This window comes from Ranitomeya variabilis, chromosome 4, assembly GCF_051348905.1.
Source record: "Ranitomeya variabilis isolate aRanVar5 chromosome 4, aRanVar5.hap1, whole genome shotgun sequence".
NCBI lineage: Eukaryota > Metazoa > Chordata > Amphibia > Anura > Dendrobatidae > Ranitomeya > Ranitomeya variabilis.
This window is the reverse complement of record NC_135235.1, coordinates 422,908,262-423,052,440: the sequence shown is the minus strand read 5'-3', so window position 1 is coordinate 423,052,440 and position 144,179 is coordinate 422,908,262.

Here is a 144,179-nt window from a genome sequence, read left to right as displayed (position 1 = left end):
AATTTTTATTTTCCCAAGGGTAACAAGAGAGATTGAACCCCAGAAGTTGTTGTCCAATTTGTCCGGAGTATGCTGATACCCCATATGTTGGAGTAAACCCCTGTTTGGGAGCACAGCCGAGCTCGGAAGGGAAGGAGCACTGTTTTACTTTTTCATCGCAGAATTGGCTGGAAATGAGATTGGATGCTATGTCACGTTTGGAGAGCTCTGATGTGCCTAAACAGTGGAAACCCCCAATTCTAACTGAAACCTTAACCCAAACACATCCCTAATTCCAACCACACCCCTAACCCCAACCCTAACCAAACCCCTAACTCCAACACACCCCTAACCCTAATCCCAACCATAACCCTAACCACACCCCTAACCCTGACACACCCTAACTCTAATCCCAACCACAAATGTAATCCAAACCCTAACAAAAGCCCTAACCCTAACCCTAACCCCAACCCTAGCCCCAACCCTAACCCTAGCCCCAACTCTAACCCTAGCCCTATTCCTAGCTCTAACCCTAGCCCTAACCCCAGCCCTAACCCTAGCCCTAACCCTAATGGGAAAATGAAAATAAATATTTTTTTACATTTTTTTTATTTTTCCCTAACTAAGGGGGTGATGAAGGGGGGTTTGATTTACTTTTATAGCGGGGTTTTTAGCAGATTTTTATGATTGGCCACTGTCACACACTAAAAGACGCTTTTTATTGCAAAAAATATTTTTTTGCGTTACTACATTTTGAGAGCTATAATTTTTCCATATTTTGGTCCGCAGAGTCATGTGAGGTCTTGTTTTTTTGCGGTACGAGTTGACACTTTTATTGGTAACATTTTCGGGCACGTGACATTTTTTGATCGCTTTTTATTTAGATTTTTGAGAGGCAGTATGACCAAAAACCAGCTATTCATGAATTTCTTTGGTGGGGGGGGGCATTTATACCGTTCTGCCTTTGGTAACATGGATAAAGCAGTTTTATTCTTCGGGTCAGTACGATTACAGTGATACCTCATTTATATCTTTTTTTATGTTTTGGCGCTTTTATACGATAAAAACTATTTTATAGAAAAAATAATTATTTTTGCATCGCTTTACTCTGAGGACTATAACTTTTTTATTTTTTCACTGATGATGCTGTATGGCAGCTCGTTTTTTTGTGGGACAAGATGACATTTTCAGTGATATCATGGTTATTTATATCTGTCTTTTTGATCGCATGCTATTCCACTTGTTGTTCAGCGGTACGATGATAAAGCGTTGTTTTTTGCCTCGTTTTTTTTTTCACGGTGTTCACTGAACGGGTTAACTAGTGGGATAGTTTTATAGGTCGGGTTGTTACGGACGCGGCGATCTGACATGCAGTGCTGCAGGCTTACCAGCGCTTGCTCTGAGCAGGCGCTGGTAAGCCACCTCCCTGCAGGAACCGGATACAGCCCCGTGGCCTTTTTGGATCCGGAGCCTGCAGGGAGGAGATGCTCAGCACAAGGTGAGCACATCGCCTTGTACCAAAGGTCTCAGGGAAGCCTGCATGGAGCCCACTCCCTGCGCGATGCTTCCCTATGCCCCCGGAACACTGCGATCATATTTCATCGCTGTGTGCCGGGGGTTAATGTGCCAGGGGCGGTCCTTGACCGCTCCTGGCACATAGTGCCGGATGTCAGCTGTGATAGTCAGCTGACACCCGACCGCGATCACGATCGCTATAACGTACTATCCCTTCCCTGGGGATTAAGTCCCCGGTCACCTTGACGGGATAGTACGTCCAATGGGATTAAGGGGCTAAAACATTGTATCCACCCCAAAATGCTATCATTAAAAATGTAAGCTCTGCACACAAAGAGTAAGCCCTCACTCAGCTCCAGATCACTAAAAATGGAGAAGCTATAGTACTCGTAAAATGGTGCCATTTCTATTTATTTTTAATTTATTTTTATAAAAATTTTAGGTTTTTTTCACCATTTAAATAAAAAGTAACTTATACATGTTTGGTATCTGAGAACATGAACTGACTTGAAGAATCATAATGGCATGTCAATTTTAGCATTTAGTGAGCATGGTAGAAAAAAAAACAATTGTGTAATTGCCCTTTTTTTGCAATTTCACCACACCTGGATTTTTTTCCCCCATTTTCTAGTACATTATATGGTAAAATCAATGGTGTCACTCAAAATTTCAAGTCGTCCAGCAAAAAAACAAGCCCTCACATGACCATATTTATGGAAAATTTAAAAAGTTATGGCCCTGAGAAGAAGGGGGAAAAAAACAACAGAAAAAGGGAAAATCCCAAGGTCATGAAGAGGTTAAAGTTAACTTGAAATAAATAAGTAAGTAAAAAAAACAAATCAGCATGAGGTACCCTTCCTTTTTAAAACCAGAAGAGGGAAAACAGCTATGAGCTGGTATTTTTAGACAGGAAACAGGCCAAAATCCATGGAGCCACGCAGCTGTCTGATTTTCCTTAGCTGGTTATTAAAGAAAAGGGGGACCCTAGAAAAATTGATACTGGGTCTCCGCTATTTGCGATAAGAAGCTAAGGCAAAGCAGACAGCTGCATGCTGATATTAATAGGCTGGTTAAGGGCCATGTATATTTGCCCCCTCCCAGCCTAATAATACCAGCCGTCAGCCACTCCAAAAATGGTACATCCATTAAATGTGCCAATTCTAGTGCTTAGCCTCATTTTTTTCCCCTTGCCCAGGTGTGTTGGCAAGTGGGTTAATAGTTTATTAGGATGATGTCAGCTGTGTAATGTCAGGTTACTTCAAGCCCAGAGGTTAGTAATGGAGAGGCGTCTATCAGACACCCCTATCACTAACCTTGTAGTTAAAAGTAAAAAACATACACACAGAGGAAAGTCCTTTAATTGTACAATGTGAAATGATCTGGAGGGAGATGTCACTCTTGCGCAGCTGATGATGAATTCACAATGGTTACCAGTGGATAAAAATTAATATATAAAACAGGTTTTCAGGATCAATGCATTTGAGGGCGCACAGGTCCTCTTCCTCAGGACAGAAACCTGGTCAAGCCTGGTCAGACCAGGTTTCTGTCCTGATGAAGAGGTCCTGCATGACTTTGAAATGAGTTGACCCTGTAAACCTGTTTTAAGACTACATTTTTATCCATTTGTAACCATTGTGGATTCATCAGCAGCAGCGCAGGAGTGACATCTCCCTCTCGATCGTTTGGCACTGTTTGGTCCTTCTAGTAACCGATGTCCTTGTAGCAGCTGTTATCTATTTCATGCCAGTTACATGTTGCTCTGTAGCAATTATATAAGGTGAGTGGATCCCATTCCTTGCCACCTTTTTGTTACCAATTAAGACCCTATTGCGCTTTCTTTCTTTCCCAGTTTCATTGTTTCCTTTAATTGTACAAATCACTCTCCGACAATTACCCTCTGTTACTCATTTATTGACATAAAAAATCAAAGTAATCATCACCTGTCCACTGTTAATTTATAATGATGAGGTCCCACAACGATCCCCAACTCTATTACATCTTGATGGAGTTCTGAGCGGTGACATCATTAATGTGACTGAACAGCACAACAGCTGGAACACCCTAAGAGTATTGTGAGAACCTGGCTGCATTGATGAGTCATGACATAATTAAGGTTATCGCAGGTCAAAGGCGGCGGTTCTAATGGTAAGCTCTGTGTGAACTGCAGTAAACTTACTGTAAGGTAACCAGAATTCTAAACAGCTTGTTCTCATGCACAGCACCAGACTGATGAAAAAACGCTAGTCCTGTACTCAGGCACTCAACAGTCCAGCACTCTAGCTACCATGAGAACTTGGTGGCTGTGAACTGCACGGGGGAATCTCGAACCATGTCCTCTGCGGTCTCCCATTCTTACCCAGCCACAGAGGAGCCTGCTCAGCAGAGACGTCAGTTCCAGCATCTTGCTCAAGCTGATGCTGAGCATGTGGTTGTTGCTGCCGTCTCAGGTTCAGCTACTATAACCAGCATTAATCAGCGGTGAGGAGATGCTCCAGGAACTAAGCCCTGCTTTTTGTCAACTGAGCATGCTCGTGGGGCGACCGCTCATTGGAGGTCAGAGGTCACATGCTTAGGTCCTGAAGCAGCCCTGATTGGACCACTGGAAAGGTCCCGGAAGATTGTTGCTATAAAAGGTTTACATGGCCGCTCGGTCATGCACTAGTATAAATCTGTATTCATGTATGTGTGGATGCGTGCATGCAATCTGATGAAAGCTCCTAATTTATCTCCTTCCCTAGTGTTGACTGAGTGTGGGTGATTGGAGCTAACTAGCGCCAGGTTGTGCCATCCAGCACAAGGCACAACAGTACAGTGTCCATATCAGCATCCGTCAGAGTGGCGCCATGTGCAGATAGTGCGCTTTCCTGGCCCAAACCTAAGATGGTTAGTGGCATCCACCATAGCGGCACTGTACTCACATAGTGCGGTAGATCTTTAAGTTTAGTTTCAATCTGGACGGTGCCAAGATGCGACATTCCAGGCTAAGAACCACTAGAGAATGAATTTCTGTGAGCACAGCCTCTCATTGTGCTATCGAGGATGTCACCAAGATCACTGCACTTCAGCCCGGCTAGGAATGGAGCCTCAGTGACCGTAGGTAACCTCGATGACGTCACCTCCAGTCACTGATGCTGTGCATGCAGCAATTCATTCCCCAGTGGTTCTCAGCCTGGATGGTCACATCTTGGCACTTTCCAGGTTGAAAACTGTTTTTCCCCCAGACACGGATTATGGCGTGGGACAGAATGATGGACAGGTATGGTATATTGTTGTTTTATTATTTTTGGTTAATTACAGGAGATCAAAGGCTTCAGTGGAATTAGGTGAAGTCATAAGTATGGTTTAATTGAGATTATTAAAGGAGTCTGTCATTTTTTCAATTAAAGGGATTTATTCTGGCTTTGTCTTTATATATAATACTACTGTAGGATTAGTAATGGATAGGTGTCTTATAGACCTTTCTCCATTACTAAGCCATGGACTTGATGTCACCTGACAATACAAAGGCGACATCAACCCCACAAACCCCACTTGCCACCACTAGAAGGCAAGTGGGAAGAGCCGGGCAAAGTGCCAGAATTGGTGCATCTAATAGATGTGCCTTTTCTGGGCAGCTGCGGGATGCCATTTTCAGGCTGGGGGCCAATATCCATGGCCCCTTACCAGCCTGAGAATAACAGCCCCCCAGCTGTCTGCTTTAGCAAGGCTGGTTGTCAAAAATGGGGGAACCCACGCCGTTTTTTTAAATTATTTAAAAAATATGGCATAGGGACCCCTCTATTCTTGATAATTAGCCTTGCTAAAGCTGACAGCTGAGGGTTACAGCCCCCAGCTGTGTGTTTTGCCTGGTTGGTTAATAAAAATACAGGGGAACCAATGCCGCTTTTTAAAAATTATTTATTTACAGAGCAGGAGCAGCAGATGAATACTCCCATCCGCAGCTCCAGCTCTTGCTGCTATTACCGACAGCAGGTGTAAGATGATGGGAGGAGTTGTCCCATCAGCTGACACCAGTGATCGGAGGTAAACTGTATACCTCCGATCACAGCTGAGCACTCACAGTGTCTTCTGACTGCGTGGGAATCGCAGTTCTCTGACCAATGGGATGATTTCACCGCCGATCAGAAGCGGTGTTTGCCGCGATGTCATACACATTACAGCGCAGCAAACACTGGATGTTCGGGCCCCCATTCCACTAAAAGGGGTCCGGGCTCGAGTTTGGGTGTGAGTACTGTGTTGGTACCCTAACCCATACTCTTTGTAACTGTTTAGCCGAACCGGCCATTCCCGCACATCCATGTGTCAGCTCATCTCTACTTCCGAATATGCTGCCAAATTTCCTGTTTGTTTCGTAATTGAGAATTCTATTCCTGGACTAGGTGCCGACACGGCACGCAACTGACTTGAAATTTTTTTGTTTCAGAAGAGAGTTTCTGAGAAACATTATAGTTCAGGATAATTGTTCAACTTTGATAGACTTCATCTATAGCTAAATAGCATGGAAAGTTGGTTAACTGTATAGTTGAGGACATACTTTTCCTCTATGTTGTTTGAAATCTGAAAGCACCATGCCAGAGTCCTGATCTAACAGGCTGGGTCTCTGGCATGTCTCTTCACTCACCCATACTGCGGATAGTTCTTCCCTTCCCCATGCTCTGTATGCTTTGAGCCTGTCATCTAGCCATATCCTTAGGGCACGTGCACGTGCACTCCTGCCCTCTTAAAGGGTCAGTGTGTGCACTTGCTATTTCCTCCCAAGCCAATAGCAGTGAGACATTAGGTATATATTGCTTCCTCCCCACTGTGGAGGTGCCTGAGCAACCTTCCTGTTTCAGTCTACATTGTGTAAGGTCGCATACCAGTACAGGTCCTGTTGGCTATACTCTAGTGCAAATCCTGCCTGCTGCACGCTAAGTGTAATTTCTGCCTGATGCACTCTGATGCAAATTCTGCCTGCTGCTCTCTAGTGCAAATCCTGTCTGCTGCACTCTAATGCTAACTCTGTCTGTTGCACTCGGATACGAACTTTGTCAGCTGCACTCTGATGCAAGCTCTGTCTGCTGCTCCATCCAGCCTATCATTCTGGGTCCAGCTGCTGCGCGACCATTGGTCTGTCCTGGAGTGGCACCTGGCGTTCATTGGGAGCCAAGTCTAACCTCATCATCAGAGGCTCTAGTGAATAGTCAGGTGACCACTTAATCACGCCCCTCCAGGCCCTCCACTGTCCGTGGCAGAGTGGTTCCACAAACCATGATTGTGACAAAGTCACATTGGGATGAGAGGGGGAAATTTGGTTGGTGGATAGAGGTAATCGATTGAAGGATTGTAACCTGTTGTGCTGTACCTCAGGCAAGCTCATATATAACATTCATGTAATTGTCCGAGTACTCAGGAGGTTAACTGGTAACAGGCAGCCGGTTTACACAGGCTCACCAGTAGGTAGATTTATAGAAAGTATAGTAGGTACTCAGCCTCCCTGTTAAATGTCTGTATAATGTTTTGAATGTTCTCTATTTTCAGGTTGAGTCATCCACATACTGTAAACTAAGTAAAATAATTACAGTGAGTGAACTGTGTAGGAGTCATTTTTCTTGCCCTTGAATTCCATGTAACCTGAGGAACACACTCTGATACACAACTTACATTGTTGTGTATCATGCTAGATTCTTTTGTTCAAAGCAATGGACAGGTAGAAACCTACTCTGGATTAGAAATATGTCACAAGATGACTATTCAAAGATCGTCTTCCATCTTCTGTTAATTTTTCCATCCATTTTCTCTTTTATATAGCTCAGAAAATTAGGTATTTCTGTTCCTTGTTTACTTGCCTGATTGTGCATAGCATAACATTCGGTGCATATTTGGTGCATGTTTATCATACAGTGCTTCTTCTATACAGTGACATTGTCAACATGTCCATTTAGTCTGAAAATGTGTTGCATTCATGGTGTACTGTAGAGCTTTTTGAAAATGTTTTTATCTTGATCCACTGTCTGTTAATAGAGCTTTGGTGTCTTAATATAAGATATATGTCATAATTAGTGATGAATGAGTATACTCGTTGCTCGGGTTTTCCCGAGCACGCTCGGGTGGTCTCCGAGAATTTTTGTGAGAGCTCGGAGAATTAGTTTTTGTCGACATAGCTGCATGATCTATAGCTGCTAGCCAGCCTGAGTACATGTGGGAGTTGCCTGGTTGCTATGGAATCCCCATATATATTCAAGCTGTCTAGCAGCCATAAATCATGCAGCTGCGTTAACAAAAACTAAATCTCTGAGCAGTCACAAATACTCGGAGACCACCCGAGCGTGCTTGGGAAAACCCGAGCAACGAGTATACTCGCTCATCTTTTGTCATAATAGCTCTAATATACGGTAATAATAGCTCTATAATATGAATGGATCTCTGCAGTGTACTGACCTTTCAAGGAATTAAACAAGACTTGCAAAAAAGGTATGTTTGATACAAATTGTAAAGTCATGTCTTCTCCATGGGCTATGTCTGCTATTGCAGATTCAATTGATTCAGTGCTCATTCAGACATTAGTGATTATTATTTTAACCCCTTCACCACCAAGGGTGGTTTGCACGTTAATGACCGGGCCAATTTTTACAATTCTGACCACTGTCCCTTTATGAGGTTATAACTCTGGAACGCTTCAACGGATCTTGGCGATTCTGACATTGTTTTCTCATGACATATTGTACTTCATGATAGTGGTAAAATTTCTTTGATATCACTTGCGTTTATTTGTGAAAAAAAGGAAAATTGGCGAAAATTTTGAAAATTTCGCAATTTTCCAACTTTGAATTTGTATTCTGTTAAACCAGAGAGTTATGTGACACAAAATAGTTAATAAATAACATTTCCCACATATCTACTTTACATCAGCGCAATTTTGGAAACAACATTTTTTTTTTTTAGGAAGTTATAAGGGTTAAAATTTGAACAGCAATTTCTCATTTTTACAACAAAATTTACAAAACCATTTTTTTTAGGGACCACCTCACATTTGAAGTCATTTTGAGGGGTCTATATGGCAGAAAATACCAAAAAGTGACACCATTCTGAAAATTGCACCCCTCAAGGTGCTCAAAACCACATTCAAGAAGTTTATTAACCCTTCAGATGTTTCACAGCAGCAGAAGCAACATGGAAGGAAAAAATTAACATTTTACTTTTTAGTCACAAAAATGATCTTTCAGCAATAATTTTTTTAATTTCCCAAGGGTAAAAAGAGAAAATGGACCTTAAAAGTTGTTGCCCAATTTGTCCTGAGTACGGTGATACCCCACATGTGAGGGAGAACCACTTTTTGGGCGCACGGCAGAGCTCAGAAGGAAAGGAGCGTCGTTTGACATTTTCAAGCTAAAATTGGCTGCAATTGAAATCGGACGCCATGTTGTATTTGGCCAGCCCCTGATGTGCCTAAACAGTGGAAACCCCCCATAAGTGACCCCATTTTGGAAACTAGACCCCCTAAGGAACTTATCTAGATGTGTCGTGAGCACTTTTATCCCCCAAGTGCTTCACGAAAGTTTATAACGCCCGGGTGTGAAAATAAAAAATCCTATTTTTTCTACAAACATGATCGTTTAGTCCCCAATTGTTTATTTTCTCAAGGGTAGCAGGAGAAATTGGACCCCAAAAGTTGTTGTCCAATTTGTCCTGAGTATGCTGATACCCCATATGTGGGGGGTAACCACTGTTTGGGCGCATGGCAGGGCTCAGAAGGAAAGGAGCGCCCTTTGACATTTTCAAGCTAAAATTGGCTGGAATTGAGATCGGATGCCATGTCGTGTTTGGCGAGCCCCTGATGTGCCTAAACAGTGGAAACCCCCCATAAGTGACCCTATTTTGGAAACTAGACCCCCTAAGGAACTTATCTAGATGTGTCGTGAGCACTTTTATCCCCCAAGTGCTTCACGAAAGTTTATAACGCCCGGGTGTGAAAATAAAAAATCCTATTTTTTCTACAAACATGATCGTTTAGTCCCCAATTGTTTATTTTCTCAAGGGTAGCAGGAGAAATTGGACCCCAAAAGTTGTTGTCCAATTTGTCCTGAGTATGCTGATACCCCATATGTGGGGGGTAACCACTGTTTGGGCGCATGGCAGGGCTCAGAAGGAAAGGAGCGCCCTTTGACATTTTCAAGCTAAAATTGGCTGGAATTGAGATCGGATGCCATGTCGTGTTTGGCGAGCCCCTGATGTGCCTAAACAGTGGAAACCCCCCATAAGTGACCGCATTTTGGAAACTAGACCCCCTAAGGAACTTATCTAGATGTGTTGTGAGCACTTTTATCCCCCAAGTGCTTCACGAAAGTTTATAACGCCCGGGTGTGAAAATAAAAAATCCTATTTTTTCTACAAACATGATCGTTTAGTCCCCAATTGTTTATTTTCTCAAGGGTAGCAGGAGAAATTGGACCCCAAAAGTTGTTGTCCAATTTGTCCTGAGTACGCTGATACCCCATATGTGGGGGGTAACCACTGTTTGGGCGCATGGCAGGGCTCAGAAGGAAAGGAGCGCCCTTTGACATTTTCAAGCTAAAATTGGCTGGAATTGAGATCGGATGCCATGTCGTGTTTGGCGAGCCCCTGATGTGCCTAAACAGTGGAAACCCCCCATAAGTGACCCCATTTTGGAAACTAGACCCCCTAAGGAACTTATCTAGATGTGTCGTGAGCACTTTTATCCCCCAAGTGCTTCACAAAAGTTTATAACGCCCGGGTGTGAAAATAAAAAATCCTATTTTTTCTACAAACATGATCGTTTAGTCCCCAATTGTTTATTTTCTCAAGGGTAGCAGGAGAAATTGGACCCCAAAAGTTGTTGTCCAATTTGTCCTGAGTACGCTGATACCCCATATGTGGGGGGTAACCACTGTTTGGGCGCATGGCAGGGCTCAGAAGGAAAGGAGCGCCCTTTGACATTTTCAAGCTAAAATTGGCTGGAATTGAGATCGGATGCCATGTTGTGTTTGGCGAGCCCCTGATGTGCCTAAACAGTGGAAACCCCCCATAAGTGACCCCATTTTGGAAACTAGACCCCCTAAGGAACTTATCTAGATGTGTCGTGAGCACTTTTATCCCCCAAGTGCTTCACGAAAGTTTATAACGCCCGGGTGTGAAAATAAAAAATCCTATTTTTTCTACAAACATGATCGTTTAGTCCCCAATTGTTTATTTTCTCAAGGGTAGCAGTAGAAATTGGACCCCAAAAGTTGTTGTCCAATTTGTCCTGAGTACGCTGATACCCCATATGTGGGGGGTAACCACTGTTTGGGCGCATGGCAGGGCTCAGAAGGAAAGGAGCGCCCTTTGACATTTTCAAGCTAAAATTGGCTGGAATTGAGATCGGATGCCATGTCGTGTTTGTCGAGCCCCTGATGTGCCTAAACAGTGGAAACCCCCCATAAGTGACCCCATTTTGGAAACTAGACCCCCTAAGGAACTTATCTAGATGTGTCGTGAGCACTTTTATCCCCCAAGTGCTTCACAAAAGTTTATAACGCCCGGGCGTGAAAATAAAAAATCCTATTTTTTCCCCACAAAAATGATCTTTCAGTCCCCAATTTTTTATTTTCCCAAGGGTAACAGGAGAAATTGGACCCCAAAAGTTGTTGTCCAATTTGTCCTGGGTACGCTGGTACCACATATGTGGGAGAAAACTACTGTTTGGGCACACTTCGGGGCTCGGAAGGGAAGTAGTGACGTTTTGGAATGCAGACTTTGATGGAATTGTCTGCGGGCATCATGTTCCATTTGGTGAGCCCCTGATGTGCCTAAACAGTGGAAACCCCCCATAAGTGACCCCATTTTGGAAACTAGACCCCCTAAGGAACTTATCTAGATGTGTCATGAGCACTTTTATCCCCCAAGTGCTTCACGAAAGTTTATAACGCCCGGGCGTGAAAATAAAAAATCCTATTTTTTCCCCACAAAAATGATCTTTCAGTCCCCAATTTTTTATTTTCCCAAGGGTAACAAGTAGTGTTGAGCGATACCGTCCGATACTTGAAAGTATCGGTATCGGAAAGTATCGGCCGATACCGGCAAAATATCGGATCCAATCCGATACCGATACCCGATACCAATACAAGTCAATGGGACTCAGGTATCGGACGGTATTCCTGATGGTTCCCAGGGTCTGAAGGAGAGGAAACTCTCCTTCAGGCCCTGGGAACCATATAAATGTGTAAAATAAAGAATTAAAATAAAAAATATCGCTATACTCACCTGTCCGACGCAGCCGGGACCTCGGCGATTGTAAGCGGCAGCGTTGTTTCTTTAAAATTCGCGCTTTTACTTGCTTACGTGAATTCCCGGCTTCTGATTGGTCAGGGCGGCCATGTTGCCGGGACTCGGACCAATCACAGCAAGCCGTGACGAAATTACGTCACGGCTTGCTGTGATTGGTCCGCGTCCCGGCAATATGGCGCCGTGACCAATCACAAGCCGTGACGTCACGGGAGGCTGGACACGCGCGCTTTTCAAAATAAGCGCGTGTCCAGCCTCCCGTGACGTCACGGCTTGTGATTGGTTAATGGCGGCCATGTTCCTGGGACGCGGACCAATCACAGCAAGCCGTGACGTAATTTCGTCACGGCTTGCTGTGATTGGTCCGCATCCCGGCAATATGGCGCCGTGACCAATCACAAGCCGTGACGTCACGGGAGGCTGGACACGCGCGCTTTTCAAAATAAGCGCGTGTCCAGCCTCCCGTGACGTCACGGCTTGTGATTGGTTAATGGCGGCCATGTTCCTGGGACGCGGACCAATCACAGCAAGCCGTGACGTAATTTCGTCACGGCTTGCTGTGATTGGTCCGCATCCCGGCAATATGGCGCCGTGACCAATCACAAGCCGTGACGTCACGGGAGGCTGGACACGCGCGCTTTTCAAAATAAGCGCGTGTCCAGCCTCCCGTGACGTCACGGCTTGTGATTGGTTAATGGCGGCCATGTTGCCGGGACGCGGACCAATCACAGCAAGCCGTGACGTAATTTCGTCACGGCTTGCTGTGATTGGTCCGCGTCCCGGCAACATGGCCGCCCTGACCAATCAGAAGCCGGGAATTCACGTAAGCAAGTAAAAGCGCGAATTTTAAACAAACAACGCTGCCGGTTCCTTCGCTGAGGTCCCGGCTGCGTCGGAGAGGTGAGGATAGCGATTTTTTTTATTTTAATTCTTTCTTTTACACCTTTTTACATTAATGTTGTTTCGATACCGATATCCGATATTACAAAAATATCGGATCTCGGTATCGGAAATTCCGATACAGCAAGTATCGGCCGATACCCGATACTTGCAGCATCGGAATGCTCAACACTAGTAACAAGAGAAGTTGGACCCCAAAAGTTGCTGTCCATTTTGTTCTGAGTACGCTGGTACCCCATATGTTGGAAAAAACTGTTTGGGCACTTCGGGACTCAGAAGGGAAGCAGTGACGATTTGGAATGCAGACTTTGATGGACTGGTTCTGAGGGCGTCATGTTCCGTTTGCAGAGCCCCTGATGTGCCTAAACAGTAAAAAAAACCCACAAGTGACATCATTTTGGAACCTAGACCCCCATGGAACTTACTTAGATGTGCCCCCTCTTTGGAACTAATCTACTGGTTCCTAATTAGTAGTGCATGGAGGTGTGGTACAATTTGAAGCAGTCCTTCATACACAGGCCAGGTTTGTCGGGGCAGGTGTCGCATTGATAGATGGTGTCCTTGCGTACTCCTCGTTTGTAGCACACTTGGCACCTTTTTTGTGGCTTACCTTTTCTACCAGTTGGCGGGACCACCCCCGGAAAATGCTGACCTGGTACAATACGAGCACCCTCAGTTCCGGAAGTACTGGGGCCCGCTCCTTCCCTCGTGCCAAACATCAGGGCCTTAATCACTACCTCCTGGAACTGAAGGTACGTCGTATCGGTGTGGCGTGCACATCGTGACAGCAGGAAAGCGTTAAGCATTGCCATTTGTACGATGTACACCGACAGCTTTTTGTACCACACCTTGGCCTTCCTCAAAGCACTGTACGGTTGGAGGAGTTGATCGGAGAGATCAACGCCCCCCATGTTTTTGTTGTACCCCAGTACACAGTCCGGTTTGCAGACCTGTGTAGAGGTACCCCGTACAGTGCTGAGGGCGCTGCCATCACCGTGTATGGTGGTCAACAGAAGGACATCCCTCTTGTCCTTGTACTTGACCACCAGCAGGTGGTCGCTACATTGGGCTTTGCTCTCACCTTTTCTGAGCATCTGCCCAAGTAGCGTCTTCGGGAGGCCTCTCTGATTTTTGCGGACAGTACTGCAGGCTGCGGTACCTCGCGCAGAGAGGGATTTGTAGAGTGGGATGCTGGAATAAAAGTTATCGGTATAGAGGTGATAACCTTTATCCAGCAGTGGGTGCACCAAATCCCACACTATTTTCCCACTCACTCCCAAGACAGGGGGACACTCAGGCGGTTCAATCCTGCTGTCCTTCCCTTCGTAAACTCTAAAGCTGTGGGTGTACCCTGAGGTACTCTCACACAGCTTGTAGAGTTTGATTCCGTACCTGGCCCTTTTGCTGGGCAGGTATTGACGGAATCTGAGCCGCCCCTTAAAATGAACCAAGGACTCATCCACACAGATGTCCCTTTTGGGCACGTACACTTCAGCAAACTTTTTCCTGAAGTGTTCGATGACCGGCCGAACTTTGAACAGACGGTCAAAATTGGGGTCATCTCGTGCGGGACACTGTGCATTATCGGAATAATGCAGGAATTTGTGGATGGCCTCAAAACGCATCCGAGCCATGACCATTCGGAACACTGGAGTGTTATATAAAATATCCACACTCCAATATTGCCGAAGGTCTGGCTTCTTCACGATCCCCATGTGGAGGACCAGGCCCCAAAACTGCATCATTTCTACTGCGTCTACAGGAGACCAGTTAGAAAATGATGAACTGGGGTTTTGCTCCAAAAATTGCCGAGCGTACAAATTAGTTTGCTCCACCATGAGGTTAATAAAATCCTCAGAGAAAAAGACTTTGAAAAAGTCTATTTCTGTGAGGCCGGTGGTGTCAAACCTGATTCCTGATTCTGCCACAAAATCAGGAATCAGTGGCTCGTAATTTTCGGGGGGCGAGGTCCATATGGGGTCCGAAGAAGGGCGCGCTGGTTCATCTTCAGGAGTGGGTGCTGCGTCATCTTCTCTCCTGGGGCGTCTGCGAGGCGGTTCCGCAGGACCCAAGGAGGAAGATGAGGAGGAGGAGGAGGAGGAAGAGGATGAAGAATCTGAAGAGTAAAGGAATGTGGGATCCTCTCCCTCGCTATCAGTGTCGGAGGCAAGAAAAGAATATGCCTCCTCTGCTGAATAGCGCTGCTGGGACGAACGGGACGAACGGGACATTTTTTGTGTGAGTATGGTGCTTGGGTGCAATTTATTGGAACTATGTGTACGTGTGGGGGGGGATAGTGTTTGGTGCAAACTTCTGAAAAGTAAAAGAAAAAAAGCAAATAGGGAAAAAAATACCTGTGAAAGGAAAAGTCTAAAACAGCAGGCCCTAGCTCTGATAAGTGAACTGCGTCACTTATCAAAGTTCGGCGCCTGCTGGGTGTGTGAATGGGGATGTGGAAAAAACACCAGGCACGAGAGCTCTGATAAGTGAACCGAGTCACTTATCAAAGTTCGGCGGCGGAGGCTGGGTGCGCGGACGGGGATGTGGAAAAAAAAAAAAGAAACGAAAGGCACGGGTTCAGACGCAGTGGCGGGGTGCGCGGACGGGGATGTGGAAAAAAAAAAAAAGAAACGAAAGGCACGGGTTCAGACGCAGTGGCGGGGTGCACGGACGGGGATGTGGAAAAAAAAAAAAAGAAACGAAAGGCACGGGTTCAGACGCAGTGGCGGGGTGCGCGGACGGGGATGTGGAAAAAAAAAAAGAAACGAAAGGCACGGGTTCAGACACAGTGGCGGGGTGCGCGGACGGGGATGTGGAAAAAAAAAAAAGAAACGAAAGGCACGGGTTCAGACGCAGCGGCGGGGTGCGTGGACGGGGATGTGGAGGAGAAAAGTGAGCACGAGTGTTGATCGGTGAACTGCGTCACCAATCAACGCTCGGCGGCACTAAGGGGGGTGAAAAAGAAAAGCGAGCACGAGTGTTGATCGGTGAACTGCGTCACCAATCAACGCTCGGCGGTTGCTAAATTTGGGCACGGACGGACGCGGCGCAAAGTGATGGTGGAGGGGGAAGGGGGGATGGGGGGGTAAGGGGGGGATGGGGGGAGGGTAAGGGGGGGATGGGGGGGTAAGAAAGATCGGGCCGGGATCGGGGTATCAACACTTACGGTTGTAGTCTCTCTTCTTTCTTCTGTCTTCTTTCTTCTGTCTTCTTTCTTTCTGTTTTTTTAGCGAGAATTATGGTGTCACAGGCTACTGTGGCACCACAAGTCTCAGCACAGGAGGGGGATCTGACAGCGTGACCGCTCTGCAGGAACCCTCACCAAGTGTGAGGATTCCTGAAGAGCGGTCAGACAGGTCAGGGACAGGTGACACAGGTCACAGAGCGGTCACACCGCTGCTGTGACCTGTGATTGGTGGGATCGATGATCACATCGATCCCACCAATCAGGGGAGGCCCTGGTGACGCCGGTGTTGCTAGGCACCAGCCTATGATCGGAGCTCACAGCTCCGGTCATAGGCAGGTTACCGGCAGGTCACCAGCAAGTGACCGGCAGGTGACCAGCAGGTCACCGGCAGGTCACTATCAGGGCACAGCGCGGTCATACCGCTGCTGTGCCCTGTGATTGGCGCGATCGACGATCACATCGATCGCGCCAATCACACCTGCAGGATCCGGAGCACAAGGAGGCAGGGCACAGGAGAGCAGAGGGGGCTGCGGAGCGCGTTACAGGCAGGGCACAGCGCGGTAACACCGCCGCTGTGCCCTGCGATTGGCGCAATCGATATGATCGTCAATCGCGCCAATCCGGGGGGTTCTGGCCAGTGCCTGGCATTGCCAGGCACCGGCCCCAGGATCGAGTACATCGGTACTCGATCCTAGCCTGGGACCTCACTGTTTCAGCCAATCTGATTGGCTGAAACAGTGAGAAAGGCTGTGATTCGCTGTTCAGAATTGAACAGCCAATCACAGCGATCGGGAGGCCGGGGGGGCGGTGCCATACCCCGAAATGCCGAGGCCATCTTCCGTACGGTAAGATGGCATCGGAATTTTAATGTGATCACCGCGACTTAAGTCGCGGTGTCGCATTAAAGGGCATGACGTACTATCCCGTCGGCGGTCATACGGGCCCACCCCACTTCGACGGGATAGTACGTCAAATGTCGGGAAGGGGTTAAGAGATAAATAAACAGAATTTCATCACTGTTTCTGATCAGTTTCATCATAGCTTAGGCCCCTTCACAAGTCCCTTTTATTACATCCATATGTGGTCCACTATTTAAGGATTGCAAATACAGATGCACACACACCCATTACATTCAATGGTGGTGTGCACATGTCAGGTTTTTCATACAAACTATGTGTTAAAGTAAAAAGCCACTTTTTCAAGCACCACTTACAAAATGCGTGTCGCACACGTTTACATTGATGACACATGGATGACAGGTTCCGGAATAAAAAGCTCTGCAGGCGAGGCATGCTACGGCATCTAGGAAAAGCAGTACAGTTATCACTTTCCAGGCACTGGGTGATTAATTTATTTCATGCAACACCCTTCGATCAGAGAGACCAGATGACACTGATGAGGCTTTTAGTGAGCACCCGCCACCTGGGAACAGAGCTAACTACAAGTCTCAACATTGTCGCCTGCACTCCCTGCGATCAGCGAGACCAGGCGACTATTATGAGTCTTGTAGTCAGCACCCGCTGTGTAGAGCAAAAATGAATAAATAAAAAATGGCTTGGGGTCCCCCTTCATTTTCCTAACCAGCTGAGAGAAAGCTGACAGCTGGGGGCTGATGCTACCTCCCCAAGGCTGTTTGCATGTTAATGACTAGCCCAATTTTTCACAATTCTGACCACTGTCACTTTATGAGGTAATAATTAGAGATGAGCCACCTCCCTAGTGTTCAGGTTTCGTTCGGTTCGTCGAACAGGGACGTGTTCGACGAACACCGTCGAACCCCATTGAAACCAATGGCAGGCAAACACAAACACATACAAACACATGGAAAACACATAGAAAACACCTTAAAAGGTGTACAAAAGCTGACAAACTGCTCAGAAGACCCAACAAACACATGGAAAAGTCACAACTATATATAGTCATGCGAAAAGAAAAGAGGTGGAGGAGTAAAAGGAGGAGGAGACACAGATATAGGCATGTCATGCCCTTCTAAAATCAAGAAAGGCTGGAGTAAAAATCTAAACTCACTCTACCAACACCCAGACGTCTTGACAAAAAAAAAAAAGAAATATCTTTAGGTAGAATGGTGGCGGGTCCATTCAGAACACTTTCCTTAGAAGATGTAGTGGTACCCCCGTTAGGAGTTGTGCCAAAAAATGAACCCAATACATTCAGACTAATCCACCATTTGTCATATCCAAGGGGCAGGTCAGTAAATGACAACATCAACGCGGAACCAAGTACAGTACTATGTACTGTACCTCCTTTGACGAGGCAATCAGGCGGGTCAAGAAGTTGGTAAGGGGCACCCTAATGGCCAAAACAGACATTGAGGGGGTGTTCCGGTTACTACCTGTGCCTCCGAATAGTGTCCTCCCATTGGGCTGCTTCTGTGAAGGATCATACTACATAGATCGCTGTTTGCCCATGGGGTGCTCCATATCCTGCTCACTATTTGAGGCGTTTAGTTGCTTCCTTGAATGTGTCGTCATGGACGTTTGTAAGGCGGCACATATTATCCATTACCTCGATGACTTCTTATGCCTGGGCCCAAAAGATTCGCCACAGTGTGAAAACACGTGGTAGTCCACCTGTGAGAAGGAGAGAGCTGGAGGGAGAGTGGACACCCCAGAGCCGAGGGGTTAGATTGAGAAAGAAAGAAGGCGGTGTAGCTTGCTTCATGGGTGGGGTACTCTGCTGAGTAGCAGAAATTGCTAATAGGCCCAAAAGGATTTCCTGGGCTAGATGCCGTTAAAAAATAGTACTTAGGTGAACAGGAGGTGTAGCTTGCTTAATGGGTGGGGTACGCTGCTGAGTAGCACTAAAATCTTCTAGGCCCAAAAGGATTTCCTGGGCCAGATGCCGTTACAAAATAGTAGTTAGGTAAGCAGGCGGAGTAGCTTGCTTCATGGGTGAGGTACTGTGCTGAGTAGCACAAAATTCTATTAGGTACAAAATGATTTCCTGGGCTAGATGCCGTTAAAAAATAGTAGTTAGGTAAACAGGCGGTGTAGCTTGCTTCATGGGTGGGGTACGCTGCTGAGTAGCACAAAATTCTACTAGGCCCAAAAGGATTTCCTGGGCCACATGCCATTAAAAATAGTACTTAAGTAAATACGCGGTGTAGCTTGCTTCATGGGTGAGGTACGCTGCTGAGTAGCACTAAATTCTACTAGGCCCAAAAGGATTTCCTGGGCTAGATACCGTTACAAAATAGTAATTAGGTAAACAGGCAGTGTAGCTTGCTTCATGGGTGAAGTACGCTGCCGAGTAGCACCAAATTCTACTAGGCCCAAAAGGATTTCCTGGGCCAGATGCCATTAAAAATTGTACTTAGGTAAACAGGCGGTGGGTGGCTGGGCTACTCTGCTGACTAGCAAACATTGAAGCTTTGGAGCAGACCTCTGAATCCCAGGCCATAGTATGAGTAAACAACTCTACAGACGACCCCACCCACCTGGAATTGACGATGGCAACATCATGTAAAACTCAGCAAGGGGACTAAATAAGAGTCTCCATTTTTTCAAAAAATTCAGCCACAGACACCACTTAAGCGGCATCAGTTTCGCCAGAGTTTTTTAAAACAGTTGGTGAGGTGATTTTTAAAAATCATCAAGCTTTTAGTCTCCCCAAGATGACACAGGGGTAGAAAAGTCCTTGACAAGGCGTGAGTGGTGAGCTCAGGCCATTTTTCAAGATTGGAAGCCCAAAATGAGCAAGGGTCCAGTTCCACAGTCATGGCATCGATGTTAACTTGGGGATACTCGTGTACCATCCTCTCTAGGCGTTGGCTGTGCATCAGACTTCTTGTCTCCTGTGGCCTTGCAAAGGATGGTCTAAGAAAATCTTGAAACTTTTAGAAAAAATTACTGTTAACACCAGATATGATGTTACTGTTACGGTTAGAGTGATGACTCGCTAGTCCCACGGTTGGCAAGTTAGAACTCAGAGATTGACTATGTGTACCACTGGTGTTTTGTGGAAAAGCAGATGTTAGATTCTGTAACAGTCTCTGCTGATACTCCTGCATGTGTGAATCCCTTTCTATGGCAGGAATTATTTTGCCAAATTTGCTTTTGTACCGGGGATCTAAGAGTGTGGCAACCCAGTAGTCGGCATTACTTCGGATTCTGACAATCCGAGGGTCATGTTGCAGGTAGTGCAGCAAGAAGGCACTCATGTGTCTTGCGCATCCAGGAGTACCAAGTCCTTGTTGTCTTGGTGGTGGCGAGGTGAGAATCCTGCTTCCTTTGTCTGCCCTCTCCCACCAACCTCGCACAACAGAAATTTGATCAAGGTCTCCCTCATCTGATGAGTCTTCCATGCCCAGCGCCAGTTCGTCCTTCACTTCTTCCTCGCCTCCTGCACCTTCCTCAACAGTTTGGCTGCTACCATGCGCCCTCGGTAATCCCTCTCTCCCAGCCTCCAATACCAGCCGCCTTGGTGCTGCCAACCTTCTTGACCTTGGAGATATGATCCCTTCCGCATACGACTCCTCCTGTTCCTCCTCCTGCTCTTGTTCCACCACCTGACTCCGAACACTGTGTAAGGTGTGCTCCAGCATGTAAATCACCGGAATGGTCATGCTGATAATGGCATTGTCAGCATTAAACATCTTCGTTGCTATTTCAAAACTGTTCAGAAGGGTGCATAGATCCCTGATCTGAGACCACTCCTGCAGCGTGATTTGCCCCACCTCTTGAGCTCGTTGGCCCAGGCTATACGTCATAATGTATGCACCAGGGCTCGACGGACAGTGCAGACACTGCTCCCAGGCCCAAAACTATTAACTGGATTAGATGCAGTAAAAATTGAGATACACAGGCGGTGTAGTTAGTTTCACAGGTGGGCTACTCTGCTGATGTTCAGACACTGCTTTTAGGCCCAAAACTATTAACTGGATTAGATGCAGTGAAAATAGAGATACACAGGCGGTGTAGTTAGTTTCACAGGTGGGCTACTCTGCTGATGTTCAGACACTGCTTTTAGGCCCAAAACTATTAACTGGATTAGATGCAGTGAAAATAGAGATACACAGGCGGTGTAGTTAGTTTCACAGGCGGGCTACTCTGCTGATGTTCAGACACTGCTTTTAGGCCCAAAACTATTAACTGGATTAGATGCAGTGAAAATAGAGATACACAGGCGGTGTAGTTAGTTTCACAGGTGGGCTACTCTGCTGACGTGCAGACACTGCTTTTAGGCCCAAAACTATTAACTGGATTAGATGCAGTGAAAATAGAGATACACAGGCGGTGTAGTTAGTTTCACAGGCGGGCTACTCTGCTGACATGCAGACACTGCTCCTAGGCCCAAAACTATTAACTGGATTAGATGCAGTAAAAATTGAGATACACAGGCGGTGTAGCTAGCTTCACAGGCGGGCTACTCAGATGGCTATCAGACAATGCTACTAGCCCAAAAGGATTGGCTGAACTAGATTACACCAAATGCTATGACTAACAATTGCACAGCACTGGCTCAGACCTGCCTGGCAAACAGTGCTATGAACTGCTGTAACCTACCCTGAAAAGGGCTAATATTACAACTTGTCCCGACTCCTCCCAACTCCCTAAACCTATCTCTCTGACAATTCGCTCCAAAAAAGCACTCTTAGTCTGTATAGCGCCCACAGCAGCAGCGGTGTCGTCTAACACTAAGCTGCAGCAGTGAGGAAATGGTGGCGACGGGGCAAATGGCTGGTTCTTTTAGGGCAAGGACATGTGACATACACAACCAATGACACATGCCCTTGCTTGTCTGCATCACATGCACATTGCTGTGTCTGTGTGCACTGCTGATAGGCTGAGAGACTGCACCGCCCCTCTGTAAATGCGGGAAAGAAAAAAAAAATGGAGATCAGCGTTATTTCAGCACAGCTCTATCCCCCGCCCACTATACACTGAAACAGTCTATTAACAATGATAAACAGTTTTAATGTGCAAATCAAGCTAGGCTTTTGGTGAAAGAACAGTTATCGAACAGAAACTCAAACAGCCGAATTTTAAGCAAATTGTTCGGGTTCGTCGAACGACTCGAACACCGCCCAAAACAGCTCGAATTTGAAATTGGCGAACAGTTCAACTCAAACACCGCTCATCTCTAGTAATAATTCTAGAATGCTTCAACGGATCCCACAGATTCTGAGACAGTTTTTTGTCACATATTGTACTGCATGATAGTGTCGAAATTTCTCCTACATAACTAGCGTTTATTTGTTAAAATACTGGATGATTGGCAACAATTTTTTAAATTTGGCAAAAAACTTATTTGATACAACTTGTGTTTATTTGTGAAAATGAGGGAAGTTATAAGGGTTAAAAGTGGACAGTAATTTCTCAGTTTTCCAACAAAATTTACAAAACCATTTTTTAAATGGACCACATCACATATGAAGTGACCTTCAAGGGCCTTTATGACATAAAATACCCAAAAGTGACACCATTCTAAAAACTGCATCCCTGAAGATGCTAAAATCCACACTTAAGAAGTTTATTAACCCTTCAGATGCTTCACAGGAAGGAAAAAATTAACATTTAACTTTTTGTAACAGAAATTTAAATTTAGACCCAAATGTTTTTAACTTTCGCAAGGGTAACAAGAAACAATTGACCCCCAAATTTGCTATATAATTTCTCCTGAGCATAGTGATATCACATGTGTGTGGGAAAACCACTGTTTGGGCGCATAGCAAGGCTCGGAAGGGAGGGAGCACTATTTGAGTTTTTTAATGCAAATTTTGCTGGAATAATTAACTGACGGATGTTGCATTTGGAGAGCCACTCATGTGCCTGAACAGTAAAAACCACCCACATTTGACACCATTTTTGAAACTAAACCCCTGAAGGAACTTATCCAGATGTGTGGTGAGCGCTTTGATCCCCCAGGGGCTTCACAGAAGTTTATAACATTGAGATGTCAAATTAAAAAAAAAATCACATTTTCCTCACAAAACTATATTTTAGCTCCAAATTTTGCATTTTCACAAGGTTATCAGGAGAAATTGCACATTATAATTTGTTGTGCAATTTATCTTGAGTATAACAATACCTGAGATAAGGTAGTAAGCTGCTGTTTGGCCTCCTGGCTGGGCTCAGAATAGAAGGAGTGACTTTTGGAACGCAAAATGTGATGGAATTGTCTGACGGTGTCATGTCTCCTTTGGAAAGCACCTGATGGGCCTAAACAGTGAAAGAAAACAACAAGTGACAACATTCCTTTAAGTACATATTTCTGATGTTGTCCCTGGAGGTAAGATGTAATAAGAGGTATCTACTCTCCCTTTACAGAACTCATGCATGCTCTTTTGAGCCAAGTATGCATGTCTATGAACGGCTTTGCCAAAACAGTGTTCCAACAGGTAAGTCTATTTTAATGCATTGCTTACCAAAGCTTATTAGTTTTATTGTCTTGTACAGTAATGCTAACTTCATCACAAAATTAAAACAAACTAAAATTCATTCTTTTATGTATATTTCCTAAAGCAAACTGTCATTAAACATTATGGAAATCCAGTTAATTTAAATTGGCAGATGTTTCAACGCTTCATAAATTTCCGCTCTAAAATATTTAGAGATTTATAAAAACAAACACATAACACTGAATTAGAAAAACAATTTTACACATACACATACTGCTCAGATGTATGGGTCATAAAGCAAACAGCACAGCCAGCGGTGTGTTTAGGTTTTTGTGTATACGATGCTGTAAGTTTTTCCAAGTGCAATAAAAATGAAAAGGTACAAACACAAATGATGAAATGTATACAAACTACTGACATAAATGATTATAGAAGTGAAGCTCATAGCAACTAAACCAAAAAGGAACAGAGAGAATGATAAAAGAAATTATCATGGTGTGAATATAAAAATGTAAAAAATACCACAAAAAACACTTGTATAATTAAATACAAAAATATTAAAGCAACAACTAATGTCATTTTTCATATTTTTCTTTGTGGTTTTAAATAAAGGTGATCATTCATGAAATTTCATATTGCCTGTACCTACAATTCTCTTTGAATGTACTGCAAAGCCTTTTATTGCCTGGAAAACATATATACAGTCTAAGGTCTCCTTTCGAGCTCTTTTCGAGTTCTTTAACAGAAACAACGCAAACATAGTCTTAGAATTGTCAAACTGATCTCATAATATATGGCTACAGATAAGTGGATGGTGATTTTTGGTAATGGTAACCAACTGCCTGTTTAACAGCACGTTTGTGACAGCGATGAAAGGAGTGTGTACTCGGATGCAATTTTTATTTCACTTTGAGTGTCCTAATATTTACTGTCAGTTGTCAGTCAGTGTGCTTGTGTCCTTGTATGCCATTTATGTACATGCTGTTTCCTTGTTGGTGAAGCATGTGATTTGATTGGATGGAGTGTTCCAACTGTTAACAGAGGTCAATAGATGCCAGTAGACAAAGAGGAGAATATGCTGACAAGGTTTGTGCCAAAAATTAGCATCCAGATTTAGCTGGACCCCTCCATTGTCATCAGATAGATACAAAAAGTGAAAGTTATAAATATTAGGCTATGGTCATACTATCAGTATTTGGCCAGTATTTCTCCTCAGTATTTGTAAGCAAAATACAATCAGAGGAAAAGTTATAATAGAAATAAGTGCACCAATTCTGGATTTTTGACCCACTCCTGTTTTTGGATTACAAATACTGATGTGAAATACTAGCCAAATACTGAACATATGACTATAGACTTAAGGCCGGGTTCACATTAGTGTTTCTGCATGCAGCGTATGATCATGCATGCGTCATGCGTACATATCTTTAACATGGTGTATGCAGGGACAAGCTTTTGCATGTGTTCGCATGCGGATGCGTACACATGCATCATTTTGCGGTGTGTGGCGGTGTCCAGCGAACGCAACATGTTGCATTTTTGAGGCGTCAAATATTGCACAATCATCCGCATGCAGATGATTGCGGATGAGTGTATCAAAAAAATGCATTACTGTCTATGGGAACGCATTGGTACGCAGGGACATGCAAACGCATGCATTCAATACGCATGTGTACTTCACACTAATCATGTCCAGGAAATGATGTCACCACCTGCAAAATCCCTGATGTATAAAAGGGGGTCTGGAGACAGGTAGTCCATTACTCTCAAGATTCTCGATGGAAGCACAAGACTCTAGACAAGACTCTGGATGAAAGTATAGAAGCTTTGAAAATGTTTGTTTGTTTTTGCAGTCTGTACTCTGTACTAAGTTTTTTCTGTTCCTTGTAGACTGTTTGCTGCTCCTGTCCTGTTGCTGCCGTCCTGGTGCTGCTGCTGCTGCCTTCCTGGTGCTGCTGCCATCCTGGTGCTGCTGCCTTCCTGGTGTTGCTGGATGTAAGTATAGAAGCTTTGAAAATGTTTGTTTGTCTTTGCAGTCTGTACTCTGTACTACATTGTTTCTGTTCCTTGTAGACTGTTTGCTGCTCCGCTCCTGTTGCTGCCATCCTGTTGCTGCCTTCCTGATACTGCCTGACTGCTGTGCTGTTGGACTACTGCCTGTAATGTAGTTATTGGTGTACAATGTTCTTTATTGAGAGGGTTACATTGTCTTTAGCTCTTAACAACTTACATTTTTCTTATATGTTCTTTTCTCTAGTGTTTCACTTGACTGCTGCCTGCTCTTCCAACATGTCCTCCACCGAATCTTCCGAAAGTGGACGTGACACAGATTATGTAATCACATTTGATTTACTGATTGGTATGTATTGACTGGCAATACTATACATGTGTTAAATCATGCATTTTCTTTACAGGTACCTGACAGTGCAGAAGATAAAAGGAAAGAGACATTACCAACCCTCTCCACCCTCACACCTCCAAATGTGTTTTTTTTTTCTTTCCACACCTTCCCTTGGTTCTTTCCCATCCAATGTGTCAATCCCTTCCAACTTTTTTTCCACTCCTAATGTGTCCTCTTCCCCAAATATGTCCTCTGCCAATGTTTCTGACCCAATCCTCCAATTGACTGCCACTTCCACTTCCCCAACCACTCCCAGCCTACCATCTCAGCCCAAAACTCCCCAGGTCCACCATGTAACTCCCTCCCTCAGACCCTGGAAGTAAATCACATTATTTTCCCCTTTTTATGTAAAATGTAAAATCGTTTATATTTTTGTCAGTAAAAATTATTTTGTTTCTGAATTACTGTCTCACTGTGTTTTATTTATCTCTTTATTTAAACGTGTGTATTGTTAAGTGAAGTATTTATCTATTGAAACATGTGTGTATTATTGAGTGTATTGTTGAGTGAAGTATTAATGGGTGTTACAGTTAAGGTGTTTATTCTTAAACTTAAGGTACCTTCACACGAAGCGACGCTGCAGCGATAGCGACAACGATGCCGATCGCTGCAGCGTCGCTGTTTGGTCGCTGGAGAGCTGTCACACAGACCGCTCTCCAGCGACCAACGATGCCGAGGTCCCCGGGTAACCAGGGTAAACATCGGGTTGCTAAGCGCAGGGCCGCGCTTAGTAACCCGATGTTTACCCTGGTTACCAGCGTAAAAGTAAAAATAACAAACAGTACATGCTCACCTGCGCGTCCCCCGGCGTCCGCTTCCTGTACTATGTGAGCGCCGGCCCTAACAGCAGAGCGGTGACGTCACCGCTGTGCTTTTACTTTCACTTTAGGGCCGGCGCTCAGTCAGAGCAGGAAGCGGACGCCGGGGGACGCGCAGGTGAGTATGTACTGTTTGTTATTTTTACTTTTACGCTGGTAACCAGGGTAAACATCGGGTTACTAAGCGCGGCCCTGTACTTAGTAACCCGATATTTACCCTGGTTACCAGCGTAAAAGATCGCTGGTATCGTTGCTTTTGGTGTCAAACCTGACGATAAACGCCGGTCTGACGACCAAATAAAGTTCTGAACTTTATTCAACGACCAGCGATATCACAGCAGGATCCAGATCGCTGCTGCGTGTCAAACACAACGATATCGCTATCCAGGACGCTGCAACGTCACGGATCGTTGTCGTTCTTGTTGTAAAGTCGTTTCGTGTGAAGGTACCTTTACATTCAACGTGTTAATACTACAGTCAGAAAACAGTACAGATGCATAACATTACTGGTACATTTGACTTATTTACAACTTAAACCATTTCATCTTGCCATGACACACATCCAATATCATAGACAAAGTAGGCAGACAATTTATCCCTCATTTGGGCAACTTCCACTGTAGTTCTCAGAGGATGAGTATCATAATCCGGAAATGTGGTATTAACAGGTTCCTCAAGTTCAAAGTGGTGTTGCTCTTTTGCCAGGATGTAATTATGCACAACAATTCACGCTTTCACAACCTCATCAATTGTCTCTATTTTAAGATTGATTTTTGTTCCCAAAATATGCCATTTAGCTGCCAGCAAACGAAAGGCACACTCCACAGTTCTTTGTGCCCTTGTCAGTTTGTAGTTGAAAATCCTTTTGGTGTGATTCAAGTCCCAACTCGAGTATGGTTTTATGAGGTTGGCACACGTTTGAAATGCCTCATCCCCAACAAAAACAAACGGCATTGGCGGTCCTTCAGTGTTCGGAAGAGGTTGTGGCGGTGGAAAATTAAAATTATTACCATACAAACGTTGTCTCATGTCAAAGTTTTTGAAAGTCTGTGAGTCATTTCCTCATCAAAATGAGCCATTGTCAATGGAGACAAACCGACATTCAGCATCTGCAATCGCCATGAGAACAATGGAAAATAATTTTTTATAATTGAAGTACTAGGAACCACTTCCAGCAGGTTTCAGAATCCAAATGTGTTTGCCTTCCACAGCCCCCACACGGTTTGGAAAATTGCAAATTTCCTTGAATTTTTCTGCATTTTTCAGTCACAGTCCAGTTGTGATTCGGGGGAGGAATTATGCACGCAGAACGTCACATAATGCACGGCAGATGTATCCAACAATCCCAGAAAGGGTGGACAGTCCAATCCGAAATTGAGAATGTAGAGATCTTAAGGTCTCTCCGGTAGCCAGGAATCTGTGGAAAAGAAAATGGGAAAAAAATCAGCAGATGGCATTTAGAACAAGAATATTAATGACAGGTGTTTCTTTTTCAAAATTACGTATCTTAGGGTCACCAACAGATGTTCCTCAGCAGGAATTGCTCTATGTAGCTGTGTGTCCTGCCTGGTGATGTATCCACTGACATGTTGCAGCAATTCTTGGAAGGTCTGTTCAGACATTCTTGTGTACTCAAAAAACTTTTGCGGGGTTTCACGAAGTTCGGTGAACAATGAGTGGTAGGCTCGACGGCTCTCTTAGACTTCAACAATGGGGTGTTGCCAATAGCGACTACGACATATTCTCCATCTTTCTCTTCTCCTGTCTTCCTCACAAACCACAGCAAAAGCCAATTTCAGATTGAAGCTCTCCACACTAAGATCCATCTTGCAGCAGGACATAGCATCAAAACAAGAATATTTCATTTGTGCAGTGTCTTTATATATAGAAATCCCATAAGCCACACCTATTGGGAAATACCATATGCATGCGCATAAACAACGCAAACGCATGCAACAACGCATACAAACGCGTGCACACGCAGCGTTTTTTGGCGTCATGCGCAAGATCATGCGGATAAAATCGCTGCGTAAATATGCGTTTGCATGCATTTTGGCATGCGTTTGCGCATGCAGATGATACGCTGCTCACAGAAACACTAATGTAAACCTAGCCTAAAAAAGAGTCATTTCTGAAGTGTTCCTTATATTTTGAAACTATGCACACTTTATGCTTCTGTTGTGGGTAATGAAAGAAAATTATACTTTTATAATACTTTATGGATTTCATTCTAAGAGTATTTCACTTCACTGAATACTGTGTATATGGTGCATATGTTTAGTATTAATTATAATTATTAATATATGCTCTCTAGCCTAATTGTTGAGCTCACTTGTTTCCCCACGCTCACTGCAAACAACTGCGTAAAATGAAGTACATAGCCATGCAATCTCCTTAGGCCTTATTCAGACGACTGTATTAGGCTATGTTTACATGTAGCATAAAGCTAGGACTTTACCACATCATGTGTCATGCAATATTGAAACTGCAGCGACACATTGCAACATGGAAATACTGTCTGTGACACAGAATTGCAAATATTTCCAAATGTCAACCGTGAGACAAAATTTAAAAGAAAAACCATAAAATTACATTGTATGATTTTTAAATAATTAAATTGCATTTTATTGCAAGAAAGTGATCACCAACCAACCATTAAGAATTCTGGCTGTCACAGACCTGTTAGTTTTCTTTACGAAGCCCTCCTACTCTGCACTCACTATTTGTATTAATTACACCTGTTTTAGCTCTTCACCTGTAAAAAAGAAACCTGTGCACACACTCAATCAATTAATCACACTCCAAAACTCTCCACCGTGGCCAAGATCAAAGAGCTGTCTAAGTACACCAGGGACAAAATTGTAGACCTGCACAAGGCTGGGATGGGCTACAGGACAATAAGCAAGCAGCTTGGTGAGTGGACAAAAACTGTTGGCACAATTATTAGAAAATGGAACTATCATAGAACGTTAGCGTTGGATGGGACCTCCAGGGTCATTGTGTTCAACTCCTTACTCAATGCAGGGTTCACTAAACCATCTCAGACAGCTTCTGTTTGAAGACTTCTATTAAAGGAGAACTCACCACTAGTGATGAGCGAGTGTACTCATTGCTCGGGTTTTCCTGAGCCCGCTCGGGTAGTCTCCGAGTATTTGTAACTGCTCGTAGATTTAGTTTTTGTTGATGCAGCTGTATGATTTACGGCTGCTAGCCAGCCTGAGGACAAGTGGGGGTTACCTGGTTGCTAGGGAATCCCCACATGTATTCAAGCTGTCCATCAACAGTAAATCTTGGAGCTGAGGTGACGAAAACTAAATCTCCGAGCACTAACAAATACTTGGAGACCACCCGAGCAACGAGTATACTCGCTCATCACTACTCACCACTAGTGATGAGCGTATACATTCTACACTATTCGTCACTCACAAATAGTACGCTATTCGGGCAATTCATTATTCTGCGAGTAATTAGCTATTAGCCTCGGTATATTCGAGTGACCCAGCATGTTTGGCATTTTATTTGCAGTCAATGAACATGTTGGGCTTGCTTGCCAATCACAGTAATGCCATCGCCAGATTTGTTGTTACATTACTGTGAATGGTTGGCCTTACCGCATCATAGGGGGATATTTAAGCCCTGCTGTCACCCTCTTGTGCACATTACATGTGGAAACAGCATAGTGTGAGTGTAGGGAGAGAGAAAGCAGCGTATAGTCTGAGTCCAAAAAGCTTTTTAAGAGCTACTTAGAGTGAAGATTAGTTTTCAATTAGATTGAGATAGCATACGGAGAGATTTAATACGAGGGAGAGGGAAAGTGCCAGTGAGCTTAAAGCCCATTCTGATTGTGTGTGATAACGGACAAAATCTTATAGCAACCCTGGATCTAGCCAGTTTGATGTACATCTCTGGCCTGGAGCATGTGCTGAACTTGGTGATGCAGAGATTTCTGAATAACTACCCACATATGCTAGAGCTGCTGCTGAAAGTGCTGTGTGCGCATTTTCAGCCTTCTGCTGCCCTACCTCCACTACAGCATCCCTTCTGCCTTTCCACTCACCACCTCAAATGTAACATACCAACAAGGTGGAACTCCACCTTGCATATGCTGGAGAAACTGTATGAGCAGCAGCAGGCAGTAGTGGAGTTTCAGCTGCAGCACACACGGGTGAGTCGCTATGTATAACACCACCACTTCACCACCAATGATTGAGCCTCCATGTGGGAAATGTGTGCAGTGTTGTGCTGCTTAGAATGCTCCACCCAAATGGCCAGTGCTGATGACACCATCATCAACATTACTATATCACTTATATGCCTACTGAAAAAAGCAATTTAGGCAATGATGTATTAGGTGGTGGCATGTCATCCATACATAGCTCAGAGGGTCATTTACTGTCCTAATAGCCGCCACGTACCCAACTTTACAGTTAAGGAGCAGTTTGGGAGGAGAACGAGGAGGAGGAACAACTATGTTCAAAGCAAAGTGGCACTCAGATGATACAAAGATGCCTGTATTGTTACCAATGCAGATTACTGGATGGCCACCCTGCAGCTTCTAGTAGCCTCTCCTCCTATTCCTTCTCAACATCACACCCAGTACAGTCCACAGGGGTGGCACCTAAATTCCCCTTGTTTCCCCCACGTCCCAACTTTTCAACTGTACAACTGACTGTATGGAGCCACAGATGGATGAGTCTAAAGAGCTGTTCACGCATTGTATGCCATGGTCGTCAGAGGTTTACTCAAAAGCTTCACAGAGTTAAGAGGAGGAAATTTGCACCGATGCCAAATTTTCTTTTAGCTTGGATCCGAGGTAGGACAAAATAATGTACGAGTAGAATCCTGACCCTCAACATCAGACATTAACCCCTAAGGGGGAGGTGATCCTGATGAGAATCAGATATCTGAGGCTCACCCGTTTTGTACTGTGCTGTCAGGGCAGGAGGAGGAGGAAGGCAATTCCAAGGGTGAGGCATGTGATAACACAGAAGATGATGAGATGTTAGATCCCAGTTGGCGTGAACATAGATGCACACAGCTGAGTAAGTCAACTGAGGAGGAAGACAAGGAGATTACATTTCTCCATACATTGCAGACACATAGTGATGCAGCCATGATGAGCAATACATCCTCAGCCACAACTGTAGCTGTGACCAGCAGTGTCCAAAGGTCTGTAGTTTGCAGGGGTGGCAAGGGTTGCCTAGCCTGGGCCTTTTTTGACAATGCAAAGGATGAGACAACTCACATAATCTGTCAACTTTGCAAAAAAAAATGTTCAGAGCTAAAAAATGCAATATTTTTAATGCTACATGTATAAACCTTCACAAACGCAATCAACATGCGTAACTCTGGAAATCTCACTGCGCTAAAACGTGGACCAGGGGACCTCAACAACCATAAGCCTCCCCATCAATTGCATCTGCTGCTTCTTCCTCCTCCTCTGTAACTGTGCCAACTATAGAGATGCAGGTCTTCGACCGCAGAACCTGGTCAAGCTGACTGAGAGCCCGCCCTCAGCTGTAACAGATACAGCCATGCCTGCTGTTTTAGACCCATCTCAGAGAACGAGCACACCACAACTTTTGCCATTCATCTCCTCCTGCACCTCTCTCAGCACTGCAGCCAGTTCATGGTACCGCAGTTGTGGTCACGTGAAAGATTGTTTCCTCCTACTCATGACAAAGCTAAGAGGATGAATTCCACCATCTGTTGGCCATGGAAATGCTGCCTTTCCACCCTATAGACACAGACGGTTTCCAAAAGCTGAAGGCTGTCACAGACGCCAGTACCAATTGCACAGTTGCCATTACTTTTCTAAGAAAGCTGTGCCTGCGATACACCAGCATGTCGCAGACAACATCACCCGTTCCTTGACTAAATCTTCGTCTGCCAAGGTGCATTTCACCACAGACACTTGTACAAGTAAGCATGGCCAAGGGCATTACATCTCGATGACTGGGCACTGGGTGACTCTGGTAGCTGTGGGGTCAGGCGCTGCTCCACAAGTCTTGGAATCCCCAAGGCTTACAGGGCAAACATCTACATTTAACACTTCCTCCACTGCTTCTGCCTCCTCCTCTATCTCCCCTAGGCCCTACATTTACACCCTCAACCTCTGCCTTAATGAGACATGCGTTCCAACAGTGCAGAGCGAATCCCCACCACCTCACCTCAATCAGGCAGGTTTAAAATTGATATCCCTTAAAGATCGCAGTCATACAGCTGAAGAGTTGTGGACAGCTCTCCAGGTTGAGTTTGATCAATGGCTGTCTCTGCTGAACCCGCATCAAGGGAAGGCCATGTGTGATAAGGGTACGAACCTGATGGCGGCCCTACATCAAGGCAAACTCACACATGTGCCTTGCATGGCTCATGTTCTCAACCTGATGGTACAGCGTTTTCTCCACCACTATCCTGGCTTGGGTGAGCTGCTCCAGAAAGCATGTAAGTTGTGTGCTCATTTTTGCCAATTGCACCCCTCAGGTCATCGACTTGCATCAATACAGAGGTCTTTGTCCATTCCAGTTAACGGGTTGATATGCGATGTGCCAACATGGTGAAATTCCACTCTGCACATGTTGCAGCGACTGTGGCAGCAGCAACAAGCCCTGACGTAGTATGTAATCTTGTATAGCCTGGGCCAATGCAGTACAGATGTGGCACATATCACGTTTATGGAGTGGGCACAGATTAAGGACCTCTGCATCCTTCTTCAGTTTCAAAATGGCTACTAGATGGTTAACGCTGATGATGCCATCAGCACCATCACTATTTCTGTCATCTATATGCTGAAGCTGATTTTGAATAGCCTGTGGGAGGAGATGGTGGTCCCAGAAAAAGAGGAGGAGGCAGTGAAGGATGCAGAAGGCATAAAATTGCCTCTAAGTTCTAGACTGTTGTCACACAGGCGGGTGTCAAGGGAGGGTGGACTAGTGTGCTTGAGGCTGGCTAGTTGTAACAGACAAATTTATTGAAGGTGCAGCATCCGAGGAAGAAATGGAGGACGAAGAGGTGATGGGCGAGCAACTGTCAGATGAAAAGTATAATCTTCTCCTCTCTGTTGTTCATGGTTGGCGGGAAGGGACGGAGGAAACAAGCTTCATTGTTTCCCAGCCACCAACACAGCATGGGCTTGGACCTCATGATAAAGCCAGAAATATGAGTGCCTTCTTGATGCATTATCTGCAACATGATCCCCATATAGTTATGATTAGGAATACTGCTTACTACTGGGTTGCCACTCTGTTAGATCCACACTATATATGCAAATTTTGCCAGATGTTGCCTCCCTAGAAAGGGACCCGCGAATGCTTTAGTATCGAAACATGCTTTTACACAACTTTGAGAGCTTTTCCCCATGACAGCAGAGAAGCACACAATTTGCATCATAGCTCTAGACTTCCAACCTCCAGCACGTCAATTCGTCAATGCCAAAACATTAGCAGCTGATCTTACACGTCTTACACTTGGTGAACGATTGGAGAGGATGGTGCAGGAGTATCAAGAACTGAATATTGTTTGGACCCTTTCACATTATGGTATTACAAAATAGATGATTGGCCTGAGCTTGCCTCACAGGCCTTTGAGGTTTTATCGTGCCCAGCAGACAGCGTTCTTTCAGAATGTGTCTTCAACGCTGCTAGTGGTGTCTTGAAGGAAAAGTTCAGTCAGCTGTCTCTTGAAAGTGTAGACCACCTAACTTTCATCAATATAAGGAAGTCATGGATCTCCAAGGTCTTTTGTACCCCAATTGCAGACTGTACAGACTAGGTGATATTGCATTTTTTAGCTTGATACATTAATGCAGGGGTGGGGAACCTCTGGTTAAAGGGCCATTTTCGGCACTCGATGACCTTTTATCAGGCCCCCGAGCAGATTCTCAGGGACTGCATTCTTGGGCAGGGAGGTATATTTTGATTACAACCAGCTCATTAATTTCTTTTTGCTCTGTTAGTACACACATGCAGTGTTCACTACTGAACACTGAAGGGCATGTAATGAAAGATTACATCTTGAAACCAGTGCCTGAGTCAGGATGTACTTTGTGGGTGGAGTTTGCATGGCCCCTGAAGGATGATATAAATATCCAAATGTCCTTTGGCAGAAAAAAGATTCCCATCCCCTGCATTAATGTCACATAACTACACTCTGTGATATCTCTAATGTGTCTGCTGTCACTGTTGCTGCTGAAGATAACGCAAATTTGTGGAAATTTGAACAGTAATAGTTGATCTACATCTGCTGTAGTGGAAGATTTGTTGGTCAAACAATTATGCTATTTATATTCTTGTGACATGTATTCCACTTTGGTGGTATCAGGCACTCATTTTTTAAAATGTAAAAAACTCCAGGTTGGGTGTCCATCTGTTTGATGTGTGTAGTGGAAGACATGTTAGTCTCTATTGTACTATTTCTACTGTGGTGAAATTGATGCCACTTTGGTATTGTCTGCCAATAATTTTTGGAAATGTGAACACTAGGGTTGAGCGAAACGGGTCGATCATTTTCAAAAGTCGCCGACTTTTGGCTAAGTCGGCGTCTCATGAAACCCTATCCGACCCCTGTGCTTGTCGGCCATGCGGTACGCGACTTTCGCGCCAAAGTCGTGTTTCAATGACGCGGAGAACATCCACCAGAGGGCGCCTCACCGCGACTGAAGGAAATGTAGGTCAATGACCTACATTTCATTCATTCGCCGGGGATTACAGGCACCGAGCACAGCTGCATTTAGCAGAGCTCCTGCCTGTAATATTAGTTAACCCCTTCAGATGGATTACTTCGTGGGACGAGACGGTTCACCAGAAGGTATGTATCTTGTGCGTTTATTATTTTTCCAAGCGAGGGTGTTCCTGATGGATTGAGAGAACAATAAATTATTACAACAACCGCTGTGTTTATTTCATTAAAATACTTTTAAATCATGTGTGTGTGTGTTTTTTAACCCTTTCGTACTATTGGATTAATAATGGATAGGTGACATAATTGACGCCTCTCCATTATTAATCTGGCTTAATGTCACCTTCCAATAGCAAGGTGGCATTAACCCTTCATTACCCCATATCCCACCGCTACAGGGAGTGGGAAGAGAGTGGCCAAGTGCCAGAATAGGCGCATCTTCCAGATGTGCCTTTTCTGGGGTGGCTGGGGGCAGATGTTTTCAGCCACGGGGGGGACAATAACCATGGACCCTCTCCTGGCTATTAATATCTGCCCTCGGTCACTGGCTTTACCATTCTGGCGGAGAAAATTGCGCGGGAGCCCACGCCAATTTTTTCCGCCATTTAACCCTTTATTTCAGCAGCTACAGCGCTGCAATTTTGCACATACACACTACTAACATTAGTAGTGTGGAATATGCAAAAAAAAAAGGGATATGAGATGGTTTACTGTATGTAAACCATGTCTCATATCCTGTCGGGTTTGGGAAGGAGAAATGAAAAGCCGGCAATTGAATTACCGACTTTTCACTAACACCGCTGCGTATTTCTCGCAAGTCACACTGCTGGTCAGTGTGGAATCCGTATTTTTCTCGCCCCCATAGACTTTCATTGGCGATTTTTTTGCGCAATACGGTGACAAACGCAGCATGCTGCGATTTTGTACGGCCGTAGAAAGCCGTATAATACTGAACCGTAATATACGGCTAATAGGAGCAGCCCCATTGAGAATAATTGTGCCGTTTATTTTGCGAGTTTTACGGACGTAGTTTATGCGCTCATACGTCCGTAAAACTCGCTAGTGTGAGGCCGGCCTTATTCAGTGGGCTATAGAAAGCCTATTTATTTATTTATTTTTTTTCTTATTATTTGGTTTCTAAAGTCTCCCTGAAAAAAAAATAAATAAATAAAAAAACAGTGGGAGAGTAATATTGCCCTTTCAGCTTGTGTGCCAGTCTTGACTCCTGGGTGTGCCACCTCTCTCTCTCATTCAGTGGGCCATAGAAAGGCTATTTATTTTTTTGGTTTTTTTAATATTATTTGGTTTCTAAAGTCTCCCTGAAAATAAAAAAAAAACTTAAAAAAACAGTGGGAGAGTAATATTGCCCTTTCAGCTTGTGCGCCAGTCTTGACTCCTGGGTGTGCCACCTCTCTCTCTCTAATTGTGGGCCATAGAAAGCCTTTTTTTTTTTTTTAAATATTATTGGGTTTCTAAAGTCTCCCTTAAAAAACAAAAAATACATAAAAAAACAGTGGGAGAGTAATATTGCCCTTTCAGCTTGTGTGCCAGTCTTGACTCCTGGGTGTGCCACCACTCTCTCTCTCATTCAGTGGGCCATAGAAAGGCTATTTATTTTTTTGGTTTTTTTAATATTATTTGGTTTCTAAAGTCTCCCTGAAAATAAAAAAAAAACTTAAAAAAACAGTGGGAGAGTAATATTGCCCTTTCAGCTTGTGCGCCAGTCTTGACTCCTGGGTGTGCCACCTCTCTCTCTCTAATTGTGGGCCATAGAAAGCCTTTTTTTTTTTGTTTTTTTTTAAATATTATTTGGTTTCTAAAGTCTCCCTTAAAAAACAAAAAATACATAAAAAAACAGTGGGAGAGTAATATTGCCCTTTCAGCTTGTGTGCCAGTCTTGACTCCTGGGTGTGCCACCTCTCTCTCTCATTCAGTGGGCCATAGAAAGGCTATTTATTTTTTTGGTTTTTTTAATATTATTTGGTTTCTAAAGTCTCCCTGAAAATAAAAAAAAAAAAACTTAAAAAAACAGTGGGAGAGTAATATTGCCCTTTCAGCTTGTGCGCCAGTCTTGACTCCTGGGTGTGCCACCTCTCTCTCTCTAATTGTGGGCCATAGAAAGGCTATTTATTTTTTTGGTTTTTTTAATATTATTTGGTTTCTAAAGTCTCCCTGAAAAAAAAAAAAAACTTAAAAAAACAGTGGGAGAGTAATATTGCCCTTTCAGCTTGTGCGCCAGTCTTGACTCCTGGGTGTGCCACCTCTCTCTCTCTAATTGTGGGCCATAGAAAGCCTTTTTTTTGTTGTTTTTTTTTAAATATTATTTGGTTTCTAAAGTCTCCCTTAAAAAACAAAAAATACATAAAAAAACAGTGGGAGAGTAATATTGCCCTTTCAGCTTGTGTGCCAGTCTTGACTCCTGGGTGTGCCACCTCTCTCTCTCATTCAGTGGGCCATAGAAAGGCTATTTATTTTTTTGGTTTTTTTAATATTATTTGGTTTCTAAAGTCTCCCTGAAAATAATAAAAAAAAAACTTAAAAAAACAGTGGGAGAGTAATATTGCCCTTTCAGCTTGTGCGCCAGTCTTGACTCCTGGGTGTGCCACCTCTCTCTCTCTAATTGTGGGCCATAGAAAGCCTTTTTTTTTTTGTTTTTTTAAATATTATTGGGTTTCTAAAGTCTCCCTTAAAAAACAAAAAATACATAAAAAAACAGTGGGAGAGTAATATTGCCCTTTCAGCTTGTGTGCCAGTCTTGACTCCTGGGTGTGCCACCTCTCTCTCTCATTCAGTGGGCCATAGAAAGGCTATTTATTTTTTTGGTTTTTTTTAATATTATTTGGTTTCTAAAGTCTCCCTGAAAATAATAAAAAAAAAAACTTAAAAAAACAGTGGGAGAGTAATATTGCCCTTTCAGCTTGTGCGCCAGTCTTGACTCCTGGGTGTGCCACCTCTCTCTCTCTAATTGTGGGCCATAGAAAGCCTTTTTTTTTTTGTTTTTTTAAATATTATTGGGTTTCTAAAGTCTCCCTTAAAAAACAAAAAATACATAAAAAAACAGTGGGAGAGTAATATTGCCCTTTCAGCTTGTGTGCCAGTCTTGACTCCTGGGTGTGCCACCTCTCTCTCTCTCATTCAGTGGGCCATAGAAAGGCTATTTATTTTTTTGGTTTTTTTAATATTATTTGGTTTCTAAAGTCTCCCTGAAAATAAAAAAAAAACTTAAAAAAACAGTGGGAGAGTAATATTGCCCTTTCAGCTTGTGCGCCAGTCTTGACTCCTGGGTGTGCCACCTCTCTCTCTCTAATTGTGGGCCATAGAAAGCCTTTTTTTTTTTTTTTTTTTTTTAATATTATTTGGTTTCTAAAGTCTCCCTTAAAAAACAAAAAATACATAAAAAAACAGTGAGAGAGTAATATTGCCCTTTCAGCTTGTGTGCCAGTCTTGACTCCTGGGTGTGCCACCTCTCTTTCTCTAATTGTGGGCCATAGAAAGGCTATTTATTTTTTTGGTTTTTTTAATATTATTTGGTTTCTAAAGTCTCCCTGAAAAAAAAAAAACTTAAAAAAACAGTGGGAGAGTAATATTGCCCTTTCAGCTTGTGCGCCAGTCTTGACTCCTGGGTGTGCCACCTCTCTCTCTCTAATTGTGGGCCATAGAAAGCCTTTTTTTGTTTGTTTTTTTTTAAATATTATTTGGTTTCTAAAGTCTCCCTTAAAAAACAAAAAATACATAAAAAAACAGTGGGAGAGTAATATTGCCCTTTCAGCTTGTGTGCCAGTCTTGACTCCTGGGTGTGCCACCTCTCTCTCTCATTCAGTGGGCCATAGAAAGGCTATTTATTTTTTTGGTTTTTTTAATATTATTTGGTTTCTAAAGTCTCCCTGAAAATAAAAAAAAAACTTAAAAAAACAGTGGGAGAGTAATATTGCCCTTTCAGCTTGTGCGCCAGTCTTGACTCCTGGGTGTGCCACCTCTCTCTCTCATTCAGTGGGCCATAGAAAGGCTATTTCTTTTTTTGGTTTTTTTAATATTATTTGGTTTCTAAAGTCTCCCTGAGAAAAAAAAAAAAAAAAATAGGTGGGAGATTAACCCCTTAAGCCCCGAGGGTGGTTTGCACGTTAATGACCGGGCCAATTTTTACAATTCTGACCACTGTCCCTTTATGAGGTTATAACTCTGGAACGCTTCAACGGATCTTGGCGATTCTGACATTGTTTTCTCGTGACATATTGTACTTCATGTTAGTGGTAAAATTTATTCGATATAACTTGCGTTTATTTGTGAAAAAAACGAATATTTGGCGAAAATTTTGAAAATTTCGCAATTTTCCAACTTTGAATTTTTATGCCCTTAAATCACAGACATATGTCACACAAAATACTTAATAAATAACATTTCCCACATGTCTACTTTACATCAGCACAATTTTGGAACCAAAATTTTTTTTTGTGACGGAGTTATAAGGGTTAAAAGTTGACCAGCAATTTCTCATTTTTACAACACCATTTTTTTTTAGGGACCACATCTCATTTGAAGTCATTTTGACGGGTCTATATGATAGAAAATACCCAAGTGTGACACCATTCTAAAAACTGCACCCCTCAAGGTACTCAAAACCACTTTCAAGAAGTTTATTAACCCTTCAGGTGTTTCACAGGAATTTTTGGAATGTTTAAAAAAAAATGAACATTTAACTTTTTTTCACACAAAATTTATTTCAGCTCCAATTTGTTTTATTTTACCAAGGGTAACAGGAGAAAATAGACCCCAAAAGTTGTTGTACAATTTGTCCTGAGTACGCTGATACCCCATATGTGGGGGTAAACCACAGTTTGGGCGCATGGCAGAGCTTGGAAGCAAAGGAGCGCCATTTGACTTTTCAATGCAAAATTGACTGGAATTGAGATGGGACGCCATGTTGCATTTGGAGAGCCCCTGATGTGCCTAAACATTGAAACCCCCCACAAGTGACACCATTTTGGAAAGTAGACCCCCTAAGGAACTTATCTAGATGTGTGGTGAGCACTTTGACCCAACAAGTGCTTTACAGAAGTTTATAATGCAGAGCCGTAAAAATAAAAAATCATATTTTTTCACAAAAATTATCTTTTCACCCCCAATTTTTTATTTTCCCAAGGGTGAGAGAAGAAATTGGACCCCAAAAATTGTTGTGCAATTTGTCCTGAGTACGCTGATACCCCATATGTGGGTGTAAACCATTGTTTGGGCGCAGGGCAGAGCTCGGAAGGGAAGGAGCGCCATTTGACTTTTCAATGCAAAATTGACTGGAATTGAGATGGGACGCCATGTTGCATTTAGAGAGCCCTTGATGTGCCTAAACATTGAAACCCCTAACAAGTGACACCATTTTGGAAAGTAGACCCCCTAAGGAACTTATCTAGATGTGTGGTGAGCACTTTGACCCAACAAGTGCTTTACAGAAGTTTATAATGCAGAGCCGTAAAAATAAAAAATCATATTTTTTCACAAAAATGATCTTTTCACCCCCAATTTTTTATTTTCCCAAGGGTAAGAGAAGAAATTGGACCCCAAAAATTGTTGTGCAATTTGTCCTGAGTACACTGATACCCCATATGTGGGTGTAAACCATTGTTTCGGCGCAGGGCAGAGCTCAGAAGGGAAGGAGCGCCATTTGACTTTTCAATGCAAAATTGACTGGAATTGAGATGGGACGCCATGTTGCATTTAGAGAGCCCTTGATGTGCCTAAACATTGAAACCCCCCACGAGTGACACCATTTTGGAAAGTAGACCCCTTAAGGAACTTATCTAGATGTGTGTTGAGCACTTTGACCCAACAAGTGCTTCACAGAAGTTTATAATGCAGAGCCGTAAAAATAAAAAATCATATTTTTTCACAAAAATTATATTTTCACCCCCAATTTTTTATTTTCCCAAGGGTAAGAGAAGAAATTAGACCACAAAAGTTGTTGTGCAATTTGTCCTGAGTACGACGATACCCCATATGTGGGTGTAAACCATTGTTTGGGCGCATAGCAGAGCTCAGAAGGGAAGAAGCGCTATTTTACTTTTCAATGCAAAATTGACTGGAATTAAGATGGGATGCCATGTTGCGTTTGGAGAGCCCCTGATGTGCCTAAACATTGAACCCCCCCACAAGTGACACCATTTTGGAAAGTAGACCCCCTAAGGAACTTATCTAGATGTGTTTTGAGAGCTTTGAACCCCCAAGTGTTTCACTACAGTTTATAACGCAGAGCCGTGAAAATAAAAATTATTTTTTTTTTTCACAAAAATGATTTTTTAGCCCCCAGTTTTGTATTTTCACAAGGGTATCAGGATAAATTGGACCCCAAAAGTTGTTGTCCAATTTGTCTGGAGTACGCTGATACCCCATTTGTGGGGAGGGACCACTGTTTGGGCGCATGACAGAGCTCGGAAGGGAAGGAGCGCCATTTGGAATGCAGACTTAAATGGATTGGTCTGCAGGCGTCACGTTGCATTTGCAGAGCCCCTGATGTACCCAAACAGTACAAACCCCTCACAAGTGACCCCATATTGGAAACTAGACCCCCCAAGGAACTTATCTAGATGTGTTGTGAGAACTTTGAACCCCCAAGTGTTTCACTACAGTTTATAACGCAGAGCCGTGAAAATAATTTTTTTTTTTTTTTCACAAAAATGAAATTTAGCCCCCAGTTTTGTATTTTCACAAGGGTATCAGGATAAATTGGACCCTAAAAGTTGTTGTCCAATTTGTCCTGAGTACGCTGATACCCCCTATGTGGGGGGGAACCACTGTTTGGGCGCATGACAGAGCTCGGAAGGGAAGGAGCGCCATTTGGAATTCAGACTTAAATGGATTGGTCTGCAGGCGTCACGTTGCATTTGCAGAGCCCCTGATGTACCCAAACAGTACAAACCCCCCACAAGTGACCCCATATTGGAAACTAGACCCCCAAAGGAACTTATCTAGATGTGTTGTGAGAACTTTGAACCCCCAAGTGTTTCACTACAGTTTATAACGCAGAGCCGTGAAAATAAAAATTATTTTTCTTTTTCACAAAAATGATTTTTTAGCCCCCAGTTTTGTATTTTCACAAGGGTATCAGGATAAATTGGACCCTAAAAGTTGTTGTCCAATTTGTCCTGAGTACGCTGATACCCCCTATGTGGGGGGGAACCACTGTTTGGGCGCATGACAGAGCTCGGAAGGGAAGGAGCGCCATTTGGAATGCAGACTTAAATGGATTGGTCTGCAGGCGTCACGTTGCATTTGCAGAGCCCCTGATGTACCCAAATAGTACAAACCCCCCACAAGTGACCCCATATTGGAAACTAGACCTCCCAAGGAACTTATCTAGATGTGTTGTGAGAACTTTGAACCCCCAAGTGTTTCACTACAGTTTACAACGCAGAGCCGTGAAAATAAAACATATTTTTTTTCCCACAAAAATGATTTTTAGCCCCCCAAATTTTTATTTTCCCAAGGATAACAAGAGAACTTGGACCCCAGAAGTTGTTGTTCAATTTGTCCCTAGTACGCTGATACCCCATATGTTGGGGTAAACCCCTTTTTGGACGCACGGGAGAGCTCGGAAGGGAAGGAGCACTGTTTTACTTTTTCAACGCAGAATTGGCTGGAATTGAGATTGGACGCCATGTCGCGTTTGGAGAGCCCCTGATGTGCCTGAACAGTGGAAACTCCCCAATTCTACCTGAAACCCTACCCCTAACCGTTTACTGAACATTTTCTGACAGTCATAAGTGCCACGTATATAAGTGCCACGTATATAAGTGCCACGTATATAAGTGCCACGTATTTAAGTGCCACGTATTTAAGTGCCACGTATTTAAGTGCCACGTATTTAAGTGCCACGTATTTAAGTGCCACGTATTTAAGTGCCACGTATTTAAGTGCCACGTATTTAAGTGCCACGTATTTAAGTGCCACGTATTTAAGTGCCACGTATTTAAGTGCCACGTATTTAAGTGCCACGATATTTCAGTGCCACAATATTTCAGTGCCACAATATTTCAGTGCCACGTATTTCAGTGCCACGTATTTCAGTGCCACGTATTTCAGTGCCACGTATTTCAGGCACTGAAAAATACGTGGCACGTAAATACTTCAGTGCCACGATATTTCAGTGCCACGATATTTCAGTGCCACGTATTTCAGTGCCACGTATTTCAGGCACTGAAAAATACGTGGCACGTAAATACGTGGCACTTAAATACGTGGCACTTAAATACGTGGCACTTAAATACGTGGCACTTAAATACGTGGCACTTATATACGTGGCCACTGAAATATCGTGGCACTTATATACGTATATACGTATATAAACGTATATTTCAGTGCCACGTATTTCAGTGCCACGTATTTCAGGTTAGGGGTAGGGTTAGGGGTAGGGTTAGGGTTTTTTGTTTTTTTCTTGTTTTCTTGTGTTTTTCTATAAAAACGCATGCGTTTTACCGCGTTTACATGCATTTTTTCACACATGCGGTTTTTTTAAAAAACGCATGCAGATAAAAACGCAAGTGTGAAACCAGACTAAAAGACGCTTTTTATAGCAAAAAAGTTTTTGCGTCTCCACATTTTGAGACCTATAATTTTTCCACATTTTGGTCCACAGAGTCATGTGAGGTCTTGTTTTTTGCGGGACGAGTTGACGTTTTTATTGGTAACATTTTCGGACACGTGACCATTTTTTATCACTTTTTATTCCGATTTTTGTGAGGCAGAATAACCAAAAACCAGCTATTCATGAATTTCTTTTGGGAGAGGCGTTTATACCGTTCTGCGCTTGGTAAAATTGATAAAGCAGTTTTATTCGTCGGGTCAGTACGATTACAGCGATACCTCATTTATATCATTTTTTTATGTTTTGACGCTTTTATACGATAAAAACTATTTTATAGAAAAAATAATTATTTTGGCATCGCTTTATTCTGAGGACTATAACTTTTTTATTTTTTTGCTGATGATGCTGTATGGCGGCTCGTTTTTTGCGGGACAATATGACGTTTTCTGCGGTAACATGGTTATTTATATCCGTCTTTTTGATCGCGTGTTATTCCACTTTTTGTTCGGCGGTATGGTAATAAAGCGTTGTTTTTTGCCTCGTTTTTTTTTTTTTTTTCTTACGGTGTTTACTGAAGGGGTTAACTAGTGGGCCAGTTTTATAGGTTGGGTCGTTACGGACGCGGCGATACTAAATATGTGTACTTTTATTGTTTTTGTTTGTTTTTTTTAGATAAAGAAATGTATTTATGGGAATAATATTTTTTTTTTATTATTATTTATTTAGGAATTTTTTTTTTTTTTTTTACACATGTGGAAATTTTTTTTTTTACTTTTTTACTTTGTCCCAGGGGGGGGACATCACAGATCGCAGATCTCACAGTGTGCACAGCACTCTGTGAGATCTCCGATCTCACTTACAGCCGTGCAGGCTGCAGCTTTCATCTGCAGCCTGCTCCGACCCGGAAGTGCTCCCTGCAGGACCCGGATACAGCCCCTCGGCCATTTTGGATCCGGGGCCTGCAGGGAGAAGACGTTCGGTACGAGGTGAGTACATCACCTTGTACCGATCGTCTCAGGGAAGCACGCAGGGAGCCCCCTCCCTGCGCGATGCTTCCCTGCACCGCCGGTACACCGCGATCATGTTTGATCGCGGTGTGCCGGGGGTTAATGTGCCGGGGGCGGTCCGTGACCGCTCCTGGCACATAGTGCCGGATGTCAGCTGCGATATGCAGCCGACACCCGGCCGCGATCGGCCGCGCTCCCCCCGTGAGCGCGGCCGATCGCGTATGACGTACTATACCGTCACCGGGAATTAAGGCCCACCCCACCTCGACGGTATAGTACGTCATATGGGATTAAGGGGTTAATATTGACATTAGTGCTTGAGTGACAGTCCTGCGTGTGTGTCATCTCTGTGATTTTGTGCCACAGAAAACAGAGTGTGTAACATTGTGCCTGATTTTCCTTGTGGTCTCACCAACCTGTTAAGGGATATTGAAATCATACTGAAGTTATAGCTCACCGTGTAAGTTGTTTGACAGCAACAAATAAAGTTACTTTGGTTAAGATTTTAAAACAATGAGGAAGTCTGGTGCAAGAGGTCGTCGTGGGCGTTCATTGTCAGCTGGTAATGATGGTAGTGGTAGTGGAGCATCAGGTGGTCGTGGGGATAAAAATATTCCACCTAAGTCTGGAGCTGTGGAGCCAGTTTCGTCGTCAGGCTACACAAGGCCTCGAACGCTCTCTTTTCTGGGAGTAGGAAAACCGCTTTTAAAGGCGGAGCAGCAACAGCAAGTTTTGGCTTACATTGCAGACTCAGCCTCTAGCTCTTTTGCCTCCTCTTCCGAAACTGGTAAATGTAAAAGCAGCGCGTCGCTTGTGGATGTTCACGGTCAGGGACAAGTCGCTTCCTTGTCCTCCTCAGCAAAAACTACAACAAGAGAGAAGGATGCAGCAGGCGACACAACGGGTCACTCCATGGAGCTCTTTACACATACCGTCCCTGGCTTAGAAAGTGAAACATTTAACAGGCCATGCCCATTACAAGTATATTCTGACATGGAGTGCACTGATGCACAGCCACAGCCAGAGTACTATGCTGCTCCTTTGACTCAGACCACCACATTGCCCTCTCAGGGTACAGATCCACAATCAGACCCTGATGAGACTATGTTGCCCCGCCACGAACGCTATACCACCGACCGACACAGTGACACAGACGAAGTTGCACACGAGCTCGAAGAGGAGGTAATAGATGACCCAGTTATTGACCCCGATTGGCAGCCATTGGGGGAACAGGGTGCAGGCGGCAGTAGTTCAGAAGCGGAGGTGGAGGAGGGGCCGCAGCAGGCATCAACATCGCAACAGGTTCCATCTGCCGGGCCCGTATCTGGCCCAAAACGCGTGTCAAAGCCAAAACCTGTTGGAGGACAGCGTGGCCATCCGGTTAAAGCTCAGTCTGCAATCCCTGAAAAGGGATCCGAGTCTAGGAAGAGTGCAGTCTGGCATTTTTTTAAACAACATCCAACTGATCAGCGCAAAGTCATCTGTCAAAAATGTTCAACTAGCTTAAGCAGGGGTCAGAATCTGAAAAGTCTAAATACTAGTTGCATGCATAGACACTTAACCACCATGCATTTTCAAGCCTGGACTAACTACCAAACGTCCCTTAAGGTTGTAGCACCCTCGGCCAATGAAGCTAGTCAGCAACGCAACATCCCTTCCGTCACTGTAAGGCCACCATTTTCCGCACCACCGGCAGTATCTGTGCAGGTTTCTTTGCCAGCCAAAAGCAGTCAGGGTCAGGGAACCACCAGTTTTGTAGGAGGAAATATTGCATCTAGGGCACCGGCGGAAACAATACCGTCTCCAACCGTCTCTCAGTCTGCCATGTACACCGGCACACCCGAAAGTTCCACGATCTCCAGCTCTCCAGTCCAGCTCACCCTACATGAGACTCTGGTTAGAAAAAGGAAGTACTTATCCTCGCATCCGCGTACACAGGGTTTTAACGCCCACATAGCTAGACTAATCTCGTTAGAGATGATGCCCTACCGGTTAGTTGAAAGCGAAGCTTTCAAAGCCCTGATGGAGTACGCTGAACCACGATACGAGCTACCCAGTCGACACTTTTTTTCCAGAAAAGCCATCCCAGCCCTGCACCAGCATGTTAAACAGCGCATCGTCCATGCACTCAGGCAATCTGTGAGTACAAAGGTGCACCTGACTACAGATGCATGGACCAGTAGGCATGGCCAGGGACGTTATGTGTCCATCACGGCACACTGGGTGAATGTGGTGGATGCAGGGTCCACAGGCGACATCAATTTAGGGACAGTTGTGCCTAGCCCACGGTCTAGGAAACAGTTGGCTGTAGGCGTTCGCACCCCCTCCTCCTCCTCCTCCTCGTCCTCCTGCAGAAGCTACAGCTCTTCCACAGAACGCAGTCTGCCAACCACTCCATCGGCAGATGACACTGTTGCACACCAGTTGTCCCATTATGGGCCAGCTACTGCCAAGCGTCAGCAGGCTGTATTGGCTATGAAGTGTTTGGGCGACAACAGACACACCGCGGAAGTTCTGTCCGAGTTCTTGCAACAAGAAACGCAGTCGTGGCTGGGCACAGTAGATCTTGAGGCAGGCAAGGTAGTGAGTGATAACGGAAGGAATTTCATGGCTGCCATCTCCCTTTCCCAACTGAAACACATTCCTTGCCTGGCTCACACCTTAAACCTGGTGGTGCAGTGCTTATTGAAAACTTATCCTGGGTTCTCCGACCTGCTCCTCAAAGTGCGTGCACTTTGCTCACATATCCGACGTTCGCCTGTACACGCCAGCCATATGCAGACCTATCAGCGGTCTTTGAACCTTCCCCAGCATCGCCTCATCATAGACGTTGCAACAAGGTGGAACTCAACACTGCACATGCTTCAGAGACTGTGCGAACAGAGGCGTGCTGTTATTTATTTGTGGGAGGATACACAGGCAGGCAGTAGGATGGCAGACATGGAGTTGTCAGGTGTGCAGTGGTCTAAGATACAAGACATGTGTCAAGTCCTTCAGTGTTTTGAGGAATGCACACGGCTGGTTAGTGCAGACAACGCCGTAATAAGCATGAGCATCCCCCTAATGCGTCTGCTGATGCAAAGTTTGACGCACATAAAGGAGCAGGCGTCTGCACCAGAGGAAGAGGAAAGCCTTGATGACAGTCAGCCATTGTCTGGTCAGGGCAGTGTACAGGACGAGGTAGCGGGCGAAGAGGAGGTGGAGGACGAGGAGGATGATGGGGATGAGTATATTTTTAATGCCGAACCTTTCCCGGGGGCACAGGAAATTGGTTGCGTGTCACGGCCGGGTTCTGGTTTTTTGAGGGACACAAGTGACGTAGATTTGCCTGCAACTGCCCCTCAACCAATCACAACCGGAGATTTGACAACTGGAACTTTGGCCCACATGGCGGATTATGCCTTACGTATCCTAAAAAGGGACACACGCATTACGAAAATGATGAACGATGACGATTACTGGTTGGCCTGCCTCCTTGATCCACGCTATAAAGGCAAATTGCAAAATATTATGCCACATGAGAACTTGGAACTAATATTAGCAACCAAACAATCAACTCTTGTTGACCGTTTGCTTCAGGCATTCCCAGCACACAGCGCACGTGATCGTTCTCACACGAGCTCCAGGGGGCAGCAGACTAGGAGTGTTAGGGGTGCACACATCAGAAGTGGCGTTGGACAGAGGGGTTTTCTGACCAGGTTGTGGAGTGATTTTGCTATGACCGCAGACAGGACAGGTACTGCTGCATCAATTGAAAGTGACAGGAGACAACATTTGTCCAGTATGGTTACTAACTATTTTTCATCCCTTATCGATGTTCTCCCTCAACCGTCATTCCCATTTGATTACTGGGCCTCCAAATTAGACACCTGGCCAGAATTGGCAGAATATGCATTGCAGGAGCTTGCTTGCCCGGCAGCAAGTGTCCTATCAGAAAGAGTATTCAGTGCTGCAGGTTCAATATTAACCGAAAAAAGGACTCGTCTGGCTACCCAAAATGTTGACGATCTAACATTCATTAAAATGAACCACAACTGGATTTCGAAATCTTTTGCCCCACCTTGCCCGGCCGACACCTAGCTTTCCTATGAAAAGCTCTTGGCTGTGAATTACTTTTCTAATGTCTAATTTGCTGCAGCTGATTGTACAGCATACAACATGTTTACACCTCCCTAAATGGCAAAACTCCCCACACGGGGCCGTGGTATCGCGACTTGGGGCAAGCACCCGTGAGACTGCTGTTTGTCTGAAGAGGTGGGTGTGCTCGCTTTTGGTTGACGGCATTGCTACTGGGTCCCTCGTAGTACAATGTAGTGTCTCTGGCGGTGGCGGTGCGCACCCAACGTCAGACACACCGTTGTAACATGAGGGGCCCTGGGGCGGTCCCGCCGGCCTCAAGAGAGTTCCCCCCTACCCCAGCTCAAAATGTGCTCTACCACGTGCAAAATTATGTCGCACAGCTCCACCAATCTTTAGTCTATTCGCTGACATCATTCAATGTCTGGCACTGACAATACAAATTTGTAGACATCTATGATGCAACTTAAAGTAGTCTGTGTCTGTGTCCTATATTGGCACCATTAAATAGTTACTGCCAAATTACTATGTCAGAAACTCAGTAGATGAGCCCACCCCTGTACCTAAGTATGCCACCTTTTTTTTTGTTTTGGTTGTTTTGCGAGACATTAACATCTATTTATATTTTGGGAGTACTGGGACAGACACTCCTTGCACTACTCCTCCACTCACCACCAAGCTGCCTGTGTATCCATGTAACCGCTGTAAAACTGCCATGAGCCTATTGTTTGTTATTTTAGGCCTTTGATAGCCTGTCTGCGGTCCCTACTTTAAATACTCCTCCACTCATCACCAGCTGCCTGCCCGTGTATCCATGTAACCGCTGTAAAACTGCCATGAGCCTATTGTTTGTTATTTTAGGCCTTTGATAGCCTGTCTGCGGTCCCTACTTTAAATACTCCTCCACTGACCACCAAGCTGCCTGCCCGTGTATCCATGTAACCGCTGTAAAACTGCCATGAGCCTATTGTTTGTTATTTTAGGCCTTTGATAGCCTGTCTGCGGTCCCTACTTTAAATACTCCTCAACTCACCACCAAGCTGCCTGTGTATCCATGTAACCGCTGTAAAACTGCCATGAGCTTATTGTTTGTTATTTTAGGCCTTTGATAGCCTGTCTGCGGTCCCTACTTTAAATACTCCTCCACTGACCACCAAGCTGCCTGCCCGTGTATCCATGTAACCGCTGTAAAACTGCCATGAGCCTATTGTTTGTTATTTTAGGCCTTTGATAGCCTGTCTGCGGTCCCTACTTTAAATACTCCTCAACTCACCACCAAGCTGCCTGTGTATCCATGTAACCGCTGTAAAACTGCCATGAGCTTATTGTTTGTTATTTTAGGCCTTTGATAGCCTGTCTGCGGTCCCTACTTTAAATACTCCTCCACTCACCACCAAGCTGCCTGCCCGTGTATCCATGTAACCGCTGTAAAACTGCCATGAGCCTATTGTTTGTTATTTTAGGCCTTTGATAGCCTGTCTGCGGTCCCTACTTTAAATACTCCTCCACTCATCACCAGCTGCCTGCCCGTGTATCCATGTAACCGCTGTAAAACTGCCATGAGCCTATTGTTTGTTATTTTAGGCCTTTGATAGCCTGTCTGCGGTCCCTACTTTAAATACTCCTCCACTCATCACCAGCTGCCTGCCCGTGTATCCATGTAACCGCTGTAAAACTGCCATGAGCCTATTGTTTGTTATTTTAGGCCTTTGATAGCCTGTCTGCGGTCCCTACTTTAAATACTCCTCCACTCATCACCAGCTGCCTGCCCGTGTATCCATGTAACCGCTGTAAAACTGCCATGAGCCTATTGTTTGTTACTTTAGGCCTTTGATAGCCTGTCTGCGGTCCCTACTTTAAATACTCCTCCACTCATCACCAGCTGCCTGCCCGTGTATCCATGTAACCGCTGTAAAACTGCCATGAGCCTATTGTTTGTTATTTTAGGCCTTTGATAGCCTGTCTGCGGTCCCTACTTTAAATACTCCTCCACTCATCACCAGCTGCCTGCCCGTGTATCCATGTAACCGCTGTAAAACTGCCATGAGCCTATTGTTTGTTATTTTAGGCCTTTGATAGCCTGTCTGCGGTCCCTACTTTAAATACTCCTCCACTCATCACCAGCTGCCTGCCCGTGTATCCATGTAACCGCTGTAAAACTGCCATGAGCCTATTGTTTGTTATTTTAGGCCTTTGATAGCCTGTCTGCGGTCCTTACTTTAAATACTCCTCCACTCACCACCAAGCTGCCTGTGTATCCATGTAACCGCTGTAAAACTGCCATGAGCCTATTGTTTGTTATTTTAGGCCTTTGATAGCCTGTCTGCGGTCCCTACTTTAAATACTCCTCCACTCACCACCAAGCTGCCTGTGTATCCATGTAACCGCTGTAAAACTGCCATGAGCCTACTGTTTGTTATTTTAGGCCTTTGATAGCCTGTCTGCGGTCCCTACTTTAAATACTCCTCCACTCACCACCAAGCTGCCTGCCCGTGTATCCATGTAACCGCTGTAAAACTGCCATGAGCCTATTGTTTGTTATTTTAGGCCTTTGATAGCCTGTCTGCGGTCCCTACTTTAAATACTCCTCCACTCATCACCAGCTGCCTGCCCGTGTATCCATGTAACCGCTGTAAAACTGCCATGAGCCTATTGTTTGTTATTTTAGGCCTTTGATAGCCTGTCTGCGGTCCCTACTTCAAATACTCCTCCACTCATCACCAGCTGCCTGCCCGTGTATCCATGTAACCGCTGTAAAACTGCCATGAGCCTATTGTTTGTTATTTTAGGCCTTTGATAGCCTGTCTGCGGTCCCTACTTTAAATACTCCTCCACTCATCACCAGCTGCCTGCCCGTGTATCCATGTAACCGCTGTAAAACTGCCATGAGCCTATTGTTTGTTATTTTAGGCCTTTGATAGCCTGTCTGCGGTCCCTACTTTAAATACTCCTCCACTCATCACCAGCTGCCTGCCCGTGTATCCATGTAACTGCTGTAAAACTGCCATGAGCCTATTGTTTGTTATTTTAGGCCTTTGATAGCCTGTCTGCAGTCCCTACTTTAAATACTCCTCCACTCATCACCAGCTGCCTGCCCGTGTATCCATGTAACCGCTGTAAAACTGCCATGAGCCTATTGTTTGTTATTTTAGGCCTTTGATAGCCTGTCTGCGGTCCCTACTTTAAATACTCCTCCACTCACCACCAAGCTGCCTGTGTATCCATGTAACCGCTGTAAAACTGCCATGAGCCTATTGTTTGTTATTTTAGGCCTTTGATAGCCTGTCTGCGGTCCCTACTTTAAATACTCCTCCACTCACCACCAAGCTGCCTGCCCGTGTATCCATGTAACCGCTGTAAAACTGCCATGAGCCTATTGTTTGTTATTTTAGGCCTTTGATAGCCTGTCTGCGGTCCCTACTTTAAATACTCCTCCACTCACCACCAAGCTGCCTGCCCGTGTATCCATGTAACCGCTGTAAAACTGCCATGAGCCTATTGTTTGTTATTTTAGGCCTCTGATAGCCTGTCTGCGGTCCCTACTTTAAATACTCCTCCACTCACCACCAAGCTGCCTGTGTATCCATGTAACCGCTGTAAAACTGCCATGAGCCTATTGTTTGTTATTTTAGGCCTTTGATAGCCTGTCTGCGGTCCCTACTTTAAATACTCCTCCACACACCACCAAGCTGCCTGCCCGTGTATCCATGTAACCGCTGTAAAACTGCCATGAGCCTATTGTTTGTTATTTTATGCCTTCGAAGCCTGTCTGCGGTCCCTCCTTCCACTAGGCCTCCAATGACCAGACCACTGCTGCCCGTGTACCCCTGGAACCAATTTTAAAGTGCCTACAGCCAGCCCATTTTATTGTGTTAGGCCTTCGAAGCCTGTCTGCGGTCCCTCCTTCCACTAGGCCTCCACTGACCAGACCACTGCTGCCCGTGTACCCCTGGAACCAATTTTAAAGTGCCTACAGCCAGCCCATTTTATTGTGTTAGGCCTTCGAAGCCTGTCTGCGGTCCCTCCTTCCAATAGGCCTACACTGACAAAGGTACACCTGACAACAGACACATGGACCTGTAGGCATGGCCACGGAAGGTTACGTGTCCTTTGTGGCTCAATGGGTTAATGTATTGGATGCATGGTCCACACAGGGGACAGCCTGCTAAGTCTGTATGCAGTCCCTAATTCAAGTTGTCCTCAACTGAATAAAGCTGAGCTTCTACCTTCTGGCTCTCATTAAGTGTTTTTTAAAAAACAAAATGGTGGTTCCGGCCTACTAACGGTGTCTGCCCCTGCCTGGTGTTGCCCTCAACTGAGTAAAGCTGAGCTTCAACCTTCTGGCTCTCATTAAGTGTTTTTTAAAAAACAAAATGCTGGTTCCGGCCTACTAACGGCTTCTGCCCCTCCCTGGTGTTGCCCTCAACTGAATAAAGCTGAGCATCTACCTTCCGGCTCTGATTAACTGCTGTTTTTAAACACATTGCTGGTTCCGGCCTACTAACGGTGTCTGCCCCTGACTGGTGTTGCCCTCAACTGAATAAAGCTGAGCTTCTACCTTCCGGCTCTGATTAACTGCTGTTTTTAAACACATTGCTGGTTCCGGCCTACTAACGGTGTCTGCCCCTGCCTGGTGTTGCCCTCAACTGAATAAAGCTGAGCTTCAACCTTCTGGCTCTCATTAAGTGTTTTTTAAAAAACAAAATGGTGGTTAGGGCCTACTAACGGCTTCTGCCCCTCCCTGGTGTTGCCCTCAACTGAATAAAGCTGAGCTTCTACCTTCCGGCTCTGATTAACTGCTGTTTTTAAACACATTGCTGGTTCCGGCCTACTAACGGCTTCTGCCCCTCCCTGGTGTTGCCCTCAACTGAATAAAGCTGAGCTTCTACCTTCCGGCTCTGATTAACTGCTGTTTTTAAACACATTGCTGGTTCCGGCCTACTAACGGTGTCTGCCCCTGCCTGGTGTTGCCCTCAACTGAATAAAGCTGAGCTTCAACCTTCTGGCTCTCATTAAGTGTTTTTTAAAAAACAAAATGGTGGTTCCGGCCTACTAACGGTGTCTGCCCCTCCCTGGTGTTGCCCTCAACTGAATAAAGCTGAGCTTCTACCTTCCGGCTCTGATTAACTGCTGTTTTTAAACACATTGCTGGTTCCGGCCTACTAACGGTGTCTGCCCCTGCCTGGTGTTGCCCTCAACTGAATAAAGCTGAGCTTCAACCTTCTGGCTCTCATTAAGTGTTTTTTAAAAAACAAAATGGTGGTTCCGGCCTACTAACGGTGTCTGCCCCTGCCTGGTGTTGCCCTCAACTGAATAAAGCTGAGCTTCAACCTTCTGGCTCTCATTAAGTGTTTTTTAAAAAACAAAATGGTGTTTAGGGCCTACTAACGGTGTCTGCCCCTCCCTGGTGTTGCCCTCAACTGAATAAAGCTGAGCTTCAACCTTCTGGCTCTCATTAAGTGTTTTTTAAAAAACAAAATGGTGGTTAGGGCCTACTAACGGTGTCTGCCCCTCCCTGGTGTTGCCCTCAACTGAATAAAGCTGAGCTTCAACCTTCTGGCTCTCATTAAGTGTTTTTTAAAAAACAAAATGGTGGTTAGGGCCTACTAACGGCTTCTGCCCCTCCCTGGTGTTGCCCTCAACTGAATAAAGCTGAGCTTCTACCTTCCGGCTCTGATTAACTGCTGTTTTTAAACACATTGCTGGTTCCGGCCTACTAACGGTGTCTGCCCCTGCCTGGTGTTGCCCTCAACTGAATAAAGCTGAGCTTCAACCTTCTGGCTCTCATTAAGTGTTTTTTAAAAAACAAAATGGTGGTTCCGGCCTACTAACGGTGTCTGCCCCTGCCTGGTGTTGCCCTCAACTGAATAAAGCTGAGCTTCAACCTTCTGGCTCTCATTAAGTGTTTTTTAAAAAACAAAATGGTGTTTAGGGCCTACTAACGGTGTCTGCCCCTCCCTGGTGTTGCCCTCAACTGAATAAAGCTGAGCTTCAACCTTCTGGCTCTCATTAAGTGTTTTTTAAAAAACAAAATGGTGGTTAGGGCCTACTAACGGTGTCTGCCCCTCCCTGGTGTTGTCCTCAACTGAACAAAGCTGAGCTTCCACATTCTGGCTTTCGGCCTATACTATCAGATATTAAACTGCATTTGGCCTACTAGTGTGGTTAGGCCCTTGAAACAGTGTCTGCTGCTCTTGGGTTTGCTACTCCACTGAACAAAGCAATGCCGCCTGTTTAGTCCTGTTACCAATTTTGATCTGCATTTAGCCTACTTTATTCTTTGGCCCTATATCTGTTTCCTCATCATCCTGCCCATTGCCCAGCCACTGCTAGATGAGTCTGCGGGTACATTGACCTAGACCACTACATTCCCCTTGTACTCTACACAGCCAGAATCTGACCCTGCTGAAAGTAAGGTTCCCCTTCCCGCATATTATACCACCTTACACAGGGACAAAGAGGAAGGTGCAGATGAAAGTGCAGGTTCCTTCATCAGGTGGGGGGGCATACTCGTTGGCGACGTCACTGGCACAGGGCCACTCAGAGTACGCAAAAGTGTCGCTGCTGGTGGGAGGCGCCCCCGCCATGCAAACACACCGCCGTACTTTGAGGGGCCCTGTGCCAGTGCCAATGCGAACGAGTGGGCCCCCCCTGCTTGCTCAGGATCACAGCACTTGCAACGTTGAAATACTTACCTCTCCCTGCTCCACCGCCATGACGTAGTCCATGTTTCCTGGGCCCACTAAAACCTTGAACCAGCCCTACCCCCACAACTTTTGCCAAATGACCCCCAATTTCCAGTGCCCAACTATTATTATAAAGTTAATTAAGATTGACAAGCTTCAGAAAACAAGAATGGATGTTTTTGGCAGTAAAATGTGCACTGTAGGTGTTTTCCTGGCCTCCACTCACTGCCGGCTATGCTTCCCCATTGACTTGCATTGGGTTTCGTGTTTCGGTCGATCCCCGACTTTTAGCGATAATCGGCCGACTTCACTCGACTCGACTCTGGACTAAATCGGGTTTCACAAAACCAGACTCGATCTTAAAAAAATGAAAGTCGCTCAACCCTAGTGAACACTCCTGGTTGGGAGTCCATCTGCTGGATTGGGTGTAATGGAAGACCTGTGGGTTCCTATCGTACTATTTCTACTGTGGTAAAATTGATGCCACTTTGGTAATGTCTGCCAATAATTTTTGAAAATGTGAACACTCATGGTTGGGTGTAGTAGAAGACCTGTCGCTCCCTATTATACTATTTATACTCTCATGTAATTTATGCCACTTCTGTGGTGAAAGGCCCTCATTTGTTTAAATGTGAACACTCCTGGTTGGGTATCTATCTGCTTGATTGATTGCAGTGGAAGACCTGTCGGTCCCTATTGTGCTATTTCTATAATGGTGAAATTGATGCCACTTTTGTATTGTCTGCCACTAATTTTTGAAAATGTATAGACTCTTGGTTGTGTCTCCTTCATGCGCATTGCCTGCAGCAGCAGGCCTCCGAGACCGTCAGGCCTCCACTTTCTTGGACTTAGCTACCTATGTTGCTACCCTTAAATTTTTGCTGACAATGGTAGTCTAGAAAACTGATATTTGGGCCACCTGAGTGTAGCTCAGCATAAAAGCAGGAAGAGGGGTTGCATGTGGTATTAGGGCTCCCAGCAAAGGAGGCCTACACTGATCCATCGCCCACCTCGTCTTACTATGACATTCAATTCAAAGCTGTAAATGCTGTCCCACAACCCGATACCTCATGTCTGGCTGACTGCTGCAGTGCCATGCTACAATTTGTACTGTCGCTGAATTGAGGCCATTTTTCGAATGTCTGTCCCTCATTTGATATATTTTGGCAACATTTGGGGCCATTATAAGGTGTGCGTGCGTTTGTTTTTACCTCCCATTGACATGAATGGCGTTCGGCTATGTTCAGCGAATAGTTAACAAATTAATTGTCGAATATTGCAAATTCGGTGATTGTAGACCAAAGCAAACATTGAAATATTCACTCATCTCTATTGTCTACCTCCTCCTCAGCCTCTTCCACCTACATCACCATGTCCACCCCCTCCTCCAGTTTTACCTCCGCCACCTGGTTGTAGATTCTTAGTTTATTTTGGGTAAATTATATGTTCTTTTAAGTGGATTCACTATAAAAAAAAAAACAGAAAAACACAAATTGTGTTGGATTACACATAATTTATATCCTGGCTGCTGCATTCACTCACATCCACCGTCCTTGCATTAACTCTTTATACTCCATCCATATCGGTCCCTCACTCCTCTCCTCCCCTATGTATAGCACTCATGATCTTTTCACATTGCTAAACTGCACAGATCGATTCAGTCCCACCATCCAACACAAGAGACGTTCTCAGAAAACACTTAACCATCTGCTCACTGTTTCTATCCTCCTTCTCCTATTTGCAGGAGATATCCCTCCCAATCCTGGCCTCCCATGTTATAGCAAATCAACCCCCCAGCTGCTTCAATCAGAATCCCCTCTAACCTTATTAATATTCCCTGCATGCCTTCTGTCTCTTTCAATTGTGCCGTTTGGAATTCTTGTTCAGTGTGTAATAAACTTTCCTTCATCCATGACTTCTTCCTTTTTTATTCTCTCAACCTCCTGGCTCTTACTGAAACCTGGATCCAGCAGTCAGACACCACCTCTGCTGCTGCTCTCTCATATGGTGGACTACACTTCTCTCATACCCCAATATAGGACAATAGAGCAGGTGGAGGCGTTGGTCTGCTCCTATCACCCAATTGTACCTTTCAGTTTATCTCTCAAGTACCCTCACTTGTTTTCCCTTCTTTTGAGGTCCATACTGTCAAACTCTACATCCCCTTCTCCATGCGAATGGCAGTGATGTATCGTCCTCCGGGCCCTTCCCAGCAGTTCCTGGATATCTTTTCCACCTGGCTTCCACATTTTCTCTCCTGTGACATCCCCACCCTCATCATGGGTGATTTCAGCATCCCCATTGCTTTTCCCCTCGCCCCATCTGCTACTCACTTTTACCTCTAACCTCCTCCTTTGGCCTTTTGCAGCTTAATAACTCTTCAAAGCATTAAGACGGAAACTCCCTCGACTTGGTCTTCTCCAGTCTTTGCTCAGTGTCTGATTTCACAAACTCCCCTCTCCCACTCTTTGACTACGACCTTCTTTCATTCTCTATCAAGAACTGCCATCTCGCTCAGGTCACCCCTACTTTCCACACATATAGAAATATACAGGCCATTTACACCCAGAAACATATGATGGACTTTCAGTTATCATTGGCCCCTATCTCCTCCCTCTTATGTCCTGATTCTGCACTGAAGCATTGCAATGAAACACTCCAACGTGCCCTGGATGAAACTGTACCTCCTAAACATGATCAACACAGCACAGATGACGACAACCCCGGCACACGATTCAAACACGTTTCCTGCAGCAGTGCTCCGAACATTTGTGGAGAAAATCCAATCTACCCAAAGATTTCATCCATTATAAGTTGATGCTTAAAACATACAACACTGCCCTTCACCTCTCCAAACAAACCTATTTCAACACCCTCATCACCTCACTATTCAATAACCCGAAACATCTCTTTTGACACTTTTCATTCCCTACTCAATCCGAGATTGCAGGCCCCAACCTGACGATCTAGCTAATTATTTCAAAGAAAAAATTTACCATATTCGACAGGAAATTATCTTCCAATCCCCTTATACCATGCACTGTCCTCACTCCCCCACTGCATCTAGCTCTCTCTCTGACTTTGGAGCAGTCACAGAAGAAGAAGTAATCAGTCTCCTTGCTTCTTCCTGCCCAACCACTTGCACCAGTGACCCCATTCCATCACATCTCCTCCAGCTCCTTTCCCCTGCTGTCACCACAAACCTGACAAAAATATTCAACCTCTATCTCTCTTCCGTTATCTTTCCCTCCTCATTTAAGCATGCCATCATACATCCATTACTTAAAAAGCCATTACTCATCCAAAACTGTGCTGCTAACTATAGACCTGTCTCTAATCTTCCCTTCACTTCTAAACTCCTGGAACATCTGGTCCACTTCCACTTATCCGCAATCGCTCAAATAACTTTCTTCTCAACCCTCTGCAATCTGGTTTCTGCTCTTTACACTCTACTGAAACTGCCCTTACTAAAGTCTCTAATGATCTACTAACAGCTAAATCTAATGGTCACTGCTCCCTAGTATTTCTCTTGTATCTCTCTGCAGCATTCGACATTGCGGATCATCAGCTCCTTCTCACTATGCTCCGCTCGATCTGCCTCAAGGACACCATTCTCTCCTGGTATACATTCTCACTGTATACTTTGCTGGCTCCTCCTCCTCTCATCTTCCCCTTACTGTTGGGGTTCCTCAAGGATCGGTTCTAGCCGTTGTAACCAGCATTGATCAGCAGTGAACAGACGTTCCAGGGACTAAGTCCTGCCTTTTGTCTACTGAGCATGCAAATGGGTTGACCTCTCATTGAAGGTCGGAGATCACATGCTCAGGTCCTGTAGCAGCTCCAATTGGACCACTAGGAAGGTTCTGGAAGGCTACATCTATAAAAGGCTTGCATGGCCGCTCGGCCATGCGCTAGTATAAAGCTAAACTCATGTGTGTGTGGACGTGTGATTGAATCTGGTGAAAGCTCCTCAATCATACCCATCCCTAGCATTGTAGCGTGTACTTGGGTGATTGAGCTATCTAGCGCCAGACTGTGCCATCCAGCACTAGGTCCAAGTATACTGTGTCTATTAGCAGAGACCCCCAATGCGGCGCCGTGCACAACTAGTGCACTTTCCAGGCCCTAGGTAGGGTGGTTAGTGGCGTCCGCCAGAGCAGCGCTGCACGCACTTAGTGTGGTAAATCTTTATTTAGTTTTTCCCTGGCACTGCAGTTGCAGCGCTGAGCACTAGTGGTCTAAAGGGACTCTAACCCCTTGTCCTCGGGGCAGAGTCCTGTAACCTAAAACTAGTGTTCATTCTGTGGTTCACCCCCCATCCCGCCCCGCATTCAACTATACCGGCATCTATGATGCCGGTAACAGTTGAATGCAATGATGGAGGAGAGAGCGTCTGCTGACGCTCCCTCTCCCATCATTCCCCGCTCTGCCTGACACTGCGGGTGCGCGATAACATCATATCATCGTGCACCTGCAGTGTGTTGGGCGAGCAGACTGCAGCTGCTGAGACCAGAGCTGGGAGCAGCGCGGGGCACAAGGAGGGGTGAGGAGAGTGTTTATTGTTTTTTTTAATACATCAATGAGTGATAACTGGATTGTGGGGCAACTGGAGGGCTGCATTACATTCTATGGTGGCTGGCTGCATTACATTCTATGGGGGCTGGCTGCATGACATTTTATGGGGGCTGGCATCATCACATTCTATGGGGGCTGGCTGCATTGCATTCTATGGGGGCTGGCTGCATTACATTCTATGGGGGCTGGCTGCATTACATTCTATGGGGACTGTGCTGTATTACATTCTATGGGGGCTGTGCTGCATTACATTCTACTGGGGGGCTGGCTGCATGACATTCTATGGGGGCTGGCTTCATCACATTCTATGGGGGCTGGTGCATTACATTCTATGGGGGCTGGCTGCATTACATTCTATGGGGGCTGTGCTGCATTGCATTCTATTGGGGATGTGCTGCATTACATTCTATGAGGGCTGTGCTGCATTACATTCTATGGGGGCTGTGCTGCATTACATTCTAGGGGGGCTGGCTGCATTACATTCTATGGGGGGCTGTATTACATTCTATGGGGGAGGGCTGTTTTATATTTTATGGGGCTGTATTACATTCTATGGGGGGCTGTTTTTCATTGTATGGGGAGCTGTATTACATTCTCTGGGGGCAACATTATATTCTGTGGGGGCTGTATTATTTTCTATGGGGAGGTGGGCTGTATTACATTCTATGGGGGCTGTATTACATTCTATAGGGTGCTGTATTATATTCTATGGAGGGGCTACATTATATTCTATGGGGGGCTGCATTATGCGCTATAGGGGGCTACCATATATTATATATGCAGGGGCTGCATTATACTATATGAGGGGGCTGCATTATGTTCTCTGGGACGGTTACATTATACTTAGGGGGCTACAATATATTCTGTGGGGTGGCTTCATTATACTCTGGGGTGACATCATTATACTTTATGTGGGCTGCATTATACTGTATCGAGGACTATGGGGAATACATTATACTATATGAAGAACTATGGGGTGCATTATACTATAGGAAGTGAATTGTACTACATGGATGACATTGGCAGGGCATTATACTACATGGAGCACTATGAGGAATGTATTATACTATTTGGAGGACTGAGGAGTGTATTATACTATATGGAGGACTGTGGCAGTACATTATACTATATGGAGGACTGAGGAGTGTATTATACTATATGGTGGAATTGCAGTGTATTTTAATATATGCAGGATTATGAGGAGTGTATTATACTATATGGAGGACTTTGGGGAGTGTATTATACTATATGGAGGACTGAGGAGTGTATTATACTATATGGAGGACTGAAGAGCGTATTATACTATATGGAGGACTGAGGTGCGTATTATAATATATGGAGGACTATGGGTTGTATTATACTAAACAAGCAAAATGCTGCTTATTCATCGAGTGATTGTATTGTTTATTTGGGAACAGAAATCCTTGTTCTCAGCAGCACATTGCCAGTGTAAATTGTAGTTGTGCGGCTGATAACATGATATTGTATGGGAAGAGATTGACCTAATTGTAATGGTTCTGTTCCCTTCATTCTTTCTCAGTTGGTGTAAATAGGCTGGGAAACAAGCAAAATGACTTCATTATTGTCGATCACACTCATTTAGTGGCCTGAGATCAGCGCATGTAAATACAGCAGAAATGCTTCACAGGGAGACCAGATGAGGATGATGACAGTTGCAGTTAACACCCGACGCCTGGGAATAGCGCTCACTCTACTGCTTTTCACAGCTGGCAGAGCATTTAATTCTGGTATGTGTAATGAATTTTAGGGTTGATGTCAGCTGCGTAATGTCAGTTGCTATCAATCCCTGGTGTAAGTAATGGATATGTGTCTATCAGACACCCCCACTACTAGCCCAGACCCAGCGAGATCCAGCGACTCTGAAGAGCGGTGACTGTAGTAACAATACAGCTCTTCACAGTCGCCGAGCTCAGGGCAAGACCCGGAATATCTGAAGAGTGGTGACGTTACTGACGTCACCGCTCTTCAGAGTCACCGGGTCTCATGCTGCGCAGCGGAACCAAAAGTAGCTGTAGGCAAAGTTTATGGAGCATCAGAATGAGGTTCCATAGCCTTTGGTCATCTCATCCCTTCATTATCTACGAGATCCAGTTATGTAGGTAAAGTAGCGGCTTTTCTTGGTACTGCTACTAAAAGCAATAAATAGGACTGAGCTGTAATGCTGGATACAGCTGTGATTATTAGTGTTGAGCGATACCGTCTGATACTTGAAAGTATCGGTATCGGATAGTATCGGCCGATACCCGAAAAGTATCGGATATCGCCGATACCGATACCCGATACCAATACAAGTCAATGGGACACCAAGTATCGGAAGGTATCCTGATGGTTCCCAGGGTTTGAAGGAGAGGAAACTCTCCTTCAGGCCCTGGGATCCATATTAATGTGTAAAATAAAGAATTAAAATAATAAATATTGATATACTCACCTCTCCGGAGGCCCCTGCACCTCACCGCTGTTAACCGGCAGCCTTCTTTGCTTAAAATGAGCGCGTTTAGGGCCTTCCGTGACGTCACGGCTTCTGATTGGTCGCGTGCGCTCATGTGACCGCCACGCGACCAATCACAAGCTGTGACGTCATTCTCAGGTCCTAAATTCCTAGAAGCAAAGCAGGCTGACGGTTACTACCAGGGTGCGTCAGAGGGTGAGTATATCCCTATTTTTTATTTTAATTTTTTATTTTTTACATGGATATGGATCCCAGGGCCTGAAGGAGAGTTTCCTCTCCTTCAGACCCTGGGAACCATACACTGGGAACTTCCGATTCCGATTCCCGATACCACAAAAGTATCGGATCTCGGTATCGGAATTCCGATACCGCAAGTATCGGCCGTTACCCGATACTTGCGGTATCGGAATGCTCAACACTAGTGATTATATGTTATCTAGTCTTGTTACACTCCCCTCACTTCTTGTAACTTACAAGTATACAAAGATATTATATAGTCACTATGTGACAAGTGGGCCTGTGTAATTTCAAATGCCAGGGCTGAAATTTAGTCCCAGTCCGGCCCTGCCCGAGTGTGTTCAAATTATACCGCCATACACTGTCCGCCATTACCGAGCAGCAGGTGTCATCTCTGCACAGTGGACCTTGGGCTGCGAATGCACCTTATTTTTTCCTTATTATTATTTGGTGCGTTCCGCCAGCCTTAACACTAACATCATGTCTTCCCTCTGTCTGAAACTGAACCTGTCAAAAACTGAACTCCTTTTGTCTCCTCCCTCTACTAATGTACCTATGCCCGACATTGCCATTTCTATGTGTGGTTCGACCATTACTCCCCAGCAACACGGCTGTTGTCTTACTTGATTCTGAGCTTTCATTCTCCCCCCATATCTAATCACTGGCTCACTCTTGTTATCTGCACCTCAAAAACATTTCTAGACTTTGATCCATCCTTACTTTCAACTCTGCAAAAACTCTCACTGTTTCTCTTATTCATTCTCATCTGGACTATTGTAACTCTCTATTAATCGGACTCCCTGTTACCAAACTCCCCCCTCTCTAATTTGTCTTGAATGCTGCAGCCCGGATCATATTCCTCACCAATTGTTAAACCGATGCCTCTACCTTGTGCCAGTTATTACACTGGTTACCCATCCACTCCAGAATCCAGTACAAATTTATTACCCTCACCCACAAAGCACTCTATGGCTCAGCACCACCCTACATCTCCTCCCTCATCTCAGTCTACCACCCTACCCGTGCCCTCCATTCTGCTAATGATGTGAGGTTAGCATCCTCAATTATCAGAACTGAGTCATCTCAGTGTCTGGAGGAGATGGAGAAAGAAAGAAAGAAAATAAAACAACTTAATCAGAGAAGATGCCATTTATGAGGTATCTACATGCAAATGTTCATTTCTGATACTGACTACATATCATTAGTGCTGCGGTTCCTGTATGGTCTACAATTCAATGATGGCTGTTACTATTATTAAGGACATACAGGAATTTTAGATTAATGTGAGACTATTGTATATAAATCTGACCTGACATTACACTTACTGTACTAAGCTTGGTGATATATTCATGTACTTATAATGCTCTGGTGATATATTCCTGTACTGATAGTGGCTTTAATGCTGTATTTTTATAATTTTTGTTGTCCTGGTGATGTATTCATGTACTGATGATTTTTCTGGCGATGTATTCGTGTATTGATGGTGCTTCTGATGATGCATTCCTGTATTGATGGTGGTTGCTGCATTTCTAGAATGTTTGTGGTTCTGGGCCTATATTTATGTACTGTCGGTGCCTCTGGTGATGTATACATGCACTGTTGGTGGTTCTGGTAATGTGTTCACGTAATGAAGGTGGTGCTATGTTCCTGTACTGAATGTGGATTTAATGCTGCATTAATGTTCTAAGGGCGATTTTGGTGCTGTTTTCATTACATATGGGAGTTCTGTTGATTTATTCCAGTAGTGATGTCGGTGATGTATTTATGTATTAATGATGGTTGTGATGCTGTATTTCTTTCTGTACTAATTGTAGTTTGTGTGTATATTGTGATGCCATATTTCTAAACTATTGATGGTTCTGATTATGTATTTCTGTATTGTTATTGGTTCTGATCCTATACTCGTGTAGCAATCTTTAAAGAAGTTGTCCACTACAATATATATTTTTTTCATAAATCTTGCTATTATGTGCCATTGAAAACATCCACTGTGTTTATTTTAGCAATATTACCTTTTATCATGCTGTAGCAGCACATCTTCAGTGCTGGATCCAGCTCTCATGGGGTTAATCGACAACTTCCTTTCTCCTGAGCTATTGTGCTCTAATACTACAAGTTCCGTGATGCTTTGCACTGGCCACTAAGCATGAACCTACCACACCCACTCCAAAACACACCCAAACCCCTCCCTCCTCTCCCTCCTCTAGCTTCAGAAAGGTTTGTGATGTAATTTCTTTCCAACCTCCTCTTTTACATTTGTCCAACCCACACTCCATTACACACAGATAGAGAGAGACATATGAGGTAGATAGATAGATAGATAGATAGATACAGAGATATATCTACGTATATATCTATGTCTATTTCCATAGATATGTCCATATCCATGTTTCTAAACCTCTTCACCCCTCAAGCTTTTTTTGTTTATCGCTCCCCTCCTTCCCAGAGCCATAATTTTTCCATCAATATGGCCATGTGAGGGCTTATCTATTGCGGGACAAGTTCTACTTTTGAACGACACCATTGGTTTTAGCATGTCGTGTAACAGAAAATGTGAAAAAAATTCAAAGTGCGATGAAATTGCAAAAAAAGTGTAATCCCACACTTGTTTTTTGCTTGGCTTTTTTGCTACGTTCACTAAATGCTAAGGCTGTGTGGACACGTTGTGGATTTGATTACAGAGCCGCAGGGTTTTCTGCTTCACAGAATTGCATCAAATCCGCAGTGTAGCGCACAACCAATGTAAGTCTATGGGAGCCGCAGACTTGTTGTGCACATACTTCTTTTGTGCCGAACTGCAGCGTTTCTGCACCCTTACGCCTGGATCACACACAGCGAGATACGGCCGAGTCTCGCAGGATAAAACCAAGCTCTGGCACTGGCACTCCAGAGCGGAGCGTGTGGCCACATAGCAATACATGGAGCTGCACCCTCCGCTCCGGAGTGCTGGTGCCAGAGCTTGTTTTTAACCTGCGAGACTCGGCCATATCTCGCTTTAGTGTGACTCCGGCCTTATACTTTCATTGAGTTGGGCACATCCGCAGCAAAACCGCAGATGTAAAAAAGATCTGCAGTTTTGCTGCGGATGTGGGTCCAAGAAATGCTGCAGTTCGGGAGGAGGGAAGTGTGTGGGCGGTGACTGTGTGTGTATGTGTGTGCGGGCGGGGTCTACGGGCTGTTCGGGTGTGTGTGGGACCATTCGGGTGTGTGCGGGGCTGTGCGGGGTGTCTTTTGGGGTGTGTGTGCAGGCATCATCCAATGGGACTACAAGTACGCAGCATCCAATCTGCAGCTAATTCGGATGCAAGGCTACTTTCACACTTCCGTCGGTACGGGGCTGTCGCAAACCGTCGGCCCGACGTACCGACGAACTTTGTGCTAAATTTAGCACAACGTGGGCAGCTGATGCAGTTTTACAACGCATCCGCTGCCCATTGTGATGAGCGGAGAGGAAGGGGCGGAGTTCCATACGTGCATGCGCGGTCGGAAATGGCGGACACGTCGCACAAAAAGTTACATTGAAAGTTTTTTGTGCATCACGTCCGCCAAAAGACGACGGATCCGTCACACGACGGATGCGTCGTGTGCCCATCCATCGCTAATACAAGTCTATGGGCAAAAAACGCCTTCTGCAAGCACATTTGCAGGATCCGTTTTTTTGCCCATAAAGACGGATTGCGACGGAGCCCAGAAGACGGAAGTGTGAAAGTAGCCTAATCCGGACAGTGGACACGCACCCTACACTATCCATACATCTATCCAGATATATCTATAGATAGATATATGAATAGAAAGATGTATGCATCTAAAGATCTATCTATATGTAGATCTGTCTATCCATTTCATCTATCATCTATCTGTCTATCTGTGTGTAATTGAGTGTGGGTTTGACAAATGTAAAAGAGGAGATTGGACAATAATGACATCACAAACCTTTTTTTTGTTCAATAATATATCTTTATTTAGCTTTCAAAAACGCATACAAAAACGCACAAAAAATGCGCAAAAACTGCACCAAAAAAAATTAAAAATGCATCAAAACCGTGCCAAAAAAGCACCAAAACCAAAATGCATCAAGACTGCATCAAAAACGCATCAAAACTGCACCAAAACTGCATCAAAACCGCAGCAAAAACTGCACTAAAACTGCATCAAAACCGCACAAAAAACTGCATCAAAACCGCACCAAATACTGCATTAAAAACACAAGAAAACTGCACCACAAACAGCATTAAAACCACACCAAAAACTGCATCAAAACTGCACCAAAAACTGCACCAAAATGCATAAAAAACGCATCAAAACTGCACAAAAAACTGCATCAAAAACGCACCAAAACTGGAAAAAACTGCATCAAAACAGCACCAAAAACTGCATCAAAACTGGACCAAAAATGCATCAAAACTGCATCAAAACTGCACCAAAAACTGCATCAAAGCTACAGCAAAAACTGCATCAAAACCGGCATCAAAAACGCATGAAAACCGCACCAAAAACTGCATCAAAATTGCTTCAAAACCTCCATCAAAACAGCATCAAAACTGCATGAAAACCACACTAAAAACTGCATCAAAACTGCACCAAAAATTGCATCAAAATTTCAGCAAAAACTGCATCAAAACCACTTTAAAACCTGCATCAAAACTGCATGAAAACCACACTAAAAACTGCATCAAAACTGCATCAAAAACTGCATCAAAACTTCAGCAAAAACGGCATAAAAACCGCACCAAAACTGCACCAAAACCGCACCAACACTACATCAATACCGCACCAAAAATGCATCAAAACTGCAACAAAAACTGCATCAAAACCACAGCAAAAACTGCACTAAATTCTGCATCAAAACCGCACAAATAACTGCACCAAAACTGTACCAAATACTGCATTAAAAACACAAGAAAACTCCACCAAAAACAGCATCAAAACCGCACCAAAAACTGCATGAAAAAGGCATCAAAACTGCACCAAAAACTGAATGAAAACCGCACTAAAACTGCATCAAAACTGCATCAAAAACTCTTCAAAATGCATCAAAACTGCACCAAAAACTGCATCAAAACTGCATCAAAACCGCACTAAAAACTGCATTGGAACTGCACCAAAAACGCATCAAAACTGCACCAAAAACTGCATCAAAACTACAGCAAAAACTGCATCAAAACCGCAGCAAACACTGCATCAAAAATGCATGAAAACCGCATCAAAAACTGCATAAAAACCGCAGCAAAAACTGCATCATAACCGCACCAAAAATGACATCAAAACCGCACCAAAAAAGCATCAAAACTGCACCAAAAATTGCATCAAAACTTCACCAAAAACTGCATAGAAAAGCATAAAAACCTGAATCAAAACCACGCAAAAAAACTCACCGAAAACCACACCAAGAACTGCATCAAAACCGCACAAAAACAACGCATCAAAACCGTGCAAAAACTGTGAAAAAAATGTGACCAAAAAAACATAATTTTGGCTTTTGATTTTTTTTATCGCTATGCCGTTTAGTGATCATGGACATTTTTTCATTGTATTGAAAACAGCTGAGATGTTGCGGCTTTGAAGTGGGCTCTCCGTCGAAGACCACCTCAAAGCGGGGGATACTGCCAGTTGACTACTATTCCGTCAGCTGGCAGAAAGGGGTTAATGAACAATATGTTTGTTAAAAAAATGAAAAAAAATTGGCGTGGGCTCCCGCGCAATTTTCTGCGCCAGAGGGGGAAAGCCGATGGCCGGTGGCCAATGTTTGTAGCCTGCTATGACTATCAGCCCGCAGCTGTCTGCGTAGCCTTTACTGGCTATTAAAATAGGAGGACCCCCCAAAAAATGATGTGGGGTCCCCCAATATTTTATAGCCAGAAAGGCTACGCAGACATCTGCAGGCTGATATTCATAGCCTAGAGAGGGGCCATGGATATTGGCCCCCCTGGCTACAAATACCAGTCTGCAGCCGCCCCAGACATGGCGCATCTGTAAGATGCACCAATTCTGACACTTAGCTTCTCTCTTCCCACTCCCATGTAGCGGTGGGTAATGGGGTAATAAGCGGTTAATGTCACCTTGCTTTTGTAAGGTGACATTAAGCCGGGTTAATAATGGAGAGGCGTCAATAAGACACTTATCCATTATTAATCCTATAGTAGTGAAAGAGTTAAAAAAAAGACACAGACAGAAAAAAGTATTTTAATATTCTTCATTTAACCATACTTACCATACTTCAGCACCTTCAAAAAACCTAAAATAATAAACCATATACTACCTGTCCGCCATAGTCCAATTAATAACGAGTGTCCCACAACGATCTCCCCTATAGAACAGTGACATCGGGTGATGTCACTGCTCTATAGGACCTTCAGTGACACACTGACAGGAGACAATGGCTTCTGTAGTGCATCACTGAACTATAGTAGCCTCTCAGAGTCTCACTTTATGGCAATTGCTGCCTGGGAAAATTTCTCACACAGCAATGCCAAAAGTGAGACTAGGGACTATTTTCTCACAGGGGCGTAGGAATACATTGTGAGGAATACATTGTGGAAGGATACCTTCCATCATTGTATTCCTGGAGCCCCTGGAGAGCGGTCGCATCAGCTGATGCTGCTGCTCTCCATGGGAGATCGTTGTGGGACACTCGTTTTAATTGGATATCTGCGGATCAGGGAGTATATTGTTTGTTTATTATTTTAATCTTTTTTACAGATGACACTGGCTTCGGGGATCAAAGTGACAAGTGATGGTGAGTATGTACTCTGTTATATGTACTGTATGTCTATATGTATGTTGTATGTATGTACTGTATGTATGTACTCTATGTGGCATGTTGCATGTTGCACGTCGTCGCATGTTGCATGTCGCATGTTGTTGCATGTCACATGGTGCATGTCACATGTCATTGCATGTCGCATGTCATCGCATGTTGCATGTCGTATGTTGCATGTCATCACATGTCACATGCTGCATGTCGCATGCCACATGTCATATGTTGCATGTTGTCGCATGTTGCATGTCATCGCATGCTGCATTCTTCATGTTGCATGTCATCGCATGTTGCATGTCATATGTTGCATGTCATTGCATGCCGCATGCTGCATGTCGCATGTCACATGCCGTATGTTGCATGTCACATGTTATCGCATGTTGCATGCTGCATGTCGCATGTCATCGCATGTTGCATGTAGCATGTCACATGTCGTCACATGTTGCATGTCGTCACATGTTGCATGTCACATGTCACATGTTGTCGCATGTCATCGCATGTCGCATGTCATTGCATGGCACATGGTGCATGTCGCATCTCGCATGTTGTTGCATGCTGCATGTCATCGCATGTTGCATGGTGCATGTCATCGCATGTCGCATGTTGTCACATGTCGCATGCTGTCACATGGTGCATGTCATCACATGTCTCATGCTGCATGTCATATGTTGCATGTCATATGTTGCATGTCGTCGCATGTCACAAGTCATTGCATGTTGCATGGTGCATGTCACATGTTGGCACATGTTGTCGCATGGTGACATGTCAGCGCATGTCTCATGTCACCGCATGTTGCATGCTGCATGTCGCATGTCATGGCATGTTGCATGTCGTATGTTGCATGCCGCATGTTGTCGCATGTCACATGTTGTCGCATGGTGCATGTCACATTTTGCATGTCATCGCATGTCGCATGTCATCGCATGTCAAATGTTGCATTTTTGCATGCTGCATGTCATATGGTGCATGTCGCATTTCGTCACATGTTGCATGTTGTCACGTTGCATATTGTTGCAGGTTGCATGTCATCGCATGTTGCATGTTGCATGTTGTAACATGTCGCGTGCTGCATGTCATCACATGTTGCATGTCACATGGTGTATGTTGTATGTACTGTACATGTGTGCATGTGTTTTTTTTACATTCAACACATTAGCCGGATAATGGGACTACTACTGTCCCATCATTGGCTAATGTGTCACTCACTGTCACTGTAGCAGGCAGAGCCTGATGGGACTGGTAGTCCCATTGGACGATGCCTGCACACTGAGACACACACACACACCAATGACCACCCCCCGCAGCAGACCCCAGCACGGCCAGCAGACCCACCGCAGACCCCAGCACTGCACGCACATTCTGGCGCCTGCACGCAGACCCCTGGCACCAGCACCCAGACCCCCGGTGCCTGCACATCCTGGTGCCGGCACGCAGACCCCCGGCGCCTGCACACAGACCCCCAGCACCCGCACGTCCCTGCCTAGCCCCGGCACAGCCCCGCTCGCCCCGGCACAGCCCTGCAGCACCCAGCACCACCCATAGCCCAGTTACTCATGATGAGTGACTGCTGACTGTGAGGCTGGGTCATGCCTGCTCATGACGTCACATCAATTTCCAGAGTCTGGAAATTGATGAGACGTCAGCGGAAATAAGCAGTGGCTGCAGCCTGGGTGTCACGTGATCCGTACTCAGCCGCCAGCATAGCGCCGCTCACAGGTGAAAACGGCAATGGAAGGAATTTACACAATTCATTAGGGGCCCCGGGGGGATACATTGGGGGGTTAATTGAAAGTAGTGGACAACCCCTTTAACTTACCATATATTGTGATATGTGTGTATAATAATAAAATATTGTGCCATTTGACAAGTTAAGGAGTATTAGATCTGTATTAATGTTAGGAGCATGAGTTCTAAAATTAAGAACTGTAGTATGCAAAATATTAACAGCGGATAGGTGATTACTTTATGATTGCTAGGAGTCAGGCCCGGATTTAGGGGGGCCCAAGGGGCCCAGACCCTGGGCCACCCACCAAGCGGGGCCTCCCACCAATATAAGGATAAATATATCAAAACATGTAAAATACACGTCTCTTTGCCTTGAACCATTTCTAATGATAAGGAACATTTAACAAAAGAGAAACTATTGAAAGTGCAGGGACCTGGCTATGGTCCTACATCTCAGGGCTGGCGCAGAGCGGCAGAGTCATGGCACCTAACCTGCGTCAGCATCCACTAACCTGGCTAGCCTAGCCTGACTTCCTTAGTACCCTCCCTGTACCTAATGCTTAGCTTATGGCATGTGGCAGCCTTCTCCGATCCCAACAGAAGCTTCTAGGCGCTACCTATTCAGCTGTATGATCACTCCCTTGGATTAGATCAGATGAGAGTTTGATCAGCTACCTTCGAGGAAGGAGGTGGAGCCATGATGTCGGCGCGAGAAGAGGATTCTCCACCACAGAGCGCAGCAGGACTTTATTCTGGATCTTCAGTCATTGAAAATCCAGAGGTGAAGAGGTTCAGTCTTCACAGTGTCACGGAAGCTAAGTATGATCTCTGTCTGTTTGTATGTCTGTCTGTGTGTGTGTCTGTCTATCTGTGTATCTTTCTTGCAGCTCCTTTCCTACGCAGCACCATATTGTATACACAGGTCCACACTATATCCTGCATTACAGTGTGTTTGTGTATACTGTATGTACAGTGCCATGCAAAATTATTCAGCGCACTGGAACTTTTCAACCTTTTCCCACATATCATGCTTCAAACATAAAGATACCAAATGTAAATTTTTGCAGAAGAATCAACAATAAGTGGAACACAATTGTGAAGATGAACAAAAATTATTGGTTATTTTAAATTTTTGTGGAAATTCAAAAACTGAAAAGGGGGGCGTGCAATATTATTCAGCCCCTTTACTTTCAGTGCAGCAAACTCACTCCAGAAGTTCATTGTGGATCTCTGAATGATCCAATGTTGTCTTAAATGCCTAATGATGATAAATATAATCCACCTGTGTGTAATCAAGTCCCCGTATAAATGCACCTGCTCTGTGATAGTCTCAGGGTTCTGTTTGAAGCACAGAGAGCATCATGAAGGCCAAGGAACACAACAGGCAGGTCCATGATACTGTTTTGGAGAAGTTTAAAGCTGGATTTGGATACAAAATGATATCCAAAACTTTAAACATCCCAAGGAGCACTGTGCAAGCTATCATATTGAAATCGAAAGAGTATCATACCACTGCAAATCTAGCAAAACCCGGCCGTCCCTCTAAACTTTCATCTCAAACAAGGAGAAGACTGATCAGAGATGCAGCCAATAGAGCTATGATCACTCTGGATGAACTGCAGAGATCTACAGCTGAGGTGGGACAGTCTGTCCATAGGACAACAATCAGTCGTACACTGCACAAATCTGGCCTTTATGGAAGAGTGGCAAGAAGAAAGCCATTTCTCAAAGATATCCATAAAAAGTGTCATTTAAAGTTTGCAACAAGCCACCTGGGAGACACACCAAACATGTGGAAGAAGGTGCTCTGGTCAGATGAAACCAAAATCGAACTTTTTGGCAATAATGCCAAACGATATGTTTGGCGTAAAGGCAACACAGCTCATCACCCTGAACACACCATCCCCAACTGTCAAACATGGTGGTGGCAACATCATCGATTGGGCCTGCTTTTCTTCAGCAGGGACAGGGAAAATGGTTAAAATTGATGGGAGGATGGATGGAGCCAAATACAGTACCATTCTTGAAGAAAACCTGTTGGAGTCTGCAAAAGACCTGAAACCGGGACAGAGATTTGTCTTCCAACCAGACAATGATCCCAAACATAAAGCAAAATCTACAATGGAATGGTACACAAATAAACATATCCAGGTGTTAGAATGGCCAAGTCAAAGTCCAGACTTGAATCCAATCGAGAATCTGTGGAAAGAGCTGAAAACTGCTGTTCACAAATGATCTCCATCAAACCTCACTGAGCTCGAGCTGTTTGCCAAGGAAGAATGGGCAAGAATTTCAGTCTCTCGATGTACAAAACTGATAGAGACATATCCGAAGCTACTTGCAGCTGTAATCGCAGCAAAAGGTGGCGCAACAAAGTATTAAGCTAAAGGGGCCGAATAATATTGCACGCCCCACTTTTCAGTTTTTAAAGTTCCACAAAAATTTAAAATAATCAATAAGTTTCGTTCAACTTGACAATTGTGTTCCACTTGTTGTTGAATCTTCACCAAAAATTTACATTTGGTATCTTTATGTTTGAAGCATGATATGTGGGAAAGGGTTGAAAGGTTCCAGGGAGCCGAATACTTTCGCAAGGCTCTGTATATAGTGTTGACCTGTTTACAGTATAGTGTTGTGTATACACTTTATACAGCCCCTCATACTCTATTCTATATACAGCTAGCACAGCAACAGTCTCTGATATATACAGCCCAGCAGCAACCCTTCATATATATATAGCCCAGCAGCAGCTTCTAATATATACAACCCAGCAGCAGCCCCTTATACACTCACCGGCCACTTTATTAGGTACACCTGTCCAACTTCTTGTTAACACTTAATTTCTAATCAGCCAATCACATGGCGGCAACTCAGTGCATTTAGGCATGTAGACATGGTCAAGACAATCTCCTGCAGTTCAAACCGAGCATCAGTATGGGGAAGAAAGGTGATTTGAGTGCCTTTGAACGTGGCATGGTTGTTGGTGCCAGAAGGGCTGGTCTGAGTATTTCAGAAACTGCTGATCTACTGGGATTTTCACGCACAACCATCTCTAGGGTTTACAGAGAATGGTCCGAAAAAGAAAAAAAATCCAGTGAGCGGCAGTTCTGTGGGCGGAAATGCCTTGTTGATGCTAGAGGTCAGAGGAGAATGGGCAGACTGGTTCGAGCTGATAGAAAGGCAACAGTGACTCAAATCGCCACCCGTTACAACCAAGGTAGGCCTAAGAGCATCTCTGAACGCACAGTGCATCGAACTTTGAGGCAGATGGGCTACAGCAGCAGAAGACCACACCGGGTACCACTCCTTTCAGCTAAGAACAGGAAACTGAGGCTACAATTTGTACAAGCTCATCGAAATTGGACAGTAGAAGATTGGAAAAACGTTGCTTGGTCTGATGAGTCTCGATTTCTGCTGCGACATTCGGATGGTAGGGTCAGAATTTGGCGTAAACAACATGAAAGCATGGATCCATCCTGCCTTGTATGGAGCATCTTTGGGATGTGCAGCCGACAAATCTGCGGCAACTGTGTGATGCCATCATGTCAATATGGACCAAAATCTCTGAGGAATGCTTCCAGCACCTTGTTGAATCTATGCCACGAAGAATTGAGGCAGTTCTGAAGGCAAAAGGGGGTCCAACCCGTTACTAGCATGGTGTACCTAATAAAGTGGCCGGTGAGTGTATATATATATATATATATATATATATATATATATATATACAGCCCAGCAAAAGCCTCTCATACATATACAGCGCAGCAGAAGCCTCTGACATATAGAGCCCAGCAGCAGTCTATGATATAGACAACCCAAATTTCTGCAATACAAATGTAACTTATTTAGCCATCTGAAGGAACTGTCTTCAGACAGCTGAAGCAGAGCAACTTGTCAGGTCTTATTCAGATGACTTGGACATTACATTTGCCAATTTATTCACAGACGAGGAGCCAAAAGATATCAGCACTGAACTTTTCATGAACAAGCTTATCATGGAAAAGGGTGTGCAGGACATTTTCCCAAATATTGAGATAGCTCTAAGGATATATCTAATTTTGATGGTAACAAACTGCAGCGGTGAGCGCTCCTTCTCAAAACTCAAATTAGTTGAAAAGCGATTAAGGACATCCATGAAGCAGGAACGACTTGTAAATTTGGCTATCATGTGCATCGAGTCAGATATACTGCGTGAATTGGACTTTAGTGACATCTTTAGTGATTTTGCAACACAAAAATCAAGGAAAGTGCCTGGATTGTAAAAAAATGAATGCTTTTACCTGAATTACTCTGCGTAAGGCCGCTTTCACATTTGCGGTTGTGTCCGCAGCGTTTCTTCCGCAAATATCTGCATGCGTTGTGTATTCCTATCTTTAACATTATCGACGCATGCATTTTTCTATGTTCGCGTTTTGCCACGTTTGACGACGCATGCGTCGTCTAGCCGTCTGCGTCTTGGCGCGGAAATGCAACATGTAGTAATTTTTAGAGGCATCATTTTGCCGCCTGGAAACGTATGCGGCTGATTGCGCAAGGTTTGCGCCAAAAAAATGCATTGTAGTCTATGTAAACGCATGCGTTTTTCAGTACATGCGTTTGCTTGCGTTTGCCGACGCATGCGTCTCAATTGAGAAAAACATGTCTAGACACTGATAAGCCACCCCCCACATACAAGGTGATAAAGGGAGGGTGTGGACAGTTGCAGGTCACTACTCATCAGACTGCCTTGCAGACGAGATGCCCCACAGCCCCTTGGAGCAGCAAACAAGCCTCAGAACTATGTGAGTATATCCTATCCAATGCATTTCTTTTCTATAATCTGTGTCTATATGCCCTAATTTCTGTCATTCCTTTCTTTCTGCACACATCAGAATGTCTTCTTCTTCTGATGAGGAAACGCCTGGGCCTGCACAAGGGGAACATGTCAGCGAAGTGAGTATTCACCTACTCAGATTGGTAAGTATTCACTGTCACATCTACACATATGACAATGTATATTTTCCCTTTTTCAGACCACTTCTTCTACAGCGGAAGAGACTGGGCAGGAGACTGGGCAGGAGCAGAGTAGTCACGGCCGGGCAACACGGCGGCATCGTGTAAGTATAGCTGGCTGAATGTGTATTGTATCCTCACTTTATAATTCTTGAATCTTCATTTCTTTCTACTTCTCTCTTTCTTTCCCTTTTGCTTCAGCAGCAGTGTTTTTTTTTACTTCAATATTCATGCCATTCCTCTGATTCTGTTTTCTGTCTTCCGTATGTGAACGCCTCCTATATTAATGTACTTTTTGTTGTTAGGTTACAGAGGAGGATGAGGACCTAATTGAGAATGAACACCTCATCTCCCTGGTTCACGAGCGAGTCGCATTGTGGGACACCCGGGATCCACTGCACGCCAACAATGTGACGATCCGGAGGCTTTGGAATGAGGTGGCCGCAGCGTTGTGGGATGGCTGGGCCAATGCCCCGGCTCGGGTCCATTCTGCATTTGGTAAGTATCGCAATGCAGTGTGATGTAGTCAATACCTTGGCCATGCTCACACAACTGTGTATGATGTGAGAAAGTCATTACTTTTTCACAGCACATACAGTTGTGTGACCATGGTCAAAAGACCATTGTCCTAACTATTATGTTTTGTTTTGCCAACAGTGTCAAAAGTGAAAACACGTTGGAGATCAATGAAGGACCGCTTCAACAAGGACCTGCGCCAAGAGAGCCAGCTTCTAAGTGGTTCTGCAGCAAGGATACGCAAATACAAGTACCACCGCATCCTTGCGTTTTTGAAACCGGTCCTTGCACGAAGAACGTAAGTATATTGGTTAAAAAAGAAAAAAAAAAGTGGTGTATAATGCAATTTTTTGGGTGTCATTATTTCAAATCAGTATTTTTAATCCAAAACCTTGAGTGATTGATAGATGCAGAAGTGGGGTACGTGTTCTTTGAATACTTTCCCTCATAGTTCCTCTCCAGGTTTTGGCTTACCAATACTGATTTGAAATACTGAGCAAATACTGAGAGTGTGACGGCAGCCTGCACAACAGATCTATACTCAGCAAGTTAGGTGTCAGAAATAATGAATTCAGGATGCCAATGGCTCCTCAATTCATTTTTCCTGACACTTGTCCTGGTGAGTATACAGGTGGCTTGTATGTCCTCTGTCGTCAATTCGTATTTCCCATCAGTATTTGTAATCCAAAACCATGAGTGGTTGATAGATGCAGAAGTGGGATACGTGTTCTTTGAATACTTTCCCTCACATAGTTCCTCTCCAGGTTTTGGCTTACCAATACTGATTTGAAATACTGAGCAAATACTGAGAGTGTGACGGCAGCCTGCACAACAGATCTATACTCAGCAAGTTAGGTGTCAGAAATAATGAATTCAGGATGCCAATGGCTCCTCAATTCATTTTTCCTGACACTTGTCCTGGTGAGCATACAGGTGGCTTGTATGTCCTCTGTCGTCAATTCGTATTTCCCATCAGTATTTGTAATCCAAAACCATGAGTGGTTGATAGATGCAGAAGTGGGGTACGTGTTCTTTGAATACTTTCCCTCACATAGTTCCTCTCCAGGTTTTGGCTTCCCAATACCTTGTATAGAGATATGGCTTGTATTGCCTCCATCGTCTCTTCATATTTTACATCAGTTTTTTTAATCCCCAAGGACTGGTCGATGCATGCAGAAGTATAGCATGTTGTTTTATGAAACTTTTATTCCTACTGTTGAACTCCTGGCTTGCAAATTCTGATGTAAAATTCACTACAAATAGTGTTAGTGTGACCTTTCCCTATCTGAATGTTTATCTAACTGTTGAGTTATCTTTTTGTAAATGTTTTGTAATATTTTTTTTTTTTTTCCGCAGCACTTGGAGCTCCACTGTTGGCCCAGGTTCTGGAGTGGTCCTTCATCAGTCAGCCACGGACCCGTCCCAGCCATCCTCCAGCGCTGCAGCAAGTGGGCCTGCCACACAACCTGGAGACCAGGAAGCTGGTCCATCAGGTGTTCCCCTTCCCCAGTCCTCTGCCTCTAGCCAATTTTTTATGGGCTCCTCCCGGCAGCGGCAGAGGGCTGCGGACAGGTCACTCATGCCTGAGTTTTTGCACTTGAGCTCGGTCTTCCATGAGGGACTCAAGGCAATGGGTGACCGACTGGATACTGCCATTAGTCATATGAGCACACGTATCCAGGAGGTAACCACAGCCCTTGCCCAAGTGAAAGCCGACCTCCAGAGGCCAGCACATCATTTTTTTAATCAGATAGAACAGGGCATGTCGGAACACCTTAGTCCTGAGCTCCAGATTACTGTTATGCAGACCTGCAATGCTGCTTACGTGCAGGCTATGCAGCAGAGTCGGTATTTTCAGCAGACAGTGGGGGCATTTCCAACAGTGCCCACACTGTCACGCTTTACATCAATGCCGACATCTGCTGCATACCACTGCACGGCCACCTCCATTCCAAACACTGCCGGACCGTATTATAGCACCACCACCATGCCCAGTGCAGTGGGTCAGCCCACCGCCACCACCATGACAACTGCTGCTCCTGCTTGGGCCTCCTCCACTGCCACCAGCATGCTGCCGCCGCAGGACCCTGGCCTGGCGTTCCCCGCCACCACTACAAGACTGCCATTGCTGGACCCTGCCCTGGCTTTTCCTGGCACCACCACCAGACAGCCGTTGCCGGACCCTGCCCTGGCTTTTCCTGGCACCACCACCAGACTGCCGTTGCCGGACCATGCCCTGGCTTTTCCTGGCACCACCACCAGACTGCCGTTGCCGGACCCTGCCCTGGCATTTCCTGGCACCACCACCAGACTGCCGTTGCCGGACCCTGCCCTGGCGTTTCCTGGCACCACCACCAGACTGCCGTTGCCGGACCCTGCCCTGGCGTTTCCTGGCACCACCACCAGACTGCCATTGCCGGACCCTGCCCTGGCGTTCCCTGCCACCACGACAACGAGCCCGCGCAAAACAAGGAAGGGGAAAGGCAAAAAAAAACAAAAAACCATAGCTATCCCTCCCCCCTCACCTCCCAATGTGTCTGTAATGTCTGGTTTGTCTCACCCTTCCAGTGTGTCTCAGCCCTCTCATGTGTCTAGCCCTATCCCTGAATATCCTGACCCCAGCAGTTTCATTGTGCCTTTTCCTGCCACCCCTATGTCGGCTACAGTAAGCCAGACCTCACAACTCAACACCCCACAATATCGGCACTCAACCCCAAGCAGGCGCAGTTAATTTTTTTGTTTTTGTGTTTAATAAACCTGTGTTTTGCCCCAATGAGGTTTGGTTAATTGTGTATTTCGCCGCCGTCACCACACACCGTGCGCCAATAACAAATAATGCGTCAAACACTTTTTGGGGGGCCACCTCCAACCTACAGTACTTAATTAACTGAACACTGAAGCTTGGTGTGTGTTTGCTTAAGAGTAGGGTTGAGCGACTTTCATTTTTTTAAGATCGAGTCGGGTTTTGTGAAACCTGACTTTGTCCAGAGTCGAGTCGAGTGCAGTCGGCCGATTATCGCTAAAAGTCGGGGATCGACCGAAACGCGAAACCCAATGCAAGTCAATGGGGAAGCATAGTCGGCAGTGAGTGGAGGCCAGGAAAACACCTACAGTGCCCATTTTAATGCCAAAAACATCCATTCTTGTTTCTGAAGCTTGTCAATCTTAATTAACTTTATAATAATAGTTGGGCATAGGAAATTGGGGGTCATTTGGCAAAAGTTGTGGGGGGAGTAGGGCTGGCTCAAGTTTTTCGTGGGCCCAGGGAATGCAGACTATGTCACGGCGGTGTTGCAGGGAGAGGTAAGTATTTCAACGTTGCAAGTGCTGTGATCCTGAGCAAGCAGGGGGGGCCCACTCGTTCGCATTGGCACTGGCACAGGGCCCCTCAAAGTACGGCGGTGTGTTTGCATGGCGGGGGCGCCTCCCACCAGCAGCGACACTTTTGCGTACTCTGAGGGGCCCTGTGCCAGTGACGTCGCCAACGAGTATGCCCCCCCACCTGATGAAGGAACCTGCACTTTCATCTGCACCTTCCTCTTTGTCCCTGTGTAAGGTGGTATAACATGCGGGAAGGGGAACCTTACTTTCAGCAGGGTCAGATTCTGGCTGTGTAGAGTACAAGGGGAATGTAGTGGTCTAGGTCAATGTACCAGCAGACTCATCTAGCAGTGGCTGGGCAATGGGCAGGATGAGGAGGAAACAGATATAGGGCCAAAGAATAAAGTAGGCTAAATGCAGTTCAAAATTGGTAACAGGACTAAACAGGCGGCATTGCTTTGTTCAGTGGAGTAGCAAACCCAAGAGCAGCAGACACTGTTTCAAGGGCCTAAACACACTAGTAGGCCAAATGCAGTTTAATATCTGATAGTATAGGCCGAAAGCCAGAATGTGGAAGCTCAGCTTTGTTCAGTTGAGGACAACACCAGGCAGGGGCAGACACCTTTAGTAGGCCGGAACAGCCAATTTCATTTTTAACAATCGTAATTTGGAACAGAAGGTTGAAGCACAGCTTTATTCAGTTGAGGACAACACCAGGCAGGGGCATACACATTTAGTAGGCCGGAACAGCCAATTTTTTAAAAAAACAGCAGTTAATAAGAGGCAGAAGGTAGAAGCTCAGCTTTATTCAGTTGAGGACAACACCAGGCAGGGGCAGACACCTTTAGTAGGCCGGAACAGCCAATTTTTGAAAAAAACAGCAGTTAATAAGAGGCAGAAGGTAGAAGCTCAGCTTTATTCAGTTGAGGACAACACCAGGCAGGGGCAGACACCTTTAGAAGGCCGGAACAGCCAATTTCATTTTTAAAAATCGTAATTTGGAACAGAAGGTTGAAGCACAGCTTTATTCAGTTGAGGACAACACCAGGCAGGGGCATACACCTTTAGTAGGCCGGAACAGCCAATTTTTTAAAAAAACAGCAGTTAATAAGAGGCAGAAGGTAGAAGCTCAGCTTTATTCAGTTGAGGACAACACCAGGCAGGGGCAGACACCTTTAGTAGGCCGGAACAGCCAATTTTTTAAAAAAACAGCAGTTAATAAGAGGCAGAAGGTAGAAGCTCAGCTTTATTCAGTTGAGGACAACACCAGGCAGGGGCAGACACCTTTAGTAGGCCGGAACAGCCAATTTCATTTTTAACAATTGTAATTTGGAACAGAAGGTTGAAGCACAGCTTTATTCAGTTGAGGACAACACCAGGCAGGGGCAGACACCTTTAGTAGGCCGGAACAGCCAATGTTTTAAAAAAACAGCAGTTAATAAGAGGCAGAAGGTAGAAGCTCAGCTTTATTCAGTTGAGGACAACACCAGGCAGGGGCAGACACCTTTAGTAGGCCGGAACAGCCAATTTCATTTTTAACAATCGTAATTTGGAACAGAAGGTTGAAGCACAGCTTTATTCAGTTGAGGACAACACCAGGCAGGGGCAGACACCTTTAGTAGGCCGGAACAGCCAATTTCATCTTTAACAATCGTAATTTGGAACAGAAGGTTGAAGCACAGCTTTATTCAGTTGAGGACAACACCAGGCAGGGGCAGACACCTTTAGTAGGCCGGAACAGCCAATTTTTTTTAAAAAAAGCAGTTAATAAGAGGCAGAAGGTAGAAGCTCAGCTTTATTCAGTTGAGGACAACACCAGGCAGGGGCAGACACCTTTAGTAGGCCGGAACAGCCAATTTCATTTTTAACAATCGTAATTTGGAACAGAAGGTTGAAGCACAGCTTTATTCAGTTGAGGACAACACCAGGCAGGGGCAGACACCTTTAGTAGGCCGGAACAGCCAATTTTTAAAAAAAACAGCAGTTAATAAGAGGCAGAAGGTAGAAGCTCAGCTTTATTCAGTTGCAGCTTCTTGGCAATAATATAAAGAAGACGCGACAGGACAACACTCGGTGGATGCCATATCTGTGTTTTCAATGGAAAAAAACCTTTCAGTTTACTGCTTGCAGGAGAAAGTTTTTGTAGCTGGTGGCCAATTTTTTTTTTAAAAAGCAGTTAATAAGAGGCAGAAGGTAGAAGCTCAGCTTTATTCAGTTGAGGACAACACCAGGCAGGGGCAGACACCTTTAGTAGGCCGGAACAGCCAATTTCATTTTTAACAATCGTAATTTGGAACAGAAGGTTGAAGCACAGCTTTATTCAGTTGAGGACAACACCAGGCAGGGGCAGACACCTTTAGTAGGCCGGAACAGCCAATTTTTTAAAAAAACAGCAGTTAATAAGAGGCAGAAGGTAGAAGCTCAGCTTTATTCAGTTGCAGCTTCTTGGCAATAATATAAAGAAGACGCGACAGGACAACACTCGGTGGATGCCATATCTGTGTTTTTAATGGAAAAAAACCTTTCAGTTAACTACTTGCAGGAGAAAGTTTTTGTAGCTGGTGGCCAATTTTTTTAAAAAACAGCAGTTAATAAGAGGCCGAAGGTAGAAGCTCAGCTTTATTCAGTTGCAGCTTCTTGGCAATAATATAAAGAAGACGCGACAGGACAACACTCGGTGGATGCCATATCTGTGTTTTCAATGGAAAAAAACCTTTCAGTTAACTACTTGCAGGAGAAAGTTTTTGTAGCTGGTGGCCAATTTTTTTTAAAAAAAGCAGTTAATAAGAGGCCGAAGGTAGAAGCTCAGCTTTATTCAGTTGCAGCTTCTTGGCAATAATATAAAGAAGACGCGACAGGACAACACTCGGTGGATGCCATATCTGTGTTTTCAATGGAAAAAAACCTTTCAGTTAACTGCTTGCAGGAGAAAGTTTTTGTAGCTGGTGGCCAATTTTTTTTTAAAAAAGCAGTTAATAAGAGGCAGAAGGTAGAAGCTCAGCTTTATTCAGTTGAGGACAACACCAGGCAGGGGCAGACACCTTTAGTAGGCCGGAACAGCCAATTTCATTTTTAACAATCGTAATTTGGAACAGAAGGTTGAAGCACAGCTTTATTCAGTTGAGGACAACACCAGGCAGGGGCAGACACCTTTAGTAGGCCGGAACAGCCAATTTTTTAAAAAAACAGCAGTTAATAAGAGGCAGAAGGTAGAAGCTCAGCTTTATTCAGTTGCAGCTTCTTGGCAATAATATAAAGAAGACGCGACAGGACAACACTCGGTGGATGCCATATCTGTGTTTTCAATGGAAAAAAACCTTTCAGTTAACTACTTGCAGGAGAAAGTTTTTGTAGCTGGTGGCCAATTTTTGTACTGTACCATTTTTTTGTTGTATGTGTTTTTGTTTTTAATGTTAAAATGTCTGCATTTGATATCTCTCCAGTATTTTCTTTTTTATAAGCAAAATACTGCAGTTTTACATCGGTTACATGGATACACAGGCAGCTTGGTGGTCAGTGGAGGAGTATTTAAAGTAGGGACCGCAGACAGGCTATCAAAGGCCTAAAATAACAAACAATAGGCTCATGGCAGTTTTACATCGGTTACATGGATACACGGGCAGGCAGCTTGGTGGTCAGTGGAGGAGTATTTAAAGTAGGGACCGCAGACAGGCTATCAAAGGCCTAAAATAACAAACAATAGGCTCATGGCAGTTTTACATCGGTTACATGGATACACAGGCAGCTTGGTGGTCAGTGGAGGAGTATTTAAAGTAGGGACCGCAGACAGGCTATCAAAGGCCTAAAATAACAAACAATAGGCTCATGGCAGTTTTATATCGGTTACATGGATACACAGGCAGCTTGGTGGTCAGTGGAGGAGTATTTAAAGTAGGGACCGCAGACAGGCTATCAAAGGCCTAAAATAACAAACAATAGGCTCATGGCAGTTTTACATCGGTTACATGGATACACGGGCAGGCAGCTTGGTGGTCAGTGGAGGAGTATTTAAAGTAGGGACCACAGACAGGCTATCAAAGGCCTAAAATAACAAACAATAAGCTCATGGCAGTTTTACATCGGTTACATGGATACACGGGCAGCTTGGTGGTCAGTGGAGGAGTATTTAAAGTAGGGACCGCAGACAGGCTATCAAAGGCCTAAAATAACAAACAATAGGCTCATGGCAGTTTTACATTGGTTACATGGATACACAGGCAGCTTGGTGGTCAGTGGAGGAGTATTTAAAGTAGGGACCGCAGACAGGCTATCAAAGGCCTAAAATAACAAACAATAGGCTCATGGCAGTTTTACATCGGTTACATGGATACACGGGCAGGCAGCTTGGTTGTCAGTGGAGGAGTATTTAAAGTAGGGACCGCAGACAGGCTATCAAAGGCCTAAAATAACAAACAATAGGCTCATGGCAGTTTTACATCGGTTACATGGATACACGGGCAGCTTGGTGGTCAGTGGAGGAGTATTTAAAGTAGGGACCGCAGACAGGCTATCAAAGGCCTAAAATAACAAACAATAGGCTCATGGCAGTTTTACATCGGTTACATGGATACACAGGCAGCATTGTGGTCAGTGGAGGAGTATTGCAAGGAGTGTCTGTCCCAGTACTCCCAAAATATAAATAGATGTTAATGTCTCGCAAAACAACCAAAAAAAAAAAAAAGGTGGCATACTTAGGTACAGGGGTGGGCTCATCTGCTGAGTTTCTGACATAGTAATTTGGCAGTAACTATTTAATGGTGCCAATATAGGACACAGACACAGACTACTTTAAGTTGCATCATAGATGTCTACAAATTTGTATTGTCAGTGCCAGACATTGAATGATGTCAGCGAATAGACTAAAGATTGGTGGAGCTGTGCGACATAATTTTGCACGTGGTAGAGCACATTTTGAGCTGGGGTAGGGGGGAACTCTCTTGAGGCCGGCGGGACCGCCCCAGGGCCCCTCATGTTACAACGGTGTGTCTGACGTTGGGTGCGCACCACCACCGCCAGAGACACTACATTGTACTATGAGGGACCCAGTAGCAATGCCGTCAACCAAAAGCGAGCACACCCACCTCTTCAGACAAACAGCAGTCTCACGGGTGCTTGCGCCAAGTCGCGATACCACGGCCCCGTGTGGGGAGTTTGGCCATTTAGGGAGGTGTAAACATGTCGTATGCTGTACAATCAGCTGCAGCAAATTAGACATTAGAAAAGTAATTCACAGGCAAGAGCTTTTCATAGGAAAGCTAGGTGTCGGCCGGGCAAGGTGGGGCAAAAGATTTTGAAATCCAGTTGTGGTTCATTTTAATGAATGTTAGATCGTCAACATTTTGGGTAGCCAGACGAGTCCTTTTTCGGTTAATATTGAACCTGCAGCACTGAATACTCTTTCTGATAGGACACTTGCTGCCGGGCAAGCAAGCTCCTGCAATGCATATTCTGCCAATTCTGGCCAGGTGTCTAATTTTGATGCCCAGTAATCAAATGGGAATGACGGTTGAGGGAGAACATCGATAAGGGATGAAAAATAGTTAGTAACCATACTGGACAAATGTTGTCTCCTGTCACTTTCAATTGATGCAGCAGTACCTGTCCTGTCTGCGGTCATAGCAAAATCACTCCACAACCTGGTCAGAAAACCCCTCTGTCCAATGTTCCAGTGCCCCCGGGAAAGCTTCCGCATTAAAAATATACTCATCCCCATCATCCTCCTCGTCCTCCACCTCCTCTTCGCCCGCTACCTCATCCTGTACACTGCCCTGACCAGACAATGGCTGACTGTCATCAAGGCTTTCCTCTTCCTCTGGTGTAGATGCCTGCTCCTTTATGTGCATCAAACTTTGCATCAGCAGACGCATTAGGGGGATGCTCATGCTTATTAGGGCGTTGTCTGCACTAACCAGCCGTGTGCATTCCTCAAAACACTGAAGGACTTGACACATGTCTTGTATCTTGGACCACTGCACACCTGACAACTCCATGTCTGCCATCCTACTGCCTGCCCGTGTATGTGTATCCTCCCACAAAAACATAACAGCCCGCCTCTGTTGGCACAGTCTCTGAAGCATGTGCAGTGTTGAGTTCCACCTTGTTGCAACGTCTATGATTAGGCGATGCTGGGGAAGGTTCAAAGACCGCTGATAGGTCTGCATACGGCTGGCGTGTACAGGCGAACATCGGATATGTGAGCAAAGTCCACGCACTTTGAGGAGCAGGTCGGAGAACCCAGGATAAGTTTTCAATAAGCACTGCACCACCAGGTTTAAGGTGTGAGCTAGGCAAGGAATGTGTTTCAGTTGGGAAAGGGAGATGGCAGCCATGAAATTCCTTCCGTTATCACTCACTACCTTGCCTGCCTCAAGATCTACTGTGCCCAGCCACGACTGCGTTTCTTGTTGCAAGAATTCAGACAGAACTTCCGCGGTGTGTCTGTTGTCGCCCAAACACTTCATAGCCAATACAGCCTGCTGACGCTTGCCAGTAGCTGGCCCATAATGGGACAACTGGTGTGCAACAGTGTCATCTGCCGATGGAGTGGTTGGCCGACTGCGGTCTGTGGAAGAGCTGTAGCTTCTGCAGGAGGACGAGGAGGAGGAGGAGGAGGGGGTGCGAACGCCTACAGCCAACTGTTTCCTAGACCGTGGGCTAGGCACAACTGTCCCGAAATTGATGTCCCCTGTGGACCCTGCATCCACCACATTCACCCAGTGTGCCGTGATGGACACATAACGTCCCTGGCCATGCCTACTGGTCCATGCATCTGTAGTCAGGTGCACCTTTGTACTCACAGATTGCCTGAGTGCATGGACGATGCGCTGTTTAACATGCTGGTGCAGGGCTGGGATGGCTTTTCTTGAAAAAAAGTGTCGACTGGGTAGCTCGTATCGTGGTTCAGCGTACTCCATCAGGGCTTTGAAAGCTTCGCTTTCAACTAACCGGTAGGGCATCATCTCTAACGAGATTAGTCTAGCTATGTGGGCGTTAAAACCCTGTGTATGCGGATGCGAGTATAAGTACTTCCTTTTTCTAACCAGAGTCTCATGTAGTGTGAGCTGAACTGGAGAGATGGAGATCGTGGAACTTGCGGGTGTGCCGGTGGACCTGGCAGACTGAGAGACGGTTGGAGACGGTATTGTTTCCGCCGGTGCCCTAGATGCAATATTTCCTCCTACAAAACTGGAGATTCCCTGACCCTGACTGCTTTTGGCTGTCAAAGGAACCTGCACAGATACTGCCGGTGGTGCGGAAAATGGTGGCCTTACAGTGCCGGAAGGGATGTTGCGTTGCTGACTAGCTTCATTGGCCGAGGGTGCTACAACCTTAAGGGACGTTTGGTAGTTAGTCCAGGCTTGAAAATGCATGGTGGTTAAGTTTCTATGCATGCAACTAGTATTGAGACTTTTCAGATTCTGACCTCTGCTTAAGCTAGTTGAACATTTTTGACAGATGACTTTGCGCTGATCAATTGGATGTTGTTTAAAAAAATGCCAGACTGCACTCTTCCTAGCATCGGATCCCTTTTCAGGGATTGCAGACTGAGCTTTAACCGGATGGCCACGCTGTCCTCCAACAGGTTTTGGCTTTGACACGCGTTTTGGGCCAGATACGGGCCCGGCAGATGGAACCTGTTGCGATGTTGATGCCTGCTGCGGCCCCTCCTCCACCTCCGCTTCTGAACTACTGCCGCCTCCACCCTGTTCCCCCAATGGCTGCCAATCGGGGTCAACAACTGGGTCATCTATTACCTCCTCTTCGAGCTCGTGTGCAACTTCGTCTGTGTCACTGTGTCGGTCGGTGGTATAGCGTTCGTGGCGGGGCAACATAGTCTCATCAGGGTCTGATTGCGGATCAGTACCCTGAGAGGGCAATGTTGTGGTCTCAGTCAAAGGAGCAGCATAGTACTCTGGCTGTGGCTGTGCATCAGTGCACTCCATGTCAGAATCTACTTGTAATGGGCATGGCCTGTTAAGTGTTTCACTTTCTAAGCCAGGGACGGTATGTGTAAAGAGCTCCATGGAGTAACCCGTTGTGTCGCCTGCTGCATCCTTCTCTCTTGCTGTTGTTTTTGCTGAGGAGGACAAGGAAGCGACTTGTCCCTGACCGTGAACATCCACAAGCGACGCGCTGCTTTTACATTTACCAGTTTCAGAAGAGGAGGCAAAAGAGCTAGAGGCTGAGTCTACAATGTAAGCCAAAACTTGCTGTTGCTGCTCCGGCTTTAAAAGCGGTTTTCCTATTCCCAGAAAAGAAAGCTTTCGAGGCCTTGTGTAGCCAGACGACGAAACAGCCTCCACAGCTCCAGACTTAGGTGGAATATTTTTATCCCCACGACCACCTGATGCTCCACTACCACTACCATCATTACCAGCTGACAATGAACGCCCATGGCCACGACCTCTTGCACCAGACTTCCTCATTGTTTGAAAAACTTAACCAAATTAACTTTATTTGTTGCTGTCAAACAACTTACACGTTGAGCTATAACTTCAGTATGATTTCAATATCCCTTAACAGGTTGGTGAGACCACAAGGAAAATCAGGCACAATGTTACACACTCTGTTTTCTGTGGCACCAAATCACAGAGATGACACACACGCAGGACTGTCACTCAAGCACAAATGTCAATATTAATCTCCCACCTTTTTTTTTTTTTTTTTTTCCTCAGGGAGACTTTGGAAACCAAATAAGATAAAATGTTTTTTTCAGGGAGACTTTAGAAACCAAATAATAAAAAAAAAAAAAAAAAGGCTTTCTATGGCCCACTGAATGAGAGATGGCACACACAGGAGTGGCACACAAGCCCTGACTGAGGCCAATATTTTTCTCCCACTGATTGATGTAGTGTTTTTTTTAAAGGTAGATTTTAGAACCCAAATCAAGCAAAAAATAAATAGGCTTTCTATGGCCCACTGAGTGAGAGATGGCACACACAGGAGTCAGGAGTGGCACACAAGCCCTGACTGAGGCCAATATTTTTCTCCCACTGATTGATGTAGTGATTTTTTTAAAGGTAGATTTTAGAACCCAAATCAAGCAAAAAATAAATAGGCTTTCTATGGCCCACTGAGTGAGAGATGGCACACACAGGAGTGGCACACAAGCCCTGACTGAGGCCAATATTTTTCTACCACTGATTGATGTAGTGTTTTTTTTTTAAGGTAGATTTTCGAACCCAAATCAAGGAAAAAAATAAATAGGCTTTCTATGGCCCACAATTTGAGAGATAGAGGTGGCACACCCAGGAGTCAAGACTGGCACACAAGCTGAAAGGGCAATATTAATCTCCCACTGTTTTTTTTTTTATTTTTTTTTTTTTCAGGGAGACTTTAGAAACCAAATAATAAAATAAAAAATAAAAAAGGCTTTCTATGGCCCACTGAATGAGAGATGGCACACACAGGAGTGGCACACAAGCCCTGACTGAGGCCAATATTTTTCTACCACTGATTGATGTAGTGTTTTTTTTTCAGGTAGATTTTCGAACCCAAATCAAGGAAAAAAATAAATAGGCTTTCTATGGCCCACTGAGTGAGAGATGGCACACACAGGAGTGGCACACAAGCCCTGACTGAGGCCAATATTTTTCTACCACTGATTGATGTAGTGTTTTTTTTTTCAGGTAGATTTTCGAACCCAAATCAAGGAAAAAAATAAATAGGCTTTCTATGGCCCACTGAGTGAGAGATGGCACACACAGGAGTGGCACACAAGCCCTGACTGAGGCCAATATTTTTCTCCCACTGATTGATGTAGTGTTTTTTTTTTCAGGTAGATTTTCGAACCCAAATCAAGGAAAAAAATAAATAGGCTTTCTATGGCCCACTGAGTGAGAGATGGCACACACAGGAGTGGCACACAAGCCCTGACTGAGGCCAATATTTTTCTCCCACTGATTGATGTAGTGTTTTTTTGTTAAGGTAGATTTTCGAACCCAAATCAAGGAAACAAATAAATAGGCTTTCTATGGCCCACTGAGTGAGAGATGGCACACACAGGAGTGACACACAAGCCCTGACTGAGGCCAATATTTTTCTCCCACTGATTGATGGAGTGTTTTTTTTTTAAGGTAGATTTTCGAACCCAAATCAAGGAAAAAAATAAATAGGCTTTCTATGGCCCACAATTTGAGAGAGAGAGGTGGCACACCCAGGAGTCAAGACTGGCACACAAGCTGAAAGGGCAATATTAATCTCCCACTGTTTTTTTTTCTATTTTTTTTTTTTCAGGGAGACTTTAGAAACCAAATAATAATAATAAAAAAAAAGGCTTTCTATGGCCCACTGAATGAGAGATGGCACACACAGGAGTGGCACACAAGCCCTGACTGAGGCCAATATTTTTCTACCACTGATTGATGTAGTGTTTTTTTTTTTCAGGTAAATTTTCGAACCCAAATCAAGGAAAAAAATAAATAGGCTTTCTATGGCCCACTGAGTGAGAGATGGCACACACAGGGATGGCACTCTAGCAGAAATGCCAATCTTAATCTCCCACAAAAAAAAAAAAAAAAAAACAGGGACTGTCCTACAATTACTATCTCCCTGCAGTAATCTCAGCCAGGTATGGCAGGCAGCAATAGGAGTGGACTGATGCACAAATTAAATAAAAAGTGTGGACAAACAAAAAAGATAGCTGTGCAGAAAGGAAGGAACAAGAGGATATGTGCTTTGAAAAAAGCAGTTGGTTTCCACAGTGGCGTACACACAGCAATACAGCTATCACGGAGCCTTCTAGGGCAGCCCAATGAGCTACAGCGCTGAGAGAAAAAAAAAATTTAGCTTCCACTGTCCCTGCACACCGAAGGTGGTGTTGGACAGTGGAAATCGCTACAGCACAAGCGGTTTGGTGGTTTATGGACCCTGCCTAACGCTCTCCCTGCTTGTGACGAAGCGGCAGCAACCTCTCCCTAAGCTCAGATCAGCGGCACTGAGATGGCGGTCAGCGGGAACGCCCCTTTATAGCCCCTGTGACGCTACAGACAGCAAGCCAATCACTGCAATGCCCTTCTCTAAGATGGTGGGGACCAGGACCTATGTCATCACGCTGCCCACACTCTGCGTTCACCTTCATTGGCTGAGAAATGGCGCTTTTCGCGTCATTGAAACGCGACTTTGGCGCGAAAGTCGCGTACCGCATGGCCGACAAGCACAGGGGTCGGATCGGGTTTCATGAGACGCCGACTTAGCCAAAAGTCGGCGACTTTTGAAAATGAACGACCAGTTTCTCTCAACCCTACTTAAGAGATATGAGGTTGCCCCCCAAAAAAACACTTGTATTTTCTCCAAAAACAGTTCTTTCTGTTTACTCCGTGACTTTTGGTAGCACACAGAAGACAAAATGGTGGTAATACACAGCACAAGTGTACTCAACAGGTCGTGTCTTATCAGAAACATTATTTATGACCCCTGACCTGCTGATTTTAGAAATGCATTATATTACCTCCATTTTATCTTATGGGTACATATACATATATTTCACACAAAGTGAAGGGTCAATGTACGTCATACATGACATATCTATACTCACCCGGACAAGTGTCATGAAAAATGAATTCAAGAGCAATTAGCATCATAAATTCATTATTTCAGACACCTGACTTGATTACTATAGATTTGTGGTATAGGCTGCCATCACACTCTCAGTATTCGCTCTGTATTTTACAGCACTATTTGTAAGCCTAAACCTGGAGTGGAGCTATGTGAGGAAAAGTTCAATAAACACATATGCACCACTAAAAGCATTTAACTACCACTCCTGGTTTTGGCTTACAAATAATGCTGTTAAGTACTGGACAACTACTGCGACAATAACAGACATCGTCTATAAAGTCTGCGGCAAATAGCTAATGGTGAAACAAGACAGCACTCAATGACGTCAAGAACCTAAGCCCAAAAACCCAAAGTGGTTTGTTAAGGAAATAGATAGAAGACATGGTGAAGAAAGTAAATCACAATTATTTTATTAGAAAAAACATTAACATTCCAAACATAAATTTGCAGACCCGAAACCAGCAGTACATTTTACACCATATTGTCCTGCCATGGCACACGTCCAATGTCAGAATCAAAAAACGCTGCAAATTGGTCCCGCATGTGACCTACTTCAACTGTTGACCGCAGCGGGTGATGACGGTAATCAGGCAAAGGGTTTGCAACAGGTTCATCAAGTTCTATGGTGGGTCGCTCCTTAGCCAGAATGAAATTGTGGAGAACCACACAGGCTTTAACCACCTCATCCACTGTCTCCATTTTTAGATTTATTGCAGTTGCTAGAATGCGCCATTCGGACACCATAATCCCAAAGGCACACTCTACTGTTCTGCGTGCCCTGGTTAGTCTGTAGTTATAGATCCGTTTTGTGCGGTTCAAGTCCCGACTTGAATAGGGCTTCAGGAGATTTTCACTCATCTGAAAGGCCTCATCCCCAACCATTACAAATGGCAGCGGTGGGCCTTGAGTGTAGGGGAGTGGTCGTGGCTGTGGGAAATTAAAATTTTTGCCATAAACACGTCGGCCCATATCAGAGGTTTTAAAAGTCTGTGAATCGTTGCCACGGCCAAAAGCACCAATGTCCACAGCAATGAAGCGACAGTCCGCATCGGCTATTGCCATAAGAACTACTGAAAAATATTTTTTGTAGTTGAAGAACTGTGATCCCGTTCTGGCTGGTTTGGTAATCCGGATGTGCTTCCCATCCACCGCACCCAAACAGTTGGGAAAATCACAAACAGTCCAAAATTTGTCAGCAATTTCTTTCCACATGTCCTCCGTGGGTATGGGTATAAATTCCTCACGGAGAATGGTCCATAAAGCCCGGCAGGTTTCAAAAACAATTCCGGACAGCGTGGAAATCCCAAGGCGGTACTGGAAATGAAGGGATGACAAGCTCTCTCCAGTTGCAAGAAATCTGTAGTAAGAATAAATAATTTACAAAATAGGCAAAAAAACATCAGACCTGCAAAAAATTTTGGGTAGCTTTTGTTTAGAATTATTACGTACCTTAAGGTAACCAGGAGACGTTCCTGTGGTGGAATGGCTCTACGGAGCTGTGTGTCCTGTCTCCGGATGGCTCCTTGGACACGATCAAGCAAATCCCGGAAAGAGTCTTGTGACATCCTGGTATATTCCGGGAATTTTTCTGGGTTCTCATTGAGCTCACCATACAGGGTGTGATATGCACCACGGCTCTCACACAGTTCTACAATGGGGTGTTGCCAAAACCGCCTATGCCGTGTCCTTCTCTGTCTTTCCCGGTTTCGGTGTTGTTCCCAAGCAAACGCACATGCCAGAAAAATCTTGATGCTCAGATCCAGTTTGAAGTAATAGCTATCCATGTGAAGATCCATCTTGTCACAGGACACAGGAGCAAAATCTGAAGATTTCAGCTGTCCTAGGGTCTATATATAGATTTCACATAATACACGCCCTCTGTAGTCCCATTGGCTGGTTCTTGCATCTAGATTTTTTCTCTGGTAAATTTTTGCGACATGCGCACAAAAAACGCAAACGCATGGAAAACGCAAGCAAAAGCATGTAAACGCAGCGTTTTAATGACGCATGCGGTAACCGTAAGCGTTTTAAAAACGCTGCGTTTACACGCGTTTTCATGCGTTTTTCGTGTCCTTGCGTTTGCGGATTAAACGCTGCAGATTAAAACGCTAATGTGAAAGTAGCCTAAATGATTTTTGTAAATAAACTTGCGTTTGTTTCATTTTGTGTTTTTGCATTACATATTGCAACACCTTGAAAAATGGGCCTCCCTCCAAATTGGGCCCTGGGCCACCCACCTCTTAAATCTGGCCCTGCTAGGAGTCCAGATACCGTGAACCCCACTGATCCCAAGAACCAAGTCTTTTAATATCCCCAGGTGATTGGAGTGGAAATCAATCATGCACACTACCCCTCCATTCATTCTAATTCGAATATTAATATTCAGCTGAGCGCTCACATTAAGAATGTACAAAACTGCACTCCACATAATAGATCTCCCCTCCATTAAGCTACGACATTTCAGAGCCCTAGTTCTGGGGATTGGTGGGGTGCAGATCCCCAGAGATCACAAAATTATCCCGTTTTCTAGATAGGGGAAATCTTTTTATCTTAAGAACACTCTTTTAAATGATATTGCACTTTTTTAGCATTTTTTCCAGACATTTTCTGGGTGATTTTTGAATTTCACTAAACAATTCTAGTATTTTTTTTGCTGTGGACACACTAAAAATTTGCACAAGAAAAACAGTAGGATATTATTCTGATGTATTTTTAGCTTTCACATTTAATTGATTTGTTAGTGTTTAGTGTTTTTCTACCAGAAAATGCCTGAAGAATGTAAATTATGCTTCTTTTACAGAGAACCTGTCACTTGTGAAAATTTTCCAGTTTTTACTATTACATTGTTTCTGCTGCTCCCCAATGTATTTAATTTTTTTGTTTTTTATCACCAAACAGTTCTACAAATTTGGGCCTTTTTACTTAGGGATTATTTTTATGGTCTTTACAAGGTGTGTGGCTTAAGGCTGAGTCACACATAATGATATCGTTAACGATATAGTTGCAACGTCACGCTTTTGGTGACGTAGCAACGATCCCGCTAACGATCTCGATATATATGTGACAGCAACCAACGATCAGGCCCCTGCTGGGAGATCGTTGGTCATTGGGGAATGATCAGGACCATTTTTTGGTCGCTGATCACCCGCTGTCATCGCTGGATTGGCGTGTGTGACGCCGATCCAGCGATGTGGTCACTTGTAACCAGGGTAAATATCGGGTTACTAAGCGCAGGGCCGCGCTTAGTAACCCAATATTTACCCTGGTTACCATTGCAAAAGTTAAAAAAAAAACAGTACATACTCACATTCTGATGTCTGTCACGTCCCCCGGCGTCCACAGGGTTAAAACTGCTTTTGGCAGGAGCGCTGCTAATTCACGCGCTGGTGCCAAGAGCTTCCCTGCACTGACTGTCAGCGCCGGCCGTAAAGCAGAGCACAGGGGTGACGTCACCGCTGTTACTGCCGGCGCTGACACATTCAGTGCAGGGAAGCTCTTACTAAGCGCGGCCCTGCACTTAGTAACCCGATGTTTACCCTGGTTACCCGGGTGCTGCAGGGGGACTTCGGCATCGTTGAAGACATTTTCAACGATGCCGAAGTTGTTACCCTGATCGTTGGTCGCTGGAGAGAGCTGTCTGTGTGACAGCTCCCCAGCGACCACACAACGACTTACCAACGATCACGGCCAGGTCGTATCACTGGTCGTGATCGTTGGTAAGTCGCTTAGTGTAACGGTACCTTTACTGTATTTTCTGAGAGTGTGTTTTTAGGCTCTATAAATTCATTGCTAGGCTTAGAGAAACTTGAGTGGGTGCACAGAGCCTAACCATATACCTCAATATCAGTACACAAATGCTGGCTTATCTATTTCTTTACTTTCCAAAGACTTCATTGGAGAAGACTATGCACAAGAAAAGTCACTGAAGTGATCCATATGAAAACAGTAGTATCCAGCAGTCATATATGGAACCTACACTAATTAGACATTTACGGTAAATGTCTCAACAGTTCCTAGTGTAGGTATATGATTTTAAGGAGATGGAATTGTCAGAATTATTTTTGTTCAGTATTGGAAACCTTTTGTACATAGTCTGCCTAATTCTTGCTTGTTAAACTACTTAAAAATGCAAGCCTGTTTAGAACACCCTTATATAGTAAGACCCTGTATTGAGATTGTGCAGCTGTTAAAGCAGGGTACCTATTTGCGTAAATAGTTAGACTCCACTAAAGATTAAGGTAGAGATGGTTTATTGCCATTTATGAATTCCTGATCACAGTACACGCAGATCAGGATGATCACTGAAATCATGCCCTAATCACAGTGTGATCACCAGATTCTGAGAGGTAGGAAGAAGGACCTGCTGGATCTTGGCAAGCCCAAATTAGACAGATAGTGCAAGCAGTATTCTGAATTTACCATGTAACTAGCACTTATCTGCTAGCCCCAGTTACAGGGAAGAAACAAAGGATGGAGGGAATAAGGAAGGTGAGGAAAGGGAAACAGGAGGAGATGTTTGATGTACTCAGTTTTCTAAATGCCATTTATTATGCTTTTCTATTTTATTTTTATATTTTTCACGTACTTTTTTTAGATACTCAAACTAAAATGTGTAGAAGGAAAAAATTGCCGCTTCATGCAATCAAGCAAGAACGAAGAAAAATATATATATTTTTTGTACAGTACAGTATTGCATGTAATAATTAACATGCAGTTGAAATTTTCAGAAATAATTTTTATCCCATAAAATTGCACTATAAAAAATTATTAACAGTTGAGTTATATAAAATTGAAACTGCAGTTCTATTCACACTCTAAAATACAGCTGCTGTGATAGAACTATCAGTTAACGTCAGCCTTTCACACTTATATCTTTAGCCAGGCATGAACAATTGTCTGAAACAGATTTATCAAGACCATAAGTGGCTGCACCTCAACAGATATCTAACTGTCAGCTCAAATATATCTTAGAGGATTTTGCTTCATTTTTCTTAACTCAAAATAATTGTGCATGTATATTGCTAGTTAATTCTAAAATCTAAAAGTAAAATATGTTGGAGAATTGCTACACTGTAAAGAATGTTTTACAATCAATTTTGTCATATCTAGAGATGGTGAAACAATATAATGAATATTCCTGAAAAAACAGACAACAATCACTGTGCAAGTAACCGTGCTGGCTATGTTCACTCTGCACTAAACACACTATACTGAATGTAGGAATATGAATGAATGATGGCTCTCACGATTCTCGGCAGCTGTCGCTGAAGCTCCTAGATGCCCCTATGCTGGTGCTTCATACAAACACCCAGTTATACAAACATAGGGGGATAGAGCAAAATAGAGTACTGTCTGAGGACTATCAATGAAGACAGATAACATATGAAGGTGTGTGCTAGAAAAGGTGATCAGAAGCACACTAATAAAGTGACATGTGCATTAAAACATATGCAGTAGCTCACTACACTGTTCCCTGCTGTAAACAATTATGCCTGTCAGTGGGGGTTGGCAATCTAATTGTCAGCGGATATGGTTCCCCCACTCAATTGCTGCTGACCCTGGAAATCCCTTTTGATAAATAAAATTGTATACATCAGGGCTGTCTCTCACAATATAATATAGGCAGGCAATACATGCAATGTCAAACTCCAAACAGATACATGTTCAAAGGCACATAAGGAGAAATCTCATCATGATAACAGCATGGGTGAGAGTTATTAGATGTTAGACAGACCTCTAACCTTCGGAGTCTCTTTTGATAAGTGAAATTGAATATCTCTGCGCTCTATTAAAGCAAACGATGTAGGCAGAAAAAATGCATGATATCAAAAATCCATGTTCAAAGGTACAAAAAGAGAAATATCATCATGATAACAGCAAAGATATGAGGTACTTATGGTTTAGATGTTCCTAGAACCTCTACGCGTTTCACCATTATTGTATTGAATTTGTCTGTACATGTCCCCGCTTAATTGTAAAGTGCTGCGGAATATGTTGGCGCTATATAAATAAAAATTATAATTATTATCATCAGGAAGTTGGATATATTGATGCTGCATGGTGATCGTCTGTGTTCCTTCTTATATATGCAGCCCAGCCCCTTTCAAAAATATGACATCCCATATTCACTAGAGGTATTTGTGAGCATAACCCACAATGGGACTCCGCAATTGCCAACCTTGCACCACATAAAAATTGCGCTATTCCCTAGAACTTTCAAATTTAGCACCATCCCATGTGTCAGTGTGCTTAATTCCGGATGAATAGCATGTTGACGCTTCCGGAAGGGGTCAAAAAGGAAGTGCGTCATTCATTGGGACTGGGTGCGCTCCACATGAAACGCCTCTCTGAATGGTGCTGTTGTTCATGTCTCGATGATGTCTATAGCCATGCGGCGCTCACCCAGCGTGTATTTGTAACAAGATGAACTGGACCAGGGGTACCTTTCTTGCGCTGGTTCAGGAACTGTTGGGACTGTCACCATTGTTGCACGGGGAAGAGCTTTCTGGCCTGGAATGACCTTAACACTTGTCAGAAGGGGGCTGGTCAGACATAAAAAGGGCTGCGCGCAGGAGAAAGGCAGGAGTTCTGGCAGGAAGACTGAGCATGCAGCAGAGTGAGGTGCAGGCCTTGAGAGCGGAGCATCTAGTAAATGTAGGCCCACCTAGCGCAACCCCTATAATTGTGTCCACGGCTCGTGGACATCAGACAGCTACTCTCCCGACGTCCCCTGTGCTGGGAGGTGACTCGCACGTGAGACCAATGACTGCTGCGTGCGTGCAGCCTAGCCTTGTACCAGTGACTGAACCAGAAGGTACCTACTCATTTTCTGACTGCACTGCAGAGCAGAGCTACGCTCTGGTGATACTGTACAAAGAACTGAAACCAGGACGAGAAAACCGTGGGTACCGGAACCTGCCTAGTATATTAAGACTCTTTATCTGCATCAAGGAACTGGACCTCCATCTCTCCAGGACAACCCCAAGACATCATGCCCTGCTGTTGTCGGTGCTATCGTTGGAACCCGAGACGCTGCAATCATAAAACTGAGACTGATAAGCTGTACTCTTCTTTGCCCTTTTTGAACATTCTCCTAACACAGGATTACCCGGTTCTCTCCTCCAGTTCCCATAATGTTATAACTTTTGCCTCCCATACTCCCTGTGTGTAGTTGAGATCTGTTAATAAACTTGTTAACTCTTGATTTGCCTCCAGTCCGTGATGACATCCCGATCCCTGCAATTCTACATATGACGGCTATGCACCGAAATTGTCATCAACTGCAGCCCAATGCACTCCAGTCTGGGATTTCCAAGGTCATCCAGGGTCAGCCACAGTTGAGCAGGGCACCATATCCGCTGACAATTAGGGTGCCAACCCCCACTGACAGGCAGGATTATTTACATCAGAGAACAGTGTAGTGAGGTACTACATATGTTTTTATGCACATGTCACTTTATTAGTGTGGTTCTGTTCATCTTTTCTAGCAAACATATATGTTTAAATTATATATACATATAAATTATATGTTATCTGTCTTCATTGTCAGTCCTCAATCAGTACCCTATTTTGCTCTATCCCACTATGCTTGTATAACAGGGTGTTTGTATGAAGCACCAGCATAGGGGCATCTAGGAGCTTCAGGGACAACCGCCATTGTTTTTCCTAGGGTGCCAACCTCCGCTGTCAGGCAGACATTCAGTATAGGGTGTTTATTGCCTAGTGAACATAGTCAGCATGGTTACTTGCATGGTGATTGTTGTCTGTTTTTAGGAATAATCATTAAAAGTTATATTTTATTTTTCAGATCAAAAATTGTTTTAGGGTTTTTTTCTGATAGTCCCTCTTGATTCAATAAACCCTACCAGTATATAGTTTTTTAAATAATTTTTCATATCTAGAGACTGGCAAAATCCAAATGGTATAGTTCGGGGTCTGTACTGGACACCTAGATAAATAATTTTTAAAAACAATTTTGATAACCAGCCATGCTAAAACAGGCAGCTGTGGGATGGTATTCTCAGCTTGGGAAGGGGCTCTAGATATTGGCCCTCTCCAGCCTAAAAGTAACAGCCTGCAGCAGCCCCAGAAAAGCACATCAATTAGATGTCAGGCTCTTCTCACTTGCTATGGTAAATTGTCAAGTGGGGTAACAGTTTTAGCATTGATGCCAGCTGTTTTACGTCAACTGAATTTTCTTACCTTACAAAGAAGCTGTATAGTCTCTGTCCCATGAGCCGAGACTTCGGCCGACACCACCGTCTCTCTAGTCAGCAGGGTCCCCATATGTTCTGTCCACAGCCCCACGGTGGGCGCCAGATGCTATAGAAATTTGTTTGTATAAATCTATCCCCATGTGTGCTGCATCCATTATCAATGAGGCTAAGTATTCGAGCTCGGAAGAATGACACCGCACACCAAGGTGATAGAATATCATTCTCTCAATACCATGCTTTATTATAATAACATATGCTTTTATAGTTGAATATAGAAGGGGAGGTTAATTAATGATCATATGGTCAAGCTTCTCTGTTTTTGGTTCTCTAAATATATTAAATATTGTGATTAAGGCATACTAACAGGCTGATTAAGCAATTAACATATAACTGTTGCTTTTTCTGCAATCAGGCCAAAGTTGAAACATCTTGAGTTTCTCTTCATCTCTGGAAAGTCCCAAGGCGTTGTCTGGTTTGAGGCGGCGATTTTAAGCAATAGATTATAATATACTATATATATATATATATATATATATATATATATATATATATATATATATATATATATACGGTAGAGCTTTGCATGGATTATGGGGCGGAGGGCAATTTTATGTCATCTGCCTTCGCCCAGCAACACGCAATACCCCTGGTGATGCTCGCCAAACCTGTGACCGTATGATTTTTAAATGGGTCAACACTGCCCTCAGATAACACACCAAACCCTCCCATTTACTTTATCAATGTCTCCATCTCATCAGGAGATTATCTCCCTGCTAGTCATTCCCTAGGGAATTGATGAGGTCATGTTTAGGATACCATGGCTACGCTACCACTTTCCTCATATAGAGTGATCCTCAGGGAGAATTCTGGGATGGAGTGAATCTTGTGAGGGTAGATGTCTGAGGGAGTGTGTTCAGGTTGCTACAACTGAAGTACCTGCAGATCTTTCCTCTCTCCCCAAGCACTATTGGCCATATGCGGACGTGTTCTCCAAGAGAGCTGGGAGACCCTTCCGCCTCACCGCTCCTATGACTGTCCTGTTGACCTGTTGCCTGGTGCTGAGCCTCCCCGGAGTCGAGTATACCTGTTATCTCTCCCGGAGACTGAGGCAATGTCTCAGTACATTCAGGAGAATCTGGCAATAGGATTCATTAGGAAGTCAGTGTCACCTGCAGTGGTGGGGTTCTTCTTTGTGCAGAAGAACGGAGAACTACGTCCATGCATAGAATACAGGGGTCTTAATGCCATCACCATTAAGAATAAATACCCTCTGCCCCAGATATCTGAGCTCTTCGATAGGTTGCGGAAGCGAGGGTATTTACTAAGCTTGATCTGCGGGGTGCTTACAACCTGATTCGCATCCAAGAGGGGGACGAATGGAAGATGGCTTTTAACACCAGGGATGGGCGCTATGAATACCTGGTGATGACCTTCGACCTTTGAAATGCCCCAGCCATTTTCCAAGACTTTGTAAACGATATCTTCCTGGATATGCTCTACACCTCAATTGCAATCTATCTGGATGATATTCTCATCTACTCTCCAGATATAGACTCCCACCAGAGAGATGTTTGCAAAGTCTTCGACCTCCTACGGGCAAACTCCCTCTATGCCAAGTTGGAGAAGTGTGTGTTTAAGCAAGAGTCCTTGCCTTTCCTTGGCTATATCATCTCCACCAAGGGATTGGCTATGGATCCTGCCAAGCTACAGGCTTTGATGTATTGGCAGGAACCTTATTCTCTCAAAGCATTGCAGCACTTTATGGGGTTCATTAATTACTATCGCCAGTTCATTCCCCACTTCTCAACCTTGGTAGCTCCCTTTGTTGCCCTCTCCAAAAAGGGAGCAAATCCCAAATTGTGGTTGGAAGAGGTTTCCAGGGCCTTTCTCTCAATTAAGTCACACTTCACTAGCGCTCCCATTTTACATCGCCCCGATGTTGATAAACCATTTATCATGAAGGTGGATGCTTCTTCCGTCGTAGCTGGAGCAGTCCTCTTCCAGAAGGATGCTCAAGGTCGGAAGCATCCTTGCTTCTTCTTCTCCAAGACCTTCACACCGGCGGAGAGGAATTATTCCATCAGGGACAGGGAGCTTCTAGCCATGAAATTGGCCTTTTCAGAGTGGAGACATCTTCTGGAGGGGGCTCGCTACCCCTTCCAATAATTTGGTGTATTTACAAACCTCCCAGCGGCTAAACTCTCGCCAGGCCAGATGGTCCCTGTTCTTCTCCTGGTTCAACTTTACCCTCCATTTTCTCTCCGGGGAAAAGAACTATCGGGCCAGTGCTCTCTCTCATTCTTTTAGGTCATCAGAGGAGGAGGAGCCTCGGCTTATTGTCCCTTCAGAGAGCCTGAGAACTGTGGCTCCGGTTTCACTAGAGTCTGTACCCCAGGCAAGACTTTTGTACCATCTAATTTGCTACTGGAGGTTCTCTCTTGGGCTCACTCGTCCAGGGTGGGAGGACATTTTGGGACCAAGAGGACATTTAAGCTTCTGGCGAGGACGTACTTGTGGCCGCATATGGCCCGTGACATCGGGGACTATATTCGGGCGTGTGTCTCCTGCGCCAAGACTCGGTCTCCTCGGCAATGGCCTGCTGGGTAACTTTACCCCCTGCCGGTGGCAGACAGGCCTTGGGAGATGGTCCAAAAAAAGATGAACAGCGCTCCAACCGGGTGTCGTAGTATTAAAGAAATCTTTATTAATCCATGAAGACGCAACATTTCGACCAGTATCCTGGTCTTTTTCAAGCATACAGCAAGGTACAGAGTGTCAGCTTAAATGGTGTGGATACCACACAGGGCACCAATCACCAACCAGCCACTAATTACATATATAAATATAACAAATAACATCAATCAGACAACATACAATATTTTAAAATGGATACAAACAATGTCTACAGCATAGAAGAAAGAGAAAAACAAAACAAAAAGCCTATGACATATGACACTATTGCAATGTTTATTTTCCATCCAGCCAGTTAGATTCTGGCATAGTCATAACCATGGTTACAAAGCTCCAATAATATGGTCACTACAGCGATCCTCATATCCAATCCGGATCCCTTCTGTGGTTGGCGCCAACATTAAACCAGCCTATCCAGCCTCATCATGCTTCCAGTAGTGACCTAAATAACAAATCAGGCAGTCGCTTACAGCATATATCGTACCTGCATCATAATCCTGCGTCACACCTCCGGCAGACCATAGGACCGCAGAAAACACAGAAGCCCCCGGGTGAGCATAGCTGCGCGCCATGGCAAAAGCCCGCCTACCTCACATGACCGTAGAGAGGGACCCACCCAGCCGCGACGCAACCATCCATACCCCACGTGGAGGAGAAGCCACAGACGTGCGCAGGCGCGACACCACCAGAGACTGCAGCATCGCTAAACGCGATACAAACATGACCAGCGGTGACGCGAACGCCACACCTCCCCGACTCCTCCCACACAAAGGAGATACAGGCGCGAACGTCCCAGGCACAAAGTCACAGTGCGGGCGAGCCTAATGCCAGTGCGCAAGCGCGCAAAACACTGATAAAAACATTATTTTAAAAAAAAGGGGGGAGACCACAATGGAGGTGCGGGCACGAATCAGTAAGCATAAAAGCACGATACGAACAGGACTCACGGACTTGCCAATCCCCAAGCATTTTTTGGACAATAAGCATTCTGTCAACCAGTTACGCTTTAGGGTAATAGATAGTGTTCCGGTTTTGAGGAGAGGAGGGCATAGATTACTATTACTTAGGAAGAAGGAAATGAGATGGATTTACTCATTGGGGACTTTACAACCTGGAGGTCTTAATTTGGACTTTAATTTGCAGGTTTGTATCTCTAAATAATTCTATTCCCCTCTACTATGGCGTCTTTATCAGTATTTTGTTTTTAAGGTGTTTCTCTTTTTTTAAAAAAATAATGTTTTTAGTCATTTAGAGGATCAAATATGCATTGTCTGGAGTTTTCTCTGTTTTCCTTGTGTTTTGGTAGCTCTGAAGATCCATTTGGTTAGTGTGGACCTTCTTATTTATTATACTTGGGCTGCACTGTCTGTAGATGATTAAACTATTTATTTATGTTTCTCAGGTCACCGTGGTAACCCATTGTGGCCGTGATCACGCAGTTCTATCTGTGTTTTGCACGCTTGCGCACTGGCATTAGGCTCGCCCGCACTGTGACTTTGTGCCTGGGATGTTCTGGCTGTGGCGCGCCTGTATCTCCTTTGTGTGGGAGGAGTCGGGGAGGTGTGGCGTTCGCGTCACCGCTGGTCATGTTTGTATCGTGTTTAGCGATGCTGCAGTCTCTGGTGGTGTCGCGCCTGCGCACGTTTGTGGCTTCTCCTCCACGTGGGGTATGGATGGTTGCGTCGCGGCTGGGTGGGTCCCTCTCTACGGTCATGTGAGGTAGGCGGGCTTTTGCCATGGCGCGCAGCTATGCTCACCCGGGGGCTTCTGGGCTTTCTGCGGTCCTATGGTCTGCCGGAGGTGTGACGCAGGATTATGATGCAGGTACGATATATGCTGTAAGCGACTGCCTGATTTGTTATTTAGGTCACTACTGGAAGCATGATGAGGCTGGATAGGCTGGTTTAATGTTGGCGCCAACCACAGAAAGGATCCGGATTGGATATGAGGATCGCTGTAGTGACCATATTATTGGAGCTTTGTAACCATGGTTATGACTATGCCAGAATCTAACTGGCTGGACGGAAAATAAACATTGCAATAGTGTCATATGTCATAGGCTTTTTGTTTTGTTTTTCTCTTTCTTCTATGCTGTAGACATTGTTTGTATCCATTTTAAAATATTGTGTGTTGTCTGATTGATGTTATTTGTTATATTTATATATGTAATTAGTGGCTGGTTGGTGATTGGTGCCCTGTGTGGTATCCACACCATTTAAGCTGACACTCTGTACCTTGCTGTATGCTTGAAAAATACCAGGATACTGGTCGAAACGTTGCGTCTTCATGGATTAATAAAGAATTCTTTAATACTACGACACCCGGTTGGAGCGCTGTTCATCTTTTTTTTGGACTATTTTGGAATATCCAGGTTGGTTCCCTGGACAAGGAACGAGCGCCCTTTTGAGCGAGTGCTGTCAGCCTAACCTTTTTTCTACTTCAAGGCCTTGGGAGATGGTCGGGATAGACATCGTGGTGGGCTTACCCAAGTCTCGTAGCTGCACCATTATCTGGGTAGTCACCGACCATTTTTCTAAAATGGTGCACTTGATGCTGCTTCCACGATTACCTTCTGAAAGGCCTTGGTGGCACTGATCATTAAAGATGTTTTCCACCTACATGGCATGCCAGACAAAATTGTCAGTGACTGGTGTCCCGATTTTGCATCTCGCTTCTGGAGAGAGCTCTGTCGTTTACTCAGCATTGAGCTGAATCTCTTGTCTGCATACCACCTCGAGATGAATGGGTTAGTAGAGGGCTAACCAGACTCTGGTCACATACCTGCAACATTTTGTCTCCACCAGGCAGGATGACAGGGCATGCTTGCTACAATGGGCAGAGTTTGCATTGAACAACACTGTAGCCGACTCCACCGGGCAGACCCCATTTCTCCTTAATTATGGCCAGCATCCGCGTATGTGTGTGCCCATGCCCGTGTCATCCATCGATTCTAGGGTGGCAGACTGAGTGGTGGAGGCACGTGACATTTGGGACCACACACAGGATGCCATCCTGGCCTCCAAGGAGAGAATGAGGGGCTCCGCCGATGCATGTCGGCGCCCTGCTGCGACCTTGGCTCCTGGAGACTTAGTGTGGCTCTCCGCCCATAACATGAGGCTGCGAGTTAAGTCCACTAAGTTTGCGCCTTGCTACAAAGGCCCCTTCAAGATCCTGGAACAAGTCAAACCTGTGGTCTATCGGATGGCCCTTCCTCCATGCCTAGGTATCACCTACACCTTTCATGTGTCCCTCCTTAAACCCGTTCACATGTCTCGGTTTTCCCAATCATCTGCCATCTGGACATTGGGCTTGTCCACGGACGATTATGAGTTGAATGCTATTATGTAGTGTAAGGTGATACGAGGGAAAAAAATTCTATCTGGTGAACTGCAAGGGTCATGGCCCAGAGAACAGGACCTGGGAGCCTGTTGAGAAGATTCGGGCTCCTGTTATGACCCCAATGGCGAGGGTCTCAGAGGAACGTGGAAGTCTGCAGAATACAAAAATCCAGCTCATAGGGCAGTGGTAACTGGGTTGACCATATATCTACTCCTAACGCCAACACTAGAAGTAGCCGGGGATCATTCCTACGTTGATTCTAGATGACACGCTCCAGCCGGAGAATCTAGCTACCCCTAGTAGAGGAAAACAAAAGACCTTTCTTGCCTCCAGAGAAGGGGACCCCAAAGCTGGATAGAAGCCCCCCACAAATAATAACGGTGAGGTAAGAGGAAATGACAAACACAGAAATGAACCAGGTTTAGCACAGAGAGGCCCGCTTACTGATAGCAGAATAAAGAAAGGTAACTTATATGGTCAACAAAAACCCTATCAAAATCCACACTGGAAATTCAAGAACCCCCGAACCGTCTAACGGTCCGGGGGGAGAACACCAGCCCCCTAGAGCTTCCAGCAAAGGTCAGGATATAGATTTGGAACAAGCTGGACAAAAATACAAAACCAAAACAAATAGCAAAAAGCAAAAAGCAGACTTAGCTGAAATTACTGGAACCAGGATCAGTAGACAAGAGCACAGCAGACTAGCTCTGATAACTATGTTGCCAGGCATAGAACTGAAGGTCCAGGGAGCTTAAATAGCAACACCCCTAACTAACGACCCAGGTGCGGATAAAAGGAATGACAGAAAATCCAGAGTCCAAAAAACTAGTAACCACTAGAGGGAGCAAAAAGCGAATTCACAACAGGCTCCACTGCTCATTGCGTCCTTTGAACGTAGTGAGGTCCAAGGAGGGGGGTAATGTTAGGAGTCCAGTTCCCGCCGCTGCACAGGGGGAATCTCGAACCATGTCCGCTGCGGTCTCCAATTCTCCTCTAGCCGCAGTAGAGCCTGCTTAGTGGAGACATTGGTCCCAGCATCTGGCTCAAGCTGATACTGTGCGCTTGGTTACTACTGCCTTTCCAGGATCTGCCTTTGTGGCCAGTACTGATCAGCAGTGAGCAGGCATTTCAGGGACTAAGTCCTGCTTTTCCCATACTGAGCATGTCTACATGACGACCTGCCGTTGGAGGTCGGGGGTCACACCCTCAGGTCCTGTAGCAGCTCCTATTGAACCACTAGGAAGGTCCTTGAGAGCTACAGCTATAAAAGGTTCTCATGGCCGCACAGCCATGCGCTAGTACAAACTTGATAACATGTGTGTGTAGATGAATGTCTTTCGATGGATGAAAGCTCCTTAATCATTCCCATTCCTTGTGTTGATGACTGCTCGCGAATGGTGGAAGCTACCTAGCACCTGATAGTGCTACCTGCACACTTGGTATATGTTGCAGTGTCTATTTGCAGTGCCCGTCAGTACGGCACCATGCGCAATCAGTGCGCTTTCCTGACAGCCGGTCAGTGTAGGGTGGGAATTCCTATTTGGACTCAGCATCTGACTCAGGGCGTCCACAGGTACGGGCTCAAAAGCCACCGAGGGCCAGTGTGAGTCCAATCACCAGTTTAGTGGGGGTGATTCATAGGGATCCCACTAGTGTCTTTCAGCTGCACCCTGTGACTGCTAACAGCGTATTTATGGCGACTCTGTGAAGGTACAGAGTTCACTTCCATTCACACTGGGTGAGGTCTAACCCACGTGTGAGCAAGCGTCCATTGTTATGATCCCAATGGCAAGGATCTCAGAGATTACAGCAAAAGTCTGCAAACATAAATACCAGCTCATAGGGACGTGGTAACTAGGCTGACCATATATCTGATCCTAGCACAAAACACTAACAGTAGCAGGGGAACGTGCCTACGTTGATCCTAGACGTCTCGCGCCAGCCGGAGAACTAACTAACCCTATCAGGGAAAATAAGACCTCTCTTGCCTCCAGAGAAAAGACCCCAAAGTAATACAAGCCCCCAACAAATAATAACGGTGAGGTAAGAAGAAAAGACAAACGTAAGAATGAACTAGATTTTAGCAAAGAGAGGCCCACTGACTAATAGCAGAAAATAGTAAGATGACTTATATGGTCAGCAAAAAACCCTGCAAAATATCCACGCTGAATATCCAAGAACCCCCAAACCGACTAACGGTGAGGGGGGAGAATATCAGCCCCCTAGAGCTTCCAGCAATATCAGGAATCACATATTGTACAAGCTGGACAAAAATATGAACAAAGCAAAATAACAAAAAATAAGAAAGCAGGACTTAGCTTATCTTGCAAAGAACCAGGACCTGAAGACAGGAGCAAACAGAAATGAACTGATTACAACGATGCCAGGCACTGGACTGAGAATCCAGGAAGTTTAAATAGCAACACCCCAGGCCTAACGAAGCAGGTGAATACCAACCTGGTAAAAGACAATCCAAGTGCCAAATCACTAGTGACCACAAGAGGGAGCCAAGAAGTATAGTTCACAACAGTACCCCCCTTTAAGGAGGGGTCACCGAACCCTCACCAAGACCACCAGGGCGACCAGGATGAGCAGCGTGGAAGGCACGAACCAAATCGGCCACATGAACATCAGAGGCGGCCACCCAGGAATTATCCTCCTGACCATAGCCCTTCCATTTGACCAAATACTGAAGCCTCCGTCTAGAGAGACGAGAATCCAAGATCTTCTCTACGACGTACTCCAACTCGCCCTCAACCAACACCGGAGCAGGAGGCTCAACAGCAGGAACCACAGGCACAACGCACCGCCGCAACAAAGACCTATGGAACACGTTGTGAATGGCAAACGACACCGGAAGATCCAAACGAAAAGAAACCGGATTAAGAACTTCCAAAATTTTATAAGGACCAATAAAGCGAGGCTTAAACTTAGGAGAGGAAACCTTCAGAGGGACATACCGAGAAGACAACCAAACTAAATCCCCAACACGAAGTCGGGGGCCCACACCGCGGCGGCGGTTGGCAAAACGCTGAGCCTTCTCCTGTGACAACTTCAAGTTGTCCACCACATGATTCCAAATCCGCTGCAACCTATCCACCACGGAATCCACCCCAGGACAGTCAGAAGACTCAACATGACCCGAGGAGAAACGAGGATGAAAACCAGAGTTGCAGAAGAATGGCGAAACCAAAGTAGCGGAACTAGCCCGATTATTAAGGGCAAACTCCGCCAATGGCAAGAAGGTCACCCAATCATCCTGGTCCGCAGAAACAAAACATCTCAAATAAGCCTCCAGTGTCTGATTAGTTCGCTCCGTTTGACCATTAGTCTGAGGATGGAAGGCAGATGAAAACGACAAATCAATGCCCATTCTAGCACAAAAAGATCGCCAGAATCTGGACACAAACTGGGACCCTCTGTCGGACACGATATTCTCCGGAATGCCGTGTAAACGAACCACATTTTGAAAAAACAAAGGAACCAGATCGGAAGAGGAAGGCAACTTAGGCAAGGGTACCAAAATGGACCAAATGGACCATCTTGGAAAAACGATCACACACCACCCAGATGACAGACATTCCCTGAGACATTGGAAGATCAGAAATGAAATCCATGGAAATGTGTGTCCAAGGCCTCTTCGGGACGGGCAAGGGCAGAAGCAACCCGCTAGCACGAGAACAACAAGGCTTAGCCCGAGCACAAGTCCCACAGGACTGCACAAATGACCGCACATCCCGTGACAAGGAAGGCCACCAAAAGGACCTAGCCACCAAATCTCGGGTACCAAAAATTCCTGGATGCCCTGCCAACACCGAGGAATGAACCTCGGAAATGACTTTGCTGGTCCATTTATCAGGAACAGTCTGTCGGGTGGACAAGAGTCAGGTCTACCAGCCTGAAATCTCTGCAACACACGTCGCAAATCAGGAGATATGGCCGACACGATTACTCCCTCTTTAAGAATACCAGCTGGCTCCGAGACTCCAGGAGAGTCAGGCACAAAGCTCCTAGAAAGAGCATCAGCCTTAACATTCTTCGAACCAGGCAGGTACGAGACTACAAAGTCAAAACGAGAGAAAAACAATGACCAACGAGCCTGTCTAGGATTCAGGGGCTTAGCAGACTCGAGATACATCAGATTTTTGTGATCAGTCAAGACCACCACACGATGCTTAGCACCCTCGAGCCAATGACGCCACTCCTCAAATGCCCACTTCATGGCCAACAACTCCCGATTACCAACATCATAGTTCCGCTCAGCAGGCGAAAACTTCCTAGAGAAAAAGGCACATGGTCTCATCACAGAGCAACCAGAGCCTCTCTGCGACAAAACAGCCCCAGCACCGATCTCAGAAGCATCCACTTCAACCTGAAAGGGAAGTGAGACATCAGGCTGGCACAAAACAGACGCCGAAGTAAACCGGCGCTTCAGCTCCTGGAAGGCCTCCACGGCTGCAGGGGCCCAATTAGCCACATCAGAACCTTTCTTGGTCATATCCGTCAAAGGTTTAACAACGCTAGAAAAATTAGCGATAAAACGACGGTAGAAATTAGCAAACCCCAAGAACTTCTGAAGACTCTTAACAGACGTGGGCTGAGTCCAATCATGAATAGCTCGGACCTTGACTGGGTCCATCTCCACAGCAGAAGTGGAGAAAATAAAACCCAAAAAGGAAACCTTCTGCACTCCAAAGAGACACTTTGAGCCCTTCACAAACAAAGCATTATCACGCAAAACCTGAAACACCATCCTGACCTGCTTTACATGAGAATCCCAATCATCCGAGAAAACCAGAATATCATCCAGATAAACAATCATAAATTTATCCAGATACTTCCGGAAGATATCATGCATAAAGGACTGAAACACTGAAGGAGCATTAGAGAGCCCAAAGGGCATCACCAAGTATTCAAAATGACCTTCGGGCGTATTGAATGCAGTTTTCCATTCATCTCCCTGCCTAATGCGCACAAGGTTGTACGCACCACGAAGATCTATCTTGGTGAACCACTTGGCACCCTTAATCCGAGCAAACAAGTCTGACAATAGTGGCAAAGGATACTGAAACTTAACAGTGATTTTATTCAGAAGCCGATAGTCTATACAAGGTCTCAAAGACCCGTCCTTCTTGGCCACAAAAAAGAATCCCGCACCAAGAGGGGAAGAGGATGGACGAATATGCCCCTTCTCCAAAGACTCCTTGACATAAGAACGCATCGCGGCATGCTCGGGTACAGACAAATTAAATAATCGTCCCTTAGGAAATTTACTGCCAGGAATCAAATCTATAGCGCAGTCACAGTCCCTATGAGGAGGAAGATCACTGGACCTGGACTCACTGAATACATCCTGATAGTCACACAAATACTCAGGAACCTCTGAAGGAGTAGAAGTAGCAATAGACACCGGCGGAGAATCGCAATGAATTCCCTGACAACCCCAACTCGACACAGACATAGCCTTCCAATCCAAAACAGGATTATGGGTCTGTAACCATGGCAGACCTAACACGACCAAATCACTCATTTTATGCAGAACAAGAAAACGAATCACCTCCCGATGTTCAGGAGTCATGCACATGGTCACTTGTGTCCAAAACTGTGGTTTATTTTCCGCCAGTGGCGTAGCATCAATTCCTCTGAGAGGAATAGGAATTTTTAAAGGCTCCAGGACAAAACCGCAGCGCTTGGCAAACGACAAGTCCATAAGACTCAGGGCAGCACCTGAATCCACAAACGCCATAACAGGGTAGGAAGACAATGAACAAATTAAAGTCACAGACAAAATAAATTTAGGCTGCAAATTACCAATGGAGACAGGACTGACAACCTTGGTTAGGCGTTTAGAGCATGCTGATATAACATGTGTAGAATCACCACAGTAAAAACACAGCCCATTCTGTCGTCTATGATTTTGTTGTTCGGTTCTAGTCAGGATTCTATCACATTGCATTGCTGGATCGGGGTTTCTATCACATTGCATTGAAACAGGTGTCTGTTCAGACAACACCGCCAGAGGATTAGCGGATTTGCGCTCCCGCAAACGCCGATCAATCTGAATAGCCAGCGCCATAGAATCATTCAGACTTGTAGGAATTGTGAAACCCACCATCACATTCTTAATGGCTTCAGAAAGGCCATTTCTGAAATTTGCGGCCAGAGCACATTCATTCCATTGAGTAAGCACGGACCATTTCCGAAATTTTTGGCAATATACTTCGGCTTCATCCTGGCCCTGAGAGATAGCCAGTAGAACTTTTTCTGCCTGAATTTCAAGATTAGGCTCCTCATAAAGCAATCCGAGCGCCAGAAAAAACGCATCGACATCCGCCAATGCCGGATCTCCTGGCGCTAACGAGAAAGCCCAATCCTGAGGGTCGCCACGCAAAAAGGAGATAACAATCTTAACTTGCTGAGCTGAATCTCCAGACGAACGAGGTTTCAAAGATAGAAACAATTTACAATTATTCCTAAAATTCCTAAATTTAAATCGATCTCCAGAGAACAGCTCAGGAATAGGTATCTTAGGCTCAGACATAGGACTGCTAACAACAAAATCCTGAATGCTCTGCACTCGTGCAGCAAGCTGATCCACACTAGTAATCAAGGTCTGAACATTCATGTCTGCAGCAAAGCTTACAGCCACTCAGAGAAAAAGGGGAAGGAAGAAAGAGGAGAAAAAAAACAAAAACGCAGAACTCCTTTTCTTTTAATCCCACTTCTGCAATGCATTAACTATTCATGGCCTGGCATACTGTTATGATCCCAATGGCAAGGATCTCAGAGATTACAGCAAAAGTCTGCAAACATAAATACCAGCTCATAGGGACGTGGTAACTAGGCTGACCATATATCTGATCCTAGCACAAAACACTAACAGTAGCAGGGGAACGTGCCTACGTTGATCCTAGACGTCTCGCTCCAGCCGGAGAACTAACTAACCCTATCAGGGAAAATAAGACCTCTCTTGCCTCCAGAGAAAAGACCCCAAAGTAATACAAGCCCCCAACAAATAATAACGGTGAGGTAAGAAGAAAAGACAAACGTAAGAATGAACTAGATTTTAGCAAAGAGAGGCCCACTGACTAATAGCAGAAAATAGTAAGATGACTTATATGGTCAGCAAAAAACCCTGCAAAATATCCACGATGAATATCCAAGAACCCCCAAACCGACTAACGGTGAGGGGGGAGAATATCAGCCCCCTAGAGCTTCCAGCAATATCAGGAATCACATATTGTACAAGCTGGACAAAAATATGAACAAAGCAAAATAACAAAAAATAAGAAAGCAGGACTTAGCTTATCTTGCAAAGAACCAGGACCTGAAGACAGGAGCAAACAGAAATGAACTGATTACAACGATGCCAGGCACTGGACTGAGAATCCAGGAAGTTTAAATAGCAACAACGAAGCAGGTGAGTACCAACCTGGTTAAAGACAATCCAAGTGCCAAATCACTAGTGACCACAAGAGGGAGCCAAGAAGTATAGTTCACAACAGTCCATCCACCATTACTCGGCAGCAGGTGTCATCTCTGCACCGTGGACCCCAGACTGCAAACTCACCTCTTATTCTCTAATTTTTGGTGCGTTCCGCCAGTCCTAACAGACAGTGGTTGGAACCAAAGATTTCAAATTTTGACTCATCAGAATAAGGCACAGATTTCCACTGGTCTAATGTCTATTCCTTGTGTTCTTTAGCCCAAACAATTCTCTTCTGCTTGTTGCCTGTCCTTAGCAGTGGTTTCCTAGCAGTTATTTTACCATGAAGGCCTGCTGCACAAAGTCTCCTCTTAACAGTTGTTGTAGAGATGTGTCTGCTGCTAGAACTCTGTGTGGCATTGACCTGGTCTCTAATCTTAGCTGCTGTTAACCTGCGATTTCTGAGGCTGGTGACTCGGATAAACTTATCCTCAGAAGCAGAGGTGACTCTTGGTCTTCATTTCCTGGGTCGGTCCTCCTGTGAGCCAGTTTCTTTGTAGCGCTTGATGGTTTTTGCAACTGCACTTGGGGACACTTTCAGAGTTTTACCAATTTTTCAGACTGACTGACCTTCATTTCTTAAAGTAATGATGGCCACTCGTTTTTCTTTACTTAGCTGCTTTTTTCTTGCCATAATACAAATTTTAACAGTCTATTCAGTAGGACTATCACCTGTGTATCCACCAGACTTCCGCTCAACACAACTGATGGTCCCAACCCCATTTAAAAGGCAATAAATCCCACTTATTAAACCTGACAGGGCACACCTGTGAAGTGAAAACCATTTCCGGTGACTACCTTTTGAAGCTCATCAAGAGAATGCCAAGAGTGTGCAAAGCAGTCATCAAAGCAAAAGGTGGCTACTTTGAAGAACCTAGAAGATAAGACATATCTTCAGTTGTTTCACACTTTTTTTGTTAAGTATATACTTCCACATGAGTTAATTCTTAGTTTTGAAGCCTTCAGTGTGAATTTACAATTTTCATAGTCATGAAAATACAGAAAAATCTTTAAATGAGAAGTTGTGTCCAAACTTTTGGTCTGTACTGTATATATATATATATATATATATATATATATATATATATATATATATATATATATATATATACGGTATATATATGTGTATACATATATATTTACTGTATGCAATTCATCTCTTCTATCCTGTCTGCTCCTGCAGTGATTTTACTCTACGCGGCTGCTGAATTGCTGACTTTTCTTCTGTCTATCTATCTATCTATCATCTACTTTAAAATACTTTAGTGGCAACACAATCACTTTCCTGCATTTTTACCAAATTATACAGACTTTTTCAGATTTTAACAAAAATGCTCGTAGTACCAATCACGAATCCAAATCCATATTTGTGCCGCATTTATGTTTGGTGATCGCTTTGCCAACATATTCGCTCATCTCTACTCACAATCCTTTTTATAATTTTTAAAATGTAAAATATTAAAAAATGTATTTTTGCCTAAAATACAAGGAAATGCAGAATCTTTAACTTTAGACCTTTTAGAGATAATTTCATGATCAATATCCTTAACTGTTCACAATAACAGTAATTTTGACCCGGTTTGGCCAAACTTTTACATGTCACTGCATGGGGTGTTAGTATACTCAGGTGAAATTGTCTAACAAATTGTAATGTTCATTTTCTTCTACTATCCCTTTTGAAAATTTAAAACTGCTAACCAAAGAAACATTTTAGTGAAAAAAAATTGTATTTTTTCATTTACTCAGCCCAATGTTACACAGTTCTTTGAATCAGCTGAGTGATAAACATGCTCACTACACTCATAGATGAATTCCACAAGAGGTGTCTAATTTTCATAATGGGGTCAATTGTGAGAGTTTTAGCTGTGTGTCAGGACCTCTTAAAATGTGACATGGAATCCGCAGTCTATTCCAGCCAAAACTGCTCTCCCGAATTCAGTTGGCACTCCTTCCTTCCACGCCCTGTCATGTGCTCAAACAGTAATTTTCCACCACAAATGGTGTACTCAGGCGAAATTGCACAACAAATTGTATGTTTTTTTCTTCTTTTACCCTTGTACAAATGAAAAATTGGGGCTGAAGTAACATTTTTGCCAGAAAAACACATTTATTCATTTTGACTACTCAATGGTATAAAATTTCTTGGCGCACCTCTGGGTTTGAAATGCTCACCGCACATCTAGTTAAGTTCTTTGAGGGTCGTATTTTCCACTTGTGGAGGTTTTCCAATTTTTAGACACATCAGGAGCTCTGCAATACAACATAGCATCCCCTGTCGATTCCAGCCAATTTTATGTTCCAAAATTCAAATGGCGCATCATCTGTTCTGACATCAGCCATATGCCCAAACAGCAGTTCTCCACCACATATGGGGTTTTGTTGTACTCAAAATAAACTGCACAAGTTTGTATTTCCTGTTTCTTCTGTTATCCTTGTGAAAATAAAATATTTGGGGTTAAGCAACATTATTGTCGGAAAATTTGACTTTTTTTGTTTTCACAGCTCAATATTGTAAAATTCTTTAGAGCACTTGAAGGTTCAAGGTGCTCACTACACATTTAAGTTAATTAATTCAGGGGTGTAGTTTTCAAAATGTGGTCACTGGTCAGGGGTTTCCATTGTTTAGGCACATCAGTGACTCTGCAAGCACGACACAGTGTCCGCTATCTATTCCAGCCAGTTTTGTGTTACAAAAGTCAAATGGGGCTCCTAAACTTCCGAACACGTATTTGCACCTAAACAATAGTGTTCCTACACATATGCGGTGTCTGTGTACTTAGGTAAATCACACAACAAACTGTAATATCCATTTTCTCCTGTTACTATTGTGAACTTACAAAATTTGGGGCTAAACCAACAATTTTGTGGGAAAAAAAGTAAAATTTCCTTTTTTTCACACATAGCTTTAGTTCCTATGAAGCACCTGAAGGGTTAGTAAACTTATTGAATGTGGTTTTGAGAATTTGAGGGGTGCAAATTCTTAAAATAGCTATCCGATGCAGTTCAAAAGGAATCAGCATAGGGTTTAATGCGATAATTAACAAGTGGCAAATAGACCCTAACTAAAGATTCTGAGACTAATAAAATATAACTTTTAATGATTATATTATAATGGAAATAATAAGAATTGTGCTCATTAAAAATACAGAGTCTACAATAGTTATTGATGTCCTAACTTGATGTGTTGATCATACAAGATAGACGTACAGTGGGTACAGAAAGTATTCATAACCCTTTAAATTTGTCACTCTTTTTCATTGTAGCCATTTGGTAAATTCAAAAATGTTCATTTTTTTCTCATTAATGTACACTCTGCACCCCATCTTGACTGAAAAAACAGAAATGTAGTATTTTTTGCAAATTTGTTAAAAAAGAAAAACTGAAATATCACATGGTCATAAGTATTCAGACCCTTTGCTCAGACACTCATATAAGTCACATGCTGTCCATTTCCTTGTGATCCTCCTTGAGGGTATGTGCACACGTTCAGGATTTCTTGCAGAAATTTCCTGAAGAAAACCGGAAATTTTCTGCAAGAAATCCGCATTTTTTTTTTTGCGTTTTTTTTCCGTTTTTTTCGCTTTTTTTAGCATTCTGCAAGCGTAATTAGCTTGCAGAATGCTAAAGTTTTCCAAGCGATCTGTAGCATAGCTTGGAAAACTGACTGACAGGTTGGTCACACTTGTCAAACATAGTGTTTGACAAGTGTGACCAACTTTTTACTATAGATGCAGCTTATGCAGCATCTATAGTAAAAGATAGAATGTTTAAAAATAATAAAAAAAATAAAAAAAATGCTTATACTCACCCAGACATCTCCTCACCGGCGTCCGTTCCTCTTCCTATAGCTGGTCTGTGCGCACAGGACCTTCCGTGACGTCACGGTCACGTGAGCGGTCACATGACCGCTCACGACCAATCACAGGACAGTGACATCATCGGCAAGGTCCTTCACCGCACACCAGCTACAGGAACCGAAGCGACAGCATGCAGTGGAGGCGGGAAGACATCGAGGGTGAGTATAGGACTATTTTTCATTTTAATTCTTATTTTTTACCAATTATACGGTGCCCAGTCCGTGGAGGAGAGTCTCCTTTCCTCCACCCTGGGTACCAACCGCACATAATCTGCTTACTTCCCGCATCGTGGGCACAGCCCCGTGCGGGAAGTAAGCAGATCAATGGACCCCTAGGTGTGCGGAATCCCCTGCAATTCCGCATTTTAATGAACATGTTGCTTTTTTTTCCGCGATGCGATTTTTTCGCGGAAAAAAAGGCTACATTTGCACAAAAAATGCGGAATACACTTAAAATAATGGGAGGCATATGTAAGCGTTTTTTTCGCGTTTTTATCACGTTTTTATAGCAAAAAAACGCGAAAAAAACGCGAAAAATACTTAACGTGTGCACATGGCCTGAGATGGTTCTACTCCTTCATTGGAGTCCAGCTATGTTTAATTAAACTGATAGGACTTGATTAGGAAAGGCACACATCTGTCTATATAAGACTTCACAGCTCACTGTGCATGTCAGAGCAAATGTGAATCATGAGAACAAAGGAACTGGTCAAGTAGCTCAGAGACAGAATTGTAGCAAGGCACAGATCTAGTCAAGGTAACAACAGAATTTCTGCAGTACTGAAGGTTCCTAAGAGCACAGGGGCCTCCATAATCTTTAAATGGAAGAAGTTTCAGTCAAGATGGGGGGCAGAGTGAACATTAATGTGAAAAAATGAACTTTTTTGAATTTACCAAATAGCTGCAATGAAACAAAGAGTGAAAAATGGAAAAGTGTATGAATACTTTCCATACCAACTGTAATTACTCCTCATGTAGTTTGGCTGTTAACTGCTGGGGCTATTGATACAAGGGTAAGTATTAGGAGATTCTTCCCTATTATTGTATAAATCTGATATTGATAGGCGATCTCACATGCAGGTAGGTATTATTCATTTCCTCCCTTTATGCGGGTTATAGTGATTTATTTCACTGGCTGATTAGCCTTTATGGGGTAAGTATTTTTCAGTATCTCCTCATGTGAAGCCTATCTACAGCTTTTAGGACATCAATTATTATAAGATTTTAACCTTGGTGGCCACAGACCACTCCATGGTGTTTTACAGTAATGTGGACTATCTAGTCTAAAAACAAACTGCTGTCTGAAGAATGGATGGAAACTGCCATAAAATGGGCGTATAAGCTGTAATTAGCCCCAGGGAAGAGCGGAGTTCTTGAAAAGTACATTCTGAGGAGAACCGACCTCCACCATTGTTGGTAAGAGAGAGAGAGAAGAGCCAGGTGACATGAAGAGATTTTACCATGCTGCACTTTGTATTGGGCCCAGACGAGCCAAATGGTAACAAAAGATGCAGGAGCAGGCGCAGTAGATGTAGCTTGGTGGACTCCTGCCACTGATGAAACCGGCTGAGCCTGTTCAAAAACTCCAGTACCCAGAACCAGACCTTGAGGCCAAAGTTTCATGGCCGGTCCCTGAACCTGATCTTAAAGAAGCAACCGTGTCAGTGTTTTATATCTTGACTTGTCTATCAATACTTTGATTTTCATATTTCCAATCTTTTTCTTCTTGGTGTTGCAATGTCAGTGTTGAGAATTGTATATAACACAACAAGAGATAATCGCCCAAAAGTATAACTAATTAACAAAAATATATTAAAAATTGCTTAGGCCCTAGTGTATCAGCCTGCCAAAAATGTATACAATATATCAATATACTTCACCGTATATAAATTCATTTTCCAAAACTCATGTTGTGTGTGCAATTTTTTTGTTGTGGTGTTTTCTTTGTTATACTACTCTTACTCCCTCTGCTACCTTTGCGTATACAACACTCTTGTGTATGTTTCAATACTGCTATGCTCTTGCATTTTGCATTATTTAGTCTATTTTTCAGTAAACTTATCTGTATTACATTTATGATTTTCCATAGACTATGTGTACCACATTTTTGATCTTCCATACATTTTTTTTTTTTTTTACTTTAAACTCTATTCTTGTAATTAAGCCCAGTTATGCTTTCCTTACACTTAGGATTTCTACATTTTTTTTTCATAAATTTATAAATTTACCATAGAGGTGATAGATGTAAGACAAAAAGCATGTTTATTGCTTAATTATTGCATATTTATATAGGACTCTGACATCATTGATATTATTATGGGACAACTACTTTTTTGGTTTTCATGTATTTGTAATGTAAATATACTAATACATTTTCGTAAAGCTATGTTGTAATAATATAACATGTAACATTTATAGTCAGAGAGATCTTTGAAATGTAGTCATTAGGTGCATCTATAAACTTGTAAATAGTACAGAAGGATAGGAAGGAGGGGGTTACAATATGACCTTGGCTTGGCATTGAAGTAACCATAGCGATTTTTTTACTATATCTTAGCAACCTTATTTTCCTTTCTTCATGTTCTATTTCTGTCTAAGCAACCATTACTTGTGCAACATAGAAAGTTTTCCAGCATATAATTCCAACTTCATTTTTACCTATTTACAGCAATAATTGAATTTGCCTATTTAATGGATTTTTTGTTTCTACTTTTTTATCTACAATATGTGAGTTGCTTCTGTCATAACAGCTTCTTGGTAAGTAGACAATATCATTAGTTAGATAAATCTTATTAGAAGTGGTTAAGCTTTTTATATGTGGCAACTTTTTAGCTATAGGTTCTTTGCAAACATTTTTATGACTTTTTCCTTTTTCAGGTTCTCCAGTGTGTTGTCCATGATAGAGATAATAGTTACCAAATTGCCGAATGGCAAATAGACCCTAACTAAAGATCCTTAGACAATAAAATATAACTTTTAATGATTAATTATAATAATAATGAAAAAATTGTGCTCATTAAAAATATTGAGTCTTAATAGTTATTGATATCCCGATTTGATGTATTGCTGGTATACATCAACACAATACCTCCTCAAGCAGTGTGATTATAAACTGCGGGGGGTAGATATTGGGAAGTATTTCCCTATTAGTGTATAGATCTAATAATGATAGATGATCTCACATGACGGTAGGTATTGTTCAATTCCTCCGTTTTTGCGAGTTATAGTAATTCATTTTGCTGGCTATTAACAACCTGGGGCACAGCAGGTTGTTTTTAGATTAGATAGTCCACACCATTTCAAAACGCCATAAGAGTGGTCCGCAACCACCAAGGCTAAAATTTAATAATAACTGCTGTCCTTAAACCTAATGATACATTTCACATGGGGAAGTACTGCAAAATATGTACCCTACAAAGGCTAATAGCCAGCAAAATGAAATACTATAACTCACATAAAGGGAGAAATTGAAGAACACCTACTTTCATGTGAGATCATCTATTATTATTATATCTATACACTAATAGGGAAATACTTCCCAATATCAACCACTGTAGTAATAGCCCCCAGCAGTTTATAATCACATTGCTTGAGGAGGTATTACTTTGATGTATACCAGCAATACATCAAATTAGGACATCAATAACTATTGTGGACTCTGTATTGTTAATGAGCACATGTTTTTCATTATTATTATTATTATTATAATTAATCATTAAAAGTTATATTTTATTGTCTATGGATCTTTAGTTAAGGTCTATTTGCCATTCAGCCATTATTGTATTAAACCCTATGCCGATTCTGGTTGAACTGTATCGGTCACATAATAGTGATAAGTCCCTCGCCTTATTAATATGCTTGCTAAACAGCATTACATACCTCAAATATGACAAATCTGACAATTCTTCTCGTCTTTTATACCCTTGTCTGTATAATACGTTTAATTGAAAATACTAAATTAAAGGGAACCTGAGAACTGATACGAGCTGCCCAATCAAGAGCAACATATATCAGACCAGGTGTGATGTAAGCCACAAATGACTTATTTCTCTAGCGACTCAGTTTCCGGTAGCTTTTATGTTATGTTTTTCTCTGCAACATTGCAGTGCTATAGAGTTAAATATATTTGACTGAAACATGCAGCCACTGTCTGATATATGGTGCCCGTAGATCGGGCAGAATGGATCAGTTGTCAGGTTCCTTTTAAGTTTAGAAATTGTAAACGCGTAATATTTTGCTTTGTTGTGCAGTATTTTGGTGATTTGATAATTAATTTGCGCTAAAAATCAAGTGTCAAAGCAAAAATAATGATTGAGCATTTTAATTTCTAGGCTATTTCTTCATGTTAACAAAATTTCCTATGATGATATGAAACTTTAACCCCTTAATCCCGTATGACGTACTATCCCGTCAAGGTGACCTGGGACTTAATTCCCGGTGACGGGATAGTACGTCATACGCGATCGGCCGCGCTCACGGGGGGAGCGCGGCCGATTGCGGCCGGGTGTCAGCTGCCTATCGCAGCTGACATCCGGCACTATGTGCCAGGAGCGGTCACGGACCGCCCCCGGCACATTAACCCCCAGCACACCGCGATCAAACATGATCGCAGTGTACCGGCGGTATAGGGAAGCATCGCGCAGGGAGGGGGCTCCCTGCGGGCTTCCCTGAGACCCCCGGAGCAACGCGATGTGATCGCGTTGCTCCGAGGGTCTCCTACCTCCTTCCTCCCTGCAGGTCCCGGATCCAAGATGGCCGCGGCATCCGGGTCCTGCAGGGAAGGAGGTGGCTTACCGAATGTCTGCTCAGAGCAGACGCTGGTAAGCCTGCACCGATGTAAGTGTGCTGTGCACACTATCAGATCATCGATCTGTGATGTCCCCCCCTGGGACAAAGTAAAAAAGTAAAAAAAAAAATTTTCCACATGTGTAAAAAAAAAAAAAAAAATTCCTAAATAAATAATAATAAAAAAATATATATTATTCCCATAAATACATTTCTTTATCTAAATTAAAAAAAACAAAACAATAAAAGTACACACATTTAGTATTGCCGCGTCCGTAACGATCCAACCGATAAAACTGCCTCACTAGTTAACCCCTTCAGTAAACACCGTAAGAAAAAAAAAAAAAACGAGGCAAAAAACAACGCTTTATTACCATATCGCCGAACAAAAAGTGGAATAACATGCGATCAAAAAGACTGATATAAATAAACATGGTACCACTGAAAACGTCATCTTGTCCTGCAAAAAACAAGCCGCCATACAGCATCATCAGCAAAAAACTAAAAAAGTTATAGTCCTGAGAATAAAGCGATACCAAAATAATTATTTTTTCTATAAAAGTTTTTATCGTATAAAAGCGCCAAAACATAAAAAAATGATATAAATGAGGTATAACTGTAATCGTACTGACCCGAAGAATAAAACTGCTTTATCAATTTTACCAAACGTGGAATGGTATAAACGCCTCTCCCAAAAGAAATTCATGAATAGCAGGTTTTTGGTCATTCTGCCTCACAAAAATCGAAATAAAAAGTGATCAAAAATGGTCACGTGTCCGAAAATGTTACCAATAAAAACGTCAGCTCGTCCCACAAAAAACAAGACCTCACATGACTCTGTGGAGCAAAATGTGGAAAAATTATAGGTCTCAAAATGTGGAGACGCAAAAACTTTTTTGCTATAAAAAGCGTCGCTAGTTTCACACTTGCGTTTTTGTCTGCAGCGTTTTTTGCACAAAAAAACTCATGCGTTTTTTCCCTATATTAAACATTGAAAAAGCATGCGTTTTTTGTACGCGTTTGGTCACGTTTTCAAACGCATGCGTTTTTTTTCTGCATGCGCTCACTTTCAGAAATACAACCTGCAGTATTTTCTTGCGTTTTTAAGCACATGCATTTTCGTTAAAAACACATGCGTTTTTATCGAAAAAAAACAGAAAACACACTGAAAAGCCACCCACCACCATCAAGGTGATAAAGGGATCCAAACCCTAACCCTAACTCTACCCCTAACCTCACCCCTAACCGTTTAATGAACATTTTCTGACAGTCATAGTGCCACGTATTTCAGTGCCACGTATTTCAGTGCCACGTATTTCAGTGCCACGTATTTCAGTGCCACGTATCACGTATTTCAGTGCCACGTGTTTCAGTGCCACGTATTTCAGTGCCACGTATCACGTATTTCAGTGCCACGTATCACGTATTTCAGTGCCACATATTTAAGTGCCACGTATTTCAGTTGCACGTATTTCAGTTGCACGTATTTCAGTTGCACGTATTTCAGTGCCACGTATTTCAGTGCCACGTATTTCAGTGCCACGTATTTCAGTGCCACGTATTTCAGTGCCACGTATCCCGTATTTCAGTGCCACGTATCACATATTTCAGTACCACGTGTTTCAGTGCCACGTATTTCAGTGCCACGTATTTCAGTGCCATGTATTTCAGTGCCACGTATTTCAGTGCCACGTATTTCAGTCACGGTTAGGGCTAGGGTTAGGGCTAGGGTTGGAGGTAAAGTTAGGGTTAGGGTTGGGGCTAAAGTTAGGGTTGGGGCTAAAGTTAGGGTTAGGGTTTGGATTACATTTACGGTTTGGATTAGGGTTGGGATTAGAATTATGGGTGTGTCAGGGCTAGGGGTGTGATTAGGGTTACCGTTGGGATTAGGGTTAGGGGTGTGTTTGGGTTAGGGTTTCAGGTAGAATTGGGGAGTTTCCACTGTCCAGGCACATCAGGGGCTCTCCAAACGCGACATGGCGTCCAATCTCAATTCCAGCCAATTCTGCGTTGAAAAAGTAAAACAGTGCTCCTTCCCTTCCGAGCTCTCCCGTGCGCCCAAAAAGGGGTTTACCCCAACATATGGGTTATCAGCGTACTCGGGACAAATTGAACAACAACTTCTGTGGTCCAAGTTCTCTTGTTATCCTTGGGAAAATAAAAATTTGGGGGGCTAAAAATCATTTTTGTGGGAAAAAAAAGATGTTTTATTTTCACGGCTCTGCGTTATAAACTGTAGTGAAACACTTGGGGGTTCAAAGTTCTCACAACACATCTAGATAAGTTCCTTGGGAGGTCTAGTTTCCAATATGGGGTCACTTGTGGGGGGGTTTGTAATGTTTGGGTACATCAGGGGCTCTGCAAATGCAATGTGACGCCTGCAGACCAATCCATTTAAGGCTGCATTCCAAATGGCGCTCCTTCCCTTCCGAGCTCTGTCAGGCGCCCAAACAGTGGTTCCCCCCCACATATGGGGTATCAGCAAACTCAGGACAAATTGGAAAACAAATTTTGGGGTCCAATTTATTCTGTTACCCTTGTAAAAATACAAAGCTGGGGGCTAAAAAATCATTTTTGAGAAAAAAAAAAATTATTTTCACGGCTCTGCGTTATAATCTGTAGTAAAACACTTGGGGGTTCAAAGCTCTCAAAACACATCTAGATAAGTTCCTTAGGGGGTCTACTTTCCAAAATGGTGTCACTTGTGGGGGGTTTCAATGTTTAGGCACATCAGGGGCTCTCCAAACGCAACATGGCGTCCCATCTTAATTCCAGTCAATTTTGCATTGAAAAGTCAAATGGCGCTCCTTCCCTTCCGAGCTCTGCCATGCACCCAAACAATGGTTTACACCCACATATGGGGTATCAGCGTACTCAGGACAAATTGCACAACATTTTTTGGGGTCCAATTTCTTCTCTTACCCTTGGGAAAATAAAAAATTGGGGGCGAAAAGATCATTTTTGTGAAAAAATATGATTTTTTATTTTTACGGCTCTGCATTATAAACTTCTGTGAAGCACTTGGTGGGTCAAAGTGCTCACCACACATCTAGATAAGTTCCTTAGGGGGTCTACTTTCCAAAATGGTGTCACTTGTAGGGAGTTTCAATGTTTAGGCACATCAGGGGCTCTCCAAACGCAACATGGCGTCCCATCTCAATTCCAGTCAATTTTGCATTGAAAACTCAAATGGCGCTCCTTCCCTTCCAAGCTCTGCCATGCGCCCAAACAATGGTTTACACCCACATATGGGGTATCAGCGTACTCAGGACAAATTGTACAACAACTTTTGGGGTCCATTTTTTCCTGTTACCCTTGGTAAAATAAAACAAATTGGAGCTGAAATAAATTTTGTGTGAAAAAAAGTTAAATGTTCATTTTTATTTAAATATTCCAAAAATTCATGTGAAACACCTGAAGGGTTAATAAACTTCTTTAATGTGGTTTTGAGCACCTTGAGGGGTGCAGTTTTTAGAATGGTGTCACACTTGGGTATTTTCTATCATATAGACCCCTCAAAATGGCTTCAAATGAGATGTGGTCCCTAAAAAAAAATGGTGTTGTAAAAATGAGAAATTTCTGGTCAAATTTTAACCCTTATAACTCCCTAACAAAAAAAATTTTGGTTCCAAAATTGTGCTGATGTAAAGTAGACATGTGGGAAATGTTACTTATTAAGTATTTTGCGTGACATATGTCTGTGATTTAAGGGCATAAAAATTCAAATTTGGAAAATTGCAAAATTTTCAAAATTTTTGCCAAATTTCCGTTTTTTTCACAAATAAACACAAGTTATATAGAATAAATTTTACCACTAACATGAAGTACAATATGTCACGAGAAAATAATGTCAGAATCGCCAAGATCCGTCAAAGCGTTCCAGAGTTATAGCCTCATAAATGGATAGTGGTCAGAATTGTAAAAATTGGCCCTGTCATTAACGTGCAAACCACCCTCGGGGCTTAAGGGGTTAATTATTACAAAATAAATAAAATGAACTAGCCTTTGTATTATCCTTGCACTTTATTTGGTGGGACAACCAGAAATGCTTCTTTCTAGTCCTTCAATCATTAACATCTTTAGTCCTAGCAACCACCATACTGCAATTTTTGTTTTACATCCTATTCATTACAATTAGTTGCTACTAAACACTTTACTCATTGTTGCATACCATAGTGGCCAAAAGTTTAGCATTTTTTTAAAGTGTGATTACTTCTGTCTGTGATGCCATTTTCCTGGTGATGAATTGAAAATGCATGAAGTTGTCATGATGCAAGACCTTAATTTGAACCAAAATGCTTTAGAATATAGATATGGTCATTTAATTAAAGAAAACTAAATGCCAAAAGTTTAGCATATACTATTTATTAATCACAGCATAGAGAGTAATTCATTGCTTACAATGCCATAACTTAGTTTTTTGTAGCATAACATCTTGCTTTAATTACTGCACCACACGGATGGGACATTGAAGCCACAAGGGTATTCAAAAAATCCTGAGGGATCTTGCTCAATTTCATTTGCAAATCTGCAAACAGTTCATCTTTATTGCTATGGATACCGGCCCCAACTTGTCACCCTAACTCATCCCAAATGTGCTCTGTAGGGTTTAAATCAGGTGATTGACTTGGCCATTGCAACAGGTGAACATTTTTCTTTGCTAACCAATTTATGACTAAATTGAATGTGTGCTTAGGATGACTATCTTGCTGGAATTTTCAGCATATGCCTACTTTGGTTTTATCGTGTGGCAGCATTACATTCTCTGTATATCGTTGGTACCATTCATATTTCCATCATTTCTATGCAGAGGGCCAATGACAGATGTAGAAAAGCAGCCACAGACCATGAGATTGCCACCACCATTGCCACCATTTCATGGTAGGTGTTTGGTACTTCACAACATTACTTTTTCAAATTGGGCAGTATAACTAGAGCTTGTTATCACTATCAAACAGATTGAACTTAGATTCATCCAACCACAACACCTTAGAACAATCTGTCTCTTTCAATTGGCTGTGTTCTTTGGCAAACTCAAGTCTGACCTTCTGGTTCTTTGCAGAGATGAAAGGCTCCTTGAATGGAACTTGTGCATTCAACCCTACTGCTCTTAGCCATTGCTTCACAGCTTAGAGACTCACTTTGACCCCATATTCTTTGTTCATTTTGTTCAAAATCTGTACATCACTTTTATGGACATAAGATACTGACTTTTCCTTATAATATGATCAACTTTGGAGAAAGAATAAGCTTCCTGACATCTGGTGATAAATTTGGCTTTGTTTTTGGCATGTTTTGACCTAAAAACACACCACAAAAAATGATGCAAGCAAAATTGAACTACGCATAACAAAATATGCAAAACATTTTGCCCAGAAAATGTTGAAAACTATCACATAAAGGGATAAAACAATGTCAAACACAATTTTCATCCTTATAGCGGACAAATATTTGCTTCTGGTTTACTAAAATCACCATGAAAATGGCATCACAACAATCAGACAGAAGTAATCACGCTTTAAAAAAAAAAAAACTAAACTTTTGGTCCCTACTGTATCTTGAACTGTTGGCTAACAGTCCCTTGGTCCATAAACATTCTGGTGGAAATTAGGTTCATCTCCGAAGTGTAAGATAAATTGAAGTTATAACAAAAGCACTTGGCTAAGAGCACTGGCTACAAGTCATAGATTTAGTATTGAAATGACCATAGCTCTAAATCCTCTCCACTACTGAAAGCTTTTCTTTCTGAGTAGCAACAAGCAACAAGCTTCAAATATAATGAAGTTAAAACATTAGCAAATAACAAATGTACCAGAGTCCTTTAAGCATTTTCATTTCTCAAAATAAGGTTTTAAACTGTCCTTAAAAGTATGTTAATATAAAAAATGTAGGAAACCATGGTGATCATTCTTGTAGTATTTAGAGATGACCGAGCACTAAGATGCTGGGATGCATGTCACTTGAACCAAGTAATTTCTAATGTTTGGGTGCTCTTTCGAGTAACGAGTACAAAGGGGGTCAATGGGAAATCCATGCATTTTTCTGGCAGATCCTACAAAGAGGTCTGGGAGGCAGTGAAAATACTGAAATAGATGGAAAAAGTGCTGAATAGAAGGAGAACAGCATGGGAAAGACCCCTGGAAGCATCTATGACTAGCAGATTGCTGCTGAGAAAAATGGTACCACACTTTTACTCCACTTTAAGGACTGACACTAAACATTTTAAAATCGACAATAAGAAATTTGAGTTTACAAGAAAAAAAAGAAATATTTTTTACTCTATAATGACTTGCATATAAGGCAAAATTTAAAAATGATTTAAAAATATATATAATTTAAGTAAACAATAATTGCATTTTTTTATTAAAAAATTGGAAATGTTAGTGTAATATATGAAGGAAGCAAGAAGTTCAAAAAGTTTGGGACTCAGAAGGACTCAAACACACCATGTATGAGACATAAAGGTGAGCCTCATGCACTTTCTGTCATGTAGTGGTACTCCTAGACTCATATAGGCAATGCACTAAGTGCAAATCCTGCCAAAAATTATAAGCAGGCTCATCTATTATTGAAGGCACCAACTTCAGTGCCTCTTTAAAAAATTAAGAAAGTGTAGTTGTGGCACTGCTACACTCATGAAAGCTTTGCGCAAATTGCAAAGCCAAGAAAAAATTATAATTAAGGCCATTAAGTCATCCATAGACCTTTGAAGGCAACAACTGGCAGGACTCATTCAAATATTGAACACGAAAAACACTTTATGTGCTGCTGTCATCTGGTGGGGTGCAAAAGTCGGGTTTAATCCAATCTTTGTTTATTTTTACCAGAGCGAGCCTGTCAGCACTTTCTGTTGACAGGTAAAATCGCCTGTCTGTTATGACACCCCATTGGACTCAAAACCAGCTCAGAAAAGACACTAGCGGTAGGGCAGCACAAAACCTCCGAGGTATAGAGTAACAGCTCATGCCAGGTGTCCAGCTTTGAGACCCAATAGTTTAGGGTCACAGATGAATTAAGGAGTATGCTGGCTTTGTCAGCCAGGTATTACTTGACCATCTTTAAAGTCTTTTCCCTCTAACATACCTGGTCATTAAACCCTGGATGCTGAGCTGGTGTCATGAAATTGGCCAAAGCCTTTCACAGTGTATCAATGCCTCTGCTGTGTGTCTCCCTTGCCTCTCCTCCTTGGTTGGGCAAGGAATCTTGTCCCCTGCTGCTAACATTGTCTGATGGGAATTTTTTCAACATATTTTCCACACTGGCTTTCTGGTATAGCGACAATTTACAAGACCTCTCTGCCTCAGAAAGAAGAGATGCAAAGTTTTGCTTGTAGCATGGGTGTAGTAGGGTGACAACCAGTATTCTCTTTTTGGCCAAAATGAATGTAATGAGATGGTCACGAGAAAGGCAGCAGAACATAAAGTTGGCCATATGTGCCAAGTTACATGCAGTAAGTACTTCCTTGTCTCCACCATGATGACGACTCTTCATCTCCTCTACTTCCCTCTCTCCCTTCTCATTTCCATCAGCAGCTCACCTATGTAGGTGAGATGGGATGAAGGTTGTGTATGCAAAGCTTCATGCTTATTTGACAGCAGGGACAGTTTAAGGAGGCACAGAAGTGGGATCATTGTGCTGAATATGGTGTCATCGCCGCTCACCATCTTCGTGGAGCCCTCAATGTCTTGGAGAGCAACACTACTTTCAGACTTGCATGCCCACTCTTCAGCTTTTATGTACGGAGGCTGACCAGAATACCAACAGGCATGTTTGAGCTGGTACTCAATAGCTAGCCTCTGCTGCTCACAAAGCATTGTGAGAAGGTGCAGTGTGGAGTTGTAGTGTGTGGGCACGTCACACACCAGCTGGTGAGCTGGCACTTGCATTCACAGCTTCAGCATCGCTAGAGCAGCCTGCATGGACCATAAACCTATTTGAGAAAGTGACATGACCTTACAGCCTAAGGTCAAGCACAGTAAGATGAATGAACTATATACCATTACATATGCTTGCTGAGATGGAATTGAAATGATATGAGATGTGCAGGATATATGCAGTAGATGAATGAACTATATACCTGTATGAAGAGAATAGAGATGAGTGTTAGATTCTGCCATCTTTAACTGCAAGGTACTTTGATAAAATGTACATAAATGCCCCCCCCCCTCTAGATAATATGTACAACTGTAGTTACAGGAGCATTAAGCTGCTTGCGATGGTCTTCTGACTTTTACCTTTAACATGTTTGCCTATAATTTTCTCTCTAATCTCCTGAGACAACTCTTTCCTTCGCTTCCTTTGGTCCATGTTGAGTGTGATACACACCATGTCACCAAACAGCACAGTGAGTATCTGTAGCCCTGTATTCAGGCCCACTCACTGATTCCAAGATTGTACACACCTGTGATGCTAGTTAGTGGACACACCTTGATTTAACATGTCCCTTTTGTCACATTATTTTCAGGGGTACCGTCACTTCTGTTCTGTAAAAAATTCTGTGGAAGCATGGTTGAAAAGCAATGTCTTACTTTCATTTGTTCATTTTCATAGACCTTTTATTTATTATTACTTTTGTCAGATTCAAGTTATTTCTGTGACCATTAAGGGGTTTTCTGTCATTAAACGAGGGGTACCAACAATTTTGACCACGTAAGAATGTAACACCAAAGTGTACCACAGACCACATAATAGTATATTGATGAGGAACTGAATACAGAAAAATGTTTCAGAGCTTTTTGGACTGTTATATAACACTAAAATGTAGCACAGACAGCTTAATGGTATATGGATGACTAATTGAATACAGAAAAATGTTTCAAGGTTTTTTTCTACTGTTATATAACACATATATGTTCCACAAAGCACCTAATACTCTATGGATGAAAATATAGTACATTTTTTCACCCAAAAAACAAAAATGTGGTCAACTGCCATAGCTATTTATTTATCAATGGACTGCAAAGATCTAATACCTGCCTAGTGACTGTATTCAGTTACTCTCCCTGCTCCTGCAACTTTCTATCTCTCCCTAAATGCTAAATTCAGAATGTATCTGATACAAACAGCAAAGCACAATGTTACCCCTCAAAAGGACTGTTAGTAAGATGGTTCAGCTTTAGCTCTAGTATCAACACTAGTGTTGAGCATTCCGATACTGCAAGTATCGGGTATCGGCCGATACTTGCTGTATCGGAATTTCCGATACCGAGATCCGATACTTTTGTGGTATCGGGTATCGGGTATCGCAACAACATTAATGTAATAATGTGTAAAAAAGAGAATTAAAATAAAAAATATCGCTATACTCACCTGTCCGACGCAGCCGGGACCTCAGCGAGGGAACCGGCAGCGTTGTTTGTTTAAATTTCGCGCTTTTACTTGGTTACGTGAAGTCCCGGCTTGTGATTGGTCAGGGCGGCCATGTTGCCGGGACGCGGACCAATCACAGCAAGCCGTGACGAAATTACGTCACGGCTTGCTGTGATTGGTCCGCGTCCCGGCAACATGGCCGCCATTAACCAATCACAAGCCGTGACGTCACGGGAGGCTGGACATGCGCGTATTTTGAAAAGCGCGCGTGTCCAGCCTCCAGTGACGTCCCGGCAACATGGCCGCCATTAACCAATCACAAGCCGGGACGTCACGGGAGGCTGGACATGCGCGTATTTTGAAAAGCGCGCGTGTCCAGCCTCCAGTGACGTCCCGGCAACATGGCCGCCATTAACCAATCACAAGCCGGGACGTCACGGGAGGCTGGACATGCGCGTATTTTGAAAAGCGCGCGTGTCCAGCCTCCAGTGACGTCCCAGCAACATGGCCGCCATTAACCAATCACAAGCCGGGACGTCACGGGAGGCTGGACATGCGCGTATTTTGAAAAGCGCGCGTGTCCAGCCTCCCGTGACGTCACGGCTTGTGATTGGTTAATGGCGGCCATGTTGCCGGGACGCGGACCAATCACAGCAAGCCGTGACGTAATTTCGTCACGGCTTGCTGTGATTGGTCCGCGTCCCGGCAACATGGCCGCCATTAACCAATCACAAGCCGTGACGTCACGGGAGGCTGGACATGCGCGTATTTTGAAAAGCGCGCGTGTCCAGCCTCCAGTGACGTCCCGGCAACATGGCCGCCATTAACCAATCACAAGCCGGGACGTCACGGGAGGCTGGACATGCGCGTATTTTGAAAAGCGCGCGTGTCCAGCCTCCAGTGACGTCCCGGCAACATGGCCGCCATTAACCAATCACAAGCCGGGACGTCACGGGAGGCTGGACATGCGCGTATTTTGAAAAGCGCGCGTGTCCAGCCTCCAGTGACGTCCCGGCAACATGGCCGCCATTAACCAATCACAAGCCGGGACGTCACGGGAGGCTGGACATGCGCGTATTTTGAAAAGCGCGCGTGTCCAGCCTCCAGTGACGTCCCGGCAACATGGCCGCCATTAACCAATCACAAGCCGGGACGTCACGGGAGGCTGGACATGCGCGTATTTTGAAAAGCGCGCGTGTCCAGCCTCCCGTGACGTCACGGCTTGTGATTGGTTAATGGCGGCCATGTTGCCGGGACGCGGACCAATCACAGCAAGCCGTGACGTAATTTCGTCACGGCTTGCTGTGATTGGTCCGCGTCCCGGCAACATGGCCGCCATTAACCAATCACAAGCCGTGACGTCACGGGAGGCTGGACATGCGCGTATTTTGAAAAGCGCGCGTGTCCAGCCTCCAGTGACGTCCCGGCAACATGGCCGCCATTAACCAATCACAAGCCGGGACGTCACGGGAGGCTGGACATGCGCGTATTTTGAAAAGCGCGCGTGTCCAGCCTCCAGTGACGTCCCGGCAACATGGCCGCCATTAACCAATCACAAGCCGGGACGTCACGGGAGGCTGGACATGCGCGTATTTTGAAAAGCGCGCGTGTCCAGCCTCCAGTGACGTCCCGGCAACATGGCCGCCATTAACCAATCACAAGCCGGGACGTCACGGGAGGCTGGACATGCGCGTATTTTGAAAAGCGCGCGTGTCCAGCCTCCCGTGACGTCACGGCTTGTGATTGGTTAATGGCGGCCATGTTGCCGGGACGCGGACCAATCACAGCAAGCCGTGACGTAATTTCGTCACGGCTTGCTGTGATTGGTCCGCGTCCCGGCAACATGGCGCCGTGACCAATCATAAGCCGGGACGTCACTGGAGGCTGGACACGCGCGCTTTTCAAAATACGCGCATGTCCAGCCTCCTGTGACGTCACGGCTTGTGATTGGTTAATGGCGGCCATGTTGCCGGGACGCGGACCAATCACAGCAAGCCGTGACGTAATTTCGTCACGGCTTGCTGTGATTGGTCCGCGTCCCGGCAACATGGCCGTCCTGACCAATCACAAGCCGGGACCTCACGTAACCAAGTAAAAGCGCAAATTTTAAACAAACAACGCTGCCGGTTCCCTCGCTGAGGTCCCGGCTGCGTCGGACAGGTGAGTATAGCAATATTTTTTATTTTAATTCTTTCTTTTACACATTAATATGGTTCCCAGGGCCTGAAGGAGAGTTTCCTCTCCTTCAGACCCTGGGAACCATCAGGAATACCGTCCGATACCTGAGTCCCATTGACTTGTATTGGTATCGGGTATCGGTATCGGATTGGATCCGATACTTTGCCGGTATCGGCCGATACTTTCCGATACCGATACTTTCAAGTATCGGACGGTATCGCTCAACACTAATCAACACTACAGGACTATGACTTGTTGAACTGTGCACACACACGCCTGGCAAGCACTCTCTTCCTCCAATAAGAATGGGCCATTAGCTGTGCAATGGTGTCAGTGTGCTGAGCATTGTGGTGCCTGTCCTTTCATAACCCCTGATGATGTTATACGGCAAACCAATCACAGTAATGACACTACCAAAATGACTGCGGCATTACAGTGATTCACAGGCAATCCCCACAAGCTTATTGGCTGTGTAACAGGCTCTAAACATGAAGAGTGGAGATTTCAGTTGAGCGCCAAGTAACGAGCATATCCAAGCACTCAGATACTCGAGTCATAGCCGAGTATCACCGAGCACATTCGTTCATCTCTAGTAGTATTGGGTAGATTGGGGCATTGGTATTTTCTCTTAAAAAACATACTTTTTTCTTACAATAAATGTTGTAAGTTAACTGTGTAAAGCAGTGAAAAAAGATCTTTTATTTTGTCACAAAATTACCAGCTCAGCAGTACTAATTGTAAATCATGCCGAGTTTAGGATCCTGTAAGCTACAAGTAAAAGCCCGGAAGCCATATGTCACCAGAAAGAAAGTAAAAAACACTAAAAGATAAAATTCAGCATGTCTAATTATGCCACAGTCCATTAGCCAAAGGGGATTTATCTGCATTAAATAGTAAGTAGAAGTTTTAAATGAAGAAAATAATGAGGTTCCTATGAATAATTTTATGGCTTGGGTGACTTATATCTCTCTTTATTGACATTTGTTAAATTGGGAGATCTAATGTGATTATGGTTCTTACAATGCATTTTGATACAGCTCAAATTACTTGAATACAAATTGGCATCTTTGTTGGATGGAAAGTTGCCAGCCCAGAGCAATCTCTCTATTCTCTATTGTAGATGTGCTTAACTTGTATATTGTGTTCTAAAGTTAAAGCAAGTTCAGTGCCTATCAATTGTATATCAATGTGCCATGAAAATGAAGATCAGCATTTTAGATAAAAGTCTAATTCCTCTCTGGTTTCCCTGTTCCATTAAGACAACAAAATAAATAAAATGCAATGCATAATTGGCCTGATTCATAATTGCATTTTCCATTTGTTTATTTGTAGAGTGATTTTCCAGTGGTTCATGTGTTTTTTTTGTTTGTGCCATATTTATTGTTATAGAGAAAATAATAAAATCCATAAGACCTCTCCAGAAGAGAGAAAGAGCTTACAATGCAGACACCTTTTGAAGTAGGACTCACATTGGACATTTGGGGAAGGGAGAGAGAAACTTATTAAAACAACCTTTGCAGCAGAGATCTCCTGCTGTGGACATGTGATTAAAATGGGATATCTGTTGGGAAAAAGACAGCCAGCTTTAGATTTATTTAAGTACCCATAGGTGGAGAAGTGCAGATGCCTATTTTGTTTCAAGGAGGAGAATTGTGTTTCCAAATCCTCTCCTGAAAGAATCTGCAGCTGGACGATTTGGCGCCAGGACTTAGACAAAAGGACTTAAGGAACATAGCACAGATGACACAGTTCAGATAGGGTCAGGTACTAGATATGCAGCCTCCAGGATAGGCAGAACTGGGTACTCTGCCCCAGAACAGGCGGAAAAATAAGACACAAATGGATCTGGGTATTCTGCCCCCAGAGCAGGCAGAAAAACAAGATACTAATGGATCTGGGTATTCTGCCCCCAGAGCAGGTGGAAAAACAAGATACTAAAGGATATGGGTACTCTAACCCCAGAACAGGAGGAAAAAACAAGATACTAATGAATCTGGGTACTCTGCCCCCAAAACAGGTGGAAAACAGGTATTGGATCTCCCAGAACATACTGCAGACAGAATGGGAGCTGGATACCTAACACATAAGGAAAGACTCAGAAACACAATGCAATGATCTGGCAGCGCCCAACAGGAAAGAGAGAGTTTATATGAGAGCTGCCACTCAGCGATAGGCTGAGGAAAGATACACAGGTGCACACACAAATTTGTAATAAAAGCAGGGTAGGTGTGGCCGCGCGCACCCTAAGCACAAACAGAAACCATTACAGCACAGACAGCACAGGAACTGTGGCTTAGGGCACCTGGCAGCGACTGCTAGCTTGAACAAATGTGGAAAGTCATGCACCAACTGCAGAGGACCTTGCAACCCATAGCTTCTACAGCGGCAGCCATGGACTGAACATGCAGGTGGTCATGCAGCAGAGCAAAGACATCACAGCACATGTACAGCTACACAGTGGCACAGGGAACTGAGCCATATCCATACAGGTAACAGACTACAGTGTCCCTGCAAGTTAGGGGGAGAGGAGCAAAGGGTTAAAGCAGAGACATGCAGAGTAACGCCAAAGAAACAAGGTATAAATCTATCGGCGTTATATATGCGAAGATGCCTCTTACCCTGCACCTGTCATTGCACACACCCAACTAGCACCATCATCAAGCACGTCCACATCCTTGTCCCAGCACAGCCTTCAGTTGTTCATACCCCAGTCCTTGGAACGCAAGCGCAAATACGCTGCCAATGCCCCAGAGGCCTCAAGCTAAATTCACACATTTCTCATCTGCTTGCTCTTGAAATGTTGCCTTTTAACCCCTTAATCCCATATGATGTACTATCCCGTTAAGGTGACCTGGGACTTAATTCCCAGTGAGAGGATAATACGTCATATGCGATCAGCTGTGCTCACGGGGGGAGCGCGGCCGATCGCGGCCGGGTGTCAGCTGACTATCGCAGCTGACATCCGGCACTATGTGCCAGGAGCGGTCACGGACCGCCCCAGCACATTAACCCCGTCACACTGCGATCAAACATGATCGCAGTGTTCTGGCGGTATAGGGAAGCATCGCGCAGGGAGGGGGCTCCCTGCGGGCTTCCCTGAGACCCCCGGAGCAACGCTATGTAATCGCGTTGCTCCGAGGGTCTCTTACCTCCTCCTCCCTGCAGCAGGCCTGGATCCAAGATGGCCGCAGCATCCGGGTCCTGCAGGGAGGTGGCTTCACAGCGCCTGCTCAGAGCAGGCGCAGGGAAGCCTCCAGGAGCTGTGCACGTCAGATCGCCGATCTGACACAGTGCACAGCAAAGTGTCAGATCGGCGATCTTACACTATAACATCATGCCCCCCCTGGTGCAATGTTATAGTGTAAAAAAAAATTCACATGTGTAAAAAAAAAAATAAAAATCCCCCCAAAATGCAAAAAAAAAATATATTGTTCCTATAAATACATTTCTTTATCTAAATTAAAAAAAACAATAAAAGTACACATATTTAGTATTGCCGCATCCGTAGCGACCCAACCTATAAAACTGTCCCACTAGTTAACCCCTTCAGTGAAAAAAAAAAATGAGGCAAAAAACAACGCTTTATTATCATACCACCAAATAAAAAGTGGGATAACACGCGATCAAAAAGACGGATATAAATAACCATTGTACCGCTGAAAACGTCATCTTGTCCCGCAAAAAACGAGCTGCCATACAGCATCATCAAAGAAAAAATAAAAATGTTATAGTCCTCAGAATAAAGCGATGCAAAAATAATTATTTTTTCTATAAAATAGTTTTTATCGTATAAAAGCACCAAAACATAAAAAAAATGATATAAATGAGGTATCGCTGTAATTGTACTGACCTGTAGAATAAAACTGCTTTATTCATTTTACCAAACGCGGAACAGTATAAACGCCTCCCCCAAAAGAATTTCATGAATAGCTGGTTTTTGGTCATTCTGCCTCACAAAAATCGGAATAAAAAGCGATCAAAAAATGTCACGTGCCCGAGAATGTTACAAATAAAAACATCAACTCGTCCCACAAAAAATAACACCTCACGTGACTCTGTGGACCAAAATATGGAAAAATTATAGCTCTCAAAATGTGGTAACACAGAAAATATTATTTGCAATAAAAAGAGTCTTTCAGTGTATGACGGCTGCCAATCATAAAAATCTGCTAAAAAACCCACTATAAAAGTAAATCAAACCCCCCTTCATCACCCCCTTAGTTAGCGAAAAATTAAAAAAGTATTTATTTTCATTTTCCCATTAGAGTTAGGGCTAGGGTTAGGGTTAATACTAGGGTTAGGGCTAGGGATAGGGCTAGGGTTAGGGCTAGGGTTAGGGCTAGGGTTAGGGTTAGGGTTAGGGTTAGGGTTAGGGTTAGGGCTAGGTTTAGGGTTAGGGCTAGGGTTAGGGTTAGGACTAGAGTTAGGGTTAGGGCTAGGGTTAGGGTTGGGGCTAGGGTTGGAGCTAAAGTTAGGGTTAGGGTTGTGGCTAAAGTTAGGGTTAGTTTTGGGGCTAAAGTTAGGGTTAGGGTTTGGATTACAGTTACAGTTGGGATTAGGGTTGGGATTAGAGTTAGGGATGTGTCAGGGTAAGGGGTGTGGTTAGGGTTACCGTTGGGATTAGGGTTAGGGGTGTGTTTGGATTAGGGTTTCAGGTAGAATTGGGGAGTTTCCACTGTTCAGGCACATCAGGGGCTCTCCAAACGCGACATGGCATCCGATCTCAATTCCAGCCAATTCTGCGATGAAAAAGTAAAACAGTGCTCCTTCCCTTCCGAGCTCTCCCGTGTGCTCAAACAGGGGTTTACCCCAACATATCAGCGTACTCGGGACAAATTGGACAACAACTTTTGGGGTCCAAGTTCTCTAGTTATCCTTGGGAAAATAAAAATTTGGGGGGGCTAAAAATCATTTTTGTGGGAAAAAAAGATTTTTTATTTTCACGGCTCTGCGTTGTAAACTGTAGTGAAACACTTGGGGGTTCAAAGTTCTCACAACACATCTAGATAAGTTCCTTGGGAGGTCTAGTTTCCAATATGGGGTCACTTGTGGGGGGTTTCTACTGTTTGGGTACATCAGGGGCTCTGCAAATGCAACGTGATGCCTGCAGACTAATCCATCTAAGTCTGCATTCCAAATGGCTATCCTTCCCTTCCGAGCTCTGCCATGCGCCCAAACAGTGGTCCCCCCCACATATAGGGTATCAGCATACTCAAATTGGACAACAACTATTGGGGTCCAATTTATCCTGTTACCCTTGTAAAACTTCAAAAGTGGGGGCTAAAAAAATCATTTTTGTGAAAAAAATATATATATTTTCACGGCTCTGCGTTATAAAAGTGTAGTGAAACACTTGGGGGTTCAAAGATCTCAAAACACATCTAGATAAGTTCCTTAGGGGGTCTACTTTCCAAAATGGTGTCACTTGTGGGGGTTTTTAATGTTTAGGCACATCAGGGCCTCTCCAAACGCGACATGGTGTCCAGTCTCAATTCCAGTCAATTTTACAAAAGTATAATGGCGCTCCTTTCCTTCCGAGCTCTGCCATGCGTCCAAACAGTGGTTTACTTCCACATATGGGGTATCAGCGTACTCAGGACAAATTGCACAATAACTTTTGGGGTCCAGTTTCTTCTCTTACCCTTGGGAAAATAAAATATTGGGGGTGAAAAGATAATTTTTGTGAAAAAATATGATTTTTTATTTTTACGGCTCTGCATTATAAACTTCTGTGAAGCACTTGTTGGGTAAAAGTGCTCACCACACATCTAGATAAGTTCCTTAAGGGGTCTACTTTCCAAAATGGGGTCACTTGTGGGGGGTTTTAATGTTTACGCACTTCAGGGGCTCTCCAAACGCAACATGGCATCCCATCTCAATTCCAGTCAATTTTGCATTGAAAAGTCAATCAGCGCTCCTTCTCTTCCCTTCTGAGCTCTGCCATGCGCCCAAACAGTTGTTTACCCCCACATTTAGGGTATCAGCATACTAAGGATAAATTGCACAATAACTTTTGGGGTCCAATTTCTTCTCTTACCCTTAGGAAAATAAAAAATTTGGGGCGAAAAAATCATTTTTGTGAAAAAATATGATTTTTTATTTTTACTGCTCTGCATTATAAACTTCTGTGAAGCACTTGTTGGGTCAAAGTGCTCACCACACATCTAGATAAGTTCCTTAAGGGGTCTACTTTCCAAAATGGGGTCACTTGTGGGGGGTTTCAATGTTTACGCACATCAGGGGCTCTCCAAACGCAACATGGCGTCCCATCTCAATTCCAGTCAATTTTGCATTGAAAAGTATAATGGCGCTCCTTTCCTTCCGAGCTCTGCCATGCGTCCAAACAGTGGTTTACCCCCACATATGGGGTATCGTCGTACTCAGGACAAATTGCACAACAACTTTTGTGGTCTAATTTCTTCTCTTACCCTTGGGAAAATAAAAAATTAGGGGTGAAAAAATCATTTTTGTGAAAAAATATGATTTTTTTTATTTTTACGGCTCTGCATTATAAACTTCTGTGAAGCACTTGTTGGGTCAAAGTGCTCACCACACATCTAGATAAGTTCCTTAAGGGGGTATAAGCGTACTCAGGAAAAATTGTACAACAAATTTTGGGGTCCATTTTCTCCTGTTACCTTTGGTAAAATAACACAAATTGGAGGTTAAATAAATTTTGTGTGAAAAAAAGTTAAATGTTCATTTTTATTGAAACATTCCAAAAATTCCTGTGAAACACCTGAAGGGTTAATAAACTGTTAGGGGTCAAGTTCCCTCCTCTGCACAGGGGGAATCTCAGTCCATCTCAGCTGCGGTCTCCCATTCTTCTCCTGCCGCAGTGGAGCCTGCTCAGTGGAGATGTCGGTCCCAGCGTCTCACTCAGTCTGACTCTGTGCTTAGAGTTACTGCTGCCTTTCCTGCTTCTGCCATTGAAGTCGGTGCTGGGCAGCGGCGAGCAGATGCTTCTGGGTCTAAGTCCTGCTTTGCTCATTTTGAGCAAGCCCAGAGTAAGATCTCTCAGTGGAGATCGAGGGTCACGAATGGAAGACGGCTATAAATATCTGGTGATGCCCTTCGGGCTCTGTAATGCCCCAGCCTTTTTCCAAGACTTTGTGAACGACATCTTCTGGGATATGCTCACCACCTCGGCCGTAGTCTATCTGGATGATATTCTCATCTACTCTCCAGATGTTGACTCCCACCGGAGAGATGTTTGCAAAGTCTTCGACCTCCTACGGGCAAACTTCCTCTATGCCAAGTTGAAGAAGTGTGTGTTTGAGCAGGAGTCCTTACCTTTCCTGAGCTATATCATCTCAGCCCAGGGATTGGCCATGGATCCTGCCAAACTACAGGCTGTGATTGACTGGCAGGAACCCCATTCTCTTTAAGCGGTGCAGCGCTTTATGGGGTTCATTAATTACTATCGCCAGTTCATTCCCCACTTCTCAACTTTGGTAGCTCCCTTGGTTGCCCTCACCAAGAAGGGAGCAAATTCCAAATTGTGGTCAGAGGAGGTCTCCAAGGCCTTTCTCGCTAGTAAGTCACACTTCAATAGCGCTCCCATCCTACATCGCCCCGATGTAGATAAGCCTTTTATCATGGAGGTGGATGCCTCATCTGTTGGTGCTGGAGCAGTCCTCTTCCAAAAGGATGCTCAAGGTCGGAAGCATCCTTGCTTCTTCTTTTCTAAGACCTTCTCACCAGCAGAGAGGAATTATTCCATTGGGGACAGGGAGTTGCTAGCCATGAAGTTGGCATTCTCGGAGTGGAGACATCTCTTGGAGGGAGCTCGTTTTCCCTTCCAAGTCTACAAAGATCACAAAAATTTGGTATGCCTGCAGACAGCCCAGCGGTTAAATTCTCGCCAGGCCAGATGGACCTTGTTCTTCTCCCAGTTTCATTTCTCCCTCCATTTCCTTTCTGGGGAGAAGAACATTCGTGCCGACGCTCTCTATCGCTCCGTTGTGTCATCTGTGGAGGAGGAAGAGGAGCCTCGGCTTATTGTCCCCACCGAGAGCCTGAGAACTGTGGCCCCGGTTTCGCTAGAGTCTGTGCCTCCGGGCAAGACTTTTGTACCATCCAGTTTGCGACCGGAGGTTCTCTCTTGGGCACACTCGTCCAGGGTGTGTGGACATTTTGGTTCCAAAAGGACATCTGAGTTACTGGCGAGGACATACTGGTGGCCGCGATGGCTCGTGATGTCGCAGACTATGTTCGGGCGTGTGTCTCCTGTGCCAAAAATAAGTCTCCTCGACAACGGCCAGCTGGGTTATTATATCCTCTGCCGGTGGCAGATAGGCCCTGGGAGATGGTCGGGATGGACTTTGTGGTGGGTTTGCCCAAGTCATTTTTCTAAAATGGTGCACTTGGTGCCGCTTCCACGGCTACCTTCTGCATGGGCCTTGGCAGCGTTGTTTATTAAACACATCTTCCGCCTACACGGTATGCCAGACAAAATTGTCAGTGACCGGGGTCCCCAGTTTGCGTCTCGGTTCTGGAGAGAGCTTTGTCATCATCTCAGTATTGAGTTAAATCTCTCTTCTGCTTATCATCCTGAGACGAATGAGTTGGTAGAGAGGGCCAACCAGACTTTGGTCACATATCTGCGACATTTTGTCTCAGCCAGGCTGGATGACTGGGCATTCTTGCTATCGTGGGCAGAGTTTGCACTGAACAACGCTGTAGCCGACTCCACTGGACAGACGCCATTCCTCCTTAATTATGGTCAGCATCCGCGGGTACCTGTGCCCATGCCCATGTCTTCCACCGACTCCAGGGTGGCAGACTGGGCTGTGGAGGCATGGGACATTTGGGACCACACTCAGGATGCCATTCGGGCCTCCAAGGAGAGAATGAGGTCTTCCGCCGATGCACATCAGCACCCCGCTCCGACATTTGCTCCCGGCGATTTAGTGTGTCTCTCCGCCCGTAACATCAGGCTGCGTGTTGAGTCCACTAAGTTTGCTCCTCGCTACTTGGGTCCCTTCAAGGTCCTCGAACAGGTTAATCCTATGGTCTACCATCTAGCTCTTCCTCCATGCCTAGGTATCACCGACACCTTTCATGTGTCCCTCCTTAAGCCCGTATACATGTCCCGGTTTTCTGTGTCATCTGCCGGGACATCGGGTTCGTCTACGGATGATTACGAGGTGAACGCTATTTTGGGGTACAAGGTGGTTCGTGGCAAAAAAATTTATTTGGTGGACTGGAAGGGTTATGGTCCTGAGGATAGGTCCTGGGAGCCTGCTGAGCGCATTCGGGCTCCACAGATCATTGCTGCCTTCGAACGTAGTGGGGCCCAAGGAGGGGGGGTAATGTTAGGGGTCAAGTTGCCTCCTCTGCACAGGGGGAATCTTGGTCTATCTCCGCTGCAGTCTCTTATTCTTCTCCTGCCGCAGTGGAGCCTGCTCAGCAGAGACATCGGTGTTGTGAATTAGACTTTTTGGCTCCCTCTTGTGGTCACTAGTGGTATGACTCTGGGATTGTCTTTTTTCTGTTTGGCACTCACCTGGGTCGTTAGTCCAGGGGTGTCGCTATATTAACTTCCTGGATCCTTAGTCCAGTGCCTGGCATCGTTGTAATCAGATCCTTCTGTTGCTCCTGTCTGCTGGTCCTGGCTCTTGCAAAATTAAGCTAAGTCTTGCTTCTTTGTTTTTTGAGTTACTTGCTTTGCTACTATTTTTGTCCAGCTTGTACTTAATGTGATTTCTGACCTTGCTGGAAGCTCTAGGGGGCTGGTGTTCTCCCCCCGGCCGTTAGACGGTTCGGGGGTTCTTGAATATCCAGCGTGGATATTTTAATAGGGTTTTTGCTGACCATATAAGTCATCTTACTTATTCTGCTATTAGCTAGTGGGCCTCTCTTTGCTAAATACCTAGCTCATTCTTATGTTTGTCTTTTCCTCTTACCTCACCGTTATTATTTGTTGGGGGCTTGTATCCAACTTTTGGGGTCTTTTCTCTGGAGGCAAGAAAGGTCTTTCTTTTCCCTTCTAGGGTTAGTTAGTTCTCTGGCTGGCGCGAGACGTCTAGAACCAACGTAGGCACGTTCCCCGGCTACTTCTATTTGTGGTGCTAGGATTAGATATATGGTCAGCCCAGTTACCACTGCCCTATGAGCTGGTTTTTTGTGTTTGCAGACTTGGTATTGATTCCTGAGACCCTCTGCCATTGGGGTCATAACAGTATGCCAGGCCAACATTGAATGTTTAATGCATTGCAGAAGTGGGATATAAGGAAGGAAATTCTGAATTTTTTTTTTTCCTCTCTTTCTCCCCTTTACCTCTGAGTGGCTTGAGCTTGCTGCAGACATGAATGTCCAGACCTTGATTACAAGTGTGGACCAGCTTGCTGCTCGTGTGCAAAGCATACAAGATTTTGTTACCAGTAGTCCTATGTCTGAACCTAAAATACCTATTCCTGAACTGTTTTCTGGAGACCGATTTAAGTTTAGGAATTTCAGGGATAATTGTAAATTGTTTCTATCTCTGAGACCCCGTTCATCTGGAGACTCAGTTCAGCAAGTTAAAATTGTTATCTCTTTTTTACGGGGTGACCCTCAGGATTGGGCCTTCTCGCTAGCGCCAGGAGATCCGGCATTGGCAAATATTGATGCGTTTTTTCTGGCGCTTGGATTGCTTTACAAGGAACCCAATCTTGAGGTTCAGGCAGAAAAAGCCTTGCTGGCTATTTCTCAGGGCCAGGATGAAGCTGAAGTGTATTGCCAAAAA